Raw genomic sequence first — 101407 nt, 5'->3', positions numbered from 1 at the left:
TTAGGTAGGAGTTGAAATTTGAGAGTGCCTTAATTTTTTTTTCTTTTTCCAATAATGGGGATGGAACACAGGGTCCTGTGCAGCTAGGCAAGCACTCTACCACTTTTTTGAGAAAGGGTCTCACTGAGTTACCAGGCTGAACTTGAACTTGTGATCCTCCTGCCTCAGCCTCCCCAGTTGTCCTGGGATCACAGGCATGTGCAACATGCCCATACCCATGTGCAACATGCCCATACCCATGTTTTTTTTGGTGCTGTCAAACAAACCTAAGGCCTTTTGGTACTAGTAAGCATTTTATTGCTGAGCTACACCTCCAGCCCAGCCTTCACTTTTCAATAGGCAAGAAAGGAGAATAGAAGAACATGGAAACAATGTAAGGAGAAAGAAATACATTGTGAGTACAAAATATCTGGATTCTGAGTATTGGCTGGGAGCATTATGGTCTTATAATAGGAGCTGGGTCTCCCTAGGGAACCAAGAGCTTCGAGAAAATCAATATGTGATCTTAAACTTTCAAATGTTCTCTTTGCCAAAACTGCTTTCTTCTTTCACAGTTTCACCTTCTCTGCTTTCAAAAAGAAGGTTCACTATCACCAATCCACTCTCTTTCAATAGTGGACTGCTCAAAGAGGTTATCCTAGAACACTAAGCAAAGCGACGATTGGGAATGCCAGTGGAAGACCATAGGTGCTGAGAAAGTGAGTGGCTCAAAAGCTGAGTAAAGGGTACTGGGGGTTTAGCTCAGTGGTAGACTGCTTGCCTAGCAGATGTAAGCCCCTGGGTAAGATCCTCAGCACCACATAAAGTTTAATAAATAAAATAAAGGTATTGTATCCATCTACAACTACAAAAAAACATTTTTTAAAAAAAGCTGAGTAAAGTATCATTTTTGCATTCAAGCCAGGAGGTTTCTAAATCTTTGCTTTAAAACAGGAAGAACTTCTAGGCACCAAGGTACACTCCTGTAATACCTGCTACTCAGGAGGCTGAGACAGGAGGACCACAAGTTTGAGGCCAGCCTCAGCAATTTAGTGAGAACTTGTCTCAAAATTAAAAAAAAAAAAAAAAAGTGGGTGGGGAGTGGACTGGGAATGTAACCTAATGGTAGAGTGCTGGCCAGCCTGAAACCCAGAGTTCAATTCCCATTCCTGTAAAATAAATAACTAAAAATAAAGACAGAAAGAAAAAGATTTCTATGTGATTTTGCAGGGGACAAATCACTCAGAAAATCAGGTGCCATTTTTTTAATCAAGACTCATTTATCATCTATTTATATAAACATTTTCTCAATTTGAAAATGAAAAATTAGGATTAGAATTGATGCTGAATGCACTCTCCTAGCAGTAGATAATACTCAACTACAAATATATGAATGAACAAAGGCTGGGGGGGGGTGGTAAGCTCATTCATTTCATTAAGAGATATATTTACAATACATTTTTGTATTTATGCTTAATATTTATAAAGTTTCTCTTGTTTTAGTCAATTGGGTATTACTAATATTTATAATAGCCACTCAAGCCAGAAGAAAATTGCTCAGAGTTTTATTGTTACCTGAGACAGACTTTCAAACATGAGAATATATTACATAATGAGTTTTTTTAGAGGAAAGTGGAATGGAGACACAAGTATAGGTAGTATTTATAAAATACTAGAAACAACATCCAGCCTTGGCAACATTTTAAAGTAATGAAAAACATTAGCTATTACTTAAAAATGTACAAGGGGCTGAATCATTTGTATATTTTTTTAGGAAGAGAGAGGCACAAACAATTAAAGACCACTACTATGGGGTACCCACGACCAGAAAGGTAGACAGAGAGTAGACTTCAGAGATTCTTGGAAGATACACAGGGTTTAGACTAGAGGTGGTAAGCCAATCCCTGAGCCTCAGTTTCCCCACTGATAAATGGGGTCTATAACAGGCTTTTGGATGTTCTGTGGCAAGACACAGGGAAGCCTTGAAGGTCAAGTGTGGTACAGTAAAAGGAAGATCACCCCATGCCTGAAAGTGAACCACACTGGGATTGGCATGGGAAGCTGTGGGCAGCTAGTCTGAAGGATTTCGCACACTCCTTCCTGTGATCGGAGAGGCTCTGGGGGTCACTTTTGTAGTGACCTGGATATTGCCAGGATCCTCAAAGTAGCAGAATGTGTCTTCAGATGTAGGCGTGTCACCCCATGGATGGAGCTACACTCACCTGTTCCTTTGGGATATTACCCCTTTGCCCTGTTTGGGATAGAATGTTCCATGGAAACGCCCTTTGTGTGTCCCCTTCTCTTGCTCCACCCTTGGGTGTGGCCTTCCTAGAGGTCAGTCAACCTGTTGACAGTGGACATCAGAAGCTAGACTCAGCCCCCTGAAACCTGACCCCTGGCCTCATTTGAATGGCTTCTCCTCAATAAAGGGGTTTAGCACATGCTCCTCTCTTACTCTCTCTTTCTGCGGACCCTTAAGGTCAGAGGAGCTGTCACAGGACCCCCCCCCAAAAAAAAAGGTATCTCTGTCTCTTGTGTGGTTATTTTGCACAGCCCAGTTCCTCTGGAGTGACTCTGAGTGCTTTTGTCACGAGGAATGTGACAGGAAGCTGTCAGTCTTGGGGGACATTTTTGGGGGGCAGTAGTCTTTTAATTCCATGTTAGAAAGGACTCCTCTGTCCTTTTGAACATCCCGACAAAGGAAAAGTGTGTTCTGTCTCTGTTGCCTGAAAAGTTATCCATAAACTCTGGGGGCCACAGGGAAACTGCAGCCATTGTGGTCCCAGCCTATCTCTCTCAGTGGCTTGTATGTTGTAAGGAAAGAACTGAATAAAGGAAATAGCAAGAGAGAGAGGAGGGGCAGCCAAAAGTAACAGGTTTATTTGGGACAAACCTGTAGAGGGGTCCAGTGGAGACTGGAACCCACCCTCCACTTAGCCTAGGGAATTTAGAGAGGAACAAGGGAGTGAGGGAAGTTGTGTGTTTCGGTGGTTGTCAGGGAAGGTTCCTTGTGATTGTCACCTTCATTGTGGCGGTCACTGTTCCATGTCGAACAAAGTGTTTCTCAGGATTTAGTCTGAGGTCAGGCTGAGTCAGAGTTTCCAGGGGTGACTTTTGTTCTATGGTGGAGGATATGTTTCAAAATGGCGTTGTCAAGTTCTCCCTAACATTCTCACTTTGTTTTTTTTCTTTGATAAGAAAGGGGTGAAGGGAGAGGGGCTGTCCGTGTCTCTCTAGCGACTTCCTGCTGGGAGGGGGCTTCGTCCGAGGACTCCTGTAGGCCTTGGCGTTGAGCAGCTCTCGTGGAGCTCAGCAGGGGGATGCTCTGCACCCTCTGGTTGGTAGTGGAATCCATGATCCTCTGTAAAGTGGAGGTGAGGAGCCGAAACACGGAGGGCCCCACACAAGGCCACAGTTACACAGAGAACGGGGAAGGAGAAGGGGGCTAACCAAGAAAAATAGCCAGGGGAGAAAACCATCCCACTCCATGATCCATGAGGAGGAGCACTGATGGAATTTGGCAGCCTGGTCTCTTGACTTTTCATGCCATCCCTCACCAGGCCAGACTTGTTCGTGTGAAAGCAGCAGCGCTCTCTCTCTCTCTCTCTCTCTCTCTCTCTCTCTCTCTCCAGGGATTGAACCCAGGATGGTTAACCTGAACCACATCTCCATCCCTTTTTATTTTTTATTTCAAGACAGGATCTCACTAAGTTGCTGAGGCTGGCTTTGAACCTGCGATCCGCCCGCCTCAGCCTCCCAAGCCACTGGAATTACAAGCGTGTACCACCGTGCCCTGGGCGTCAGGTCTCTTGTAGGAAGGGCACAGATTCCTCCTTTTTCTGCAGTTAATGAACTTAGTCCTCGTCTGTTTTGGAGGACAGTCAACACCATGGGTCTGTTTGATCCTGAAGCGTGGACAGTTGGGTGGGGATTTCTCGAAGGCTGTAGGCCATTTCCTTGGATGGTCCTGCAGCATGGTGGGCAGAGACTCCTACTACTGCTGCTCCTGGGCGGTTGCTGTGGTTGTGCACTGACCCACCAGGAGGGGAGCCAGAGGGGCAGTTCGTTTTGGTCCAAGTAGGGTGAACATTGGGATGGGGAGTGGTTCTCCCTCAATGGGCCACTGAGGGTGGGGGGTGAGGAGGGCCAGGGCGCACGTTCCTGTCCAGGGAGTGGTGAACAGATGTAAGTGCTGTTCCCACCCAGGAAGAGGCTCCCTGGTTATGATGGAGGCAGCCAGAGAGGTGCCAGGAGACTGCTGGCTGTAGTTGAGACGACTGCGGCCCCACGTCCGACCCTGGTAAAAGGTAAAGGTGGCAGCTACGTGCACAGCTCCGAGGGACCAATACTGTGTCCAGAAGTTGGGGCTCTTCAATTAGAATGTGGAGGGTTTGGAGGTTTAAGGACACGTGCCCAGGTAAGGGGAGGCCGGCAGTGATCTGGACTGACGGGATAGGGCTGCTGTTCAGAGAGGCGCACTGTTAGTGGACCTGCACTGGGCACAGCCAGGACAGGTGTTTAGTCACAGGGCGCTCCAAAGGGCGCGGGGAAGGGGCTCTCTCCTAAGTGGCCTGTGGGTCCCGCACAGGCAACGCGCTCAGAAATGGGGCTGGGGGAGGAAAGGCTCAGTTCCACAAAGAGGGAGGAGGGGGCCACAGGCGCCTTCTCCTGGGCCCCCGACACAGAGAGGAGCCCAGGGGACAGAAGGTGGCCTGCCGCGGGGACAGTGATGTGCGAGGCAAGGGGTTGGCAGCCGTGTACCGGAGGGCATGTGTCGATGGCCGGTCACAGACTCTGTCCTAACAGTTTTCTCAGGGGAGGGAGAGGAGCCCTCTGGTGCCCGCCCTGGTAGGAAGCGGCTGGCTGGCGACATCAGCGGAGCTCGGAGGGTGACCAGACCCAGCAGGTGGGAAGGGCTCTGGGATGGGCACCAAGCAAGGTCCTGGCACTGAGGACAATGACCCGGCAGAAGTTGGGGTGGGAGAGAGACGGGCAGAAAGAGAAAGATGGGCAGTAAAGAGATGCGGGTTCGGGGGAGCGTCCTCATCCTTCAGGTCTTCGGGTTTCGGGGTCCAGTGAGGAAGCGGGGCCTGAGCGAGGAGGGGGCACGGGGTGAACGGTGGGTGACGAGTGGAGCTTTGCCCTTTTCAGCTTGGAGTGGGGCGTCCGGGGGGGGGGGGGATGACCTCAGTGTGGCCTCCGGGGCGTTGTGGAACTCCCCGATGTGGACCTGCACGTCTGGGTTCAGGGGAGTCGGAGCGTCTGCTCCCCCGGCTGTGGTTTAAAGGGCGCTGAGAGTCGGTGGCTCAGGAAGGACTTGCTCTGCTTGTCGTCTGATTAGGGGACCTGTGGGGTGTGAGGCTGGCCAGGTGTCAGGAATGGGAGGGGCAGAAAGGAAAGCCCTGGAGCAGCAAGGGACGGCCACAGTGGAGCTCGAGGGCTCGGGTTGAGGGGTTTGGGGGGACAACTGCTAAATCAAGAAGCGCCAAGGGAGAAGCTTGGTGCAGGAGTTTGATGGGAGCATCGGCTTGGGGTGTGGTTTTAGGGGGCACTGGGGGGCTCCCTTGTCCTGAGGGTGGGGGTGGCATGGGTGAGGAGCCACCATGGGATGTGGGGGCTGAGACAGGTTAGTGGCCTTGGAAACGCAGGCTGAGCCACTATCCAGTTGGACAGAGGTGGGCAGCCCGATTCTGGGGTGATGTGATCAAGGACGGAGGCCACGTGGGAGTCTTCTCCGAGGTGGGAGGAAAGGTAGACCCGCCCTGTGAACGTGTCCCCAGGGTGAGCAGATATTTAGTGTTCTGGATGGGGGCATGAGCTGGAGTGGCTCTGCCCGTCCTGATCTGGGACTTGGTGGTGGGAAAAGGAGGGGCGCTAAGCTCCTGGAGGGGTCGCTGGGTGGGCTTGGGGCGTGGGGGTGATTTGTCTGAGTGGCCATCAGTGGGGAGTGCTGAGGGCCATTACCAAGTAGGAATGACGCGTCGAAATTTCCTTGCCAAGCGTACCCCATGCTGCTTAGAGGACATTCGATGGGACATTGCATGCATGCTTTAATAAGGTGACCTTGCTCAAGGACCAAGGCGGATCCGGGTTTAGAGCTGATCAGGTTTGAGGAAGTAATTGGCTCCTTGAGTTTAAGGCGTTGCCAGTTTAAGATAATGGGTTTTAGGGAAGTTGGAAGTTGAAGATTATTGCTGGGATTAGGGTGTTCCTGCTGCTTGTTCCTGTTGAGTTCTCCTGAGAGATAGCCTCGTGGAGGAGGTGGATTGTGCGGTAGAATCACAGAACGCGATTGTCCCTGGACCTGTGTGGAGGCAGTGTGAGAGCTGGAATAAAGAATTGCTGTTTGAACCTACAAAGGTGTGTGGTGGCTCGTGATTCGGTGCCAAGCCGAGACATTGGCCTTGGCAGGGGAGTGCGCGTGAGGCCTGGGCAGGTGGAAAGGGGCAGTGCCCTGGGGAACAGGAAGGGAAGCCAAGGACCGACCTCTCCTGGGACTGGGGGGAATGATGGTTTTTGGTGATCCAACCATTTTTTGAAGGGAGTCCCAGGTTAGACTATTTTTTAATATTCTGAGGCAGAATAAGATGGAGTAAGGGAAGGGTAAATGGGGGTTGTGGAGGCATGTGATGGGGACTTCTCTAGGTTTTGTGTAAAAACAGTGGTGGCCAGTGGGGAAGGGCCTGGTCAGCAGGCTGCTCTGCTGCTACATCTGCCACTGTGTGGCCTTCGGCTGTGGGGTCAGCTGATCCTTGGTGGCCCCTGCAGTGGATGACAGATAGAGCCAGGGGGGATTTTGCAATCTGAAGTAGGATGTGGATAGATGGCCGTTGATGATAGGTGTCCCTTGGGTGGTTAAAAATCCCTGTTCTTGCCAGATCAGGGCAGGGGAGTGGAGACGAGGAAGGCGGGCTGGACTGGGTATAGAGGGTCACTCTGGTCCTGGAGCCGGAGTGAGCGGGCTCGGTCAAGGCTGTTAACTCACCTGTCGGAGGTGATCTGGGGAGGTGAGGCCTCTGGTTGTGTAATCTGGTCACTGGACACCACGTCATACCCCGCCTTGGGGTGAGGGATTTTGAAGGAGGTCCCATCAATAATCCGTGAAGGGACACGGGGTAAAGGAGTGACTAAAATCTGGGAGAGGACACGGTATCTAACAGGTCGACGCATGAGTGAGAGGGAAAGGGGTCTGAGCTGGGTCTGAGGAGGAGGGCGGCTGGGTCCCAGGGCTGGTGGCGTGGACATCAGTGGATCATCTTCAGAGAGCCGTGTGTGCTGGAGCCTGGGGGGGGAGGGAGGGGACAGAGCCAGGGCTGTCTGGTTCCTTCAGGTCGTGGGAGGGGAGGATGGTAATATGTTAACATGAAGTGAATTTGTGGGCCTCTGAGGCTAAAAGGGCCGCAGCTCCAAGCCCCCTAGACAAGAGGCCCACCTGCACTACTGTGTCCCATCCTGGGGGAACATCCAAAAGATCCGACACAGGAATCCCAGGGCTACCTTCTGGGTGGCTCAGACATGGAGAAAAAAGGGTCATTGTGGGTCTGGAAGCCCAAAGTGGGGGCCTATAAGAGGGGGGCCTGTTTCAACTCCTTTTGGTAAGAGAAGGGTTGAGGGGTTCACCGTGAGGTCACATGAGAAGCAGAGGGACTTAGCAAGGAGGTTCCAAAGTTAGGAACCCAGAGGCGGAAATAACTGCCAGTCCCAGAAAGGAGAGAGGATCACGTTGAGTGGGGACTGGCGGTCCTGAGGAGCTGTCGAGGGACAGTGGGAGTGGCTGGGACCTGGGGAGCAAGCGTGAGTCCCAAGTGGGCCAGTCGGGTTGGAGCCACGTGGGCCTGCAGGGGGAGGTGCAGTCGCCTAATTTATTTAGAGAATTAAGAGGAGGTTGGTGTGTCCCACAGAGAGGTCACAGGAGGGGCCGCAGAGGAGCAGGTCACCCACATGCTGTGGCAGAGGACCAGGGAGAGGGTGGGCTTAGCCAGGTTGTGAGAGAGGGCTTGGCTGAGCACAGGGCCTGTCCCTGAAGCCCTGAGGAAGGACCGTCCAGGTCAGCTGGGTGGAGAGGCGGGTGTCGGGGTCTGTCCCCATAGAGGCAGACAGATCCTGAGAGGAGGGTCTGACGGGATGGTGACTGGTGACGGGGCATCTCTGAGGCCAAGGACTGGGACTGGGTTGCAGATGAGGGAACAGGAGCAGGTGTGAGGGCTGGGACCAGAGGATGTGTTGGGACAGTGGCCAATTAGTGAGGAGAGGTCCTGGACTAGGGGGACAGTACCGCCAGGTTCTCACCAGCCAGGACTGGGGTCTGTCCTGTGGGGCGTTGGCGGCAGAGGGTGTTAGCCCCGAGAAGACAGGAAACAATGGGCTTGGGGAGCCGAGGTCTTGGGGACTGAGGGATGTGGCACTGTGCAGGGAGGAGGCAGGTCTGCAGGGAAATCTTCACAGGAGTGTGGAGGGTGGCCACGTGGTTGGAGGTGTCCCCTGCCAAGGCTGACACCTCAAGGAGGAGCTCAGGGATGGTGGGGGAGGCCTAAGAGGATAAAGGGGCAGCGGGTTGGGGAGCTGTGGCAGGAGCTGAAGGAGCGGAGGCGCTGGCTTTGGTCAGGTGTCCCCAGTGAGGATGGGCATTGGCATTGGTGTGACCAGGAAGGAGTGAGAACAGAGTGTCGGAAGGTTGCAGAGCAGGGGACCCATTCCTTTAGGGGCAGGCGCAGAGGGACTTCCCTCAACGCACAGGATAGAGGTGAGGAAGCTTCTGGAGGAGGTGAGGAAAGACTTGCCCGAGTCCAGGAAGAAAGAGCAAGGCTCACCAGGTGCCGATGGCGGTGGGGGTGACAGTCCAGGGGCTGTCTGTCTCCTGTAGGCCGCTGACTGTCCTCAGGCTGAGGGGTTTCCAGCCTGGGTTTGCATCCGTGGACTGTGGGAACTGGAAGCCAACGGGAGGAGAGTCTCGCTGAGCGCTTTCCAATTTCCGGGGTCCCCCTTTGGCGGCAGCAGGGCAGGGCCCTGGCGGAGGTTTAGAGTTGGGGCCTGTGTTTTCCCAGTGTCCCTGCTGGCCACATGTGAAGCAGGTGCCTGGAGGTGTGGAGGATGACATGGAGGACGCCTGTCTATGGGGTCTGTGGGGCCCTTGAATGAGTGCAGCTGCCCACACTTGGTATTCAGTCTGACCTCATTTTGAGTTTTGGGGTTTGGGGGGGAAATACCGGGGAATGAACTCAGGGGCACCACTGGGCCACACCTCAGCCCTATTTTGTATTTTATTTAGAGACAGGGTCTCACTGAGTTGCTTAGCCCCTTGCTATTGCTGAGGCTGGTTTTGAACTTGCGATCCTCCTGCCTCAGCCTCCTGAGCTGCTGGCATGCACCATCACACCCAGCGAGTTTTTGGGTTTTTGATCCTCCTCTCTCTTCTTGTGGACCCTGAAGGCTGGTCTTACAAGTTCATGTTGGGGGGTCTGGTCCGTCCCCAGGTTTGGAGCTTTTCTCTGATACCTGGGGCAGACTGGGAGGTGAAATGTCAGTGAGGTAGAGTCTGCCGTCTTCTGAGTCAGGGTTGTGGTTGGTGTATTTAATCACAGCCTCTGAGAGGCCAGGGAGGAAGGGGGCGGGGTTTCCACCAGCGCCTTACGTGATTTCTCTCATCTTTTCATAGTTGATGGCCATTAAGGCAGATTTTTCCATTCTGGCCAGGAGGCAGGTAATTAGGAGGCCTAGCTAGGAGGAAAAGATGACATAAGTGTCACACCAAGTGACATCATAGGACTGTGTGATGTGATTCCTTCCAAAAGTTGGTGGCATCTGAGGCAAGAGAGCCTAAAGGGTTTTCTACTGTGAGAGGTCGCCTAGGGAAGGGTGGACATGAATTGGTACAGTGCCTTCAGCATCTGCCACCTTGCAGAGGGGAGGACCTAGGAGGGGGCAGAGGGCTCCCGGGGAGGAAGGGTGTGGGAGCCAGTGTGGGGTGGGGAGGGACGGATTAAGGTGGGTGAGGATGGGCATAAAGAGGAGATTCATCTTGGGGTCAAAATCAAAGGGTGAGGGAGCAGAGAAAGGGGGTTGGGGATACCTGGGAGGGGCGTTTGGGGAGAAGAATGTGAAAAGCTGAGCAGTTCTGGCAGAGAGAAGGCCTGGAGCCAGAGGCCTGGAAATAGGGGACCTCGGACCACTTGCCATTGTGGTGGAGAACATCTTCAAGGTCCTGGAGAATTTGGAAGTCAAATATGCTGTTTTCTGGCCAGTACCTGTCCTTGTCCATTTGCAGGAGGCCAGGCAGGACCACAGAGGAGCACCCGTCTTTCAGGTCTGACTGTCTGGGAGCCCCAGGGTCTGGGTGTGTTTGGGAAGGAACCCCACAGAATCGTCCTTGGGGGGGGGCTTTGAGGGGATGTGGCCCACAGTGGACAAAATGGATGGAGGAGGGCCCTTAAGGACAGAGAGAAAAGCCAGAATCAAGGGGCATCCCCCAAAGAACTTGGTTCCTCTAAGGTCGTTCCAGGATGCATGGATGGAAGGACAGGTGATGGATGGGTGGTGTTGTCCCAGTGGCAGTGGGAGTTTCTCTCACCCAAAGCTGAGTTTGCCGGAGGAAGAGTATCCAAGGAGAGACAAACTGAGGCAGGGATTCCAGGAACTCAGGGGAGCTGGAGGGGGTCACTCACCCAACAGGCAAGAGCCAGTGGTGGAGAAGTCCAGCAATATGAGTGGTTCTTACCAGAGCCAGGGGAGGGACAGGGGGGAGAATGAGAGAGAGAAAGAAAGAGAGACAGGGTCAGGGTTAAGGGAAGGCCTGGAGGGGGCCGCCCATGGTGGGAACCTCCAACACGGGTCAGGGTTTCCACACCAAAGTATAAGGAAGGAAGGAAGGAAGGAAGGAAGGAAGGAAATGGAGGGGAGGGGAGGGGAGGGGAGGGGAGGGGAGGGGACGGGGCCCAGCAGTTACCCAGGTTTATTCAGGAAAAACCTGCGGAGGGGGCCCAGTAGAGACCGAGACCGTCTTCTGCTTACACCTAGGGAAGTTAAAGGGGAGTGAGAGAGTGGGGGAATTTTTGTGGTTAGGCCGTTGCTAGGGGGTTGTCATGGGAAGGTCCTTGTGATTGTCACCTTCATTGTGGTGGTCACTGTTCCATGTCGAACAAGGTATTTCTCAAGGTTTAGTCCCAGATGACAATTTCCTTCTTGTGTAATGATGGAGCATTGTCTAGGGTTTAGGTCAGGCTGATTCAGTTACCATGGGGCGACTCTTGGTCTAAGATGAAGGATATGTCTCAAGACGGCATTGCCTGTGTCAAGTTCCACCTGACATATGTAAGGAGGGGTGGGGAGGTGGGGCTAGAGCACTAGAGGGATCTTAGACATTGCAGCTAGGGATCTACCTAGGCCCAGGAAGTGGCTGCTGAAAGTTGCCTCTAGTTCTGGGGCCGTGAGAGGTGGAGGAAGGGCACCAGGCAGCGCAGGCTGAGTTCAGACACTAGGGAAGCGCCACCTGCTGGCTAGAGCCTGCCATGGCCGTGGGGAAGATGGCCACGCACATCAGGGCAGATCCAGCCTCCTCACTCCAGGCTGCAGGTTACTCAGTTACACAGTAATTGGGCAGCAGAGCAGGTTTGGGCAGGTTTGGGAAGCATTGTAGAGGCTTAGCAGGAGCCAGCCTTTCCCACTTAGTTGTCCTTAAGAGCAATTCAAGTAAAAATGATGATTCAGAGGAGCTGTTTTCAGTCTGGGGGTTGTGATTCAAGTAATAGAAACTGGGCTGGGAATGTAGCTCAGCGGTAGAGCAGTTAGTTACCCAGCATGTGCAGAGAGCTGAGATCAGTCCCCAGCCCTGCCAAGAAAAAGTAACAGAAACGGACTGACTGAAGCAGAAGGGGAATGTCTTAGAAGAATATAGGGGGGCCCCTTAAATAATTGGGAAGATGACACAGAGAAGGATACACTTGTAATCCCAGCAACATGGGAGGCTGAAGCAGGAGGATTGCAAGCTCAAAACCAGCCTGGGCAACCTAGTGAGGCCCTGTCTCAAAATTTGAAAAAATAAACATATAAGGGCTGGGGGATGTAGCTCAATGGTAAAGTGCCCTTGGGTTCAAACCCTAATACTTCAAAATAATAAAATAATAGGGAGGATGAGCGAGCCAGCTTAGAGGCTGTGCAGTCAGGAACACAGACCAAATCAGATTACAGGACAGTCCTTGTGAAGGAACCCTGGCTGAAAACTGTGGGTGTAGACGCTGCTTCTTCCATGGTCAGTGGAGTGCTAGAGGCTACTCTTACCACTGCTGCCGTGGGCGTCCCTGGAGATTAGGGGGAGCTGCTGCCTCTCACAGGAATGGACGATGCACCTTCCCTAGTTCTTCATTTTCCCTGCTTTCCATGTTTCTGATTGGAGGAGCTCTGATCAGGTGCTCTGCCTACTTCCAAGGCTTCCAGGCTACACCTGACACTTGCTGATGCTGAGGTGGAGGGAGGGGCTCAAATGGAAGATTTCCCAAAAAGGCAAATGGAATTCAGGAGTTGAGTGGCCAAAACAAGGAAAGCACTGAAGAAGCTGAATTGCATCACAGGGTGCATCCTGAGGCCACACATCTTTGTGGTAAATAGAGGCAGGATAATTTTAATTGAGCAATTAGGTAAGTTGTAGCTTGATTAAAACATACACAGGAATAGGGTCAAACAGCAGAAGGATTCTTTTTAAAAAAAAAAATTTTAATATTTATTTATTTTTAGTTTTCGGTGGACACAACATCTTTGTTTGTATGTGGTGCTGAGGATCGAACCCGGGCTGCATGCATGCCAGGCAAGCGTGCTACCGCTTGAGCCACATCCCCAGCCCCCAGCAGAAGGATTTTTATTTGGAAAACTATTTGATTTAGTTTACTTCCAAGGGATAGCACTCAGATTACTGGGTAGAAGAGAGATACTGACCATGGAAGCACTAGAAGATAAAAATGGTTGCTCAATATAAAGAAGTGTTTTGTTTTTGTTTTTGTTTTGTTTTGGGTACTCAGGATTGAACCAGGGGTGCTTAACCACTGAGCCACATCCCCACCCCTTTTTATATTATAGAGACAGGGTCTCGCTGGGTTGCTTAGGGCCTTGATAAGTTGCTGAGACTGGTTTTGCTTGTTTGTTTAGCTTTTCTTTATTCAGTATACAATAGCGGAGTCAATGAGTAGAACACTTGGCATGGCTCATTTTCAGGACAGAAAATGGCCAACTGAGACAGATTTTGAACTTGCGATCCTCCTGCCTCAGCCTCTTGAACCACTGGGATTATAGGCATGTACCACCACACCCCGTGATTTTTTTTTTTTAATATTTATTTTTTAGTTATCAGCGGACACAACATCTTTGTTGGTATGTGGTGCTGAGGATCGAACCCGGGCCGCACGCATGCCAGGCGAGCGCACTACCGCTTGACCCACATCCCCAGCCCCACCCCGTGATATTTGAGGGGGGTGGGTACCGGCGATTGAACTTGGGGGCACTTGACCACTGAACCACATCCTGAGCCATATTTTGTATTTATTTAGAGCCAGGGTCTCACTGAGTTGCTTAGCATCTCGCTGTTGCTGAGGCTGGCTCTGAACTTACCATCCTCCTGTCTCAGCCTTGTAGCTACTGGGATTACAGGCGTGTGCCACCACACCAAGTATTTTTTTTTAAATATATCTTTTAGTTGTAGGTGAACACAATACCTTTATTTTAGTTTAATGTGGTGCTGAGGATTGAACCCAGTGTCTCATGAGTGCTAGGCGAGTGCTCTACCCCTGAGCCAAAACCCCAGCCCTAATTTTTTTTATATAAAGTTTTTTTTTCTTTTTTGGCTGTATGATATCTCATCAGAGGGATACAGAATAATTTAACTAAATGTTTCTCTGTTGTTAGGTAATCAGTTCTCTCTCTTTCTCTCTTTTTCATTTTATTCTTTTTTTTTATATTTATTTTTTAGTTCTCGGTGGACACAACATCTTTGTCTGTATGTGGTGCTGAGGATCGAACCCGGGCCATACGCATGCCAGGCGAGCGCGCTACCGCTTGAGCCACATCCCCAGCCCCTCTCTTTTTCATTTTAAATAATAGTGCAGAGTTGGGTGAAGTGGTATGTACCTGTAGTCCCAACTACTTGGTTACTGAGGTGGGAGGATCACTTGAACTCAGGAGCTTTGGGCCAGTCTGAGTAACACCGAGAGACTCTGTCTCTAAACATAATAAATAAATGAATATATAGTAATAATAATGTTGGGCTGGGGTTGTGGCTCAGTGGTAGAGTGCTCACCTAGCACGTTCAAGGCCCTAGGTTTGATCCTCAGCACCACATACAATAAATAAAAGTATTGTGTTCAACTACAATTAAAAAATAAATATTTAAAATAATAATAATAATAATAATATTGCAATGACAATTTTTGTGTGTATAAAATCTTTTCTTTCTGTTTATTTAATTTTTTTTTTTATGTGGTGCTAGGAATCGAACCCAGGGCCTCACGCATGCTAGGCAAGTACACTGCCACTGAGCCACAATCCCAGCCCCTAAAATCTTTTCTTTCTTTAGGATTCTTTCTTGTACTGAGGCTGGGGATGTAGCTCAGTGAGTAGAAGCATGAGGGCCCAAGTTCAATCCCCAGTAATGCCTTGGCAGTGCTTTCAGAATTTCTTTTAGGGAAGGAACTGTCTTTATTAGGGGAAATAAGCCTCTTAGAGGGAGAAGGTTAGATCTTCAGGGCATGATTATTGGCAGGAAGCCAAGCAACGAAGCTATATGACTAAAATGTCTCTTTCCACCTGGAGCAATCTGTGTTGTGCTAGAGAGGGTGGGCCAAGGAGAGAAAGGTAGGGCAGGGAGGAAAGGGGTAGAGAGCAATTTAGGAGAAGAACAGGCCCTAAGGGGCAAAGGGGTCTTAGAACCTCAGTGGGAGATACAGAAAGCCCCTTAATGAGCTCTGATGGGTGACTTTACATCATGTGCCCCTGCCCCACCAGCCAGAGTATCACAATGTCTTCTGTACTCATAAATGTTTTGTGTGGGAAGAGGTGTGGGAAGTCCTTGGAAAAGGCTGAGTTTCATCTTTAGATTTTTGAACTGTGGTACAGTAACAGCCTGGGAAGCAGAAGCCCAAGAGGCAGACGTAATTAGAATATAAGTCTCCAGAAATTTGCAGAAGTCTTAGGGAGGGCTTTGACTTTCACAGTCCATTTTTACTACAATCTCAAAAGGCAAGGAGGTTGACATCTAAGTTCTAAAAGTAATATTCATTTCAAAAAGTAGGAAAAAAAGGAAAGCAAGAAAGAAGCAAGGGTGGGATTGGGGTAGTCACTGAGAGTTCCAACACCAGAAAGCTGAGGGTGTAGCATATGAAGTGGTAGGAAGTGGGAGAGGTAATCTGTGTGTGTGTATGTTTTATTACAGATTGAAGCCAGGGCCTTGCATATGCTAGGCAAGTGATCGACCACTGAAATACATCCCAGCCCTTTTCCCTTTTTATTTTGAGACAGGGTCTAAATTGCTGAGGCTGGCCTCCAACTTGCAATCCTTCTGTCTCAGCCTTCAGGGTAGCTGGGATTATAGGCGTGCACCACCATTCCCGGCTCAGCATTGCTTCTTCTTGGAAGCCACACACCTTCTCTGGGCCTGTTTCTTCACTGGGACGAGGAGAAGGTTGTACTAGATGACCTCTCAGGTCCCTTCCAGCTTTGAATTTCCTTTTGTAAGACTTGCTGGACTTGTCTTACTGGCCCAGGCGCGCCCTGGTGCGCTCCTCCCTCAGCTGCCGCTCCCGAATCTCGCGCCAGAGGGCGCTGCACACGGGCTCAGAGAAGCGTGCAGTGGGCGGAGTGGCGGAATCAGGGGAGTCTCCAAGACGCGCTGTGATTGGCTGAGACCGGGCGGAAGGGGGCGTGGAGGAGGGGGGAACCGAGCTGCGCGGTGACGTCGCTCTGGCGGGGGCGGGGCTGGGCCACCGAGCGTGTGACGCCGCGGCCGCGGCGGAGCTGGGGATTAATGGGAAAAGTTTTGGCAGGAGCGGGAGGATTGTGCGGAGCCTGCGGGACGGCGGCGGTGGCGCGGGAGGCGGCCGGGACAGGTCAGGACGGGTCGCGGGAAGCGAGCAGGCAGGCGGCGGAGGCCAGCGGCGGGCCCGGGCGGAGACGGCCAGCTGGCCTGGGGCGCGAGGCCCGGCGGGGAGCGGGGTGGGGGAGCGCCGGGGTCCGTGGACAGCGGCGCTGCAGCTTCCCAGCGCTGCGACCCGGGCAGCCCCACCGTCGTCCTTTGCCCTGCTGGCGCCCCGCCCCGCTGTCCCTGCACCCCCATCCTTTGGACCCCCGTGGCTGTTTGAGCCCAGGTCACCGCCGTTTCTGACCCGACTCCCTGGCCCCTCTTGGGCCTCGTGGCTCGGTCTCCTGCCACTTCTCTGGGAGCACCATCTCTGGCCCGGGATCCTGGCTCACTCCTCTGACCTCTTCCTTCGTCTCTCTCTGATGTCCCCCAGTCCTCCTCTCAGTACCTGGCTCTCCTTCGGGAACTCGCCTTGCCTCCTGCCTTCACCTTCCATCCTTGCCCTTTTAGTCTTTGCTCTCTCCAGCTCTGCCCCACGTTGCCTGGTCAGTCACCCTCAGTATTACAGCTCCCCATTCTTCTCCTTGGGTTGTTATTTTGAGGCTTTTTTTCAGCCCCGTGCTTGCAATCCCTGTCTGCCTAGGCTTCACCTACCCTGGCTACCTCCTGTTTCTTGCCCATCTACTTTCCTCCATATCAGTTCTGTCTCACACATTCCTGTCCTTTCCTTCCAGGTTCCTTGCGTTTTTTGGGGGGAGAAGTGTTAGCTCCACACTCTACTCTGCTTTCACTTGACCTCCACTTAAGATACCCATAAGGTAGGATTGGGGTGTTTGAGCCCATGATTAAATTAAGGGGGGGTGAATGTCTGAAATAACAGTTATGTCTGTGTGGGAGAATTTACTGGAGTGTTGCATCAGGGATGATGTCCAATTTGTAGCCCATTCTTCTAATCTCAGCTTTAATACTTCCCTTTTATGAGTCTGTTGACTTCCAGGAACCCTTGGGGAGAGACTGTGCCGAGTTGGGTGTGTGCCAGGGGTAGCCGGAGGCCTCATCCAACTCTTTTTCCCTTCCAGGAAACAGGATTCTATGTCTTTTCATTTGGAAAGTATACAACACTTTTAAACCATGATACCCATTCTTTCTGTTTGCTGTCACTCCCACCTTCCATACTGTGCCCCATCCCTAAGAGCTAAGAGAAGTGTCCAGACGCTGTGCCTGTAGAGAATACCTGTGGTTCTCAATCTTTGTATTCTGATTGGCTCCAGAACATTTTTTTCCTATTTGAATTTTGAAATAGATCGCTGGTCTCCTTGCCTTGGGGCTGTCAGGCCTCTGTTCCTTTTATTATTGGTGGCTTGAACTGGTTGCTGATTTTCTCTTGTGTATCTTTAACTGACTGAATGTGCCTCTGTTGTTGGTCACTGAACAGGTTCTCTTGGAGTCTTATCTCCCTACTTTATCTTGGGGAGCTTAATTTCCTGTGGACCCAGGAAGGAGGCTGACTCCAAAGCTCTGTTCACTTTGCCCAGGCCTAGTCTGGGGTATCAGGTTGATATCTGCCTGGGCAGTTATGGGGCTGCATTAGATAGATCTTGCCAGGATCTTGAGTTGTCTGCTTCCAGACACCTGGATCACTGTCTTGGGCTAGAGAGCCCATCATCTTGATCGTGTGTCTGGACATTTAACCTTCTTTCAGAAAGTTCTTTTCACATTCCTTCAATTTGAGTTCTTTTATTTGGCATTCATCCCCTGGAGAAATCTTCAGGAAATAATATATCCTCTGTTTCTGTCCAATCTGGTCTTGGAGGATTCTGAAAATGTGACCCACTCTCAAGTTTAGAGATGAAGGCCTGTGGTTTCACTGGTTCCAGGTTTCTAGGTCTCCTCTTTTGAGGATCATGCTCTCTCTCTCTTTGAGCCAGAACTGGCCACAGAATTGGCCACAGAACTGGCAGCCTTGAGGAGCTGTGGTGGAGAGCCAACCAAACCCGCTCGACCAGACCTGACACTTTTGTAACTCTCTTACACACTCACCCTTTTCTGGGGCAGCCATAGGATCATGGATGGTGTATCACTGAGCCAGTCCCTTCTCCATTGACCCCAGAGCGTTGTCTATGCAGTACTTGGGGCGATTTGGGAAAAGTGGACCAGAGGGGTTTTTGGTTCTTATCAAAAGCATTCTAAGAGAAGTCTTTTTTTTTTTTTTTTTTTAACTTTTTTTCCTCTTGTAATGGACCTTATTTATTTATTTATATGTGGTGCTGAGAATTGAACTCAGTACCTCACACATAAGCCCCCTCCAGAATTTTAACGGGTCATTCTTGAGGTCGAGGTCCAGTGTTTGATAGTAACTTGGTCCAGTCTCTGACTTCTAACTCTGGAGGAAGTGGCTGCTTCCCTGTCTTTGCTTACCTGTTAGTAGTGCTCCCCACTGAGGGGCAGTGAGGGCCTTGGTTACAGGAAGACCCAGTCCTGGTGGAGTGGCTTGGACATCAGCTGCCCTGGCTTGATAGCCTGTTGCAGTTTGTCCACTCTGTGGTCTTTGAGTGAGTAGTCATGATTATTGATTACTAAATTCCTGTTCAGTGATTTTGTAGGGCCTGGGTCAGCTTGCCTGTGTTTCCGCGCTGTGGGGTGGCAGGCCCCTGATGGTGTGACCTGTCGGCTTCTGTGTTCTACTGCCTTTCTCCTTGCCTCTTCTCCACTGCTTTTTGGTGTATACCTCAGCCCACACAGGAAGAGGGACCCCCCCCACTCAGCCACCACCCCCACCCATGGCCCCTTCCCTCCCTTCCCTGAGGGCCCAGTGGGACAGTCAGTGTCAGGTACTGACCTGGGAAGCTGGTGGGCCTCTGTTTGGGATAGAGTGCAGCTGCCTGACTGTTGTGTAAGCTTTCGTCAGGGCCTGAGGAGCCTGGCATGTCCTGGGACAGTGCAGCTTGTGTCTTCCAGGAGGAGCTGGATCTGTGACTCCTGAAGGTTTCAGCTGGATGCTGTCACTGAGGCCCCTGGTGCTCCCTGTAGGCCGAGAAGCTGAATGGTGGTGCCCTCCTCCAGTGCCTTTGGAGAGCCTGGAGATGCCAGGAACCAGGCCCCCAGCCCAGCCTTGACCACATTGGAAACTTCTCTTCTTCCTCCTGAGATCCAGTGTCTCCACGGACTTTGTCCAGCCAGGCCCTGGCTTGTATTGTGCCAGAAGCCCTGTGCCCATTGCCCTTGCCTTGTTGTTCCAGGTTGCCCACTGGCTGTTTCTTGGACATGGTTTGCTGTCCCAGAGCATTTTTCTCTGCCTTTGGAGTCCCGGAAGGGTGGCTTACAACAGCTGGATTCCAGGATATCAGAGGGGAGCTGGGCACTTGGCTGGAGCTTGGCAGGGAGAGAATGGCCACTTGCATCAGATTTCAAACATGTGGGTCTGCTTCCTTGGCAGATGACTCTTGGCCGTCATAGCTCAGCAGGCTGGTGACGGGGCTATGACTCTAGTCCTGTCTATGGGGTTTTGCTAAGGAATCAAACATGATTCAGGACATCTCAACATTTATGAGCTGCCACCTGTGGTGGGGTGTTGGGCACCACCTCTTCCTTACGTTTCCAGCTCTTTCTGCCCCACCCTGGTAAAATCAGCAAAACTAGTGTCTGCTTGCTTAGAAGTGCACAGACTACTTCCAGGATGGAGAAATATTTGCTGACTCAGGCTCAGAATAACAACAACATCTCAGGATGGGTGTGTGACAGTTGAAGAGCCAGCTTGCCTTGGGAGCGCTCTTTTGAGTCCTGGTATTTAACAAGAACATACTAGAACAACTTTCAGGACCCCTGGCATCTCTCAGCTGAAGATGTTGGTTTCTTTCTGTCCTGTAGGGTTGAGCGGGGCCGTGGGCATGCACGTGGTACTCACACAGAGGCTTCTGCTCACTGACAGATGAAGACGGACGCACCCTAGAGGTAATCCCATCTCCCTTACTCTCTGGGGCCTCTGACAACTGACCAAAACAGGATTCAGATTTAGGAGCCTGGCCTTGAGGATGAAATGATTTCACTAGACCTGAGTCCCAGATCCCAGGTGCTTGTCATAGGACCTGCTGTCCTTCAGTTATACATAGTAGGCACTTATTAAATAATTACTGAATATCAGTGACTTACATATTTTTTTAGGAGCATGGAGACTTTTTTCACCTTTGTGCCTACTAAAAAACAAACTCCCGAGGGCAAGGACTTATTTTCTTTCTCTTGTGTCTATGACATTGCTTGGCATAGAAAGGACACTGAGTAAATGTTTGTTGAATGAATAAATGAACATACTTTCCTCCCCACCCACATGAATGCTGAGGGTACCAGGTTACAAAGATGCAGTCCATTATTCTCTTTCATTTATGGAACAAATATTTTTGAGTACCAACTGTATACCAGGCACTTGGGAAATGATGATAGTAAAAACATTCAGTCCCTGTCTCTCCCGTCCATGGGCTGGCATATATGAGAGCAGGACACGATACATATAATTGTTCCTTCCCCTTTTGCTAGGCTAGTGGGTTCTCACCAGAATCTGAAAAACACTGTGGTTTTCCATTGCTGTTTCCCTGTTCTCAGGATGCCTGGCAGGTTTTATAAACCCTCAGAGGGGTGCTCCAGGGAATTTGGTGTTCATTGTCTCAACTATTTAGGAAGCTGGGTTATGGTGGGTCCCTGCTGGTGGCCGGGAAAACGTGGGCCTCCTGTCTGTTTTAATCTCTGAAGTTCAGTGGTTCCAGGAGCTGTTTGAGGGCTTCACTTCCCTTTCTCTGCCTTTAACACCCTGCAGGTTTTCCTGTTGCTGAACAGGGTGGCGAGGCCCTGGGTCTGTCCATCTGTGGGGGTCAGGTTGTTTGGGGATCTCTCAGGAAGGTCTTGGGCAGGGGTCCCTGCTGTTCTCCAACCTTTATCAAGTCCTTTCCTCTGAAGGGAATGTGAGGGAGGAAGAAGGGGGGTTGGAGGCCTGTGAGGTTCCCTCAGAGGGGAGGAGGTGGATGTTCCCTCTGAGCAGGGAGAGCTGCTGGGCTGAATTGATTTGCTTTGTCATGTACTTCAGCGACAGCTAGCCACAGTGGTAGTAATTGTGCATGTCCAGGGATCGGCTGTAATTCATCCCTGAGCTTTGAGCTCCCAGTCCTAGCTAGAAGCTGTCTTCTTAGTGTCCTCTGGCAAAATTGAGACTATTAGATTTTATAGCTTTGTCATGTATTTTTGTGTTAATCTCTGGAAGTCGTGGCTGTTGCCACCTTCATCTTTCCTACCTGAAGCCTGTGTGTGGGTCAGGTTCTGGGACAGATGTTTTACATGGGCGCCTCTGGGATGAGTCAGATCCTGGCTAGGGAAAGAAGACATGCACAGGAAAGATTTTTTAGATATTAAAGAGCTGGTGGCTACTGAGAACATGGTGCTGTGTAGAGGATGCACAGTTAGATGCGCAGGTTGTCACTGAGAAAGGACCTTGTTCCTCAAGAAACTGGGTCTTGGACAGGGCCTTGGGGGGAAAATGGTTTCTTTTGAAGTCAATTTTAGAATAGTGTGAAACAGTGATTCTTAAACTTTCTGGCCTCAATACCACTTTAAAATTTAGACATAACTTTCTTATATTCATACATGAATACACAACCAGTGTAACTCCACACTGTGTACAACCACAGGAATGGGAAGTTATGTTCCATGTATGTCTGATATGCCAGAATACATTCCACTGTCATATAAACTGAGAAGAACTAATAAAAAATGAAAAACAAACCACTTTAGATTGGTTTTTTTTTTTTTAGTTGTACATGACTACTGTATCTTTATTTTATTTATCTATTTTTTGTATGTGGTTCCGAGGATCGAACCCAGTGCCTCACACATGCGAGTCAAGTGCTTATCCACTGAGCCACAACCTTGGCCCCACCACTTTAAATTCTTAAAAATTATTGAGGACCTCCAAAAACTGAGGAATTTTTAAAAATAATATACCAATTCATTTAATATATAAAATTAACTTATTACATTATAAATAATATTTTTAATGAGAAATAACTATTTCAAAGCAAAGTAATTAAGTTAAGTGACATTGTTTTACGCTTTTTGCCTACCTTTTTATGATTTAATAAAAGACAGCTGAATTTTTTTTTTTTCTTTTTTGGTACTGGGGATTGAACCTAGAGGTGCTATACCACTGAATCACATCTCTAGTCCTTTTTTTAAAAAATATTTTTTTAATTGTTGATAGACCTATATTTTATTCTATTTATATGTGGTGCTGAGAATTGAACCCAGGGCCTCACACATGCCAGGCAAGTGCTGTGCCCCAGACCATCCTGTCCTTTTTATTTTGAGACGAGGCCTTGCTAAGTGTGAGGCTGACCTCAAACTTGGGATCCTCCTGCCTTAGCTTCCTCAGTCATTGGGATTATAGGTGTGCACCACCATGCCCAGCTAGGATAGCTGAATTCTTACAGCTACTTTTTACCTCAGTCTGGCTGGGCACAAATCACTGAGCCGCCAGAAAGCACTTGTCAAACAGGAAGCTTTATTGCCTGAACTCTACCAGCACTCCACACACACTCCCCAGGAACTCTCCCCCAACTCTCCCAGCTCTCCACCAGGTTCTGCGCCCTCTCCAAAGTGGCGGCACCGAGGCAGCAGGAACCACCCTATTCAGGAGCCACCCTATTGCCGGACAGCAGGGGTCCATATACAACTCAATACACAGCCTGTCCCAATCCAGCATCATCCAGTCATAGCAATTATAACTTAATTATCATTATCTTAATGACTCTTGCTGGCTCACCTCTTAACCTTCTGGCACCATCCCAACTCAGCTGTGGCTCTTAGCAACTTTTGTGTTCAAGGTCTTGCAATATGTTATTTTGTTTGAAGGATTCGAAGAAAATTGGACTTCACACAGATATGTGGTATATAAAGGGAGGAGTATTTTAATAACCTTTGCCAATAATTGTAGATATTCTCTTTTGATGCTCAAAAGAGCCTCACTTGTCTAACTCAGCAAGTGGTAGTTTAAGGTTAGTTGCAGTGTGGGTCTGAACCTCATCAACAAACTTTCTATACTTTGTGACATTAAAATCCTTTGGTCTGTCTTGCACTTTGAGTGACTATTTTACTTTGAATTGGTGGTTGGCAACTATTGGCTCACTGAATTATATAGATCTCCCAAATGTTGACACATTCCATTTTACAATATCAAAAAATCATATTAATTAATATTGCCACTGATCTCATCTGAAAGTTTTTTTAAAAAATATTTTTTAGTTGTAATTGGACATATTACCTTTATTTTATTTATTTTTATGTGGTGATGAGGATCGACCCCAGGGCCTCGCACATGCTAAGCGAGTGCTCTACCACTGAGCTACAACCCCAGCCCTCATCAGAAAGTTTTTAAGTGCTCGGGAGCACTAAAAACAAGTTTTCCCTGAAATGAATTCTCCCTTGAGAGCTTGTTTTTTTAAATTATGGATGACATGCTGTTACTTCTTAAAGTGGCAGGCTTACTTCACTTATTTTAAAGAAAAAGTCAGAATATCAAAGTCTAATCAATCATAATTTCCCTGTTAATCTTTTGGAGAAAAATGTGTTCCATGAAAAAAGTGGCTAGTTTAGCTTGCAACTTAGTGATACAAGTACTTTTTTTTGAAACCATTATGTAACTCTCATTTTGTTACATGGAATATTACATGTTGAGCTGGGGAGTTGTAACTCAGTGGCAGAGCACTTGCCTAGCAAGTGCAAGGCCCTGGGTTTGAGTCCCAGCAACACACACACAAAAGTTGTCAGGGGTTGAAGTTTATAAAGTTAGTTTTTATTGGTTTTATCTAGGACATTCTTCAGGGCAATGGCACTTCATTGTTTTTCATGGTTTTGCGAATTGACTGGACTCAGCTGAGTGAATCTCATTTGAGTCTCTTATGTGACCTATAGACTGGGCAGCATCATGTGAAAGCATGGCTGCCCTGGACTTGCACCCGACTCACTCACTGCCTGGTACTCATTGTTGCCTGTTGCCTGTGGGTGGCCCCTCCATGTGCCTTGAGCTTTGCACAGCATGATAGCTGGGTTCTGAGCAGAAGCATCCTAAAAGTGAGCATACTGAGAGATGCAGGCAGAAATGGCAAGGTCACAGTGTTACTTCTGTATTCTCTTGGTCATAGGACTAACTCAGATTCAAAGAGAGGACTACATGAGGGTGTGAATACAAAGAGGTGAGGTTCCCTGGGGAGAGACAGAGGCCTCCTTGGAGACTAGCTGCTACTTTTTAGCATCCTTTATATGAGGTAACCTGACCTATATATGAATTTATTCTAGGAGGAAAGTGCATCTTCTTATAATTTCCATTCTTAGAAATAATTATTAGAAAATTCTTCGTGGGTTGATAGAGGGCACTGAATGCCAAGTAAAGGAATTTGCACGCTGTTCCTTGGCCAGTGGGAAGCCATTGATGGTTTTGGAGCAAGAAGTGATGATATTAATATTGCAAAAAAGATGAGTTGAGTAGAGAAGGAATGGAGGCAGAGAAGATGGGAGAAGATGGGTAGGGGACTACCACAGTGGTTTCAATGTAAGGAGGTTCTTCCTCACATTAAATGAGTTCCTCTGGGTGCGGTTCAGTGCATTGCTTCTGACTGCTTCTGACCTATCAGTCACACAGTTTAGGTATCCAGGTGTGGGGAGAGTAACCCTCACCCCTGTTTAGGGTTATGGTTGCATGGGAGAGATTAACTCAAGGGTTCACAAAAGTAAAAGGCAACTAAATTTTAAGTTTTATTGTGAAGGTACATGAAAAGTTAAGCATTGGGGCTGGGGATGTGGCTCAAGCAGTAACGCTCACACCTGGCATGCTCTGTGTGCTGGGTTCGATCCTCAGCACCACATTAAAAAAAATAAATAAATAAAGATGTTGTGTCCACCGAAAACTAAAAAATAAATATTAAAAAATTTTCTCTCTCTTTAAAAAAAAAAAGTTAAGCATTGCCAGGTATAGTCCCTTGCTACTTGGGAGGCTGAGGCAGGTGGATGACAAGTTCAAGGCCAGCCTCTGCAATTTAGTGAGACCCTATCTCAAAATAAGAAAATAAAAAGGGCTGGGGATGCAGCCCAGTGGTAGAGCACTCCCGGGTTCAATCCCTAGTACCTCAAAATAACTAAAATTTTAAAAATATTAATAAAATGAACCTCACCTCTTGTCTATCCCCTTCCTGCTGGGTTCCGAGGTGGCGAACTTAGGGAGAAAGGCCTTTCTGAACCCGCCTCTTCCTGAGTTCCAGCCAGCATGCTGGGAGCCCAGACAGAAAACGGGCATCTTCACCTTTGTCACAGCCCTCGGCAGCAGAGTGGCGTGTTGTAGTTCCCTTCTTTTTCTTTCCAGTGTATTTTTCAGCCTAACTTCTCTCCAGCCTTGTAGTCATCCCAGCAACTGTCCTGAGACCATTACTGAGCCCCACACAGCTAATGGGGACATGGTTTTGACAGCGAGTGTTCTCCCATGAGGAGGACACCGAAAGGAGAGGCTCCCAAGAGGCCCAGGGTACTGCCTTGTGCTTAAGCTCACAACTCTGTCATCATAATGGGTGTCTCAGTAGATTGTCACAGCTTCCGTTTGTCATCTGCTGTAACCCTTGATCCTCTTCGCTGCTTTTGGCATTTTCCTGTCCCTGTGTTGTGACCTCAGAGGCCCAGAGCTGGAGCATGAGTCAGCCTGCTCTCCTAACCTGCAGCCTTTGCTGATCAGGCCACGCTGTGTGGCTGTGTGCACAGTGGTCTGGTGCTCACTCTTGCCCCACCCATCACAGCCTCGCTGTACTCAGCATCTGCATTTCTAAACAAGCAGACAGTACTGTTCTTCTGTTCCTTTTTATTGCCTGAAACATTTCCCTGTTGCTAATTGTCACTTGATTTTCTTTGCCTCCATTTCCTGTAGTACACGGTTTCTTAGCCCAGCACTGTAGACCTGGGATCTGTCAGTGGCTGTCCTGTGCATCCAGATGGTTGGCAGCATCTTTGGCCCCTACCCACTAGCTGTCATTAGCATGTTCCCCTCCCCAGTGGTAAAAATCAACATCTCCAGACATTGCCAAATGTTCCTGGGAGGCAGAAATCACCTTTGGTCCCTGAGAACCAGTGCTGTCCTCAGATATCTCCCTGAGCCCTGGAGGTCCTTGGAAGGAGTGAAGTGGCTCTCAGTGAGCAGTGTGTTCCAACTAAGTACGAAGCCAGGGGCTGTCTGTACACAGAAGGGCGTGTCCAAAAAGTAAAGCCAACTCCTAGAGTGGTTGTGTTTCTCAGTCTCTACTACTATTTCTTCTTCTTCTTCTTCTTTTTAAAAATATATTTTTAGTTGTTGATAGATCTTTATTTTTTTATTTATATGTGGTGCTGAGAATCGAACCCAGTGCCTCACACATGCCAGACAGGTGTGCTACTGCTGCACCACAACCCCAGCCCTCAGGCTTGTACTTCTCCAAATCATTTAGCATTTGGGCAGAAGCCACTTTCCTATAGCTTCCAGAGGTGCCTGGTAGAGGACAGGTGGTCCCAGCATGCCAATTGCCATTAACTAGCGCATTCCTGGTGCCCAGCATTTAGCAGGGGGTCAGGGTGCTCTGATCACACAGTCTTCTTCATGCCCCGACTCTCAGAACTGTCTGGCACAGGCAGCTCTCCTGTGAGAAAGCTTTTCTGCCACCCAGGGCTTGTTTGACCCAGACCATTTTTCTCAGCTTCCTGACCTTTAGGACAATCTAGAGCTTCAAAGGGCTCCCCTTGACCCTCAGCTTGCACCCTGGAATGATTTTCCCAGCAGCCCCTGGGGACTTAAAGAAAATTGCCTTTCCCTTCCAAAGAGGGCCACAAAGGTGCACGTGCTCAGTTCCAAAAAATGAATTCTCTTCTGCCTACTTAAATAGCAACAAGTAGAGCTAAAGAAAGCCTAGGCCTGGGGACATTACCGATCCCCATCTGACACTTTGTCATGTGAACAGGGATCAATACTAGGTGGTGTTTTTCAGACTTCTGTTTCTTACATGCCCTTGGAGTTTGCTTGCTTGTTGGTGGCTAAATAATGGCCTCCAAAGATATGAAGGCCGTCACCCCTAGAATCTGTGAATATTGTCTTATATGACAAAATGGACTGCAGATGTGATTAAGTTAAGGATCCCAGCATGGGGGATTATCCTGGATTATCTGGTGGACCCTAAATGCAATCACAGATGTCCTTATAAGGGGACAGTAGAAAGATTTGAACTGGAGAAGAGGCAGTGTGACCACTGCTGCAAGATGCTACCCTTTGGGCTTTGAAGACAGAGGAAGAGGCCAAAGAATGCAAGGAATGCAGCTCCGGAAGCTGGAAAAGGCAAGGAAACAGACTCTCCCCGGGGACCTCTGGCGGAAGTGCAGCCCTGCCAGCACGTTGGTTTTAGTTCAGTGATGCTAGCTTTGGACTTCCCACCTCCAGAACTGTAAGAGAATAAATGTGATTTGTTTTAAGTCACTAAGTTTGTGATAATTTGTTATAGCATAACAGGAAACTAATAAAGGGATTATCTGCCTCTGGGCACAGGTGGGTGACTTGGCTAATTCCTGTTCTTATTTTAAGGTATCTCTTCCAAGGCACTAGAATGTAGCCCAGCCTTGTTCCAAGCTAATATTTGAGACAGTCTGCATTTTTGGGGGACCCTCAGGGGACTTCTGGGAGCAAAAGAGAAGACCTCAGATAGTATCTGATCCTTGCTTTTGGAGCTCATCCCATACTTTCAATCTGATCCTTACTAAATGGTGTTTTTCAGACTGTTTAGGGTCCAGGATTAGTGACTATCTTATTCTAATTCCATCCCTCTTTCTTCCATTTATTCAGCAGTTATTTATTGTGTACCTTCCAGGTGCTGGTGGCTGTTTCTAGGCACTGAGAATGAGTGGGTAACACAAAGCAGATTTTAAAAATCTTCCATAGCTCGGTGCAGTGGCTTGTGCCTGTAGTCCCCACTGCTCAGGAGAACGAGACAGGAGGATTGTCTGAGACCAGGAGTTCACGGCCAGCATGAGTAACAGTGAGACCCCGTCTCAAAAAAATAAAATCTATTCTGGGCTGGGGTTGTGGCTCAGTGGTAGAGCGCTTGCTTAGCATGTGTGAGGCACTGGGTTTGATCTCAGCACCACATAAAAATAAGTAAATAAACAAACAAATAAATAAGATAAAGGTCCATCGACAACTAAAAAAATATTTAAAATAAAATCTGGTATTTGATCTGGAGGATGGAGAGGGTATCAGAATTAATAAAAGTATGTCAGATAGTGATTAATACTGTATAGAAAAATAGTGCACAAAGAGGACAACGACAATTTTAAGTAGAGGACAGGCAAGGCCTCACTGAGAAGGTGCTGCCGAACTGGAAGAGGAGTGGCCAGCTGTGGAAGATGCTTACAAGTGGAGGGGAACAAGTCCAGCTAGCTGCTCCTCACCTTAGGATGGGCGACATCCTTGTAAACCAGAAAGCTGAGGATACCACAAGTCAAAATGCATTTAATACCCTGCACCTGCTGAACATCACAGCTTAACAACAAAGTCCTCTCTGTAGAGTAGGTAGTTTGCCCTCAGGATCATCTGTGGCTGCCTTGGAGCCGTGGATCATGGCTGTTGCCAGCATCTATCTCAAGAGAGTGTTGCTAGCTTCAGAGGATCAAAATTCCAAGTATCGTTTGTACTGAATGTGTTTTTGCACTATTGTAAAGTTGAAAAATTGTTGAACTCTTGTAATTTGGGCCAAGGATGTAACTCATAGTACAACCCTTGCCCAGCCTATATGAGGCTCTGGGTTCTAATCCCAGCAATACCCCCCCCCCAAAAAAAAAAAGCTGATAATTCAGGGACTGTGTGTACAAAGGTCCTGGGGTGGAGCACCACTGTGTGTTTAATTAAGGACTGTTGTGGAGCAGGTGTGGCTGGAACAGAGCAAGGGTGGAGTAGGCTGGAGGGGATGAAGTCAAGAGACATGGCTGGGGTCCTATAAAATCTTTTACTTCAGTTGCCCTTTCCTCTTTCCTCTCATTGCTTCTCAGTTTTTATACCATGTTCTTCATCTTCTTTTTGGTAGATATTTGTCATATCATCCTTAGGGAACATTATTAGCAGGTAAACATAGTTTAAAATATTAGAAGGAGCCAGGCTGGTGGCACTCACCTATAATCCCAGCTACTTGGGAGGCTGAGGCAGGAGGATGGCACATTCAAGGCCAGCCTGGGTGACTTAACTAGTCAAAATAAGGAAAAGGGCTTCTGTGTAGCTCAGTGGTGGAGTGCCCTGGGTTCCATCCTCTGGGTTCAATCCTAGTACCACAAGTAAAATAAAATAAAAATTTAAAAGGAAGAAAACCAGCCTCCTCTTTCTGAATAACAAAGGCAGTTCCAGTCTCAGTGTTTATGGGGCCAGGTGCCTAGACATGGAGGCTGGCCGCCCTCAATGGGCAGTTCTGGTTCTAGGAAATTTTCATCTCCATCACTTTCCTCAGCCCCGGGAGGAATCCCAGGCCCCCAGGCCTGCCTGCTCTTGCCACCCCCCTCTCCTGGTGGCAAGAGCAGGCAGGAGTTCCGCACATGCCCATTGGAGTTGCTCTCCTAGCCCCTGACCTCCTCACCTTTCCTCCAGGTAGCACCACAGTATTACTCAGCCTAGCGCACGTGCCAGCGCCCTCACGTTTATCACTTGGGCCCTCAGCACTCATAGCTGCCCATCCCCGAGCTGCAGGTCTGCGGCCTCAGCCTCCTAGGAGGCTGCTTTCATGCTCATCCTTCTTCCCTGTCTCCAAAGATGTCAAGAACCTCTCTGGCTGCACCCAGCGCAGCCCCTCTTCTGCCTCTGGTCCTTGGACTTCTAACAATCAGATCCCACAAGGTCAAGAAGCCCAGGTGGAAAAGTCCCCCTCTCCCTAGATAGAGACCGTGACAGCTCTGGTGCGCTGGCAACTTTCCAAACTGCCAGCCTGTCATTAGTCCATGGTAAGCTCTGTCGTCATCTGAGGCCAGAGTACAAATTGTCTCCATGGATTAAATCCTGCTGCTGTTTCTCTGATTTTACCTTCCTAGGTGACTTCCCAGCACCTGCTCTATGTAAGTGGGATCAAATAGATTGTCATTAAAAACAAACAACAACAACAAAATCTTTGGCCATTAACAAATTTACCAATTTTAACTTTTAGCCCCCAAGTGGAAATCACTGGGTAAATTTCTGTTTATATTCTGTTGTTTATATTCTATGTGGTTCCTAAGAGTTTTCCTCTTGACATCTTAGCATTGTGGTGTATTTACAGCATAGAGTTACAATTTGCCTGTCATATTCTTTTAGTGTGTCACCTTTGAAAAAAAGTCTAGTCTGTTTTCTGGCACACTCCCTGACCCAGTAGGTATCATGCACCCAAGCCAAGGCCTGCCTCTGAGCCCCGCAGGCCTACGTTGCTGCTGAGATTATGTGGTTTTGATTCACTTTTGTGCCCCCTCTTGGGGCACAATATAGGTAAGCAAGAAGTGCCTTTCTTGAGCTGTACTTCCAGTACTCCCAGAACTCTTGCCCACCTTTCTGCCTTCTACTTCCTCATGCAAGAGAATGGATGTTCTGTATGAGTCAGAAGCCTGCAATGCAGTTTGTCCTCAGACCTGAAGGTGTTCATTAGCTGCAGTCGAAGACCATCTCCCCAGAAACTGGGCCCCCTGATTAAGGCCCTCAAGTGCTTTGCATAGAGGTGCTCATCAAGCACCTGTCAGGTGAAAGGATAACTAGAAGATCAGCCTAAGTGTCTTTCCTCTCAGAGTGGCCCAGGTGGTAGTCTACACGAGAGCCCTGTCTGGGAAGACATTCATGGGGCATGGATAGAAGGGGGCTTAAGCCGACACGTTCACTCACAGACCCTTTCCCAGTTGTTAGGCTCAAGGAGATAACTGAGAATGTTGGCTTTGGCAGTCTTTCCAATTGACATCTCCTCCCCACCTTCCCTTCTGAGGGTCTGGGTAAGGTTCCCTTCTTCCCTTCTGGCTTGGCACTTACCAGGGTATATTATGCCATTGGACAATTATTTGCTATTGGACTGTGAGTTCAAAAGCCAGACTGACTTGTGGCCCCACTTGTGTCTAGTCCCCTTCTCGAGCCAGAAGACACTCAGTAACTGTGCGCAGAATGTGGCTCCCACATGTGAAACACCTGTGTTGATCCCTCTCCACACTGTGACTCTGAGGGAGGAATCATTTCATGCCTTCTATAGGTAAGGATATTGAGGCTCAAACCGGTTAGGACATTTTCCTAAAGTTGCACAGCTAATAAGTGGCAGAGCTGGGATTTGAACCCAAGTGACTAAACTCATGTTTTTGATTGCCACATAGCAGGGCCTTCTAGGAGGGATGGTAGCTGAATCTAATTGTTCCAGTTTGGAAAGTACTTGCTTGACTGGCCAAACTGGTGTTGGTTTCCGAGAACAGCAGAGTCCCTTGTTGGTTGCTGAGCAGAAGCAAAATGTTGGCAGGCCCCGGGCCTCCTGCAGAGTCTCATTCCAGGTCATTGGGCAGAGGAGGCCCTGCGAGTGATTGTGCTTTGTGGCTCCCTGGATCCACTCCAAGACGGTGAAACCCTGAAGAACTGCAGGAACTCACCAGTCAAATTGTGGGCCAAGCATGGAGGTTGGGAAGGACTCAGTCTCTATTCTTAGTGAATGATCAAAATGGCTTTTAGTCTGACGAAGGCAAAGGAGGAAGAGAAGATGGCTCAGATGTGCACATATGTAGAGGAGGGGAGAGAGATTGCCTTCATTCAGATTTTCTCTTGGACCAAGCATTATTTCATAGATGGCCTCCTTCCCCCTCACACCAGTCTTAAGACGTTGGTGTTGGTATTCCCATTTTACAGATGAGGTGTGGGATCAGAGTGGTTAAATAAAATCCTTAGGTCACGCAGCTAACAAGTGGCAGAACTAGAATTTGAGCCTTTAGAATTCCTTCTCAGTTCTAAAGCTTTGCTCTTCCTGCCAGTGCATCCCAGCCTGGACTTTGCAGGAGTGTGCCAGTGATATGCATAAGTGTGCCTGTGATATGCATGCACAGGCTTGTGAGCAGAGGCTGCAAGGGAATCTGTCCTGCTTCACAACATGTGCCCTGCCCAGACTAGCGCTCAGACCAGCAGTGGCGTTATGCTTTTCTCTTTCCTTGAACCCTCCACCCCTGGTTTATTTTAAGAGAACCTTTTCTATTTCTATTCACTTTTCCTGGCCTGGAGGAAGGGGTGGGGTGCAGGGATGTCATTGGGGAACAGTCGATGCAGGCATAGTAGCATCTTAGCTCCAGTAGCCAGAGACTGGCAGCTGAGAGAGTGACACACACTCTCGTCTTTCTGTTGGTTTCTCTGAAGGAGCAGAGCAGGAAGCAGCATGTGGCTCTGTAACTCTAGCTTGCCGCCCGCTTCTAAGGGTGAGAACTTCGAGGGAATGTGGGGTCGTGGTGTAAGCCAGACTGTGAGGGAAGTCAGTTGTGGCTCTGCCAGTTTCTAATCGCGTGACCTTGGACTTGTCACTTTACCCTCTGTGGGGTGGTAACCCTAGACCCTGCACCCGAGGTGAACTGAGCTGCAGTGCGGAAGGGCCCAGAGGAGTGTCTTTGAGTTTGACTGTTTATTTGGCTCGTTGAAGTCAGCAATGGAGGTGAAGGCTGGGAAGTGCTGGTTCGACTGAACAGAATTTGAGACTGTTTGTCTTCTCTGCATCTGAACGTGGGCTTAAGTGGGTACTACCCAAGTCTGGTGATTGCTCGTGGGACCCCACGGGGCACTTCCCAGTGGCAGGATACCTAGGTATCCCCCTGCCAGCCCCTGCCTAGGCCCTGGTGGAGGAAGGAGGTGTTGGGGAATGTCTTATCCCGAGGCTGTCAGAGGCAGGCCGTTTGTTCTTCCACCTTGCTGAGGCCCTGGCTTTTGAATGTGAGCCTGGGAGCAGTCAGGGTCTGTGTCGCTGCAGGTGGTCCTGGGAGTTGGGCAGGAGTCATGGAAGAAGGGCTTGCTGCTGGCAGGCTTTTATTTCACTAGCGGCGAACAATGAAAGTGCCTTCAGAAAACTGTATCTGGGATTTAGACTGAGGCAGGCAGTCGTGGCACATCTGTAGTCCCAGCTGCTTGGGAGGCTGAGGCAGGGGGATCACAAGTTCAAAGGCAGCCTCAGTAACTAAGCAAGGCCCTAAACAACTCAGCAAAACCCTGTCTCAAAATTTAAAAGGAGGGGTGCCGCTGGGGATAGTAGGGATGTGGCTCAGAGAATGAGCACCCCTGAGTTCAATCCCTGATACAAAAAAGGGGATGGGGGTTGTTAACACTCAGTTTTGTGATTTACCCATATTTTAGGTGGTTTCATTGTGTCTCTTATGACCCTCAGGCTGCCCCTGCCCAACCCTGCCCTTTGTGGAGAAGGCATTTGAAGAGGCTGTCCCTTGGTGTTAACTGCCTAAGGGCAGAGGATGGGTGGTGCGAAAGTCATCACCTCTGCCTCCCCCCCAGGATCCGCCTGTCCTGGGCCCTCTCCCTCCCCATGTCACTGCCCTCTCTGACCACTTCTTTTTCCTCTTCTGTACATATCCAGGAAAGGACCGTCCCCAGTCTGAAGGTTTCTTTTTATGGCTTTGGGGGAGAAATCTCTCTGGAGCTCAGAAAAGCGGTTCACAGGGAGGAGATAGGAAGGGTGGTCTCTGGGTTGGGGATGGGGTCTTGGAGGAGTAGCGGGAAGAGGGCCTGGTCTCTGGCTCTATCTTGGGGCAGTTAGAAAAAGAAACTGGGTGATGGGTTGGGGCAGGCAGGCAGCAGGTGGCTGTGGGGACTTCCTTGGATAGCAAGCAAACTGTCCAGGAAGAAGCCTAGAGAATAAGGGGTCCAGATATCGGCCAGAAGCAGGGAATAGAAAGTCTGCCTTGATGGGACCTTATTCTCTAAGCAGACTCTGTATGTCCGTGATCCTCCCAGAGAGGTTTTCTCTCTATCCCCTCCCCCATCTGCTTGTTCCCTGGCCTGCCCAGGCCCCATGTTGCATGACAAGTCTGGTACAGCCAGCTACTGTGCCCTCTGACACATATGTGGCAGCCTCTGCACAGCCCCGTGGCACCTCCCTGGACAGTGGGTGGGGATCTGAGCATAGTAATCAGGCATGGGGAGGATGTTCCATGCGCCCTTAGATCTTAGCAAAGATTCCATTCCAGAAAAGCAGCTCAGAGGCCGGGGAAAACTCCCTTCACTTCCTGCAGAATAAAACGAGGTCTCCAGCTGTAGGCATGAAGGCCTCTCAGGCCCTGAGAGCTGGTGGAGGTTTTTTCTGGGCCACTTGGGCCTACGCGCAGGTTATACCAAGAATTCACACTTCACCGCAGGCTCATGTCCGTAGGCTGTGTGTTCCCGGGCATCCGCCTGGATGTTGCGCGTTCTCCTGCAAGACCTGGCAGACACCCGTCCAGCTGACAGCCGGATGGCTTCCTGTTGGTCCCCTCGAAGCTTGCCCCATTCCTCTCCCTTCCTCCACTCCTGAGCTATAATTAAGTTCCCATGTGAAACAGTATACCTCAGCTGACACACGCTTGAAACCGCAGCCCTGGTCATTGGGCAGCTCATCTGGGGTGACTTCTGGGACTGGTGTCTTGGCCTCCAGACGGTCTCCGGTAGGTCTGAGTAGGTGGTGTGGCCCGCCAGGAAAAGGTGGATCAGTGAGCCAAGGGCAGGCTTTGGCCCAGTGTCTGAAAGTGGCAAGTCCTGAGGGAGGTGAAGGACAAGTGAGCAGCCAGAGAGGGCCAGGGGACACAGACAGTGAAAAGAGCCAGGCAGCATGGCAGGGCTGGAGGGCATGGACAGAGAGAAGCTTCTGGATCCCTGAACCACAGAAAGAATGTGAGCCATTCGTTGTGTATTATAGTCTATGTATTTTTACAGCACTTAAAATTGAGATGTTTCACATAACACAAAATTCACTACTTTAAAGTGTCCACCTAAGTGGATTTTTTTTTAAAGAGAGAGTGAGAGAGGAGAAAGAGAGAGAGAGATAGAGAGAATTTTAATATTTTATTTTTTAGTTCTCGGTGGACACAACATCTTTGTTGGTATGTGGTGCTGAGGATCGAACCCGGGCCGCACGCATGCCAGGCGAGTGCGCTACCGCTTGAGCCACATCCCCAGCCCCCTAAGTGGATTTTAATATAGTCACTGTATTGAATACTACTAATCAAATCCAAAATATTTAAATCATCCCCAAAACAAACTCCATCCCTATTAGCATGTAGTCCAATATCTCCCTACCTTCACCCATGTTCTAGGAACCATTTCTTCCCTTCTCTGTGGATTCCCCTCTTCTGTACGTCTTGTATAAGTAGACTCCTACAGCATTTATCCTTTTATGTACTTAAGCTTCTTTCACTTAGCATGTAGATTGTAACAAAACTTCGTTCCTTTTTATGGCTGAATAATATTCCATTGTGTGTATGTACAACATTTTGTTTATCTAGTCATCAGTTAATGGGCATTTGGATTGTTTTCATTCTTTCTCTCTCAATATTTATGTATAGGCTTTTGTGTGGACATGTACTTTAAGTTTTTTTGGTACCTAGTGAAGTTGCTGGGTCATATGATAACTCTAACATATGAGGAACCTTACAATGTTTTCCAAAGTGATTGTGTCATATTCTCAATGATTCATTCATTCTTTTTTGTTTATTGGTTATTTTATTTATTATTAATCATGGTAAAATATGTATAACATAAAATTTACCATTTTAAGTGTTTTATTCCACTTTTTTACGTTCTGTAATCACCCTATTGTCCATCTCCAGAATTTTTTTCATAATGGCCAAAAACGAAACTCCGGATCCATAAAATAATAACACCCATTTCCTTTTTAGGGCAGAATAAGTTTTCATTGTATCTGTGTAGTACATCTGTTTATCTCTTCATCCGTCGACAGACATTTGGATTATTTCAATATTACAGCATTTACTGCTGTAAACATGGGTACACAGATAGCTGTTCATATTTCTGCTTTTGGTTCTCCCAGGCATATATATATACCCTAAGGTAGAATTGCTGTATCACATGGTAACTTACGATTTTATTTGTTTGTTTCCTCATTTATTTTGAATGGTGCTGGGATCAGCGCATCCCTGCCTCGTGGCATTCCAGGAAGCACTCCACAACTGAGCCTTAATTTTTTGAGGAAGTGCCATGCAACTGATGAGGTTAGTCACATCCTAGGTCTTTTGTAAGAAATGGTTTTTTCCTCTCTGAAGTACATTAGAATTTACTTTATTCTTGTATTTCAAACACATCACCAGGATATATCTAGTTATTTTTCTTCTTTAATTAGTTCCATATTGGTGCTTGTGCAAAAGATAAGTCTCTTGGGATTTCTAGGAACTTTTCTAGCATATTTTCCCCTCTCAATGTTCCTGGACTCTGCTTCTTGACTCTCATTAGACAGACTATACTTTGGATTTCTTAGTTCATTGCTAGTGTATAGAAATACAAGTAATTTTTATGTATTGATCTTGTATCCTGAAACCTCGCTGTACTTACTAGTTCTAACAGTTCTGGATTTTTTGGATCCCTTAGGATTTTCTATATCTAAGATCATGACTGGTTATGGTGGCGCAGGCCTGGAATCCCAGCTATTTGGGGAGACTTGAGGCAGGAAAATCACAAGTTTGAGGCTAGCCTGGGCAACTTGACCCTATCTCAAAATAAAACTTAAAATAAATAAATGAATAAAAAGGCTGGGGATGTGCTCAGTGACAGGTGCCCCTGGGTTTGATCCCTAGTACTGCAAGGAAGGCTCAATGTGAGCAGATATTACAGCAGTTACTGTAATCACAGTGGCCCTCGAAGGCTAGGCAGAACTTGAGCAGACCGAGAGGTGCGGGGAGGGCAAGTGCGAGCAACAGCTCAGGGGTGATGGGAAGTCAAGAGTGTTGGTCATCTATCACTGTGTAACAGGTTACCCCAAACTTAGTGGCTTCAAGCAGTGCTTATTATCTTGTGGTTGCCAAGGTCAGGAGGAGATTTCATGCTTTTGTAAATACTGGCAGACGGGATTGTTGCCATCCATTTTAGAAGACTGGCCCAGTAGCAAGTGCCAGTGAGGCTGGGATGGACCAGAGCACGTCTGGGCTGCAGGATGGGGCCTTTACAGCTGGAGATCTTACCTGCTCGGCTGAGAGGCTAGGACTGATTTAAGAAGACGGGAGGGGGGTGGGTGGTGGGGTATGGAAAGTCAGGACAGTTAATCTGCTAGCATCATACCTGAGGGATCAAATTGGAGAGAATTACAGGGAGCGCACTAGTAGGAGATGGCTTTAGTAACCGAGGCGGGAAGCTCCTGGGCCTTTGCTAACAGTTATGTGGAGGACTTCCCGTCTGCTCTTCAGCTGTGTTTTCTCTCATCTTCAAAACAACTACAGAAAGAAGGAACTATTAATTGATGTCCAATTTGCAACAGAGGACACTTGGCTGAGAGAAGTTAAGACCCTTGTACATAGTCACACAGGTACAAAGTTACAGAACCACAGTCAAATCTACCCAGCTTTGAAGACTGTGCCTTTGGTGGAGGTGGGAGTGGCAAGAGGGGAGTGACTGGGGAGGCAGGGTCTTGGTCCTTCCTGGATTCTGAAGGGAGATGGAGGAGTCTGACAGACTGTGAGTAGCTGGGACAACGATGACACTAGTAGAAGAAGAGGAGCTGGAGGGAGCCCTGGTGTGGCAGGGGAGTGGGTCGTCCTGGGACATGGGGCTCTTTTGGGCAGAGTCCTGTCCAGTTAGTGTCCTTTGGATATGAGACATACCCTGCAGCCAGAAAGTGCTGTAAGAGTGGGAGCTTACTGGGGAGAGGGTTCGGTGGGTTTGACAGGTGCCCTCTAGCCCCTGGTACACATATGGTGGGCCTCTGGTCCTATGTTGTGCAGCATTGATCTGCCCAGAGAGTGACAGCAAGTGACACTTGGCTGTGGTAGTCATTCAGAGCCCTTTCACTTCTTTTGAGTCTTAAAACTACCCTGTTGCGGTTGTCATTATTCTCTATTTGGTTGATGAGGAAATCAAGGCTCAGAGGAAAATTGATTAGCTCAGGAAGAGTCAGGATTCCAGTTACCTGTCATGAAACTCAGTACCTTAACCACCACATGTCCTTTCTCCTGATTCTGTAAGTTACCTAGGACCAGCTGTGTGGCTCTGCCTCACATGATGTCATCTGAGCTTGCCCAGCTGGATTGTCATGTCCAAGGTGGCCTCTCTGCATGTCCTTCCTCTAATCCTTCAGTAAACTGTCCTGGACTTCTTATGTTATGGCAGCTGGGGGCCCAGAAGGTGAAAGGCTCAGGTCCAGAACCTTGCCTTGGCCACTTTCTGCTGGCCAACACTGTCAATGGGCCAGCCCAGATTCAAGGATGGGAACTAGACTCCACCTCTTGATGGGAAGAGTGGCCAAGGGTTTGTGGCCATCTTTAATCCATGGGCAGCCAGTAATGGAGAGCTGGGATTTGAATCCAGATCTATGTGACTCATATGCAAGCCTCTCTCTGTCATACCATGCTGTGTCCTTTTCTGCTTCTAACTCCTAGGAAGCTGCAAAGCTGGTTTTGCTTCTGGTCTTCTGAATTGAAGTTGCACCACTCACCCCTTCACATGACAGCATCCAAGATCACTGGGCCAAAATAGGCTCTGCCCTGGGGATTTGCTAGCTACCCCCAGGCTACAGCACTGATTGCCAGAGGAGCCTGGAATTTCCCCGTGGAGTTTCCCTTTCTGCACTTAGTGGCCTTTGGTTCACAGGGCTGGCTGAGTGGGGTGCTTACTGCATTACAGCCAGATGTGCAGACTGGCCTGGTTTCCAGTTGCCCCAGATGGTGTGCAGTTCAGTGATTCCCACACATGGCTCAACTGGCATATTCACCAGGGAGTTTTGGAAAAAATGTAGACTCCTGGCCTTGCCCAAGGCCAATTGAATTAGAATTTCCAGCATGGAGTCCAGGAATCTGCATTTTAAAGCTCCCTGATGATTTGGGGGTGCAGCTTGACTGGGAACCACTGACTTCTATTTGTGGCATTCCCCCTCAGTCCCGGTGACCTCAGAAAGATGCCTTTGAAGTCATCAGCCAGAGGAGGCCACATGAGAGAGAATTAATCCTTTGCAGGCCCTTCTTCACAACCAGGAAATGATTCCTGAAGGTGTCCAGGAAGTATCTGACAGACTCTGCTCAGATCTTTGATTTTCTTTTGCATTCTTTGATATTATCTGAGCTTTGTGGGGGCTGGTGGTTTTCTTATAAAGTATTTATAGAGGGGGACAAGCTTTTATGGCAATCAGACCTCTCTGGTCAGGACTGTCGTGGGCTGATTTAGCTGGACTGTGGAATTCCTTTGCTTAGTTGTCTGGTTGGTATCTTTGGTGTGTAGAATATGACAACCCTAGACGTAGCTAGGACTTTACTCATGCCGGGTTTTAGATCTACCTTAAGGTGCATTTGTGCAGGTAGATTTTAAAACCTGGGATACTTTCTTTGTCAGTTAAAAGACTGCCTTATACATTTTAGAATGCCTGGAAAATAATAGGATGCATAAAGCAGAACATAAAAATCACCTAAAACCTTCCTATCAGAGAATCACTGTGGTTAATATTTTGATGGGTATTCCTTGTATTTCCCCTCGGATCGTTCACGCACCCTCTTTTTGAAAACCATGGTGAAATCATATCATGATGCTGGTTTTTGGAAGCTTCATGAGACATAATCCATAAAGTTCACCTGGTGACACATGCAACTTAATGGTTTTGTGTTTACACAGTTGCACAACCATCACCATAACCTAGTTTTAGAACATTTTTATTTTTCTGAAAAGAAATCTTGTAATCCATTAGCATTCCATTCTCCAGTCTCTTCCCCGGCCCAGCTCTAGGCATTTCATATGAGTATGATTTTATAATTTGTGGTCTTTTGTGACTGCCTTCTTCCACCTTTTTTTGTGGGAGGGTACTGGGGATTGATCCCTGGGGTGTTTACCACTGAATGACATCTCCAGTCTTTTTATTTTTTATTTTGAGACAAGATCTCATTAAGTTGTAAGGCTGGACTCAAACTTATGATCCTCCTGCCCCAACCTCCCAAAGCACTGGGATTATAGGCATGTGCCACCACACCCAGCTGTGACTGGCTTCTTTCACTGAATGTAATTGTGATATTGTTTTGAAATCTGCTTGAAGCATTTATATCACTAGCAATTTGAATATAGTTTTTAAGAATCCATTTTGTCTTATGCAAAATAGTGGAATTCATTGTGATATCTTTTACATACACAATGAATGCATTTTTATTTATTTTTTTAAGAATGTCTTGAACAGTAGGGCAGTATCCCGTCTCCTGCGGGTGTCTGATCTTACTCCACAGTCCTGCTGATGCAGAGTTAGGGCCTTTCTCACCTTTTGTTGTAATAGTGGGCCCTCCTTATCTGCAGTTTCACTTTCTGTGGTTTGAAAATATCAAATGGAAAATTCCAGATATAAAAGATATTTTATTGCATTATTGTGTTGTTCCATTTTATTATTACTTATTGTTGTTAATCTCTCTATGTGTTTAATTTGTAAATTAAATTTTATCTTGGGGACTGGGGCCGTAGCTCAGTGGCAGAGCGCTTGCCTTGCACATGGAAGGCACTGGATTCGATCCTCTGCACCACGTAAAAATAAACAAATAAAATAAAGGCAAGTTGTTCATCTACAACTACAAAAAATTTAAAAAATAAGAATTTTATTTTGGGTTTGTATGTATGGAAGAAAGTGTAGCATAGCGAGAGTGTGGTACTATTCAGTTTCAGATATCTACAGACCATCTTGGAGTGTATCTCCAAGGATGGCGGGGGGGCACTGTATTTTTAAAGCTCCTGCACTCTGAGATCACTTGTCTGTTGATTTGTTGGTGAGTTGTCTGAATCCCTGTCCAGAACAGAAGCTCTTTGAGAGCAGCCACTGGTGTGTCTGGTTAATATAATCCCCCCATAACTTAATTCCTGGCATTTGGTAGATGTTATTTCTAAAATATGTGCATATAGTTTTGAATGAATCAAAATGGGAGGCTTTTCCAAATTCTAGAAAGATATACTAATTTATCTTCTCATCACAGTATTGGAGTACCTGACCCTTAACCCTTTGAATTTGGGTTGATTCACAGTAAGTCCTGTGATCTTTTAGATTATAACACTCTCTGACCTGTTTACCAGTTAAAGAATTGATGCGTATGTCCTTGTTTGTGGGCCGTGAATATCCTGGCTCTTGGGTGACACTGTAGTCTGCGTCCTCACTGTGACATTGCGTCATTTCCTGTCCCTCAGAGAGTTCTCTTGCCATTGCTTCTGTTGTGCGTGGTGTGTTGGGGGTGGGTGGAGTTGGGTGGGTAGAAACTGTGTAAGAGGATGTTGGTTCTGGCTGCTGATTTCGATGCCTTTTGAAGTCACCGGGAGATGTCACTCTGGAAGTTGTGTGCCTTCAGAAATAGAAGTGAGGAATGCTCCAGCAGGAAGTCTGGTGCAGGCAGCCGTCTGCCTGCTCAGAGGTGGTGGGCACCCACAGGGCTGTGAACGCCTTCTGAGTCACCCGCTGGCTGTGGTGCTGCTTCTCTCCACACACTTCCTGTCTGGGAAAGCCTGCTGCGCACCGTGACGAAGAGACAGCAGAGGACTGGCTGAGGGTGCAGAACAGGAACCCCAGGTCCCAGCGGCTGCCTCTCACGGAGAGGTCTCACTGCAGTCGTCCTCTTCTCACATGAGTGTGGCATCGCCGCACTTGGGAATCAGGAAAAGCCGGATGGCCAAGGCTGCTCCAGCGTGCCACAGAGCGGTCGCAGGTGCTCTGTGGTGGGTCAGTTAAGGCCCTGGGACTCGCCTTCTCCCTTAGCAGCTGGCTGGTCGTCCTGTACTCACCTATCGAGGTTTTCCTATGTGCTTCCCTTGTGGTAGCCTCCCTGCCTCCCCTAGGCCTTTCAGAAGGTGCTGCCCCTGTACCTTTGCCCAGGTCGCGGGCATTCCAGATGCCTTGAACTTCTTTTCTTTGCACCTGAGAATCTCTCCTGTGTTTGGTCTCTTTTACAAGTTGTGCATTATTGTATATTACTTCAGCAGTTACCAGGTGTTACTTTGTTAGCACTTTATTAGCCTCTGGAAACGCACAGAAGAAAGGGAGTAAGCTCTGGGAAGTTAATTGGCCCTGCTCTCCCTCGGCCTCCATTTCCTCTCACATGCCTCTGCTGTCCTGGTTCCTCTTCCCCTTTCAATGGCCTGAGTGTGAACATTTCTTAGGCTTCTGCCTTCTCTCTGCTTCTGTCACCCTCTCCTTCTCTGTGCCTGTCCTTTCCCATGGCTGTGATCATTCTCATCCAAACTTCTTACCCCAAATTCTTTTCTCCTGGGTTCAATCCCAGTACAGGGTAGAGGGTGGGTAAATGAAAGAAAGTGTGTAAAACATCCAACACATGCCTGGCTTTTTGTAAGCATTTAATAGTTAGATGTCATTATTATAAAATAGCAGCTTCTGCTGCCTAGAGGGCATTGACACTCGAGGCCCCGGGCACACAGCCACAGGGGTTACAGTGCTAGGTATCATGTAACTGGGATGCTGGGAAGGAACACCACCTTTCTCACAGCGTCATATTCCATCCCTAAACTGCACGGAGGAGCGGTCCATTCTTGGATCTCTGTGGCTCTCGGTGCTTCTCACGCGGAGCTTGGTGTGGCCTTTCTTGTGATGTGATCCTTCACCCTGCTGCATGTCCTCCGAGGTCAAGCCTGGGCACTGGGAAACTGATGACTTGGTTTGAACCTGGAGATTCCACCAGTGGGAATGGTCACCTGGCAAGTAGCAACCATTGGGGCCTGGTTCCTGACCTCTGCAGCTGCTGAGTCTGTTTCTCCTCTGCTGCATAGATGCAGGGTCTCCTGCTTCCAAAGAGCTATTCCATCCTGCTCCTGGGACTCAAGAGAGGCTCCAGAAGCCCCTGGCTCTGCTGCTCTTGGAGTCTGTCACTGCTCTCCCACCTCCCAGCAGGAGTAGGGCTTAGATGGGCGGGCCAGGCCGACTTAGGAACACTGTTGATGCTAAGGTCATGGTTAGTCCTGATCTGGGGCTTGGGGTATGGTTACCTTTTGTGTGTGTAGCAGGGAGGGGGGGTTCTCCCAGAGTTGTAGCCCACACCTATGACTCCAGCAACTCAGCTCCCAAGTAACCGGAATGCAGGCCTATGCCACCACACCTGCCTGGCTTACCTCTTTAATTATTTAAATATTCTTATTTTATAGTCTGAGGTTAGTTTTATTTTGAATTCTTAGGGTGTTGCTTTTCTTTTTGTTCATGATATTTATTCCTTGGTGGTCTGTTTCCTGGTAGAGTTTGTTATTGTGGGTAATAAACTCATTTTCAGGAAGGATCTGTGACCTGAATGAGTCTTGTATCTTGGGCTGGGAAAGGGTCCTGGGAGCAGTCTGTTTGCTTGTAGTGGGGCCATGTTAGTCGGCTTTCCACTAGTGTGACAAAATACCTGAGATAATGAACTTGTAAGGAGGAAAAGTTTATTTTGGCTCACAATTTTGGAGGTTCTAGTTCATGGTTGCTGGGCCCGTTTCTTTTGGACCTGTGTGAGGCAGAACATGGTGGTAGGGAGTGCTTGGTAGAGCAAAGCCCTGTAGATGCTGGGAATTAAAGAGAAAAGAAGAGTCCAGGGTCCCAATACTCCCTTCAGGGGCAGCAGCCCCAGTGACCTAATTCCTTCCAGGTCCCACCTCCTGAAGGTTCCACTACCTCCAGGAGCACCACAGACTGGGGACCAGGCTTTTAACACATGTCCTTTGGGGGACACATCCCCACCGTAGCAGAGGCCATCACTGTTTTGGTGGTCCTGGCTCAGTTTTCATCTTCTTTTCTCAGTTTGGACCCCTTCACCTGCAGGCAGGGTGAATTCACACCCCTCCAGCTTGTCGCCCTCCTGCGCTGAGCAGCCCTGTGAGGCTCTTATCTTGGTACTGGGGCTCACGGCCGCAACCAGGCATCACACCCTGTCCTGCACACATGACGCAGAAGCGCACGGGTCCTGGTGGTGTCAGTTCCACTGGCTGCTTATGTTTCAGCTCTTATCATTTCTAGTACATGGGGTATTTTTCTCTGAAGCTTGGATTATGGCTAAGGATACCATTTGCTTTATTTTAACCAGTTTTTCTATGTAACTCTAGTGGGAGCTTTTCCCATTGATTCAGTCTGCTGCCCTGCTCAAAGTTCAAGTCCAAAGCCTTAGCATGGTATTGAAACCCTGCATGATCCAGATCATCTACCTCTCCCACATTAGCTTAACTCTTCAATGTTACACTTCAACAAATTCAGCTATTTGAATACCAGGTTCTGTGATGCTTAAAAGCTCAGGTTTTAGCTGGGCGCAATGGCACATGCCTGTGGTCCCAGCTACTCGGGAGGCTGAGGCAAGGGGATCACAAATTCAAGGCCAGCCTTGGCAATTTGGGGAGGCCCTGCCTCAAAATGAAAAATAAAAAGGACTGTGGCTATAGCTTAGTGGTGGAGCATCCCTGGGTTCAATGCACGGTACTGACCAAAAAAAACAAAAAAAAAAAACTCAGATTTTAGAATCCAGCCATTTGATTTGGACCCTCCTTTCATGACATATATTTTATAACTCCTTTCTCTGGCACATGGTCAGCTGTATGCCCGTCAGTTCCCCCATGTTGCTGTCTCCAGCAGGCCGTGGGCCCTGGCTTCTGCCTTTGTGACTTGTTCCTTCCCTGGAGGTGCCTGTCTCCCTTGACCTCTTTCCTCATCCCTCCCCCCTGAGCATCCTCCTCTGTCTGTTCTTGGGGTCTGTTTCCACAGTAAATATCACTCTGTGGGTCCTGCATGTGTCCTGTCCTTAGCAGATTCTGAATCCCTTGAGAGCAGGGTCTTATTTTTCTTGGTGCTAGAAGCTTCTGGTATTCTCCCTGTCACTTGGTGGCTACCATGTTGCTAGTGGAGTTGAATCCCCCTGCCTTTCTCTGATTGAGTAGAGTCAAGGGCAGGGAGTGGTATGGAACACTGAGACAGAAACAGCAGGAAAGTGTTTTTGTTTTTTTGGTTTTTTAAAAAATATTTTTTGGCTATAGATGGACACATAATGTTTTTATTTATTTTTATGTGGTGCTAAGGCTCGAACCCAGTGCTTCATACATGCATGGCAAGCGCTTTACCACTGAGCTACAGCCCCAGCCCAGGAAAGTGTTTTTGGCAAGCTCTATGCCAGGTTGATAGGCATGTGAATTGACATGGCTGGAACTCAAGGTAACAAACAATTCTCAGTCTAGTTAAGGGTGCCAAAGGCTTAAAACAAGCCAGTGACTAGAAAAAGCCACTAAGTCTTGCAAATTAAAGTGGTTTCCAGCCTTAAGAATGCATGCTCCACATTCCATGGTCAATCTCAGCTTTCCCGAGTACCATGCAGAGGAATACAAACTATTCTAATCCCTAGTGGGCTCTAAGAGTCTTTAATTTTAGAATAAGCCTGTGCTTCTGAAAGGGAATGTTGCTATTGGATTAGATGATTCTGGCCACCTCCAAAGAGACCAGGATATGAAAGCCCAATACCCTGGTGTCCAAAGCTGAGTATCCAAATCTACTGCTGCTCTTTGCTTCCAGCCCAGTTAAGGTTTTTACCTCCCTGGGATTTAAATAGCTAAAAAGAGTGGATTGGGTAGGCCCTCAGCATAGCTAAATAGGTCCTGTGCCTTCCTTCTCAGCTTCACCTGAATCCTCTGGACTTTGTCAAAGGAATAGTCTCAGAAGAGAAGGGATCCTTTAAAGATCCCCAGAGAGCATTCGTCAGCCGACAGTCTCATGGGAATGATGAACACTGACAGCACTGACTCTCAGTCCCCTTGGCTGGTATTTCAGAAATCAGCTGAACTCAGAGGTGGGCACAGGGTGGGCAGCCTTGACCAGCACCCATGGTTCATGTTAGTTTTTTCTTGACAGGTCTCAGTATGTGGTCAGGTATCAAGCACCTGTGTGTTCAGTGCTGCGCTGGGTACCATTGCTATAGATACTGGAATAGTCATGACACAGTCCCATGGAGAGGAAAGCTCACTGCCTAGTTGGAAGAAATTCCTAGTACACAGAAAGCCACAACCAGTGGTACAACATGGTAACTATGTGATGCCATTGCATGAAGACATGAATCTTTGAAAATGTAGTGCTTTCCTCAAAAGAAGCTGTTGTCTTTGTTTCTGAGGAATGGCCCCAAATATACTCTTTCTTGGTCTTTATGCACCTCCCCTTTCTTCCATTTCTCTAAGTAATGGCAGACTACATACAGTGTCACCTTCTGATTTCCAAGGTCTCCCAGGACAAGTCACCTGCATGTGTTACTTCTGAGGCATCAGGGTTTGTCCTGTGGCTCTCAGATAGCTTCCTTACCTTTTCAAGTCTGACTTTACATTTTTCTAGGAGAGAATATCTCAACATCATTGCTGAGTCAGGATCTCTGGGAATGGATCTTGGAACTTGTTTCTGAAGATCAGAGAAAAATGAAGCAAATTGAGATCCAAAGTTGTTTTAGATGTATCCATGGGGGCGGATACCAGCTGAATTAGGTGTCTGTGGTCCTCAGCCCTCAGAATAGCTAAATAGGTCCTGTGCCTTCCTTCTCAGCAGTTGTGGAAGCTCCATTAGGTCATAAGCAACCTAGGCTTCTTCCAGTCCCTGCTCTGCTATTCTTGGGATGTGGCTGCTGTTCTTAGGATCCAAAATGATTTAGCTTCAGCTGTCATACCACATTCTAGGCACTTGGAGAGAGGAAGAAAGGAAGAGGAATTATTGAACCTAGAGACATTCTATTACTGAACTACATCCTCAGTCCTTTTTATTTTCAAGACAGGGTCTCGTTAAGTTCCTGAGGCTTGCCTTGAACTTGTGATCCTCCTGCCTCAGCCTCCCAAGCCTCTCTCCAGGCATGTACCACTGCACTTGGCTTGTTTCTTTTTGAAGGAAACCTCAAGAAAATCTTTTGCCTCTATCATTTCTGTAACTGAGTGATAGCTACTTAATATCTCAGAGTCACTGTTACCATATTTGTAAAATAAGCATGAGAATACCCCAGGAGAGTGAGGATTGGGAAGAATATATATGGAGTGCCTGGTACTTGATGCTCAGTCTGCAGTGAGTGTTCTGTAAATTACCATGGTGACTGGCATGAAGGGTACACTCTCCCTCTGAAGGACCCTTCCTGAAAGTCTCCTCCAACAGCTTCAACTTCCCCTCATTGACCTCCCATAATGGCAGAGGAGACTGAGAAGTCTTTTAGCTGGGCCCATCACTACCTGAAATAGAACTGGGACTCTGACACAGAACAAGAGGGGGATGGTGGATAGTGGATAAACGACAAGCAGAGTCAGCACCGTTCATTCAGCATTAACTTGGCACCTACTGTCCTCTAGTCCTTAGGAACGGTCAGGTGCCCTCACTCTAGAGGGAGAGCATGTTCGAGTCAGTGAGCACAGTATGGAGTGAGGAGGTGGAGGAAGCAGGTGGAACGGGAAAGACAGGAGGAGCGTCCAGACCCCCAGGCCTCAGAGCGGCTGCCAGTTTACCCCTGGCCTTTTTTCTCCCTCTCAGTTCCTAGTGCCCTGTCTTCTTCTCTCTCTCTTTCATTATCCTTGTCATTGTTGTCACTGGGGCTTGTTTTACCCCTCTATTCCGACCCCAACACCAGCACCTAGAACCTGAGGAAGTAAGAACAGTGGTGGCTGAGTGGAAACCTCTGGCATGGGAGCCACACATTTGAAGAGCCAAGTTCCAGGTCCGAAAGACAGAGGCCAGTAGCAGGAGAGCATCTTATTCCTGGATGCACTGTGGCAGACTTGGCTCCAGGAACAGGGTCATAATCATCATCAGGAGGGGCCTTCCTCACCAGGCATTTGGCATCATGAAATGATGAAACACTGAAATCCCTCTCAGGGGTGTAAAATGAGTTAAGTGTTTATCTACACTGACTAAGCAGGAGTCTTGGTGTGCCAAAGTGTTAACATACATAAAAACATTACTTCTACTTACTGTAACATTTATTGACCACTAAACATTACTATTGCTTCTTGAAACTTAAAGGAAATTTTAGGAATAATTTGGGCAACCCACATTATTTTTCATTTTGACATTTTGATATATGTCTGTTCCCTTGGGAGCCAGTGAGAAGCTGTTGCACAGATTTCTTAAGAGGTATGTAGTGGGACTGGGGATGTGGCTCAAGCGGTAGCACGCTCGCCTGGTATGCGTGCAGCCCGGGTTCGATCCTCGGCACCACATACAAACAAAGATGTTGTGTCTGCCGAAAACTAAAAAATAAATATAAAATTCTCTCTTTCTCTCTCTAAAAAAAAAAAAAAAAAAAAAGAGGTATGTAGTGATTTGGCCCTTGGCATCACCCACTTAAGGACTTAGAATGTGGCAGGGAAAACTGAGAGGTTGGAGGTGGTCATTCACGGTAAAGGGCACTCCTTGAAATGTGGACTGTGACCTGGGCGTTTGCCCTTGTGTTCTTGGTTTCCTCATCTGTCGGGATTTAGTCCTGGTAGTTCCTCCCTCACAGGGTTGTTAGAGGGATTGTGGAGCCTGGAGAGCTTTATTCCCAACTTCTTGGGAGACTGAGGCAGGAGGACCACGAGTTTGAAACCAGCCTGGACAACTCAATGAGGTCTTGTCTCAAAACAAAGGAACGACTGGGATAGAGCTCAGCGGCAGAATGCTTGTCTAGCGTGTGTGAGATGTGTGAGGTGGTCCTAAGTTTGATCCAGAGTATTTCTCACACACAAAAGGCCTGTGGAAAGCATTCAGTACATGTCATTAGTATTATGGGATAGTACACTTATATGTTAGGGCCAGAGTGGAAGGCCTTGGATGCCACATTAAAAACTGAGATTGTGGGCAGGGATGTGGCAGATCATGTGTGGGCTCAGGAATGTCTCTGGTGGGAGTTGGGGGCTGGACCAGATGGAGGAGCATCTGGAGGGTAAGCAGGTCCTGAACTGGGACATTGGCAAAGTCAAGGAAAAGGGAAGATGGTTTGTTCTTTTTCTAGAGCTTTGAGGTGTAATGTTAGGTTATTTATTTGGTGACTTTCTGTCCTTTTAATGAATGAGCTCAAAGCAATGAACTTTCCTCTTAGAATTGCCTGATAGTATCTCAGAGATTTGATATATCATTATTCTCATTTACCTCTAAGTAATTTTTTATTTAATCCTTGATTTCTTCTGCTATCCATTGGTCATTAAACAGCATATTATTTAGTCTCCAGGTAGTGTAGCTTTTATTTTATCATTGATTTAAATGGAGGATGGATAAGTGAAGGAGAACCTGATAACTTTGGAGTTCCAGCAGTTATGACCGGAGTTGGTGTCCCATTGAGTATGCAAGGACACCAGAGGTAGAGCAGATGTGGATGGCAGGAAAGCAGAGGGGCAGGCTGCCCGTGGCCTGGCAGGAGATAACTGACTGTGGTCAGATGTGTCACGAGGCCCTGTCAGGCCTCTATGTGTATGTCGTAGTCAGCAGGAGAGAGGTCAGCACACAGATGGGGGTGCGGCTATGATTGAAATCCACAGAGAGCAGGGAGCCAAGCCTGGGACCCAGCGGACGGGGAGCGATGAGGGACGATCACCATTTCAAGAGTGGGCCAAAGAAGAGCAAGAAGCAGAGCGCAGAGCACCCCGAGAAGCCTGCAGGGAGGAGCTACCATTGCCACTGCAGAGTGGGGTGGAGGCAGGACAGGCAGCACGGGCCTCTTAGACTGGTGGATGGGAGGAGTTGGCAAGGCCTCCTCACATGGGCGGTGTTTTACGGGTTATTTAATACTTTGTATTTGTTTGGTTCTTAACACTTTTTAAGGCCCTTCACATAGTCATGTTGTGTCCTCTCACCACGTATCAGGTGAGGGAGATTGGCCCCATGTTCTGACTGAGGCTGAAGTGAACCCAGACAGCCTCCCACAGGGGCAGGGAAGGCTCGCATTCTAAAGGAGACCTTCCTCAGGGGGGGAAGGAGGAGCCTGCAGAAGGACATGGCCAAGGCCTATGTGTGGAGCAGGAGAGGCAGAGCCTGGTCACAGTAGGGCTGGTCCTGTCAGGAGGCTGGGTTTCATTCTGACAGTAACAGGGAATTTCTGAAGAGTTCTCAGCGGGGAAGTCGCTGGAGGGGCAGAAAGTAAAAGCGGAGGCTCTTTAGAGATGTTGTTGTAATTCGAGTGAAAACTAAGGGAGATACTTAGGATTTGGAGGAACAGTGCTGAGTTCATTTGGACCTTGAATTATTTAGATCTTGGAGTATCCTGGGGGGATAAAGGGATATCTTCAAGGAGTCTAATGTCAAGGTCAAGACCCCTGCCAAGTGTTCACCTGATTGTGGACCTGACAGTGGAGTTTGTTGGTGAACCCTGAAGGTCAACTCAAGGTCCAGAGTAAGGCTTCAGATGTAGAAGTGACCTTGCAGATAGGTTGCTACAGTCTTTCTCCCACTCCTCTAGCACAGGGATGCTTCCGTTCCCAGGAAGCCCATCTTTGTGCTCTGTGGAGCTCTCCACACTGGGAGGATTAGCAGCACCCTGTAGGCCTTTTCCCTTCTGCCAGCTCTCTTGGGTGCTTCTTCTGATCTTGAGTTTGTGTATTTGTTGGGAGATGGGGAAAACAGGCCTCTTCTCGGGGAAGGTCAGTTTGGGCCACAAAACAGGGTAGGCAGGGCTGGCTCAAGGCAGGCCTGGACCCTTTGTTGCTCCTTTAGCCCTAGGCTCTAAACTCCCGGTTTTTAGCTTCCAGAAGAGGTAGAGTTGCATCAGTTGTTGCTCCTCACCAGGGCCCCAGGGAGTGAGCTGGGTGAGCTCACAGCCCTGTTATCTCTGCACTTTGATTTGTGCTAAAAGTCTGCCTCTAGGCCTGTTGCAGCATCTATCTGGCTTCTGAGGCCTGAGCCCACCGACTACCCTCCAGTTACCCTCAGGATGAACTCCAGGCAGTTGGAGAGGACTATGTTGGTAGTCCAAATTCACCTCTTCATACTAGCTTATTTCTATGTTAAAGTATTTATTAATATAAAAATAGCACATAGATCAGAAAATTTTATGGACTCTCCCAGGACTTCAACCCCACTCCCTAGGGCTGAAGCTGAAGGTGATTGGTTTCTCCATACACACCCTCAAGTATATGAGCATTTTATCTTCCTCCTATAGCAGTGGAGAGCACAAATTTGTTTTGACACCTAGTTCTTTTTACTGAAGTATTTCCTGGGAATCTTTCCATGGCTGTATGTACTGGTCCACTGCATTTTATTAAAGTCTTTTTATTGTCTATATGAGGTATGTATAGTTTAACCATAATTTTTAATCATTTGTACAGCCAGATATTAAGCTGCATTAGATTTGTCAAGTGCACTGTGCCTTATGGAACCTCCTCAGGGTCTTTTCTGGGGTTCTTTCAGCCCTGGGGAGAAGGCTGAACAAAGAGAATCTTGCAGCTCAGGACTCTCTGTGGACCTCAGGAAGTAAGAGACTTACTTACTGAAGATTAAAACATGGTTGAGAGACTCAGACTGGAGGGCTGGTCTGAGCTATGCCCTAGGGAGAGAAGGGAGAGCTTTCCAAAGGGGATGGGACTTGAACCAGAGCTTTTTTAAAAGTGGGAAAGGTAGGAATGAGTCAGATGCACAGTAGCAGGCATTGTGGGCAGGAGAGCAGCATGGGCAGAGGCAGAGGTTTGCTGTCCCAGGTGTTCGCCATCCTCTCTGTCACCCCCCAGTTCTGGTCGTCAATCAGCGGGAACCACTCGGTGCCAGTCCTCCTCGGGCTCTCAGACTTGCCAGGAGGTACTGGATGCCCAACAACAGGCAGAGCTGACTGATGGTGACAGCAGTCGGAGGAGTGGTTGCCTCTTCCTGGGGAGATTGGCTGAGCAGAGACTCCAGGAACCTTCTGGGTGCTGGAAGTGTTTGCCATCTTGACTCCGGCAGTCGTTTTGTGGTAGCATATAAAGTGAGACTCCATGGAGCTACATATGCTTAAGATTAATGCTGCTGCATCCCTTAACAGTAGGTCCATTATACCCCCATTATAAAGCAAACAAGCAAACAAGTAGATCCCCAAAATAAATAAGTAAAATGCAATAGCAAGAAAGTGTGGAGAAAGGGGAGGAAAGTGAGAAGTCTCAGAGACTGAATTGGAGCAAATTATATTCCATGCTTGGATAATTATATCAAAATGAATTCTAGTATTATATATAATGAAAACAAGCTGTTCTTTAAAAGTGTGGAGAGAGCTATGATTGGGGAAATACAGGGACTTTAGGAGCATATTATAGGAAGTTTATGTGAGGAGGTGATGTTAGGTTAAGAAGGGGATAAGCTTTCCTAGGTGTAAACCTATGTCGGGGCCCAAAGATAGCCTGGAGTGCTGGAAAGTCAGGTGAACGGTACACAGTTTTGAAAGTGAGATGAGATTTCAGACCCTCTCCTCTCACTTATTTCAGAAGCCTCCTAGTGGCTCTCTCTGCCTTTCCCCATTTCTATAGGTCTTAGAACCAAAGCACCCCTATGGTTCTGCCCTCCCCCTAGCTGAGAATTAAGTCCACAGGCCTTAGGACCGAGGAATTCAAGGTCAGCCGTGCCCTTGCCCCTTATCTGTCCTTCAGAAAACAGACGCCTCAGCCAAAGTGTACAGCTTGCCATTCCCAGCGGTGTTCAGTGCTGTGGCCTTCCTGGGGCTCACCTTGGCCTTCCCGAGTGCCTTTCCCAACCTCTGGTCCAGCCAAAAGAAGGGCCATAGTACTAGTTCAACGTCATCCCTGCTGCTTCTGAGTTTCATGTACCTTTCCCTGCTGGGTCCACCTCTTGCATGGCCCTGTCTCACAGTCGTGCGTTTGCACACTCACCCTCTCTGAGAGCAGGCTGTGTCTTACTCCTTTTGACACGCTCCCTCACGGGGGCTCTGGGCACCACGCTCATCCATCTCATAATGGTGTTTTATCTGAATGGGGCTCTCTGGCTGGAAGTGTGTGGAAGGCCCCTGTGGGACATCTTAGTAAGACTGGAAAAGTGTCAAGGCTGGTGCTTCCAAATTCCCAACAGTTATTACTTTTAGGATTCAGGAACAAAAAATAGAAATTCCTGGAAATTCCCAAGAGCATAAGTTATTCTGCATATTTCATAATACTTTTGAGTTTTAAAATAAGAATGACATTAATAAACCAAATTATTTTTGTGGTAGTTTCAGAGGATTTTCCTGTTAAAGAAATATGTAATATTTAATGGTTCTTATTAATGGACATGGTTTATTATTAGAGACATAGAGTGACAAGAGCATACATGTAAAAATTATCTCAACCTTATATAGATATTTGATAATAGAAAATGTTAAAGGAAGAGAGCATTAACACAAAATGAATGCCAGGTAAAAATAAGTGGATGATTTAAGGATAATACCACAAATATTTAAAAGTTACTCTCAAAGGTCTTGAGATACAGTGAACCTGTATCTTCTTTGCTGAGGTTAGCCAGTTGCTAACAGGTTTGCTACATTTACTTGACATTGTGTCATAGACTTTTCATGTTCCATATTTGTGGGGTGGTTCCCTTGTGATTAAGTTTGGGCTGGCATTTTTGGTGGAACCCACGTGGTGCTGTGTACCTACCACCTGAGGCTTGTATCTGGAGACAGGATGTGGAATTCAATCACCAGGGGAGTGGGATCAGTGATGGCTACTTTTGTTTTAAGGCAGAGAGCTCCAGAAGGGACTTTCCCCTGCATTTGGTAATCTCTGAAAACTGTTTTGAAAAAGAGACTATCATTCTGCGTTATTTGTAGCTGCAATTAAGAAACATCCTGTGTGGTCAGACAGGCCCTGGGAGCCAGTATCCTGGGGCTTGGGACCAAGCTCTACAACTCTTTTAGCTCGTAGCTATAGACATTACTTCCGCTCTCTGAGTTGCGTGAGATTGTACATATAAGGAAACAGACACTCAGAGAAGTGAAGAACTTTGCCCAAAGCTACTCAGCTAGTGAATGACGGAGCTAGGATTCAGACCCATTTTTGTTTGTCTCCTCTGAGGAGGCTCATCAGCACTGTGGTGACACTGAGCACTAGGTACTAGTACTTAGAACCAGAGAGCACCACCCCTGGTAGACTCTGCTAGGTGAACGGGAGGAGAAGATGCCCGTCTGCCCAGGTTCCTCTGCGTGTGGCAGGCTGTCATGTGGGTAGGCCCCAGCACGTCGGGCAGGTTGGTAGGCGGCTGTTGGGCACTCCCAGCCACCCCTGGGAGAGGTGCTTTCATGCTTTGTTACAAAGATGTGCCGAAGGCACCCTTCTAGCCTCCAACTGCCCAGACAGAAGAGTGTCAGCTACAGTACTTGTCCCTGGCCCATGTTAGGGTCAGTGCCTGGGATCCCCAAATTTGCCTGTGAATCCAAAGGGTGTCCAGATAGATGAAGAAAGGCACCACCTCTGCCATCCTGGGTTCCTGAGGGAAACAGGAAACATTAGCATGGGACAGGTGTGCAGAAACTGTGTGGGGAGACAATGCCTGCTGGCGCTGGACACCTCAGGATCTGGGTGGAGATTCTGGAGACAGCCAGAAAGGAGGGCTGTGACAGCAACTCTGGAGCTCCCCAGGACTGGTTCTGCTGGCCCTCTGCTATGGTAGCCCACTGCACTGGGCATCAGGAGAGTTTTTCTTGCCAGGTTCCGGCTGCTCCTCCTGCACTGCTCCTCTTCAAAGGCCTGCAGGGAAGGGGTAGAGTTCCGAGTCGGGGCCAGAGTGGCCTGGCAAGGAGCAGGCCCTGCCATGTGAGCCTGGGAAGAGCTCTGGGCAGTTCTACATCATGGGAGACCTCCAGGTAGACAGGGATACAGGGGTTCGAGGAGGGAAGCTTGGAGGAAAACAGCACCCACAGGTTCCCCAGGCCCACAGTGCAGGCCGGGTGGACAGTGGTGGCACTTTGCTTGGCTCTTCCCAGGGAACGCCTTCTTTCTGCTGCCAGTGGTGCTGGGAGCCTGACAAGACCTGACAGGCGAGGGCTTCCGCTCTCTGAATGTATTGCCTAAGTGTCATTACTACTACGTCACCCTAGTTCTGGCATTTCTCTATTCTGCACGCCCCTCCTCCGGCTCTGGGTCCTGAGCAGTGAGATTGCCATTTTGACCAGCTTTCTCACCAACAGCTCTTACAGGCTGTCATGTAGGTGAAAATTCCAGAGGCTGCTGTCATGTTAGGTGATCTGGGAGGTGAGGACATGGGCCCTTCTTCTGGCTCACTAGGATGCTTTAATGTTTAAAAATCCTTTTCTGGGCCCTCTGAGGTTCGCATCCTCTTGTTGTATTGCTCTTTCACTTTTTAGATATTTTGAAAGTATCCTTTATTTGGGACCCTAGAAAGCATCCAGGTAGGCGTGCACTTAGAAGGGAAAGGGAGACAGAGACCAAAACTTAAAATGTTCTTGAGACTCAGCACCAGGACAGCTTTACTTTTTTCACATGGTGTCACTATTTGGTCTTAGTTCCTAGGCTGCTTTCACTCGAGAAATCCCAAAGCTTTTGTTCCCTCCTGCTTTTTGCAGTGCTAGGGATCAAACCCAGGGCCTCCCTCATGCTAGGCAAGACTGCCACTTAGCTACACCCCCAACCCCAAAATACTCTTGTTAAGGGAAAAGCAAGGAATTTCACAAAGGCCACCCCAGGCTCTTGTACTCAGCTTATTATAAAAGGCACTGATGTTTGCTTTAAAATCAGCTCAAATACAGACGTATATGAAGGTAATGGGAATTCATTCCCCACTGTCCCCTCCTCCTCCCGTTCTCAGGCTGCTTTCCCTTCACAGCTGTTCATGTTGTTGGGCAAATGTCTGTAACTCTGTGTTGTTTTAAACAAAATTCACTGTGGCAATGCGTAATCCAACTGTGAATGAATGAATAAATGAAATGTTACCCTTGAGAGGTAAAGTCTGATATGTAGAATGTATAAGACTGGCTGTCTTCTGTCTGTCATGGCCATCCTGCCACGGTCCCACGTCTCTGTCACCCGCTATTGCAGGGGTCTGCAGAGGATTCCATGATGTGGATGAGCCAGAATGTTACATCCTTTTTTTATGTTTATTTTTTAGTTGTAGATGGACACAGTACCTTTATTTTATTTGTTTATTTTTATGTGGTTCCCGAGATCGAACCTGAGATAGAACCCAGTGCCTCACACATGCTAAGCAAGCGCTCTACCACTGAGCCACAACCCCGGCCCCAGAATGTAACCTCTTGATAATGACTTTCAGCTTTTTCTGCTTCACCCTACTGTTCTCTAAAATCATTTTTATCATGCTTTTAAAGCTTTTTAAATTTTTTTTGTTTTTTTTTGTTTAATAACCATAGCATGTGTTTATTATAGAAAATTTTTAAAAATCAGACAAACAGTAAAAGAATAAATATTGCCCCTGAGGCCAGTCACGTGGCTCATGCCTATAATACCAGCAGCTTAGGAGGCTGAGGCAGGAGGATTGCAAATTCAAGACCAGCCTCAGCAAGTTAGCAAGGCATTAAGCAACTTACCAAGACCCTATCTCAAAATAAAAAGGGATGTGACTCAGTGGTAAACCATCCCTGAGTTCAATTCCCAGTACCAATGACAGAATGAATGAATCCCCAGTATCAATGAATGAATGCATAAACCAACGAACACATGAACTGTGAATGAATGAATAAATGAAATGTTACCCTTGAGAGGTAAATTCTGTTATGTAGATTGTATAAGACAGATAGATGTCTTTCACATCCATATCTCATCCAAGCTTTCATTAAGGGAGGCAGGTAATAATTAGTCCTGTCTTAACATATGGAAAAACTAAACAGAGAGGTTAGATGTTTGCCCAGTGGTACACAGTGTGGTAGACAGAGCTGGAGTTACACTTGTCATATAATCCATCACTAATGCTTTCTCCTCTGTATTCCACTGTCTTCTCACCTCTGGATGGAGAGTAATTTGGGCATTGGATTTCAGGTTCATTGAAGTGGCTAAGTCAAAGGTTAATAGACAGTACCTGCAGGAAGGCACCTCATAGACTTAGGAGAAAAGGCAGAAGACATGCTGCTCAGATTTATAGATGGTGGCAGGTGAGGATTGTTTGTGGTTTGGAGCACAGAATAGGTTTAGAAAGCACTCAGAGGGGGCCTGAGGTGTAGCCCCATGGTGGAGCACGGGGCTAACATGCATGAGGCCCTGGGTTCAGCACCAAAACTAAAAACCTCATAGGGCTCTAACTATAGGCCAGAGGCAACAGGGTGCTGTTTAAAAGGAGTGGAGACAGATGGTATCTTCCATTTCCCTAGGCCCATGGCAGGGAAGCCTGATTTGATGCTCCATCAGTGACTGCTGTGGACCACTATTGGACATGCATTTCAGCACATGAACTTCACTTTGATTATTGAGAATTTTAGGAGCCACAGTGGGAGGGTATGATACATAAGTAAGAGAAGGAACCTGGGAACTCCCAGGACAAATACTGTGGCTATGAGGCTTCCCCTGAAGAGGATGGCTTTGGGGAGGAAGAGGCACAGGCCAAGACTTGGTGACCAGAGGCCAGGCAGAAAGGGCCAGGAATGGCAGTTAGTTGAGAGAGGGTCCAGTTGGGCAGGGTATAAAAGAATTTCATAGCATTCAAGTTCAGGACTGGAAGTGAAAGGCATGTAGTTGGGCAGACTGGCTCTTGACACTGACCTCTGGCCCCTGTGGTGTTGGGATTCCCTCACTCTGGGTTTCTCATCCTGTAATGGGGGTGATGATGATACCAGCCTGACAAAAGTACAGTTTTTTGTTTTGTTTTGTTTTTTTGTTTTTTACCATATGGTTTATTTTTATTTTTTTTAGTCATACATGACAGCAGGATGTATTTTGACATATAATACATACATGGAATGTACATACATCAATCATATTGTCTATTCTGTTCTGCTGCCCTTTCTATCCCCCCTACTCCTCCCCTCCTCTCCCATCCTTTCTCTCTATCCAATCTAATGTGACACACTTTTTTTTTCTTTTTCTCATCACAACATCATACATGTATTCTGTATAACAATGAGGTTCTCCTTCCATCTTCCGTGCAACTCCCCTTCTCCCTCTTTTTCCCTCCCACCTCTCTTCCCTATTTAGTGGTAGTCTTCTTCTCATGCTCTTCCTCCCTATCCCATTTGAGTCACCCCCCTGTTATCAGAGAAGACATTCAGCATTTGTTTTTTAGGGATTGGCTAACTTCACTTAGTATAATCTGCTCTAATGCCATCCATTTGCCTGCAAATGCCGTGATCTTATTATGTTTTAGTGCTGAGTAATATTCCATTGTGTATAAATGCCACATTTTTTTTATCCATACATCTACTGAAGGGCATCTAGGTTGGTTCCACATTCTAGCTATTGTGAATTGTGCTGCTACAAAAGTACAATTTAAAGATGTCATTGAGTCAAGAATCAGGCAACACTGTCTTCTACAAAATAGAAGGAATGTTTCCATGGAAAGGGTTAGTTTTATAGATGGAAAGGCTGAAGCAAACAGAAACGAAGAACAAAAAGTAAATTGGTCATTTCAAAGTTACTTTTCTTATAAGGCAGGACAGGGAGACAGAGCAGTAGAAAAATAACAGGTTGGGCTGGGTTTATGGCTCAGTGGTAGAACGCTCGCCTGGCATGTGTGAGTCCCTGGGTTTGATCCTCAGCACCACATAAAAATAAACAAATAAAGATATTGTGTAAAGAAAAAGAATAAGAACGGGTTAAATCAGGTTACTTCACATTGTATTTTTGTAAAAATTAAAGCAGAGGGAATTTCATAATCATGCCAGTTGAATCGAGTCCATTTGGGAAATTTGACGGTTACTACCTCTGATTCAGATGAAAGCTTGGTTTTGGTTTGATGACACGGAGCTTTAGCATGAGTGACTACATTTGACATTTGGTCTGTTGGGACCCAGTGCAGGAGCCTAGTCCAAAACAACAGCTTCCTGTAATTTTTATTTAGCATGTCTCAGTCCACTTGTGAGATTGAGTGCGTCACTGAGTGAAGAGGGCAGCGTAGGCCTGGCTTGTGCTGTTTGGTTCAAGCAGAGGGTGGTTAGGCTCCACATAATGGAAGCTGTAGAAAGGTTTCCGTTTGGGTTTTGTCTGTGACCTGCTTCTGTAGCCTTTCTGTTCCCTGCCACCTGGTCTCCATGTTTCTTCTCTGTCTCTCTCTCCTTGGCCTGGGTTCTGCGTTTCTCCCACCTAGATTACCCTCACCTCAGTCTTTATTTTTTATAAATCTGCCACTCCTTGGTTTCATTTTCTTCTCTGAACTCTTAAGTATTTTTTATGATGAGGTTATTTTACTTCTAAGATTAAACTGTATGACCCAACTCCACTTGACCTTGAACCTCCTCTGAGGCCTGCAGCAGAAGCAGTTTCCAGCTGCTCAGGCCTCGGCTCACCCCTTCCTCCCTCATTGTGTACTTTTCCTTGGGTATTTGCAGGTATTACCTTCCTCTCTGAAGAGTAAAGCTTTAAAGGCACCTGAGGATTTGTCCCCACCTCCTTACTGGATCCTAAGTCTGTGCTCAGGATTGAGTCTCCCAGGCCTCCCTCCATGAGCAGTACTTTGGGGTCTGCTCAGTGAGAGGATTTTAGAGCCAAAGGAGGGATAGCAGAACCAGCACTGCTTCCCCTTAAAAAAAATGAAGTCCCCACGTCCCCTAAGTTCTCCTGTCTATTGCCGGAAGAACTGGCCAGACCCAGCTAGGCCACTTCAACCAGCCATTTCTGGGCTCCGTGTTTTCCCCTCCACAGCATTTCTACCAGTGTGCCATGACCCTCGGAACTCCTCCTTTGAAGGGTCCGGAATGATATAGTCTGGCATGGTGGCACACCTGGAATCTCAATGAATCGAGAGATTTAGGCAGGAGGATTGCAAATTTGAGGCCAGCCTGGGCAGCGTAGGAAGATTCTGTCTCAAAATTAAAAAATAAAAGGGCTGGGCCGGTGTGATTCTACATCATGTACAACAGAATGAGAAGTCATACTTCATTACATATGAAGTATCAAAGTGCATTCTACTGTCATGTATAACTAATTAAAACAAATTAAAAAATTTTAAAGGGCTGAGGATGTAGCTCAGTGGTAAAACACCCCTGGGTTCAATCCCTAGCCCCCCCACCCCAAAGGAGGGGAGTCTAGAATGGTCTAGAGAGCAGGGTCACATGTCCCTGAAACTGAGGCTGGTGGAGGATTGATCTCTACAGACCTGCTTCATTCTGTAGTAAACAGACATCTTTTTTTTTTTTCAATTATATAATGGTGTTCATTTATTCAGCAAACAATCAGTGACATTTACTTTCTGAGAGCCAGTCCACTAAGACTTGAGGGTTAGTGTGAATCTAATAGATGAAAATCTCTGCCCTGCAGGTCTTATGTTTTGGGGGGAAGAGACCAAGCACCAAGCAACTGAGCAAATATGTGCGCTCTGCGCCAGGTGGTGTAGGAGCTGTGGAGACCGTCGAGGCAGGGATGGAGGGTGCGAGTACTCTAGGTTGGGCTGGTTTTGGATAGGATGGTGAGGGCAGGTCTCACTGAAATGGTGACATTTGGGGAACTACCTGAAGGTGGGGCAGTGATCTGTAGAGATAGACGACTTGCAAAAAACTCGGGGGCAGCATCAGCTGCAGGGCCCCATGGCAGAATATGGCCACTGTGCTCAGCCCAGAAGGCCTTATTGGCCTGTGGAAACCCCGTGGAGGGATTTGACCCCAGAAGGGACAGATTTCCCTGGACAGGTAGGCTCATTCTGACTGCTACATGGCAAGTGGGTGGAAAGGGAAGTAGAGAATCAATCAGTAGGAGGCTGCTGTACTAACCCAGGCCAGAGACGATGCTGGCTCAGATGAGGGCCGAGGCAGTGAAGGTGAGGAGGAGGATGGATTCTGAGTCCTGATTAAAAGCAGAGCCAACAGGATTTGCTAATTCTATCATTTTGGCCTTACCAGCTGGAAGGTTGGAGGATTTGGGGATGTTTGTTTGTTGTTATTCTTGTTTTATTTGAGGTGGGGTCTCACTCTAATGCCCATTCTGGCCTCAAATTCCAAGGCTCAAGCCAGCTTTCTGCATTAGCCTCCAGAGTAGTTGAACTACAGGTACTACCATGGGAAAGACTAGGAGGAAGGCCACAGGCTCAATTTGGGGTGGATGAGTTTGTGATATCTTTGGACATCCATGTGAAGATGTCAGAGAAGCTAGAGCTAAAGAAATAAATTTAGGAGCCATCAGCATACAGAAGGTATTGAAAGCTATGATCGTGAAGAAAGGAGGAGCAGAGGTGGAGAACAGAGACCTTCAGAAACCAGGAAGAAGCAGCTGAGGAGGTTGACAAGGAGCCTGTGAGGGTGAAGGAAAGCCTGGGAACCAAGGGAAGAAAAGGTGCAGAGGAGGGGCTGAGCACCGGGTCACATGCTGCTATTGGTCAGGTAAGGTGAAGATAATACCTGCTCGTTACAGAGAGGTTCCAAAGTACAGCAACATAAAAAGCCAATAAATCACCTACCACCCTGTACATGTAGGGGAACTTCCTTCTATTCCTCTGTACTTCTTTTTATGGACATCATGTACTTAATGTGGTTTTATATTGTTTTGGGGTTTTGTTTGTTTGGTACTGAGAATGGAACCTAGGTTCACTTTATCACTATTGGGCTACATCCCCAGCCCCTTTTCTAATTTTTATTTTGAGACAGGATCTCATTTGCCCATGCTAGCCTCAAATTTGTAATCCTCCTGCCTCAGCCTCCTGAGTAACTGGGATTACAGGCTTGTGCCACCACACCCAGCTGTATTCTGCTGTTCTTTATTAACAAGTTATTAAATATTCTAAGAAAACATAAGTTTAATGGCTGGATAATATTCCATTTTCTGGATATGCCCAGTTTCTAAACCACCCCTCTATTACTGTGCATTGAATCTTTTCTAATTTTTCAGTATTATAAACAACACAGCAATAAATACTTCTGTGTTTTCCTACAAGAAGAATTTCCTACAAGAACATAAACTAGGCTGGGGTTGTAGCTCAGTGATGGAATGCTTGCCTGGCATGTATGAGGCCCTGAGTTCCAGCTCTAGCACCTCAAAACAGAGAGAAAGAGACATGAACATTTTTAGGTAAAGCTTGAGTTTGCAGCCACAGTTTCTCCTGGACAGAGTTGACCAGTCACTTTTTTTTTTTTTTAATATTTTCTTAGTTGTAGATGGACACAAGATCTTTATTTATTTATTTTTATATGGTGCTGAGATTTGAACCCAGTGTCTGGCACCTGCTAGGTGAGTGCTCTACCACCGAGCCACAAGCCCAGCCTAGTCACTTTTTAACTGTGAGCTTCTTTCATGTCTCTTCTCTCCCTGGGGTTCAGAAGTCACCCGCTCCTGCTCCCTGCTGTACTTGTGAGTCCCATTTCTCCTGGGAAGGTCGATATCATGCCCCCTCAGTAGGCCTGGCCGTGTTCTGACACTGCCCTTGTCCTGACATTAGCCTGAACCCCTCACCCAGGGGTGTCCATCAGCCCAGCAGGAGGCAGAGCTTCCCCAGAGGTGACTGCAGTTCTAAAACAAAATACTCCAGGGCTGAGCTTTGGCTCAGGGGTAGAACCTTACCTCGCACGAATGAGGCACTGGGTTCGATCCTCAGCACCCCATAAAATATAAATAAATAAAATAAATTCACTATTTAAAAAAAAAAAAAAAAACGAAATACTCCACTGCTGGTGTTTAACATGTTAGTCCTGCCTGCTCTGCTGCCTGAGTCACCTAAATGGCATGAATGAGAAGGCACTCTGGGAACATAAAGGCCCTACTTGTGTGAGAAGGAATGGGTATGAGCAGTAGTGTCTGCTCCAGGCCCTGAAACCACAGAGACCTAGAGCAGGGCCGCTGACCCAGGTGGGTGCTGGTGACTAGAGCAGTGTGAGGGTTTGGGGGCTGTGGAGTGGGCAGGTCCAGGCATGTGGCTTTTCTTGTCAGCCGGGCTCATGCAGTGTGCTGCATCTGCTTCCCAGTGGCATGTGTGTGTCATGGCCAGGAATCACTGAGGCCAAAACCGCTCTGCAGAGCCCAGCAGAGCTGGAAGGGCCTTGGAGATATTTAACTCTGTGTGACATTTTGCTCAGGAGGACACAAGTCGGACAGCAGGAGAAGCTCTAGGCTCTGAGTCCCAGCCCTGTGCTTCTCAGCCTGGTTCTTCCCAGACTGGCAGGGCTCCTTCTCCTGCCCATTTCGCCTGCTGGGTCTGCTGTTGCCCTTCTCAGAATCCAGCTGAGATCATCTCCCATCTGTCCTCTATAGCAGCGGGAGGTGTTTAGGGGAGGTGTTTTTCCATTTGTTGTTGTTATTTTTTTAAATGCAGCCATGATCCTGCAAATCCTTTCAGAACCTGCTAGGCTTTCTGCTGCACCAGGGAAAACACCCACATGCTTACTGTGCCCTTCTGCACTCAGGGAACCCAGCCTTAGCTGGACCAGCTGCACGGCCCTTCTCTCCCCAGGGACCCTATCTTCCTCCTCCTGCTCTTTTCCCTCACATCTGCTTCCCACCTCCAGGAAACCCTACTTAGGCTGCCTGTCCTGAGGCCTAGTCCTCAGGAAAACCCCCCCTGGCCAATCATCCCAGACCAATGTGTTCTGAGTGTGCCCCACAGTAGTCAGTACTTGTCCTTATAAGCCCTGGCCATTGGTCACAGATGTTTGTGTCAGTTCCTTGCCTAGTGTGGCCTGGCACATGATGGTAGATACTTAGCAAATATTTGTTGAAGTAGTGAATGAAAGCAGCTGTCAGGGACCAGGAGGGTGGAGGAGTAGTGAGGGTGTCAGCAGCCATAGTTCCTAGGTTCCTAGGTGAGAAGGGCACTGCAGAGTCCCCCAGCATGTCCCTTTGCCTACCTGCAAAACCACCCTGACTTTGGAAGTGCTCTGAGTAGTGTGGAGCCCTTTCTGCCTTACAGCTTCAGCAGGAGCGATCTGGGTCCTTCTGGAACCTGGGCAGGCCTTTCCTATACCTCAGCAGTATCTCAGCATCTTTTTTTTTTCCACTCAAAACACTTAAATGTTTTTCCCTCTCTCCTCAAGCATAAAAGTACCCCATTCCCTCTGTAAAGAATTTGGAGAACACAGGGAAACATTATCATCAAGAAAATAAGAATCCTGGGCAGCTGCACTGCTTAGAGAGAAGCACATTAATACCAGGGCCACGTCTTTCTGGTTTTGTTTCTCTGCGCATGTGTGCATTTTCATGCCATCCAGCCCCTCTGTTGGTGAACCCGCAGAGTTTAGTGCCTTCTCCGTGTTAGTGGCGGTATTTGGAGGTGGGCAGCAATTAGCCCTCCTGGCAGAGGTTGCCACCCAAAGCCGGTGCCTCCCTCTCCCTTCTGTGGACGACTCCAGGCTTCTTTCTGTCCTGGCTCTTCTCCTCTCAGGCAAGAGCACCCTTTCCTCTCTGTTCCCTTTCCCAGAACATTCTCTGGCTCCTCAAGGACGATATTTCTTTTATTTTAGTTTAGGTCCTCTTCATACGCTTAGGGGTTAACTCTTGAGGCAACTGGAGAGTGTTAGCATTTCAGGGAGCCTCGTGGCTGTGCCCTGAACAAAACCAGCCCAATTATATTTTTATGCATGCGCAAATATACCACAGTAAATCCCATCATTGTGTATAGTAAATAGACACTAAAAGTTATATTTATCTTTGAAAAGAAAAAAAAAACAGACCCCAGGCCATTCCTGGGGGTTTGGCCTCAGGTGACCTGCTGGAGTGAATCCAGCCTGCTCTTGTGTGCCCTGAGAGGAGTGGGGTGACCTAGATTGGCAAATGGCAAGCAGAGAGCACTGCAGAGTTGCTGGCCTGGAAAACTGGGCACTAGGTCAGTACCTAGATTACTAATTGATAGGAAAGGTTAGGAGAGAATCAACTAGACCCATTTTCCCAGAGCCTCCCTCCCTGCTGCCAGGGGTCTGGGGCAGCCTCTGCCCTTTCCCTAGACACTACTGACCCCACCTGCATAGAAGCGAGGAGGAAGTAGCAACTGGGTCAGCTGCACCAGGGGCAAGAAGTAGAGAACGGTCTGGGCCCTTCTCTCCGAATGAAGAAACTCGTGCCCAGGGAGCTCCCTGTAGCTTCCACTCTTCTGGCTAGTGGTAAGACAGGGACCTGGGGGATTCTCTGTCTGGCAAGGTCCCCTGGGGTTCCAGTGGGCCGCCTAGATCTGACATAGCGTCTGAGCAGTGCTGATGAGGATAGCAGCAGCCAGGATCTCTAGTCGGCATCTACTGCATACCTCGCACTGTTAAGCAGTTACTGCATGCTTATTTCCACACACCATCTTTGGTTTGGGTGCTAGGATCTCAACTTGAGGGCTGAGAACCTCCTAGAAGTTAGCATGGTCCCCAAGTTACAGAGAGAAAGGGACAGAGCCAGGGTTTGACCCCAAGCCTGACACAGATTCTGATAGAATTAACTTCTGTGGAGTGCTTCATCTCAGTGATGGTATAGTAGTAGCAGAGAATGGGTAACCTGGCAAACGCTACACCTGAAAATGGCGTGGCTCAGATTTGGTTTTAGTGTATTTATTCATTCAGTTAAGTGGATGTTGAACACCCACTTGCAGGCACCGTGATAGACCTTGAGCCAGTTACTTTCCCTCTTCATACTACAATTTCCTCATCAGGTAAATGGAGACGATAATAGTACCCAACTTCTTAGGGTTGTACAAGTTAGAAGTGTTAGCATATGCAGAGCCTGGCCACAGTAAGCCCCGGAGAATGGAAGCCAGAATGGAATGTTACATAATTTTTTCTTTAGCCATTATTGCCAGAATTCCTATCTTCATCCCAGTGCCGGTAAAGACAATGTAAATTGTTAAGAAAATTGTTTTCTTTTAGTGCCTTCTGGAATGTTACATAATTTTTTTCTTTAGCCATTATTGCCAGAATTCCTATCTTCATCCCTGTGCTAGTGAAGACAAAGATAAAACTAATCTACAGTTTCTGCAATAGCCATCACTGAACTGCTTACAGAACTTGCCTAAACTATGTGTCACTTGTATGCATTGTGAACTCACTTGTATGCATTGTGAACTATCTGTTGGTGCATCGACTTGTGGTAGTGTTGGGGTATTTTTGCTGATGATATCATCGGTGGTACAATTTTTCCAACAAGAGCCATCAATTGGCTTGGTGTATCTTCCTCCCTTCTGCTTGTCATGATCATTCAGCTAAAATTTGGGGGCCAACAGAGGTGAGGCAAAGAACCTCACCCCCCCCCCACAAAGACCTCTCCACAGGTGTGGCTGTATACTGGACCGATAGTCAATGACGGGTAAGATCCAATTACAATGGTACCAACCTAAGACAGGAGGCTGACGCCCTGAGGTCAGCTCATCGGAAGACGGGTAAGGACCATATGTAGTATTGGACAACCTAAGGCGGGCACGGTCCCTAAGCCACATGCTTGTTGTTTAAACAGAGAGGGGGGAGATGTTGAGAGCCACAGCCAAAGGGGCCCCAGCAAACTTCCAGCTGCCGGCTGATGATTGGCTCACAGCGGCCCCAGCAACATCTAGCTGATTGGCTCCTCCATGGAGCTGCTCATTGGGCTGTTTCCCTGCCCTTTCAGACCACAGAGCTGCTCATTGGGGGACTTCTTTGGCTCTGCCCACGCGACCCAGCCAATTGGCCTCAAGAGCAGGAGGATTGTGGGAGGTGGTGAGGCTTGTGTGGGTGAGAGGCTTGTGGAAGCCGGTGGTGGCAGTTGGGCTCTGAGGGTTTTTTCCCTGAGGAGCTGTTTTGCTTGGCGTTTGTAGTTCTAAAATAAAGTTAGTTTCTTTTGACAAGTGGCTCCTGAATTGTGCCCAGCCAGACTGCAGCATTTTCCCCTGGGTGATGGCAGCAGCGGGCTTAGGCTCTAGTGTAGGGAGAAGGCCCATCAGGCTGCCTCACACAGCAGAGGGGGCTGGTGGAGGAGTCCTGGCCCCCACTCATCCCCAGGGCAGGGCAGAAGTGTTCCCACCAAGTGCACAGCCTGCCTGCAGGCAGCACAGAAGCCCTGGAGGAACACAAAGAGCACTTGAGAATTACCCAGCCATTGGCTTGCCCTGGAAAGGAGCCCTGCCCCTGGTGGAGAGAGGAGCCCTGACCCTGGTGGAGAGTGGGGCCCAGGACAATGGGTTTTGGTGGGAAGGATTAGTAGTCCAGGTGACTTGGTTGTCCTGACCTCATTCCAGGCCTCTCTGGAGCTAGCAGCCATTTGCATTAGGCTCCTAACTACTTCTGTAAACAAAATTGACCTGAAAAAATGGGAAGTGGATGGAGCTGTAACTCCCCCTGCACCTAGGCTCCCAAAGGACTGAGTCTCTTTGTGGGGCAAGACAGTGGGAGCAGGGATGGGAGCAGTAGGACTGGCTTTGTGTGTACATGTGCAGGCGCCCCAGAAATGGAGCTTCCTGGGATTTAGCCACAAAAATTCTTTTGCTAGCGACTCCACTGTTTGAGGGGGTACTCGACTACTTTATGCACCCCTCCTAATGGCTGCAGGGCCCTTATCTTTTCTGAGGCTCTGAAGCTCCTGATCAGAGGGCTATGGCCTTGGCCTGTGGAGAGGGGAGACTGACAGCACCGGGAGCAGCAGCGCAAATCAGTGTCTTCACCCACGTGTCGTTAAACCCAGTGCCCGGCTGTGCTATTTTTAGTGACGGGCTGAGAGAGGAAAGGAGAGCAGGGTTCCTCCCAGGGCAGTGGTGGGTGGGGATCCAGGCTGTGGCCTGGCCCAGTGGGTCAGGAGAGGGCCTGGGTAGAGTTGCTCCTGGCTGTGTGAGCTGAGCACAGCCAGGGTTTGGGGGCAGCCTTGGCCACGGGTAGATGGCTGACCTCAGCGTAGAAGGAAGGCAGGGCTATATAAAAGCTATGACTTTTGGCAAAATACAGGGTGGACTGCAGCACAGTGGTTAGATCTGAATATGAAACAGCCCGAGGGATACATGTGGGTTTCAGAACAGCTGAACCACAGCTCCCCTCCTCTTTCAGCTGATGTCCTTAAGAGGTCACAACCAGAGGAGACAACTCAGGCTCAGAGAAATGTTGACACAGGAGCCAGGGACCCCAGAACTACATTTGATCCCAAGAGACAACCACTTGCACCCTGAAACAGAACAGTTCTGATCTACTGCTGGTATTCTGGAACAGGAACCTGGGCTCGGGGCTGGTGACATGGCCAGAGAATACTGCTGTCAGAGGTCTGGCCAGGCCCCAACCCTGTGTCAGAGCTCTGCCGTCTTCCGCTTTGCCCTCTGGCAGGTCCTCTGAAAGGCACCATCAGGGTCCTCTGGCTTGGCTTTTTGTCACTTTCTGTCCAGCACGGGCTGAAGGCTGACCTGTGGTATTTGGAAGGATCCAGTGAGAGCCTGGGATATGGACAGTGCCCTGTCCTGACCAGGAACTCCATTCCTTCCTCCTCTGGCCCCTCAGAGGATCAGAGGGTATGAGGGACATGCAAGAAAATGCTTTGTCAATCATGCAGGAGGCATCTGATGAGATCTAACCACTGTGCTGCAGTCCACCCTGATTAGTGCCTGCCGAGGGGGAGTCCCCAGCTCCTCCTGTCCCCTCATGCTCATCACCACACCCAGACTGCATGGATCCCAAACCAGAGTGTCCTCCAACCCCATCTTGCTCACCCTGTGGTCAGTGCCTGCACTGTGCCTGTGGTCCTTGAAGTCACATCACTTGACCCTGTCTCCCTAGTGCTGCTTGTTCTCCTGATGCTCTTAGAAGCCTCCTGGGCCCTCCTACCCTCAGTCTAGTTGAGGGCTCCTCCCCTCCACTCACCTCCTCCACTTACAGGCTTTAATAGCTACCTTCCTTTTTTTTGATACTGGGAATTGAATCCAGGCCCTCTGCCACTGAGCCGCATCACCAGCCCTTTTTATTTTCTGAGATAGGATCTCACTAAGTTGCTTAGGGTCTTGCTACGTTGCTGAAAATGTCCTCAAATTTAGATCCTCCTGCCTCAACCTCCCAAGTTGCTGGGATTACAGACATGTGCCACCACGCCCTGCTCAGTAGCACGTTTTTGGAGCTTACTAATGCGACAGCAGTCACAATTGTTCCTAGTGATCTCCAAGGTCCTTTTCAGTATTGCTGCCCAAACCCCACCCAAAGCCCTCTCTGCTCTTTAGCTCAGTGGCTTCGTGTCCCACTTCAGGTAGTATGGTCTTGTGCAAGTGCAGTCAACAGAAATTTGGCAGACAGCGTGGTAAAAAGTAGCTTCGTTTTCTCACCTTACAGGTGGTCTGGAGGTGGGCATTTCAGGGCCAGTCCTGCAGCCCCACAGTGCTACAGTGCCCAGGCTCCCCCTGACCTTCTCTCCACCTCTCAACTTGTGTGCTCCTGCCCCCAGGTATGCTGCTTGGATCTGCTGCCCCCACCCCCCCACACACCCACATAGGATTCCTGGGCCAAGCAGGAAGTAGGGAAGTGCAGAAGTTTGTCTCTATTAGGAAAGAAGAGCTTTTTCAGAAGCACCTCCAGTAGATTCCTGTTTACATATTATTGGTCAGGATTACGTCACATGATCACTGTAGCCGCAAAAGAGCTTGGGAATTGATGTGGAGCCAGGCACATTGTTGATCCAAAGAAGACTGGGACTCAGCAAGAAAGGCAGGGGATAGGACCAGGGAGACAAGTAGGAGTGGCTGCCTGTGATCTTGTAGTGAGAGCCACATGGGATGCGCTGCTGCTGCTCAGCTCTGGGACGGGTGCCAGGGCCGTGTGGTGGGCTCCCAGTGCTCCGTTCTTAAGAGAAGCCAGAAACCAGATTTTTTAAAAAAGTGTTTTAAAAAACTAATTTGAAAAAACTTTTTCATGTAACAGCAGAGTTGCCGAGAATAGAGAATGAAGAGTTTCTGTGTGCTGTCTCCCAGCTTTCCCCTTATAGTAACATCTGGTACAATGCCATTAACTAACTAAAGAGACTATTCAGAACTTAACAGCTTTTCCTTTTTTTTTTTTTTTAACCAGATTGAACCCAGGGGTACTTTACCACTGAACCCCCTTCCTAGCCCTTTTTAATTTTATTTAGAGACAGGGTCTCACTGAGCTTGATTAGCACTAATTTGCTAAGTTGCTGAGGCTGGCCTCAAATTTGAGGTCTTCCTGCCTCAGCCTCCCAAGCTGCCAGTATTACAGACATCTGCTACAACACCTAGCACACTTAACAGCTTTTCCATCCCTGTCTTTCTGTTCCAGGATCCAGTCTAGGATCCCACATCCCTTTAGTTACATCTCCACAGGCTGCTCATTGTCTGTGAGGCTTTCTTTAGTCCAAAAGCAACAGTCTTCCCCCACCTTTCCTCTAAGTTGTCCTACTCTGCTCTAATAATTTGGAAAGTATACACTCTGCTTATGGCATCTTAGTAGTCATTTGAATTTTTCCACGTAATTTTGACGGAACTGTATGTTAGCATCTCTGGTCAGCATCTGGAAGTAAAAGGTCTTGAGCAACCAAATGCTGCCGCTCCCTCTAACCTTCAGTGCTGTTTGTAAGATTTACCCGTTTATTTTATTACAATTTAAATTGTTTTTAGAAAAGGTAACATTCCTGTAGTTCTAAAAGGTTCAAAAGGTACAGTGAAAAAAATCTCTCTCCCATAGTGAACCTGAAACTCAGTCCCCTGACCCCAAGCTATTGGTGTTCCCAAAGTCGTATGTAGCCTTCCAGAGCTGCTTCACAGAGATCAGTACAGCTTCTTTGTATCTTCATTTATATCTTAGTGATACTTTCGTACTACCCCATAACTAACTTTATTCTTGCTGAGTATGGTGGCACATACTGTAACTTCAGCTATTCAGGAGACCAAGGCAGGAGGATTCCAGGTTTGATGTCTTCCTAGGCAACTTAGTGAGACCCCGTCTCAAAATAAGAAATAAAAAGGGCTGCGGGTCTGGAACTGTATCTCAATGGTAGAACACTTGTCTAGCACATGTAGGGCGCTGGGTTCGATCCTCGGCACCACATAAAAATAAATAAAATAAAGGAATTGTGTCCATCTACAACTAAAAAAATAAATAAATAAAACACTTGGGAATCAACCTAACGAAAGAGGTGAAAGACCTCTACAATGAACACAACAGAATGCTAAAGAAAGTAATAAAAAAATACTTAAAAGATGGAAAGATCTACCTTGCTCCTGGATAGCAGAATTGTCAAAATGACCATACTACCAAAAGCACTATACAGATTTAATGCAATTCCAATCAAAATCCCAATGGCATTTCTCCTAGAAATAGAAAAAGCAGTCATGAAATTCATCTGGAAAAATAAGAGACCCAGAATAGCTAAAGCAATCCTTAGCAAGAAGAGTGAAGCAGATGGCATCACAATACCAGACCATAAACTATACTACAGAGCAATAGTAACAAAAACAGCATGGTATTGGCACCAAAATAGACTGGTAGACCAGTGGTACAGAATAAAGGACACAGAGACTAACCCACATAATTACAGTTATATTAGACAAAGGCGCCAACGACATACATTGGAGAAAAGATAGCCTATTCAATAAATGGTGCTAGGAAAACTGGAAATCCTTATGCAACAAAATGAAATTAAACCCCTGCCTCTCACCATGCACAAAACTCAACTCAAAGTGGATCAAGGGCCTAGGAATTAAACCAGAGGCCCTGTGTCTAATAGAAGAAAAAAACAGGTCCAAATCTCCATCATGTCAGATTAGGGCCATACTTTCTTAATAAGACTCCTATGGAGAAGGAATTAAAATTTAAAAAAAAAATGGGATGGATTTAAACTAAAAAGCTTGTTCTCAGCAAAAGAAACAGTGAGATGAATAGAGACCCTACATCATGGGAGCAACTTTTTACCACTCTCATATCAGATAGAGCACTAGTCTCTAGGGTATATATATAAAGAACTCAAAAGACTAAACTGTGTCTGTGTATTTTAATTTGCATTTTTCTTTTATCAAATAGTTGCTTTGATTTTAGTACTAGGGATTGAACCCAAGGGATCCTTTACCACTATATCTCCAGCCCTTCTTATTTTTTATTTATTTATTTAAATTTTTTTTTTTTAGTTGCAGTTGGACACATACCTTTATTTTATTTATTTATTTTTCTGTGGTGCTGAGGATTGAACCCAGCACCTTGCACATACTAGGCCAGTGCTCTATCGCTGAGCCTCAGCCCCAGCCCCTTATTTTTTATTTTGAGATGGGGTCTCTCCAGAGTAGTACTGGGAATACAGGCTTATGCCAGTGCCATTGTACCCGGCGTCACTTGAATCTTCTTCATCCTGTAACCTTGAATTATTTCCTCTGTCCCTCATCCTGCCCTGGCTTCCCCATGAATCTTCAGTCTTTCTCTGTTGACCTCTCTGACCACAAACCTCTTGGTGGCCTTGCTACCCTTCTTCAAGCTAGCATACTCTTGTATGTTTATTTCCCTGACATATTTGTCCCCAAACTAGTCTCCATTCACTATATCCCAGCTTCCCTGTTATCCCTGTTCTTCCCTCCCAACCATTTGACTGAAACTTGCCTCAGAGGGTCATTGATGGCTGTTTGCCAGTTGATCACTCTGAATATCCATAGTGTTTGAAACGGCTGGCCACCCCTTGAAATAGTCCTTCCCTTGACTCTGAGACACATAGCTGCCCCAGGTCCTTTCTTTCTCTGCCCACCACCCCATTGCCTGCCTAGCACCTCTTCCTTTTTTTTACCTGGACACGTTGCTTGCTCTCCTTGGTGAACTGTGCCTTTTCCCATGGCTGTCACATCAACAGAGTGCCTCCCATATCTACAGGTCCCTAACCCCCCATTTCTAACCACTTAGACTCTGAATAACCTTGGCTGGTCTAGTTGATCCTCTAAGAGGCCAACCAAGAGGTTGCTGTGCAAACCCAAGCAAGGGAGTGCCAGGGGAAAAGGAGTGGATAGGGTTCAAATGCGGTGAGGAGCGGCTTACTACCAGGTGGAGTTGCCTCATTGTGGAGCAGTGGACTCAAGGCTATACTTTACCATCACCAGGGTGGTTAAAAAATAAAAATCCCAGTGCCCAAACTCTTCCCCAAACCAACCAAGTGAGAATTTATTTCCAGGGATGGACCCAGACATCCATATTTTTAAGAACTCCTCAGTGATTCCAACATTGAAGTTGGTGGACCTAGAATAGGGTAAGAGGGGGAGAAGTCTCAAATCACCCTCAGATTCTGGCTTTGACGAGTGGGTAGGTAGGCATGTGGGTCACCAAAGTGGGGATTCCCAGAGGAGGGGCAGTTTGGGGAGAGAAGAAGGGTTCTTAGGTGTAGATTGAGATTGACCCACCTGTGGATTTCCAAGAGAATGGCCCCACAAATGCTTAAATATCCCTGAGGCAGATCTACACCACCACCCCCAATCCTGCCCCAGGCTACTCTGCTGTGGTTGTGTCCCTGCAGTTCCGTACCAGGAGGTCTCGCAGTGCCTCCTGATCTCACTACCTCCGACTCCGGCATTTGTGAACAGTATTTTACTTGAGGGATGTGGACACGGGTCATATCCTCTAACCCACCTGAGAACGACCCCAGGGGGAAGCTCCTCTCCCCAGGCCTATTGCAGGGCTGTTAGTAGGAGCTGAGCCCAGCAGGAGCTCAGGACAGCAGGGGTTCTGGACCTGAGTGCTGGTGGGGCCCTGGGAGTCAGGAGGTGCGATGCATGTCCCGGTCTCCAGGAGGCCTGGGGAAGTGGGAAAAGCCCCTCAAGTCATTCTGACATGGCTTCTGGAGACAGGCTCAAAAAAAAGGCTGCTGCAGAGGAGGCAGGGAAAGGCAGCACAGTGGCGGTGGGTGGCAGTGGCGCATCATTCACTTGGTTAGTGACCATCCTTATGTAGGAGGGCGGGAGGAGGGCAAGTGACTCCACCACACAGGAGGAGGGACCCTGGGAGGAGCACAGCAGGGACTGAGGAAGGAGCCAAAGAAGGAGCTGGAGTAGACCTCCTTCCCCATGGCCCTCAAACGAGCCCCACTCGCCACTCCCTTCTTCACTGCCACCCCCAACTTCTTCCTGTCTCCCCTCTGTCCAGGCTAACAGGAGCTGCCCTGTAGAGGTCCATCTGCACTCAGACCCAGATGATGCCAGAGCTATGACCAGGCCTGCAGGCGTGGCGCCGAGGGGAGATCAGCCATGGAGCAGCCACAGGAGGAGACCCCTGAGGTCCGGGAAGAGGAGGAGAAAGCGGAAGTGGCAGAGGCTGAAGGAGCCCCAGAGCTCAATGGAGGACCAGAGCTTGCACTTCCTTCCAGCAGCTACACAGGTGAGGAAAAGGGCTGGCCAGGGACACGGGCAGAGGGGCAGAGCAGGTGGAACTAGGCTCCTAGCCCTCTGCAGACAGCATCCTGTGGGTGCAGAACAGCAGAGTGAGACTGGAGCCCAGCGGCCTGCCTCCCGCCCCTCCCTGCCGCTCTGCAGCTACAGGACCTCCTGCAGATTGCCCCCCTTCTTTCTGGATAACAGAAATGGTAGGCGATGTGGGCTTCTACAAGAATTGAGGGAGCGAGCCTGTGTAACGCACGTCCTCGGTGCTGCTGTTATCCTACCACTGCTGCCACCAGCATCCAGGGCCAATCTGCATTAAGTCACTAGAAAGGTTGATTGTGCCTGTGATTCTTAGGATCAGTGGGCACTCGACTCAGCTGACCTGGTGCTAAATCTGTGCATCCTGATGAGCTGCACTGGATCAGGCTTTAGTACTAAGCAGTTAGAATGGATGACTGTAATTCACATCACTTTTGTGCAGCCAGTTTCAGCTTCTCGATTCTCTTATTCACATTATTGGTCCACTGTCAGCCGTGGTGTAGACATTCCCTGGTGGCCTGTGCTATTTGTCCTGATCATCATCATGCAGTGTCTGCCCCTCAGCCCTCATCATGCCATGTTGTCCTGCTGCTCAGGCCCCTTCCCACTCCACCCCCAGCCTCTCTCCTCACCTAGTGTGAGTGCACAGGTGTTTAAGAGCCACTCAGCACATCCAGCTGATCCCGCTCCCTTCCCTCAGAGGGACCTCTGGTGTGAGAGGCTGCACCCCCGGGTGGGGACACCTGTTCTTACTGCTGGTTTCAGCCCTGCAGGCTTCCTGCAGGGGATGGGCTCTGAACCCCATGTCTGCGTGGAGTGGGAGGAGAGATGGTGCCTGAGTCGGGGTGGGGCAGGGCTGTGAAGCTAGGACAGGCTCTTGCCTGATCCTGCAGCCACACCATCTTGAACCTGCAAAGCAAGGTTCCTCCTCTTCAGGGAGCAGGGTCAAGGTGGGCTGGGGTGAAGGGAGAGCTGTCATTCAGTCCTGATCCACCCAGACACCAGCAGTGACCAGAGCATGTGACATGGGGCCAAAGAGCCAACACCCACCCCTCAGAATAACCCATATGCTGTGTGTTCGCTGATGTCTGGGATGGCTTTGGAGACCTGCCTTCTCTGAAGCGACGACTGTGTGCCCAGAGGTGATAAGTCACCTTCTGAACTTGAGAAAGGCAGGGGCGGTAAGAAAACAGAGGGAAGGTACGAGGACTGCCCAAGCCAGGGACGTCTCAGGATGCCAGAGTGAACAGGGAAGAGAAGGCACAAGATTTGTGACCTGATCCCCACAGCTGGGCCTGGGCAGATAGAGATGTCCTATTCTGGAGTCTCTACACATCCCTCTGGGGCCCAGTGTCACATCACTGTTCCGTGTAGGCCACAGCCCAGTGCTGGGAGCAGAGGCAGGAGAGGCCGGTGTGGCATTGGCATCTCGGGCAGCTTTACTGGTTTTAAAGGCGGGGGGGGGGGCACCTAGCCACGCACATGGTTCTGTGTACAATATGGGGTTCAAGAGACCTCGCTCATCAATAAAGGGATGCAGCAGAGGTAGGCACAGGAGAGGGCTGTTTCACATGGTCACTGTGCTAACATCATAGTCTATAGAAAGTTCTCACAAATTTTACGAGAAAGCCACTAAACAAAAAGTCAAAACAGGTAAGACAGTCCCCAGTTAGCAAATGGCCAGAATACAAAACATGCTACTCTAATCAAGGGTCAAAGAAGTCGTCTTAAGATGAGGTTTATTTAGCCTGTAAGATTGGCACAGGGGACCATATGGCCACCCTTGGCCGGGGGTGAGGACTGGCCTTCCAGTCCTGAGGGTGGCATGCAGCCTGGGTGTGCATTTGTCACCCTGCAGTTCCCCTAGGGCTGGCGTCTGGTGTAGAGCCTTGCTCAGCGTGCAGAGATGCCCCGGCTGCGTGTTCACGGCAGCCCTGCTACAGGAGCAGAAGTGGGAGGCGCATCTGGGGGGACTTTCTCATGTCAGCCATGGAGCCCCACGGGGGATGCTCTGTCATTAGAAAGAATAAGTAGGTCTGTATACATACAGGGAAATGAGGTCCTGTCAAATAGAAGGATCTTGTTGCTTAAAAATCCTTAGGTATCGTGTAAGATGGCAGAAGTGTCCCTGAAGGCCGGGTGGGCTGACTGAGGGAATGGATCCTGCTGGGGTGGCTCTGCCATCAGGTGCTGCACACCCTCTGTGTCATTCTCAACAAGTCTGTTCTACTTTCATAATTTGAAGCACACTTGTACTGCTTTACTTCAGAAGGTTAAAATAAATTAATTGCTCAACATTTTAAGGAGACTGCTGACGGGTGAGGGTCCTAGAGACAGACCCTCATCAGTGCTGGGGGCTGGAGGGCTTTGAGAGCACCCAAACCAGAGCGGGAAGCCCAGGTGTATAAACCTCCGTGAGCCAGGGCGCTCGATGGCACTTCCATCGCCCAGGCTCCTCGCTGCTAAGGCTGCATCCTGCCCACCCCAGGCCTGGCCATGCGAGAAGAAAGTGTATCTGACCCACTGCAATTCTCGGCACCTGTGAATCTATGACATTGGCCCAGAGTCCCCTCAGGGACCCACAAGGAACTGCTGAAAGGCTTCCGCTGCTTCATGGCTGAATCCCGCCCTCTGCCCCCCTGGGCTCTCTGTGCATCCCTGTGCTGACTCAGCACCTCCCCCCACCTGAGAGGCAGGCAGCTCGGGCCTCACCTTAACTCTCAGCAGTGAGGAAGCTGAAGTTACCAGAAATTCACCTGCCTCTCATCCCCCAGCTGCGGAGAGACGGGAGCTGGAGCTGGGGCTCACACCCTCCCCTCGTCTCCTCCGCCAAGAGCATCCCACCCATGCATCTCTGAGGTAGAGGAGAGAGAAGCTGTTCTCCTGATCTCAGCAAGTACTTGGTGGCGTCCAGGCAGGGCCAGGCACTGTGCCAGGCTTGTGTTCATGATGAACGAGAAGTGCTTGCCCCGAGGAGCTCACAGTGCAGCTGTGAGCAAGAAGGCCACTCGGCCCCCAGCCCAGAGTCCTGCAGGAGCAAGAAGGCCACTCGGCCCCCAGCCCAGTCCCTGCAGGACTCACCCCTACCTCAGTAGCTAGAGGGAGCTGTTTTCCTCACGCTCCGCCAGCAAAGTAAATAGATGGGGCTGCCCTCCCAGCTGTGACAACAGTACGCCTCCAGTGATAGAGACGGGATGTGCGGGAGAGATCTCAGCCACACATAAATTGTGGGAATAAGGTCAATAGTGTCTATTTGCCAAACTTGTAATCAAAGATGGTGAAACAGATACTTGACTCTCTGGGTGATGGGGCTGGTGTTTACACCGAGTGCAAACATTCGGGTAATGACCTGGTGTCTTCCTCAGCAATGACCTTGTCTTGATGCTTATCATAATAGCAATGTTGTTTAATAGTAATGAATATACGTACATGGGTAGCAGCAGACACAGTGGCTGAGCTCAGCCCCAGGAGTTGCATGTTCTTGCTTATAATTCTCCCTCTGCCTCTGTCTTAGGGGTCTCCAGAGAAAACAGAACCAGTAGGGGCGGGGGTGCACACATGCGTGAGTGTAGGGATATGGTTTTAGGAATTCACTGGAAAACTGGAGGCCCAGGAGGTTGCCGTGGCACCTAGTTTGAAGGCAGGATGGAGGCAGGGTCCCTTCTTCCTGGGAGGGAGGGCACACAATCTTTCTTCTTTAAGCCTTCAACTGTTAAATGAGACTCATTCACACTATGAAGGTAATCTGCTTCACTGAAAGTCTCCCGATTTAAATGTTAATCACATCTTTTAAAAATATACCTTCATAACAAGATCTAGACTGGTATTTGAACCAGAACCTAGGTGTCATACACAGACAGGTTGACACATAAAACCACCATTGTCTCAGATGCCTCACCTGTAAAGTAGAAGTAAGGGGCGCCTTTCATGAGGAGTTGTTCTGAGGCTCTATACGAGCTGAATGGATGAGAGGTGCCCAATAGAGTACCTGGCACACAGTAGGTGTGCACTAACAAGAAGGCACTACTGGTGCGTACACACTGCCTTTGCAGGCGAGTCAGATTAGATTAAGTCCAACCCATGTTTGTTAGGCAAGTGACCTTGGGTGGATCTCTTAATCTCACCCAGCCTTAATTTCCTTATCTGTGGATGATACTGTCCTTCAAGATGATAATGAAATGGGCATAAAGACACTAACAACTTGGTGCTTAGTAGGGGCCTGGCAGATGTGGCTCTTTTCCCCTTCCCCTCCTATGCAGCTAGGCCGCTGGCAGATGTTTGAAGAGTTGGTGGGCAGGCCAGGCAGGGTGTGGCTCAAGAGAATGCTCAGAGGCAGACCACAGGGCCCAAATGATGGACCCCTCAGCTGACCAAGCGTACCTCCTCCAAGCAGTGGAAGGGAGGCTGAGGAGAGGCAGGGATGGGGGCAGGGTGAGAGAACTATGTCAGCTCTTCATCACTGTGACAAAATACCTGAGATACTCAGCTTAAAAAGAAGAAAAGTTTCTTTTAGCTCACAGTTTTAGAGGTTCTAGCCCATGGTTGGTTGGTCCCATTGCTTTTGGGACAGCAGTAAGGCAGCACATCATGGCAAAGATACATGGTAAAGTGGAAAGAGCTGCTCACCCCAAGAGAAGCAAAGAGAGTAAGAGGAGGGTCCAGGGTCCCAATATTCCCCTCAAGGGCACCCCCCAGTGACCTGACTCCTTCTACTAGCCCCACCTCCTGAATGTTCTACCACTTCACAATCGTGCCACAGGCTAGGAACAAAGCCTTCAAAACATTGGCCTCTGGAAGGCATTCAAGATAGACCAGAGCAAGGCCTCTGCCTGGGGCTAGGTGGGCAGGCAGTACAGGCAGGCAGCCCTGAGGCCCAAGAAACATGAGGCGGAACTCGCTGTGGGAAGGAGGGGCTTTTGGAACCGCAGCCCCTCTCTGGTCCATTCGCCTTCTTGCTCCTGTCTCCAACTAGGAGGTCATGAGGTAAGAGCGGGGCCTTCAGAGCCTGGTCCCTGGAATGGGGGGAATTCTGCCATTGCTGCTGTTAGACCACATGTGATGATGATTTGGGACAAACCTTTAAGCCAAGTGGTCAATCAGAAAGAAAGAGAATCTTTACCTTTGGAAAACCCACCCATGAACTACGCCTTTCCAGTATCCCCAGGACAACACTGCGTTCTGCCCCAGCCCAGCCCCTCCCCTGCCTCTCTCAGCTGTTGTGTCAGTATTTTGTGGTCTCTTGTTCTGCTAAATAGGCAGGGCGTCCTCACCAAGGCCTCCCTGACTACTCACTACTCTTGAGTTATGTCCATTCAGCACCCAGGCCCTGGCTGCTCTAGGCCTGTTTCTCCCTGCCCATTAGTGCTAGTTCCCAACTGGGACCCTCCTGGGACAATGACTGTTGAGTCTCTCTTACAGTTCAGAGTTCTGGGAACCTTGGATGACCAGTTAGGTTTGAGCATCTGGCTTCCTCCAGGCTTCCCAGAGCTCTGGACACTCCTGAGCCAGCGGCCACAGCAGGACAGGAGAGACAAGAGGACAGCCTGTTCCAGGGCCCTCCTGGACTGTGTGCTCACAGCCTGGAGACTGCAGAGCCGCAGCTTTCTTTTCTTTTTTTTTTTTTAATATTTATTTTTTAGTTCTCGGCGGACACAACATCTTTGTTTGTATGTGGTGCTGAGGATCGAACCCGGGCCGCACGCATGCCAGGCGAGCGCGCTACCGCTTGAGCCACATCCCCAGCCCTAGAGCCGCAGCTTTCTAGTTAGCATGTCCACCTTCTTAGTGCCTCCTCTGTGCTACCCCTGTCATGCCTCACCACGCCTCTCAGGTACTGTTCCATTTCCATTCTACAAAGAAGGAAACCAAGGCCCAAGTGCGAGGGGACACATGGGTTTTACCTCAGAACTGCTGGCTGGAGCTGGGATCTGAACGGGACCTTGTGGCTCCTGAGTTGAGTTCTCACCCTCCCGGCCTGCTGTTCTGAGCATCCAGAAGCTGACTTGGAGGTCGTTTAGAGCTTCCCCTCTGAGCCCAGAGAGAGGAACAGTCACCTGCCCTGGTGGGGACAGGCAAAGGCGATGGCTTCTTCTGAGATCCTGCATCACTGACTCACCTGCCATTGCTGCCCTTTATCAAGGTGTGTGTTTTTTTAATTGGGGATTGAACCCAAGGGTGTTTTGCCACTGAGCTGCATCCCCAGTTCTTCTTTGGGGAGACAGGGTTTTACTAAGTTTCTGAGGCTGGCCATCCCGCCTCAGCCTCCCTAGTCACTAGGTGGCAAGCGCCACCACATCTAGTTGTTCCAGTTTTCTTATCTCTTCCTTCCTTAGCTATGTGAGGAGAGTCCTTCCCAGAACACAGCAGGTACTTATCAAATGTCTGTTGATAAATATTGCCATGTGCAAGGCCAACAGCAACCCCAAGATCAAACACCTGCTGAGCCTCCAGGGCCACACGCGGGGAGGAGGAAGGGACTTAACTGCAGAGATTGGCCATTGGACAAGACTCTGTGATAGAGGTGGTCCCCGAGATGCTAGAGACAAGGCAAGTCTAACTGAGGAGGCAAAACTACAGAAACAGCACGGATTACAAGAAGGACCGCAAAGCGAGCGTGCAGTAGACCACCCCACTCAGGAAGTGCCCGGAGTCCGCCTGCCCCAGCGTCTGAGCAGGCCTCACAGAGGACTTTTATTTTACCACAGTCTCTGGCACTGGTACTGACTCTTGTCGTCCCTGTTCTAAGGCCTCCAGGAGTGGCGAGTCTTGCCTAGCTCCATTGGCCAGTTGTGCTGAGGCCAGGACCCCAGGCAGCATGAGGACTGCTGGTCCCCCCGGAGCAGTGGGACCTGCCACGTGTCCAGCACCCTGCACAGGTCTTGGAGCTGAGCCACAGCAGCGCCCTGCCCTGTGGTGCTTACGTCTAGTGGGTGGTGTTCGGCGGGGAACAAACAGGCAGGGACTGCAGCAGGTGGCAGTGAAGGCCAAGAGACCACAGAGGCTTCACCTGTCAGAGCACCTGGCCCAAGAAATCAAGGGGCTCACTCAACCCAGCTCGAGGTAGGGGACCGTTATTCCCCTTGGAATGACCAAAGTTGGGCGCTAAGGCACTGGGACAAGATAGGACATTTTAGGGACTTGTGTCACCCCTGAACCTCACTGACTAGGAGAGGAGCAGCCCATCAGGCAGGGTCCTCAGTCAGTTGGCCTGTGTTGTAGAGACAGGGCTGCAGGCCTGGAAATATTAGTTTGGGTTTGTTGCCATGGCTTAGGTCCCCTGCCATGCTCCTGCTTAGGTGGCTGGTTCCTGGGTTTGGGAATTTGGCACTTTCCTTCAAAGAGGTGGCCCAGCTATCCCAGGAGAGAGCAGAGATTAGAAAACCAGCAAGAGAGAGGCAGGACAGACAGTTCTGTGGGCCACAAGCCAGCAAGGACTGGGAGTCAGGAGATCGAGACCCATAGGTCCCCTTTCCATTTATTTCACCGTGTGTCTGAAGGGGAGAATCAGAAAAGATAGCTTCTTACTGAGTCATTTAACATCATGTCTATCCTGAAGCCATAGTCACAGCTATTTCCTTGCCAAGACTCCAAACACCATGGTTCAAACATCTGTACGCTAGTTAGGGAACCGCAGCATACAACTCAATGTGACTGACACCTATGTTCTTTTTATCAAGCAAGAAGTTTCATGGGAACAAATTTGAGGTTTTCCCCGTTCTTCTACTTCAGTGATTGAACCCAGGGGCGCCCTACATTGAGCTCCATCCCCAGCCCTTTGATTTTCTATTTGAGACAGAGTGCTCAGAAAATTGCCTAGATGGGTCTTGAACTTGAGATCCTCCAGTCTCAGCCTCTTAAGTAGCTGGAATTACAGACATCTACCACCACCCTGGCACACTTGAGCCTCTTGGAATGTCCATAGTACAACTTCCTGCGAGAGCCGGCCCTACAGAGGTCCGCACCTCAGCTTCCACAGCACCCCACATGGGCTTGCTCGGCGCCACCTCTAAACCAGCCGCTAGAGAGCTGCTTCCCGGGACCAGCTGCAGATCCTCAGTCTGCTTCCTCTTACCTATTCCTCCTCTCAAAGCACGGCCAACCCTGCACCCTCTTACCATGCTAAGTGCAGGAAGGCTCTGACCGAGCTGTGTGTCCTGGACATCTGCCATGTGGCAGCTCTGGGGGAATTTTGCCTTGGAGACTTTGCCCCATCCTCTCAGAGAAGCTGTCCTTAACCCCACATTCCAGGTCAAAAAAATCCCTCCCCGCACCAGGACACACAGCTCTGAAGAGGCTGAGCCCAAGGCTTAGGGACCCTCCCGATCCCTGGCTCCCAGGCCTAGCTGGCAGAGTGTGAAGCTGCCTCTCTGTCCTTTGTCCACAGACCTCTCCCAGAGTTCCTCCCCACCCTCACTTCTGGACCAGCTCCAGATGGGCTGTGACGGGGCCTCGGGCGGCAGCCTCAACATGGAGTGCCGAGTGTGCGGGGACAAGGCCTCAGGCTTCCACTATGGTGTTCATGCGTGCGAGGGGTGCAAGGTATGCACGGGACTGCGGCTCACGTCAGGTTGAGCTACCACGTGGGTTTTCCCTGCCCCAGAGTCGGACTCTGAGAACACCCGCTGCTCCACCCCTCGGGCTCTGCAGGAAAGGAGGGTTCCTCTTCAGGCCTGTCCTGCTGGGCACCTGCAGGGTGGACCCAGACACTCAGACTCTGTGGGTAGCCAGTGCCCCTCCCTGGGGACCAGGCCAGGAGGACTTCTATCTGAGGTCAGGGTTTCTAGCACCAAAACTTCAAGAACTTTTTGAGGAAAAAAAAACAAAACAAAACAGTGATGAGGTTCTGGGACTGGCGCTCCCCACCTGTCTGAACTGGGGTCTGTCACTTTTTCCAGTGATGCTTCTAGATTTTTCCTTCTAACTGCATATCCATGAGAATTTCACAGATTATTTTATTTAACCACCACTTACAAAATACAAAGAACCAGATATGTTTATGAATAAACCAAATTAGCCACGACACAGTTTTGTTATCAAATTAACAAAGATTTAAGGCTTCTTTGGGCTGGTAAAGTAAATGTGTTGTAAATTTTAACACCCTCAGCCCACCTCATTCCTTCCAAACTGTAGCAGTGTTTACATCAGACAAGCCTCATCAGGCCTTTAGCACAGCCCAGTGGACAGAGCAGGTTCGCCAGCCCTGTCCCTTCATGGTGACCTCTCCTCACCTATGCTTGGTCCCTCAGGGCTTCTTCCGAAGGACAATTCGCATGAAGCTGGAATATGAGAAGTGTGATCGGAGCTGCAAGATCCAGAAGAAGAACCGCAACAAGTGTCAGTACTGCCGCTTCCAGAAATGCCTGGCACTGGGCATGTCACACAATGGTGAGAGCTGACCCCGGCAAGGCACAGGGGCTATTGGATCCGCACAACCTCAAACCAGGATCCAGAATGTACCCAGTGTATCCTGAAAGGAGGTACCCACACACAGTGAACTCTGTGTCAGCTGGGACCTGGCCAGTCTGACCCGGGTCCTGGAGCCTAAGATCTGCCACTTCCCCACGCTGTCTGGCATCTACCTGAACAGGCCTGGGCAGCCACTACTTCTCTGTGCCTGAGGTTTACCTGCTCTGGTCCAGAAAGGAACTGAGCCCCCACCTCAGACCAGGTGGGGAGCACCAGTCCCAGAACCCCAGCCTGGCTGGATGACCTGACTGCACGGATACTGCTGCCGTGGCAGGATCCCTTCAGCCCTTCTTGGTTGTTGGGAGCAGGCAGGAGCCAGTGAGCGACCTCATGCGTCAGAGGCCAGGCTCTCCCAGAACACAGTCAACCCTGCCCCGTGCTCCACCTCCTGCAGAGTCTTTTCTTCAGATCCCTGAAGTAGGATATTGTAAAGTCCATCTGCCCCTCTGTACCTCTGGGTCAAATCCCCAGGGGACAGGGGAGAGTCTCCTATTTACATTTAAATAGTTCCATGGAGGGGCTGGGGTTGTAGCTCAGTGGTAAAGCTCTCCCCTGCGTGAGGCACTGGGTTCCTCTGCACCACACAAAAATAAATAAATAAAATAAAGATATTGTGTTCAACTGTAACTAAAAAAATATATATTTATAAAAATAGCTCCATGGTAGGACAGCCCCTGGGCAGCTTTTATTCTTGTCCAGGGTGGTAGGGTCTGGCAGGTGTGTAGTTTGATCCTGCCCCTCAGTCTGTGTCTGCTTTGGTCCTCATTCCATTGTGGCCATTGGGGAGGTTCCTAGGACATCTCAGAGCTGCTAGAATCCATCCCTCACTCTCCTTCTAACAGAAGCCAGATTCATATCCTGTTCCATTGACTGATTTATGAGTGCTGAGAGAATATTTATTTATTTGCTTTTTTTGAGAAGGGGGTCTCACTACATTGCCTAGTCTGCTAGATTTAATTTAATTTTTGCAGTACTGGGGATTGAACCCAGGACCTCAGCTAGCACTCTATCACTGAGCTACACCCTCAGCCCTTTTAAAAAATTGAGACAGAGGGGCTGGGGATGTGGCTCAAGTGGTAGCGCGCTCGCCTGGCATGTGTGCGGCCCGGGTTCGATCCTGTGTCTGCCGAAAACTAAAAAAATAAATAAATAAATATTAAAATTATTCTCTCTCTCTCTTAAAATAAATAAATAAAGTTGATAAAAAAAATTGAGACAGAGTCTTGCAGAGTTGTCCAGGCTTACCTTGAACTTGAAGTCCTCCTGTCTCAGCCTCCAATGTGGCTGAGATATGGGCAGAGTCACTGCCTCTGGACCCATTAAGTTTTAAGAAAGATGAAATAGTCTGTCCAGAGTTACAAAGCTAGTAGGTGCTGAGCTGGACTGGGGGAGCCGGCCTTCACACCAGAGCCTGTCTTCTAGACGCTGTGTTGTGCTGCATCCCACCAAGGGCAGCCCAATCACTCAGCAAGTTCAGGCCCTGTGTGCTGGGCACTGTGAGGGAGACACAGTGTTCCTGCCACTGTGGAAACAGGGTTCTGAGGGGCGGCTTCAACATTACCACCTTAATGGCTCTAGAATCCCTGAGGTCTTAGGCCCCAGAATGATGTCTCCATCTTTGACATGTGCACCTGTAAAGGGACAGGGTTAGAGGTTAGAAGTGCTGGGCCCTGCCTGGGTCCTCTGTGACTGTCCCCTTCCCCCTTGCAGCTATCCGCTTTGGCCGGATGCCAGAGGCGGAGAAGAGGAAGCTGGTGGCGGGGCTGACAGCCAGCGAGGGGCACCTGCACAACCCACAGCTGGCTGACCTGAAGGCCTTCTCCAAGCACATCTACAACGCCTACCTGAAAAACTTCAACATGACCAAAAAGAAGGCCCGCAGCATCCTCACTGGCAAGTCCAGCCACACTGCGGTGAGTGTCACTGCCCAGCGTGGCAGAATCCCAGCTCTGGTCCACGCTGCCACACCTGACTCCTGGGAGAACCGTGCCTCCTCCCTCTCCTAACTCATGGTACAGGCAGGGGTGTGGGGACATTCGGGCGGGGACCCCCAAGGCCTGGCCTCTGACAGGGCCTGGTTTTCAGCCCTTTGTGATCCACGACATCGAGACATTGTGGCAGGCAGAGAAGGGCCTGGTGTGGAAGCAGCTGGTGAACGGCCTGCCGCCCTACAAGGAGATCAGCGTGCACGTCTTCTACCGCTGCCAGTGCACCACAGTGGAGACCGTGCGGGAGCTCACCGAGTTTGCCAAGAGCATCCCCAACTTCAGCAATCTCTTCCTCAATGACCAGGTGACCCTTCTCAAGTATGGTGTGCATGAGGCCATCTTTGCCATGCTGGCCTCCATTGTCAACAAAGATGGGCTGCTGGTGGCCAATGGCAGTGGCTTTGTCACTCATGAGTTCCTGCGCAGCCTCCGCAAGCCCTTCAGTGACATCATTGAACCCAAGTTCGAGTTTGCTGTCAAGTTTAACGCCCTGGAACTTGACGACAGCGACCTGGCTCTGTTCATCGCAGCCATTATCCTGTGTGGAGGTGAGTGAGGGGTTGAGCAAGTGGGCCGGCCCCACAGCACGTCCCCTGGGGATTGGACCCTCACTGCAGGGCCAAGCCTGAGCCCAGACGCATGAGGACACATCCATGTCATCCGATAGTGGAGCAGGTGAGGCACTGACTGCACGTGCAGAATCAGCTCCACGTTATCATACAGATGGAGGCAGAAGGAAAAACACTGAAACCAGACTGACCGTCCTGCGAACAGGGGTATTTATGGGTGGTGCAGAAATAGTCCGTGTTCTACCTGCATTTTCCAGATTCCAACACAATAAGTACAGCAGCAACCCTGCTCGCCAGCAGTGGCACAGAGCTTACTTACAGAGCTGGTCCTTGTTCCAGTTCTTCTTGCAGATTATAACTCATGTGGTCCTCAACAACCTGGGCTAGAGGTTCTTTTTTTTTATTTTTTATTTTTATGTGGTACTGAGAATTGAACCCAGGGCCTCACGCATGCCAGGTGAGCGCGCTACCACTTGAGCCACATCCCCACCCTAGAGGTTCTTTTTATTATCCTCATTTTCAGATGAGGAATCAAGCCCAGACGGGCCAGGTGGCCTGCCCAGAGCCTTGTGGAGAGTCTGTGGGAAGGGCAGGACTTGAAGCCAGTCCACACATAGCACCCTGTCCAGCCAGGAAAAACTGTTAGCAAGGAACGAGAGAGATGGGGAGACCGGGTCAGGGTCCTAGAGCACTCAGTAGAGCCATCACTGAGAGAACAGGGTGGGTCTGGCCCAGGCAAGGAGGCCTGCCCTGTGCCACATCTCCCCTAGGTGGGGAAGGGGAGGTTCTCTGCCCTTCTAAGACCCCATGCATGTCCCCACAGACCGGCCAGGCCTCATGAACGTGCCCCAGGTGGAGGCCATCCAGGACACCATCCTGCGTGCCCTCGAGTTCCACTTGCAGGCCAACCACCCCGACACCCAGTACCTCTTCCCCAAGCTGCTGCAGAAGATGGCTGACCTGCGGCAGCTGGTTACCGAGCATGCCCAGATGATGCAGTGGCTCAAGAAGACTGAGACTGAGACCTTGCTGCACCCCCTGCTCCAGGAGATCTATAAGGACATGTACTGAAGCCAGTGTCCAGGCCACCTGCAGGTCGCAGAGGGGTCCAGCCACTGGAAAGCACTCAGCACAGCCCAGAGCATCAGGGTCACACTCACGCACTCCCACGCCCATGACCCTGGTTCCATGGTCCCTTTCCCCCACTTCTTTGCTCCCCGATTCTGTCTGCCTTTGTTGTCCCCCTGTCTTGGTTCCTGTCTTACCAGTGCCTCTGGCTCTTCCGCTCCCTTCCCCTCTGCAGCTGTGTCCCCTCCTCCCTCCTCTCGTCTCTCCCGCAGCCCCACGTCTGTCTTCTCTTTCGTCTGTGAGAACTTTGTACTATTTCACCAGCAGCCTAAGACAGAACTTCTGCTTTTGCCCCTCCTTTCCCAGGGGAGGGAGTGGGCGTCCTCTGTCCCACTCCGCCCTACAGGCACAGGGACCCCACTTCTGTCTCCTTTCTTCAAGCAAAAGACTTGAGCCATCCAAAGAAACACTATGCCCTCTGGGCCTGGCTTCCTGGGGAAGCCTGGCCTAGAATGCCTGCAGCAATAACCTGCAGTCACTGGGTCCCTGCTGCAGGGGACAGTGGCCGGGGGGGGGCTGGGCCAAGAGCCAGAGGCCTCCCCCAAGTGATCTCCCCTGCTCAAGAATGAGGCTGGCCGACTCTATAGCAGCAGTCCAGCCCTCTGACACCCAGCGTCCTTCCATTCTTCATACCAGTCTTCTAAAGCAACGTCACTGATGATCCCCTGCGCTGGCCGCTGCGGGGCACCCCCCAGCCTGGAGGGAAAGCAGGATTCCCTCCAGGTGGAAGCCCCACACCCCCATTGAAGAGGAGAAAGGTGGGAGTGGTTGGGTTATAGCACACTTAATTCTGACCCCAGATATCGGGGTCTGCGTCCTGGGGTCAGAGGCCAGGGGGCATGGGGCGGGCCTTCCATCAGCACTGCACTGCCCCTACCTTGTAGCAGCCACTCAGCAGACACAACTGTCAGAACCCAGTGCCACCGCACCTTTTTCTAGCCAGGAGCCCCTGGCACCGGCCCCTCCTTGACACACTCCCTGGAGCGGATGCTCCAGCACACACCACAGCACTGAAATCACTTTACCACAGGTCTTGGCCCGCCCTCCCTCCCTTCCCCAAGAGGTGGTGCCGCAGGGGCTGTTCCCAGGGCTGGCAGACCTCTGGGCGGGCAGGACCATCCTCCCGAGCCAGCCAGGACCTGCTCCTGGGATCCTGTGCTTCCCCCGTTCATTCAGCCCTGCCCTCTGCCACCCTCCCTGCCCTGCTCTCATCCCACTGATCACCTGAATTTCTCCCTGTGCCGCCTCAAATGACTGGGGACCTTGCCCCCAGCTCCTGAGTGGAGGTGTGCCCACCTAGGCCTGTGTGGGGAGGGACCAGCTAGGGTCTCAGAAGGTGGTAGGAGAGCCAGGGTTGTATCCTGGACCCTATCTGGTCCCAAGGGGCCTTTCCACCCAAGTGCAGCACTGAGAGGTGATGGCTTGAGAGAGGACAAGCCCAGCATCTGCCCCTACCAGCTTGGTGGCCTTCTGTGTCCCAGGATCACTCTGCTAGCAAGACCCTTTCTTCTCCCCTCCCCCCCAGCTGACCAGATTTTGGAGCTTGGGGTGTGGCCTTTGGGGCCGAGGCTGAAGGGAGCTCTTTGCCTGTCCCTGTCCCCACCCAGGTCTGGTGCTGAAGGTGCCGCTCTTCTCAGTGGCTGAGCAGTCTCCAGTACTGAAATGTATATTTTTGCTAGGAGCCCCAGCTTCCTGTGTTTTTAATATAAATAGTGTACACAGACTGACAGAACTTTAAATAAATGGGAATTAAGTATTTAAGAGTCGACTTGAAGCTGACTCAGTTCTTTGTGTGCTTTTCTGAGGGCCACTGGGCTCCTTCCCCTCCTCCATATCCAGGGCTAGGGGTGTGGATGTCAAAGGGTGTCAGGAGGGAGGTCTGTTCTGACTGGTTGCCACTGTCCCCCAACTCGCCCCTTGTCAGTCTGGAGTTGGAGAAGACACTGCCCTGGGCTGTGCCTCTGAGGAGACTCTGGCACCACAGCATCATCAAAGAGGAGCATGCGATGTGTGGGGAGAGAGGCTGCAACTGGCGGGACTTGAAAAAGCCACGCCCCTTGACCATGAGGACTGCCCTGTCCTCAGCTAACACCAACTCTAGTGGACCTGGCCCTCAGCAGCCAGCAGGCTCAGCCACAGTGTGAGGTGAGGTCAGAGTACGTGCAGTAGCCAAATTTCCTTCACCGTAATGAAAGACCTGAGACGATCAACGTATAAACAGAAAAAGGGGTATTGTGACTCACGGTTTTAGAGGTTCCAGTCCACGAGTGGTTGGCCCTGTTGCCTTAGGCCTGTGGCAGAACATAATTGCCCACCTCATGGTCTGGAAGTGAAAGCAAGAGCCAGTCCCAGGGTTTCCTTTGAAGGTACATCCCCAAGGACCTGAAGAGCTCCTGCAAGGCCCTACCTCTTCATTTTCGACCCCTCCCAAAGCACCAAGCTGGGGGCCAGCCTTGAGATTCCATACCCCAGCAGGTGTGTATGGATGCCTGGCTCATCAGAAAGCAAGCTGGGCTAGACACTTCCCCCTGGGGACTGTGTCTCCATAATGGTTACAAAAGAAGGGGCTGCCACAGCCTGCCAGAGCCAGTTCGCACCAAACACCAGGCGGCCAGAATGCCCACGGCCACCACTGCCGCCCACGGCCACCACTGCCGCTGCCCTGGAACCTTGCCATCCTTCAAGCCTGGAGCCCTAGCTCGGCCCCTGTCAGAAGTGCCATCAGCATTTGGGAACAGGTGGGAGGTTTCCTGTTTCTTCCTGTCTGCTGCTTCCCCTCCCACTGAAGACACTTAACGGGAAGGGTCATTTGTACACTTCCAGCCCCTACAGCTTCGAGGAGCATGTGGAAAGGGAGGAGCTGGCCACGGGCCAACACCAGCTCCCCGGGAGGGTGCCAGGCAGGCTCCCAGCTTCAGGTGACAGGCTAGAACCACACGGGCCTCCCTGTTCTCTCCCTCTGCAGTCAGTGGCAGAACATTCTGAACTGTCAGGTCCCCTGGGGGTCATCTCAGCCAGGAAAGTGACAGCCCCAGGGTAATGGAAGGAAAGGAGGCATGTTTGGAACAGACATATTTGAAATTGGTAATAGAATCTTCTGGTTTAAGCTGGATGTGGTGGCACACGTCTGTAATCCCAGCAGCTCAGGAGGCTGAGGCAGGAGGATCGCAAGTTCAAAGCCAGCCTCAGCAACTTAGCAAGACCTTAAGCAACTCAGTGAGACCCTGTCTCTACATAAAATTTTAAAAGGGCTGGGATGTGGCTCAGAGGTTAGGCCCCCCTGGATTCAATCCCTGGTATAAAAAAAAAAAATCTCTGGTTTACTTGTTTAGATGTTGGGGAATTGAATTAGGGCCTCATGGATGCTAAACATCCTCTCTACCCTAAACTACATCCCCAGCCCTGTCTTCCCCATCCTTTTCCAGACTGTCAAGTGGGAGAAAAATAGTTAACTATGTCTCCACTATTAAAGGCCAACCCTCTTCCCAGCTCTAAAGAGGTAAGAATACATACCAGATAGCAGTTAATGACATCTCAGTTCAGAGATGAGGCTCAGTCTTGGGACCAGTGTCCTACTGTTACCCAGCTGATAGTGCACCAAAGGCAGGTGGCGTCCTGTCACTCTGCCCTGGTTATTACCATCACTAATTGCTCTTCCTTATTAAGCAGCTATTGCATTAGGTGCCTCATCCACACCTCACCTCTAATCCTCACCACAACTCTCCAAGGCAAGTGTCAACACCTGCCATTTCCAGGTGCAGAAGCACAGGGAGAGGGTAGGAAGCGTGCTGGGGAGGGACCGAGCTGTATTCCTCACCAGCCTTGGGGTCTTTGCTTTTCACTCATGAGCAAACCCTTGGGGAAAAATAAGTGGTCACCTGGTCTCTTTTTAATGATGCTCAGAACAAATGAATCAAACATTTAGTTTTAAAAGAAAGCAACCTGAAGATGATTAGAAGAGAGGCTCTTTGCAATATTCTATAAACCTAAAACTATTCTGAAATAAGTTCAAAAAGAAAAACGGGGCTGTGGTGTGACTCAACAGCAGAGCGCTTGCACAAGGCCCTGGGTTTGATTCCCAGCACGCACACACACACACACACACACACACACACACAGACAATAAAAATAAAATTTAAAAAGAAAAGAGCTGGGTATGGCAGTGCACATCTATCTTCCCAGCTGCTCAAAAGGCCAAGTAGGAAGATCACAATTTTGAGGCCAGCATCAGCATTTTAGCAAGACCCTGTCTCAAAAAACTAAAAGGAATAGGGATATAGCTCAGTGATAGAGCACCCGTGGGTTCCATCTTTGGTACTGCAAAAAACAAAAAATAAGTAAATAAAAGGAAAGAATTGGGATCACAAGTATGGTAGAAGTGTGACCAAACTCAGGTTCAGGGGCTCATTCTACACAACAGCCATTTCCAAGAGAGGAATGTTGGAGAGGACAAAAGACTCTATTCAGTAGCCAAAGAATAGAGGGAAAAGGAACTTAGCTCACACATCAGCTTCTCCACTCCAGGGGGCTAGGAAGTACTCCTAGGATAGGAATAAGAGGGAAAGGAATAGACTCCTGACAAGGGGATATTAATGACTATTCTGGAAACAGGCCGTGATCTTCCAGGAGCTTGGAGGCCCCTCCCTTCACTCCTTTCATGGTGTTTCTGATCATATGGTAGGTGTCTTTTAGCATGGAAGGGGCAAGAGAGAGACTTGGCAAGTCTAGGTCAAATTAACGCTCTTGTATAGCATTGGACAGAACATTTCTCAACAGGTCTTTATGCAGAACTGAGTAGAATCTGACCAAAAACTGAAGGCCACAACACGAAAAGACAAAGATGTCAAAGTCTTTTCATTGCATTGTAGGCCCCAGTGAAAAGTCAGTGTTCTCAGCAGAAGTGGCCTTCAGGTCCCTGAAGAGTAACCTAGGCAACCAATATCACTATAACCCACACGTAGAGGTGTTAACCTGCAGCAAAGCTAATGAGAGACTAACAAGCTATCACCCAGCTGTTTGGCCTCCAAAATCAGTGATTTTTTAGTCAATTAAGAGCAAATGAAGCTAGAGGATTTAATGTAGGTTTTTCCTTGGTAAGAGAAGCAGATACGGGCTGGGGTATGGCTCAGAGGTAGAGTGCAAATTGTGTCCATCTATAACTAAAAGAATAAATATTTAAAAAAAAAATAAAAGAGCAAGAAGTAGATATGAAAGCTTTCTGGAGGTTGGATACAGACAAGCACAGAATTACCATAAAAATCACAAATAGGAAGAAAGGAGCCCTGAGCTGGGGGTGTCTCTGTAGCAGAGTACCTGCCCAGTGTGGGGGAGGGGAGGCCTGGGGCTCTGTCCTACCCAAGCACTAGGCCAAAAAAAAAAAAAAGCCTGCATGAAAATAAATATACAAAATGCAAAACAACCAGTGAAACTAGAGCTCGGAGCTTCAAAAAATATAATGATTGACCATTGTATAGAAAATAAGTGTCTCACATTATCTAAAATATAAAGTGAAATCAAAACATGAGAAACATTTGATGCAGCAAAATGTATAACAAAAACATCTGAGACTATTGATTTTCCAAGCAATGATTCAACTTGCTGACGGACATAGGAAGCTGCTAAAATTCAATTTAAAAATCTCTCCTTTAGCACGCATGCCAGGCGAACGCGCTACCGCTTGAGCCACATCCCCAGCCCAAGGAAATTCTGTTTATTTGATCTGCTTTAATTTTCCCTCCTTACCTTCCAAATGGGCAGTGCAGACTAGTGGAGAGCACATGGGCTTTGGAGGAATGAGATGCAAATATCCAGTGGGGGTGGGGGAGTCTTAGAAATAGAGCTGGAAGAGCTCTTAGAGGTCATGCTCCTTCCTAACTGCCCCATCTCCCCAGCCAAGGGCTGGGAAGTACCTTGTCCAAGGTCACATCAGGTTTCCTGGCTCCCAGCCCACTGCTGTACACTCACATTGAGCTGCATGTCAGGTCCTGGCCAAGAGATCTTCAGCCATGACCTCATTTCATCCTCACAACAACTCTATCAGTTAATCAGGTTTCTTGGCTGCAAACAACTGCAGACAACAGATTGTTTACCTGGAAAGGCGAGTTCCTAAAGCCTATTGCAGCTCACCAAACCTCCAGGCAGCCCCGTTGCCACACATAGAGGCTCATCAACACAGATCAATGTCCCTGTGCCCACTGCACAGCATCTCTCCCCAGAGAAGAGGGGGACACCAAGACAGTCACTCCATCACAGCCCAACCCTGGCAACTGCTGTTCTCAGGACCACTGTGGGGACAGACTCCCTGAGACAGGAAATCTGCCCACACTGCCCAAGCTGACCATGAGGGACAGGGGGACTCTGGTGGGGTAAATCTACTCTGTTTCACCTTGTCCGGCCTGGTTCTTGGTGGATTTCCAAGAATGTTTGTCAGCCCTGGTGTAAGCCAGGCCCCAAGGGGTTCAAGGAAGTGTGAAGCATCCACCCAAGGACCCCACAGAGGGGCCCCTGAGGAGGTGGACTTACGGTCACTCCTAGGTGAGTGCTGCCAACACAGGCATTTCAACAGGCCTTTTCGGGGGACTAGGACACATGCCTCAGGGTCACTCGGCATTCAGTCCCAGACTAAGTGACCCACTACTCAGAATGCACAGGTGTTCATTCCACCCCAGACAGGCTCTGACTGGATGATTTGCTACCTATGACTTAGAGTCCTCATTAGACAAAGCCTCACACAAGCCCTCCTGTCCACTTCTCAAGGGGACCCTTGCTGGGGCATCACACTATTCTGATTTCTTGTGCCCAGAATGGCAAGCTGGCTTCATTGACAAGCACAGACCAGGCCACAGTGACCTGGATCCCAGGCCTCCTGGATCTGTCCAGCACGTGGCCAGTTTGGATTATAATGAAGTCAGAGGCTGTCTGTGGTAGCCATTTGGCAACCAGCTTCATCCAGCCCACCTGAAGAGGGCCTCTGGCCTTTGGGAATCCTGTGCTCTCAGACAGCAAGATGAGGCTGGTAGAAACTCAGCTAAAGGTCACCTGGACAGTACAAGGTTAGGGCCAGGTGAGAGCCTCAGCTTTGGTGGCCAGAATTCTTCCCCTTCCCAGTGTTTCCCTGAGACCCAGACCCCTACCTGAATGGCCATGGGGAATGGAGCCTATTCTCCCCACCTTGACTGGGGTCCTCCCACCCTGCAGGGTCCATCCCAGCTGGATGGGGTTCCACGCATGGGGTGTGGGGTTTGCTCCCCTCTGGAGTGGCGAAGGGTCTCATCTGTCTCCTCAGTTAACCGTGGGCAGTACTGGTCACTTCTCCAGCTCAGGACTCCCAGTCCCCCAGGTCCTCCGACCTGGGTTCTAGGTCCTCCTGGCTCCGTCCCAGGTCATCCTGCCTTTCCTGACCCTCCAGAAATCCTTGAAGGTCTTCACCCCACACCCCATCCCTGAGCCTGATTGGCAGCGGGAGCCCACAGCCCTCCGCAGGCCAGGGCAATGGGAGGGGGCGGACCTGAGGGAGCCCCTCCTCTCTCTGGCCCCACCCTGGAGGGGTGGGATAAAGTAGGCCCCTGCAGCCCCGCCAGGTTCTCACCGGGGCCTGCAGCTGGGATGGACCCTCCAGGATGGAACAATCGCGGGCCCCATTCCCAGCGGCCATTCAGGTAGGGGTCTGGGTCTCAGGGAAACACTGGGAAGGTGGGAAGAATTCTTTGCGGCTCAGTCTGGCCATTGAAAGCCCAGCCTCTAAGGATTTCTGGCTCCTTGCCCCAACGTTGGAAGGGTCTAGAAATCATCCCTGACGTCCTTGTTGTCCAGACGAGGAGACTAAACCCAGAGAGAGGAAAGGAACACACCAAGCCTCCCCGGCTGACTCGGCGCTAACTCAGGGTCCGACCATTTAGGGCAGCGATTCCCCAACTTGCTTTCTTTCCCCCCTCCCCCCACCAAGTTTCTCCACCTGGAAACACCCAACATCCCTTTGAGGGTGGAATCTGGTCTTTGTAGCCCCAACCCTTAGCATGGTACCAGATATTAGGTTGGACATTTCACCGTTAGAGAGTTATTCCTTTGGCTGTGCTGGCTCTCCACAGGGCAAACAAGCCCACCAGGCCTTCCACCAGGCCCTCATACTTTGGCATGGAGTCGTTTGCCAAAAGCTGGAAGCAGTCGGTTCTCCCAGGGGGACTGAAGTTTGGTCAAGGAGGGATAATTGTGGAACTTGGAGTCTCAGAGTGAAATTGTTTTTCCTGCTGGAAGAAAAGGTAGCCAGTTAGTACAAGGCAAAAAAAAAGGATGTTTACTAAAGGAGATTTCCAGTTGTTCCTTCCTGCACAGGGCCAGGAAGGTGGAAGCCTAGACAAAGTATAGGCTCTTGATTTAGAAAACTCAGAGACTCATTTGGTGGGTTCCACTGCCCCTCCTTGCCATCTTGATGCCTCACCCCCAAAGGCCAGCCCCGACCCCCGCTCACTCCCCCACGGTCCTCTACTCCTGTCCCTGTTTCTCCTCCAGTCCCCAAACTCCTGCCACCTTCCAGGCCTGGATTACCTGTGACCTCTGGCTACTCTCTCCCCCTACCCTTGGTTTCAGAACTGGGCCCCAGAAATTCCCCAAACCCAGCAGTCCTTCCCCTGATGAGCCAGTCTTGGCTGAGTAGAGAATTCCTGACTGAGTGCGGACACCTGGGTGGTAGTCTTGGCTCTTGTTCTGGGTCTCGGGCCCTTACTTTACCTTCCTGAATCTCACGTTTTGGAACCAGGAAAAACAAATCCTGCCTTTTAAGGCTGGTTTTGAGGAGCAAATGATCTCATTTGACATTTCTCGAAACAAAATGTGTTTTGTCTATATATTAAGAGGTGTCTGGGGGCTGGGATTGTGGCTCAGCACTGGAGTACCTGCCTAGAACGTGTGAGGCCCTGGGTTTGATCCTCAGCACCACATAAAAAATAAATAAATAAAATTAAGATATTAAAGAAAAGGAATACAGAAAACAATAAATTAAAAAAAAAAAAAAAGAAGTGTCTGGGTAGCAGGCCTAAGCAAACAACAAAATGGGTTCTGTAGAACTGAACGTGTCCCTTGGCAGGATTTATCAGAGCCTTTAATGTGTTCATGTACAACAATCCTCTAAGAAAACAGGAGACAGAGATCAGGCACCCTGCTGCACACCTGTGATCCCAGCCACCTGGGAGGCTGAGGCAAGAGGATTTTTGAGGTCAACGTGGGCAACTTAGTGAGACCCTGTTTCAAATAAGTAAAAAGAGCTGGGGGTCTAGGTCAGAGGCACAGCCTCCCTGGGTTCCATCCCCAGTGCCAATGAAGGGAAAAAAAAAAAAAAAACAGGAGGAAGAGTTTCTCCAATTGACCTGATCACAAAGCCCTTACTCCCCTTTTCCACGGCTCCTCTAGTAGTGAAGTCTCTCAGAACATGGCTCTGGCCCTGCGCCTCTTGGATTTGTAGAGGAAGTAGCGTGGTAACCTTTCCAGGAGTCCTAGAGGTCGGCCTGGCCTCCTAGGTGCCTAAAGTCAAACTTTCTAAAGTATCCCAGTTGGTCGCCTAGGGACATGATCCCTGTAAGCTCTTGCTGTAAGTGTCTCCAGCTCCGCCCCTGTGAGATGAGTCTCTACCCCCCAAGATCACCCACCCTTCCCAGAGCCTCGCTCCCCTCTAAGCCCTGCCTGACTTTGGCCATCACATGGTCTCATCACTACTTCAACCCACCCTCCTCCCATCTTCTGCCTTCACTTACCAAAATCCAGACACCTTTCAAATTTTGATTCTTTTTTTTTTTTTTTGTACCTGAGACCAAACCTAGGAGACTTTTCCACTGAGCCACATTCCCAGCCCTTTAAACTTTTTATTTTGAGACAGAGCCTTGCTAAATTGATGAGGCTGGACTTGAACTTGAGCTCCTTCTGCCTCAGCCTCCTGAGTCACTGGGATTACGAGTGTGAACTGCCGCAGTCTGGCTGGGCACAAATAACCGAGCTGCCACAAAGCCTTGTAGGTTCAAACAGCAATTCTTTATTCCCCAACTCTCACCGCCACTGCTCTGGAACTCCAAAGTAGTGGGCACCCGAGGCAGATTCCAGAGCCGCCCTATTCCCGGAGCAGGGTCCATATACAACTCAATCGATCCAGCATCACAGCAATTAAATACAGCTTAACTCAAATCATCATCTCAAGGGTTCCATGGTGTCACCTTTCAACCATTCCCTCTGGCAATATGCCAGGCGTCATTCTGACTGGGCTATGGCTCTCAACAGTGCACCACCACGCCTGGCTCTTCCAACATTCTCCTGTGGAAACTTTCTAAAAGAAATTTGAAAAAAAATAATGAATTTGAAAAACTATGAGTCCCCTCTGCATACTGAATTACCAAAATTTTTTTGTCATAAACCTATGTTGTTGGGACTGGGGATGTGGCTCAAGCGGTAGCGCGCTCGCCTGGCAGGCGTGCTGCCCAGGTTCGATCCTCAGCACCACATACCAACAAAGATGTTGTGTCCGCTGAAATAAAAAAAATAAATATTAAAAAATTCTCTCTCTCTCTCTCTCTCTCTCTCTCTCTCTTTAAAAAAAAAAGCTATGTTGTTGCAAAGGTTATAACTTCTAGTATACTATCAATATCTTCAATTTACAGTTGAATAAATATATTACTTTTTAATTTTAATTTCAAGAGATTTTTTCTTTAATTTTTAAAACATATTTTTGTTCTATTTAGTAATACATGACAGTAGAATGCATCTTGACACATCTTAAATGGAGTGTAGCTTCTCATTCTCTGGTTGTATACATGATATAGAGTTACACAGGTCATGTAATCATATATGCATATAGGGTATTCCTACCCCTATATACCCTCCCTTCCTTTCAATCTCCTCTGTCTAATCCAAGTACTGCTATTCTTCCCTAGCGCCCCTGCCCAATTGTGAATTAGCATTCACATATCAGAAAAAAACATTCAGCCTTTGGGATTGGCTTATTTTACTTAGCGTGATATTCTCCAGTTCCATCCATTTACTAGCAAATGCCATAATTTTGTTCTTCTTTAAGGCTGAGTAATATTCCATGTGTATATGTACCACAATTTCTTTATCCATTCATCTGTTGAAGGGCATCTAGATTGGTTTGATAGCTATTGTGAATCGAGCTGCTATGAACCTTGATGTGGCTGTGTCACTACAGTGTGCTGATTAGTCTGTGGGTATAAACTGAGCAATGGGATAACTGGGTCAAATGGTGGTTCCATTCTAAAATTTCTGAGGAACTCTCCATACTGCTTTCCAGAGTGGTTGCCCCAATTTGCAGTCCCACCAGCAATGATTGAGTGTAATTTCTTCCCCACATCCTCACCAACACTTATTGTTACTTGTGTTCTTGATAATTGCTGTTCTTACTGCAGTGAAATGGAATCCTAGTGTAGTTTTGATTTGCATTTCTCTAATTGCTAGACATGTTGAACCTTTTTTCATATATTTGTGAATCGATTGTATTTCTTCTTCTGTGAAGTGCCTGCCTGTTCAGTTCCTTAGCCCATTTATTGAATGGGCTATTTTGGTTTTTGGTATTAAGGTTTTTGAGTTCAAAAGAGTTCAAAAGAGATTTTTTTAAAAGATGTTTTTGAAGAATAGTTGTTGTAGTAAATCAAATGCTTTTCACCAATTCTGGATCTCTTGATTTCTAAGGCTGATGGTTAAGCCAAGACTGTGAGGCATGTTTTCAAAGCTCTTGGCCCCCAAGAATTGGGCCTCAGCCTTTCCTGCACAGGGTTTCTCACTGTTTCCAAACCAGGCAATGAAGATGGTTCCATGAAGGTGGGGGTATCTGCCTTGCAGAATCTGTCATGGGCATTTCAGGCTGTGCTTTGTGTCCTCTCAGTTACTTGCTGTGTGGTCAGCTGACCAGAAAAGGAAGAGAAGGGCAGGTTTGTGTAAAAGTGTTACTTTTTTTTTTTGCCATGATGGGGATTGAACCCAGGGCCTTGTGCATACCAGGCAAGCACTCTGCCACTGAGTACACTCCCAGGTGGGACATTGCTCTTTAAAATGTTTTACGATGGCACCTAAATATCATGGAAATTTAACAAATAATGTCCATTTGAAAAAATAACTGGGCAGGTGGCACACAGCTGTAATCCGAGCACTTTGGGAGGATGAGGCAGGATTGCAAGTTTGAGGTCAATCTCGACATTTTAGTGATTAAAAAATAAAAAAGACCAAGAATGTCCTCCTAGTAAAGTGCCCCTGGATTTAAACCCCAGTACCAAGAAAACAGCAACAAAAGACCAACCTGGGAAAAATAGGGAGACCCTGTTTGAAAACAAAAACAAACTCTGTGTGTTGAACAGACATGATCCCCCTTTCTTCCTGGATGCCTGCATTCTCTTCTACTCCCCACAGTTGTCTCCCTTTGGGGCACTAGGGATCAAGTCCAGCGGTGCTCTACCACCGAGCTGCATCCCCAGTCCTTTGTTATTTGAGATGGGACCTTGCTAAATTGCCAAGGCTGGCCTTGAACTTGCAATCCTCGATCCTCCAGCCTCAGGACTCCCAAACACCTGGGATTACTGGCGTGCACACCGTGCCCAGAGGAGCTCATCATGATCACAATAGTATGTTTCTGCAACAAAAATATTTGTGAAATATAAATTTTTCTAGACTTGGCTATGAGTAGTACTTAATTGGTGAAAGCAACTTAAATACAATACAGTAACAGTCAATAAAGCAACGAATCTTGTGTGGTGCGGTGACCACACCTGGAATCTCAGTGACTCAGGAGGCTGAGGCAGGAGGATCACATGTTTGAGGCCAGCCTGGGAAACTTAGACCTGTCTCAAAAGATAAAAATAAAAAAAGGGCAAGCGGTGAACTCGGGAGCAGAGTATCTCTGGGTTTAATCCCCAGTATGATGGAGACTACAGGGAAATAATCCAAGAAAATTTATTTGTTTATTTATTTTTCTCCTGAGATAGATGGGATTATTGTACTTTGTTTTTCTTTCCTTTATTTTATTTTATTTTTTGTTCATACTAGAGATTGAATCCAGGAGTGCCTAATCACTGAGCCACATCCCCAGCCTGTTTAATTTTTTATTTTGAGACAGGGTCTTGCTAAGTTGCTAGGGGCCTTTGTAAATTGCTGAGGCTGACCTTGATTTGTAATCCTCCTGCCTCAGCCTCACAAGCCACTGGAATTACTGGCTTGGGCTTGTATTTTACTAGGCTTGCTTTTTTCCCTCCTTTTCCTCCCCACAAAAACCACATATATTTATGGATAAATATCACTGATTGCTAGAAGGAGAGGGCTCACTCTTAATTCAATTTATACACACACACACACACACACACACACACACAATTATTTTTGGATGTTGATGGTCCTTTTATTTTATTCATTTATTTATATGTGTTGCTGAGAATCAAACCCAGTGCCTCACACAGGCTAGGCAAGCACTCTATCACTGAGCCATAAAACCAGCCCTCAATTTCTGTTTTTAATCTTTATACATTACAAGCATTGGACAATGTTGTTCATGCCAATAAGTGGGTGGGATTAAAGGGGGCTTTGTCCAATGGGGGCAGGCAATTCTTTGAATTTCCTCTGAGAATGGTGAAACCTACATAGTGATCTGTGCACAAGAGTAACTGTTTCATGATTTTACATTTATACCCCTGGCCTTCAACAGTTCTGTAAAAATGACACTTGTTATGTTATCATGTAACAACACAGCAGTTGTAACCAGAT

The 101407-nt window shown here is 48.8% G+C and overlaps 1 protein-coding gene across 9 annotated transcripts; it reads left to right on the top strand.

Annotated features, from left to right (window-relative positions):
- The first annotated feature begins 15906 nt into the window (after nucleotides 1-15906).
- Nucleotides 15907-89425, top strand: Ppard (peroxisome proliferator activated receptor delta). 9 transcript variants are annotated; one of them, XM_040282527.2, is made up of 10 exons: nucleotides 15907-16061; nucleotides 16768-16851; nucleotides 19901-19984; nucleotides 69452-69563; nucleotides 74243-74473; nucleotides 82898-83052; nucleotides 83760-83898; nucleotides 85690-85892; nucleotides 86065-86515; nucleotides 87360-89425. In XM_040282527.2, exons 5-10 carry the CDS (start codon nucleotides 74344-74346, stop codon nucleotides 87605-87607), a joined length of 1326 nt encoding a protein of 441 aa, XP_040138461.1. In that variant the 5' UTR covers nucleotides 15907-16061; nucleotides 16768-16851; nucleotides 19901-19984; nucleotides 69452-69563; nucleotides 74243-74343; the 3' UTR covers nucleotides 87608-89425. The 9 variants fall into 9 exon arrangements, with proteins under 9 accessions (XP_040138461.1, XP_040138462.1, XP_005318832.1 ...); XM_040282528.2 differs by lacking the exon at nucleotides 69452-69563 and adding an exon at nucleotides 31179-31305; XM_005318775.5 differs by lacking the exon at nucleotides 69452-69563.
- Nucleotides 89426-101407: the final 11982 nt, after the last annotated feature.

The sequence above is a fragment of the Ictidomys tridecemlineatus genome, chromosome 8 (assembly GCF_052094955.1).
Source record: "Ictidomys tridecemlineatus isolate mIctTri1 chromosome 8, mIctTri1.hap1, whole genome shotgun sequence".
Taxonomy (NCBI): Eukaryota; Metazoa; Chordata; class Mammalia; order Rodentia; family Sciuridae; genus Ictidomys; species Ictidomys tridecemlineatus.
Note: the sequence above shows the minus strand (reverse complement) of the source record. Positions and strands in the feature narration are given on the sequence as shown.

What these genes read in the sequence shown, in the direction of transcription:
- Ppard (XM_005318775.5), top strand. Translation starts at nt 74,344, where the DNA reads ATGGAGCAGCCACAGGAGGAGACCCCTGAGGTCCGGGAAGAGGAGGAG. An exon ending in ATGCGTGCGAGGGGTGCAAG is followed by an intron (nt 83,053 to 83,759) that starts GTATGCACGGGA and finishes TTGGTCCCTCAG; the next exon opens with GGCTTCTTCCGAAGGACAAT. An exon ending in ACTGGGCATGTCACACAATG is followed by an intron (nt 83,899 to 85,689) that starts GTGAGAGCTGAC and finishes TCCCCCTTGCAG; the next exon opens with CTATCCGCTTTGGCCGGATG.